Source organism: Microcaecilia unicolor, chromosome 2, assembly GCF_901765095.1.
Source record: "Microcaecilia unicolor chromosome 2, aMicUni1.1, whole genome shotgun sequence".
In the NCBI taxonomy this organism is placed as follows: domain Eukaryota; kingdom Metazoa; phylum Chordata; class Amphibia; order Gymnophiona; family Siphonopidae; genus Microcaecilia; species Microcaecilia unicolor.
The window spans coordinates 46,117,012-46,261,190 of NC_044032.1; the positions used below are offsets into that span (position 1 = coordinate 46,117,012).

The 144,179-nt window shown below is 43.0% G+C and overlaps 1 protein-coding gene across 1 annotated transcript; it reads right to left on the reverse strand.

The window, feature by feature from the left end:
- Positions 1–16,184: 16,184 nt before the first annotated feature.
- SKOR2 (SKI family transcriptional corepressor 2) lies at positions 16,185–117,581 on the reverse strand. Its single transcript, XM_030191929.1, has 8 exons — positions 115,797–117,581; positions 115,135–115,198; positions 114,569–114,643; positions 58,107–58,172; positions 57,601–57,699; positions 44,974–45,041; positions 18,705–18,770; positions 16,185–16,249 (listed from the first exon to the last, which is right to left on the reverse strand). The coding sequence occupies exons 1-7, from the start codon at positions 117,555–117,557 to the stop codon at positions 18,708–18,710; spliced, it is 2,196 nt and encodes a 731-aa protein (XP_030047789.1). The 5' UTR covers positions 117,558–117,581; the 3' UTR covers positions 16,185–16,249; positions 18,705–18,707.
- Positions 117,582–144,179: the final 26,598 nt, after the last annotated feature.

Consider the following 144,179-nt stretch of genomic DNA (forward strand, 5'->3'; position numbering starts at 1 on the left):
TCTGAATCAATTGAACTTGGTGCAGGCCTTTTGTAGTCATACCATTGTATAGTGCATTGCAGTAATCCAGTCTTGATATTATCATGGCATGCACAACTGAGATAAGGTTTACCTTCTCGATGTAAGGAGAGAGGCAGCATAGCTGTTTCAAATAGTAGAAACAGCTCTTGAAAGTTGCTTGGATTTGGGGCATCAGAGTAAGTGTTGAATCTAATTGTATTTCAAGGTTCGTGACTTGTGATTTGAGGGGGAGTTTGTATTTCCCAAAAGAGATTTTGATGTCAGGTATGTATCCACTTGTGTTAGGGACCCAGAGAAGCTCGGTTTTACTTGGGTTCAGGCAAAGTTTGTTATGCTTAGCCCATTCTTTAATTGATGTTAGGCAGGTAATCAGCTTATTCAAGGCTGTAGGTAAGTCAGGTTCAATGGGTATGAGTAGCTGCACATCATCCGCATAGATGTAGAACTGAGTGTCCATTGACCAAATCAGCTCAGCTAGTGGCTTGAGGTAGATATTGAACAGTATAGGTGACATTATCGATCCTTGTGGTACCCCGCAGGTCAGTGTCCATGGTGGTGATGAGTTGCTGTCAAACATTATGGATTGTTGCCTGTCAGATAGGATCTGAACCAGGCAAGTACTGTTCCATTGATACCTGTTTCTGTCAGTCGTGCTAGTAAGATATCACGATCCACAGTGTCAAAAGCTGCTGAGAAATCTAGCAGTACTAACATCGAGGCAAATCCCTTGTCTCAGTTTCTGTGAAGATCATCTAGCAGGGATATGAGGACTGTTTCTGTTCCATAACCGGGTCTTAATCCAGATTGACATAGATCTAGCCAGTTACTCTTTTCTAGCCATTCATTAAGTTGAACACAGACTGTTTGTTCTAAGAGTTTCCCTAGAAACGGGATGTTGGATAACTGGCCTGTAAATTTCAAGTTTGTCCTGGTCAAGGTTGTATTTCTTCAGCAGAGGGCGAACCACCTTGTTGGTAGTTGCCCATTAGAAAGAGAGGTGTTCACAATTTTTGTGGCGCCTTCTATAAGGCCCATACTTGCCTGCTGCACTATCTTTGATGGGCAGGGATTGAGGGAGTAGGTAGTTGGTCGGAGGTCTCTTAGGATTTTGTCAAGGCTCTGTCATTAGGTTAAAGTGTTCCATCTGTCTCTGTTAGGAAAGGGTGAGTTTGTGCACCCCTGGTTGACTGGTTGGGCACTGGGTGGGATTGCCTGTAACTCCTGGTGGAGACATTGAATATTGGGAAATGATGGAAAAGTATTTGGGGTGGATTAGAGTTTGAAATAGGTAGACCTTGATAGATCTTTTTGTGTTTGCTCGTCCTCTACATTCTCTGATACCTGTAGTCTCACACGTGGTGTCCTTAGGGTTCTGTGATTGGTCCTGTTCTTTTCAGTGTATTTTATCTCCACTTGCTCCACAATTGCAGACTCTAGAAGTAGAGAGGTGTGGTAGCCGTGTTAGTCCACTCTTAAAGGTTATCAATAGAAATCAAACAAAATAAAACATGTACAGTACAAAGAAAAGAAAGCCACAGACAGAATCCCCCTTGTAGTTACATACAACGCAGAGCTGGAGAAACTGAGGAAAATCATAAGAGACCTACAGCCCCTGCTCCAGGAGGATGAATTCCTGAAAGAGATATTCCCATCCCCACCAGTGCTGGCCTTCCGACAGCCACCCAACTTAAAACACAAGCTAATCAGAAGTAAACTCCCAACATAGACTGAAAAAGAAAAGGGCACGTTTCCCTGTAACAGATCCAGCTGCAAGCTATGCCAAAACATTTCACAGGACCCCACAGTCATTCACAAAGGAAAAACATTCAACATAAAGGAATCTTTCACATGCTCATCTTCCAATGTGGTATATATCTTTCAGTATAAAAAATGTAATGAAGGATGCTATATTGGAGAAACAGGCCAGATGCTTAAGACAAGATTCAATTTACATAGACACAACATGAAGAAAGCTGGTGCCAGTCAGATTCTCACCCGTGTGGGCCAACACTTTACAGGACCAGGACACTGCACCAGTGATTTCACAGTAAGAATCCTGAAAGGTAACTTTAAAACAATACAGGAACGTAAGACCTTTGAAGTCAGACACCCAACAGACACCCAACAGACAGGACTTAACAAGGATCTGGGTTTTCTAGCCCATTATAAACCATAAAGTTGTATTTCTCTGTTTATCACTCTCCTCTCAACTACCCACACCCATCCTGTTAGACTATCAATGAAATGCTTTGAAGCTTCACTTATATATACTATCAACTAACACATTTGCTTATTTCCGATCTGACAAAGAAGGGCAACCTTCGAAAGCTAATCAAGAAATGTACTAAGTTATGTCCAATAAAAAAGGTATCATCTTATTTTCTTTTCCATGTTTTATTTTGTTTGATTTCTATTGATAGACTCTAGAAGTGAACTTTTTTTTTTAATCTATGTTACTGGTCGTCTCCTGTTTCCCAGTGAAAATTGTCCTGCACAAAAATTTACTATATCTTACAAACTCTCATTGATGATTTCTAAGAATAAACTTAAATTTAATCCTCCTAAGACCACTGCTTTATTATTTTCTTTAATTGGTTCTCTAGCCTTATCCATTTGTCCTCTGATCGATGATCAAATTCCAATCAAATATTTCATTAAGATCCTCGGTGTTGTCATAGATGATCGTTTAAGCTTAACACATCTCCACTGTAGTAAAAAAAAAAATCTTTTTTTTTCATGCGGCAAATCCAACTTGCACTACTACTACTACTACTTAACATTTCTAAAGCGCTACTAGGGTTACGCAGCGCTGTACAATTTAACATAAAAGGACAGGCCCTGCTCAAAGAGCTTACAATCTAAAGGACAAGTGAGTAGTCAATTCGATAGGGGCAGTCAAATTGGGGCAGTCTGGATATCCTGAAGGTAAGAGTTAGGTGCCGAAGGCAGCATTGAAGAGGTGGGCTTTAAGCAGAGACTTGAAGATGGGCAGGGAGGGGGCTTGACGTAAGGGCTCAGGAAGGTTGTTTCAGGCATAGGGTGAGGCGAGGCAGAATGGGCAGAGCCTGGAGTTGGCAGTGGTGGAGAAGGGTACTGAAAGGAGGGATTTGTCCTGTGAACGGACGTTTCGGGTGGGAACATAAGGGGAGATGAGGGTTCATGATTTGACTACTGCAGTTCTGTTCTACACCTAGTATTAGATATGTCGTTTACAACTGGTTCAAAACACTGCGGTCAAACTCATTCATGGGGCTAAGAAATATGATAGCTTCTTGCTCTTGCTGATTAGTGAACATTTGCTGCCCCTCTCTTACTGCATTACTTACAAGTTTTTCGTTCTGGTATTTCAGGTTCTTTATATAGGAGTACCTCAGTCACATATAGCTCATAATTTGTGTTTCTTGGTGAAGGGGCTACCACTGTAAAACATGAATTACGAGCTATTTGTGACTTGACTTTTAAGACTGTACAATGAGCAGATTTTGTTGGGGAGAATACAAAGCACAAACTGGGAAGATAGGGATGAGAAATCTATTTAAGTAACGTGGTAACGCCTTTCCTGAAGCTACATGACCAAATAGCTGGATCCTGTGACATTCCCAGGCAGCCATACAGTCTCACTGTGTATTGTCATCACATCCTCCCTCCCTCCCTTTTGTGGTTTAGAAGGAGTTAATTATTTTATGTTTGTTTTCTCCTCCACTATGTGTTTAATTATATCCCTGTGTAACCTATGCCACCTCCTCATAATGACTCCCAGTTCCTTTTTTGTCTGTTGGGTCATGGATTTGATATACACCTTTCTGTGGTACAACCAAAGTGGTTTGCATATTTTATGCAGGTACTATCTCTGTCCATAGTTGACTCACAATCTAAGTTTTGCACCTGGGGCAATGGCTGGTTGTGACTTTCCATCTTCATGGAATATGGTCATAGTACGACCTAAGCAGAAGGATTTAAAGCTTCCTGATTCAGATGTTCTAATCATCGTCCTATAGCTAATCTCCCATTCCTTTCAAAAGTGGCGAAGTCCCTTGTGCTGTCCTGCTTAACAGATCACATTAAAGCAACCTTCATCCAAACTAAACAAGTTTCCATTTTTTTAATAGTTCCAAAACGGCCCTGATAACCCTCCTTAATACAGTATGAGATTCCTTATCCAGTAAGCAGGCTGTTTTTTTTTTTTACTTCTTTCAGTTGATCTTTCCACAGGATTTGACCTTGTCGATCATGCTGTCTTACTAGAAAGATTGTGATGCAAGGGTGTCACTTGTACAACATGGCTGTCGTTCCAGTCTTATTTAGGTAGCCCTTCCTATAGTGTCCTCTGGCGTGATCCTTATTCAGATGCATTTTCTGTTCATTGTAGGGTGCTGTAGGGATCCTTAATGGCACCATTGCTATTCAATATCTTTTTAGCACCACTAGCAACTCTTGTAATGGACCTCAGCGCTATTCCATTTATCTGCGCAGACGAAGTTCAGATCCTGACTCCATTTGACCCTCAGGACCCACTAGCTCTGTGTGCCTTATTATCAAAACTTGAAGTTTTATTTTCCTGGATCATCACTAAAAGGATGAAACTGAATTTCTCTAAAACTAAGGCTATGCTTTTTTCTTGCAGGCAAACACCTGCAAGTTACTTAAATCTTCTTGATTATATATGCCCTATGGGTGAAGGAAAAAACTCATTGTACCCGAATGTTCTGAAAAAGACATGAGTGAAATCCAAAGTCCCTTTTCCTTCCCTTAAGTAAAACAAGAAAAAAACTAAAAAACTAAAAACAAATGTTGACATTTAATAGCTGGAGAACAGCTGACAGAGCAGTATTAGGACTCAGATTTTAAGTGATCTTATTTGGTTGCACAGTGTCCTCTAGTGGCTAACTGTGGAATAGCATGGGGTTAAAGGTATGGAAAGTGCTCCAGTCAACCATGTGAGAACATATCGAGAAAGCTGGGGAAAAAATGGCATTCAAAATATTGAGACAGGTCTCTGAAGCTACATGGAATCCAAAAGTCAAAAAAGTCATTGCCTGTATCTCCATTATCTGGGTTTGGGTATAATTATACCTGAGCGAAATCCAAATTATTCTATTTGTTTCTAAATCCATTCTCAAGGCAAGTTATAATCAGGTAAACAAGTCATATCCCTCCCTAGGTAGGGATTTGGTTTGATTCTCCCTGCTGCTCTTTGTGATCTTGGGCAAGACACGTGATCCTTCATTGCCCCAGGTACAAAACTAGATTGTGAACCCACTAGAGACAGAGAGGCAGTGGCGTACCTAGGGTAGTTGACACCCGGGTCTTTAACACCTCCCTCCAAAATCCAGTACTAGGCATAAAGAGAATACAAAACACTCAGGACCTATAGAGCAATTCTACCACACCATAAGCAGTCATTTCTACAAGTCACACAAGGAAAAGGAAAGCGTCTTAAACACTACAGTGAGCACTAGAACATCAATTCACTTACTGTAAAACGAAACCAGACAGAATAGTACAGATCGTCGATCCTGCACAGTCAATGCCAACTGAAAGCCATGTCTTTTTCACAAACACAGATACACCCTACTCCACTATAGAATAAGTAATCATAAACTTTCTATTTAGACAAAAATTAAACTGAACCCCCAAGATGCCAGACTCTGCATACAATGCAACACAACAGAAACAGAAAATGTAAATTTGAAAATACTAACAAATACCAATCACCACTTTACAAATTAACAAATAGAAATAAAACAAATATAGAAAATAAAATAATACCATTTTATTGGACTAATACATTTAGCTTTCAGAGGCCAAAACCTCCTTCCTCAGGTCAATACAGTATAGTGCTGTTACAGTATCCTATCCTGACCTGAGGAAGGGGATTTTGTTCTCTAAAAGTTAGTCAAAATGTATTAAAATTAGTCCAATAAAAAGATTACCTTATTTCCATGTTCTATTTATAAACATTTATTAACACAGCTACAATACTACTTTATCCTAAAGCAAAAAAATAAAAAATATATATTTTATTTAAAGTTTGCTGTCTCTGGTTTCTGCTTTCCTCATCTTCTTTTCACTGTCTCCCTTCCATCCAGCATCTGCCTTTGCTCTCTCCCTGCCATCCAGTGTCTGCCCTCTGTCTCCAGTCCCCTCCATCCAATGTCTGCCCTCTCTCCCTGCCCCTTCCATCCACTGTCTGCCCTCTCTCTCTCCCTTCCATCCAATCTGCTCTCTCTCTCTCACCCTTCCGTTTGCCCTCTTTATCTGCCCCTTCCGTCCACCATCTTCCCCTGTCTGCCCTCTCTCTCTCTCTCCCTTCCATCCACTGTCTGCCCTTCCTCTCCTTTCCATCCACTGTCTGCCCTTTCTCTCTGCCCCTTCGATCCACCATTTGCCCTACCTCTTCCATCCATCCAGGGTCTGCCCTCCCTCTCGCTCCCCCTTCCATCCAGGATCTGTCCCCCCCCTCTCTCTCTCTACCCCCTCTTTTCGGCCTCCAGTTCTAGCCCCACTATCCCACCAGTTTCAGCCCCAGCCCTTTTCTTCCACCAGTCCCGAGCTTCAGCCCCAGCCAGTTTTCCCTGTCCCCTTTTCAGCCCCCAGTCCCCACACCAGTCCCCAGTTTCAGCCACCAGCTGACAACATTTTTTTTTGATGGAAGAAAGATTGGTAAAATTGGTTTCAGTGACATGTACAATTATTGATTATAGTAACTTGGTCCATACTGGTCTCCCTGGGACAAGTTTGAAAAGATTACAAACATTGCAAAATGCAGCTATGAGAATATTAGCAAATGCTTGACAGATTGTAAGCTCTTTGAGCAGGGATTGTCTTTCTATGTTAAATTGTACAGCGCTGCGTAACCCTAGCAGCGCTTTAGAAATGTCAAATAGTAGTAGTAGTAGTTTCACCCCTTTTTATATTAATTACCCCTGGCTGCCTGTGAAATATCAATTTGATTTTAAATTACTTGTTTGGCTCAGAGAGCATATTATCAGCAAGTTTTGGCATACCTTGCATTGGTGAACAGTGGTGTAGCCACAGGTGGGCCTGGGTGGGCCGGGGCCCGCCCACTTAGGGTTTAGTGGTAGCTGGTGGAGATCCCAAGCTCTATCAGCTGAAGACTTCCCTTTCATGGTAAGCCAAGGTGGAAAGAAGCATTTTCTCGCCAGCTGAGATATTTTTTTGGTGGTGGTGGTGAAGAACACTTGGTGCCCACCCACTTCTTGCCTAGGCCCACCCAGAATCTGTTGTCTGGCTACGCCCCATATGCCATATACACCAGGGAGAGCATTGCACTGTGTCTGGGCATCATTTGGCAATTCCACAGATCAAAGAAGCTCAGTGGAAGGCGACCCATGAGAGTGCCTTTTTTGGCGAATTCCCAGCTTTTGGAATCAGCTTCCCCCAACTTTGCAAAAGGAACCAACTTTGCTTAAGTTTAAGGGTTATTAAAAGCTCAATTTTGTCCTCAGGCATTTGGGTTGTGGAAGGTGTAGGGATCTCGGAGGAACTCCATCTATGTTTTTGTGGTGTGTCTATTCAGGAAATCTAGACTGCCCCAACTTAACATTTCATCCTTTAGATTGTAAGCTCCTTTGAGCAGGGACTGTCCTTCTTTGTTTAACTGTACAGCGCTGCGTAACCCTAGTAGCACTCTAGAAATGTTAAATAGTAGTAGTAGTAGTAAGGTATATAGTAGTTTCCTTCCTTTAAAATGGCGTTCTTACTATGGGGCCCTTTTACTAAGCTGTGGTAGGCCCACCACGGGCCTACTGTATGCTAAAAGAGCACTACTGAGGGATGTGCTGAGGTGTTAACTACATAATTACATAAGTATTGCCACACTGGGACAGACCAAAGGTCTATCAAGCCCAGCGTCCTGTTTCCAACAGTGACTGGTCCAGGTCACAAATACCTGGCAAGATCCCGAAAAAGTTGAATACATTTTATGCTGCTTATCCCAGATATAAGCAGTGGATGTTCCCCAAGTCAATTTAATAATGGTCTATGGACTTTTAGGAAGCCGTCCAAACCGTTAAACCCTGCTAAGCTAACCGCCTTTACCACATTCTCTGGCAACGAATTCCAGAGTTTAATTACACATTGAGTGAAGAAAAATTTTCTCCGATTCGTATTAAATTTACTACTTTGTAGCTTCATCGCATGTCCTCTAGTCCTAGTATTTTGGGAAAGAGTAAACAAATGATTCACGTCTACCTGTTCCACTCCACTCAATATTTTATAGACCTCTGTCATAACTCCCCTCAGCCGTCTTTTCTCCAAGCTGAAGAGCCCTAGATGCTTCAGCCTTTCCTCATAGGGAAGTCGTCCCATTCCCTTTATCATTTTCGTTGCCCTTCTCTGTACCTTTTCTAATTCCACTATATCTTTTTTGAGATGCGGTGACCAGAATTCGAGGTGCGGTTGCACCATGTACCGATACAAAGGCATTATAACGCCCTCATTTTTGTTTTCCATTCCTTTCCTTTTTTTTATTATTTTTTTTTATTTATTTATTTATAATTTTATTATACATTTAACAAGGTAATCCTTGCTGGAAACACAGGCAAATGATATATTACATAATTCTCGTCCAGTGTTTACCATTGAACAAAAAAAAAAAAAAAAAAAAGAACAGTTCAAAAAATAAATCTTACAATGGACACAGAAATACATTTAAAAGAAAAATAGTTTTGCCTTCCTTAGACCTCAAACATTGAGGGGGAAGTGATAGAGTCAGAGAAGTTTCAAAATAATCAACATTATTATAAGCAAAAGCTGCTTTTTTACTCCAGGTTATTTAAATTACTTCAACTGTTTCATATCTAGAAACGATTTCAGTTGTTCCAGTGAAAAGAAGGTATATTTAGTCTGACCTAACTTAACCACACATTTAGCTGGATATGCCAGAAAAAAAGTACCACCAATATCAATTGTTTTCTGTTTCAAAATAAGAAAAGCTTTCCTTTTTTGTTGTGTCTGTTTGGTCACGTCTGGAAAAATCCAGACCTTAGAACCACAAAATTGAGCCCCAGTATTACGAAAATACAATCTTAATATATTATTATAGTCTTGTTCAAAAACAAAAGAAATCAATAATGTGGCTCTATCAAGAATTGATTCTGAAGATTGTTCCAAAATGTCAGAGATATTTTGTAAATCAGGAATAATATTTTCTGTTCCTCGCAGTTCCCCTTTTGGTTTAGGAATAAAGTAGATTTTGTTCACCGGAGGTATCGCGTCCAGGGGAATTTTGAGAATCTCATTCAAATATCTTCTAAATGTTTCTATCGGAGTTACCCCCGACAGCTTAGGAAAATTCAACAGACGGAGATTAAGCCGTCTGTTATGGTTCTCTAATTGTTCAATTTTTCTTCTTATATCCATATTATCTTTAACAAACATAGTCTTAAACTCCTTGAATGATTCTATTTCTTTACCAAGATTAGCCACTTGCTTTGTTAAGTTATCTTTAACGGATTCAACAGTCACTTTTAATTCCTCAAATTTGGCATTTAAATTTAACACATCACCTGAGGTTTTTTGTAGTGTAGTATTCATTAGGCCCAACATCACTCCTATCGTTTCTAGTGTCACCTCCGGATTTTTCACTGAGGGAGGACAAACTCCCTCAGGCTTCCCAGTCGACTTTTGCATGCCCGGGTCCTCGCTGGTTACCCCTGCCGATACACTTCCGGGATCGGCGGGGTTTCCCTCCAGGGACGCCGTCGACGCTGGGCACGGAGGAATCAAGAGCGTTGATGGTGGAGAAAGGGAGGTTTCCTCTCCCAGCGGGGATCGCGCTTCTCCGGGAACTCCCGCTATGGGATCCTCCTCCCTCTGAAACCTGGAGAAACCGGCGAAATACCGCTCAAGAGACGCTTGGGTCGGGGAAGAAGTCAAGGTAGGCTGAGGATCTAGCCTTAACTTTCCCTTTCTTTTGGAATGAGGCATTTTTGAAAAATTTAAGAATAATTTTCCTCCCCAAACGCTCGAGACTCTCTGGCATTCAGCCAGTTAGGCAGCCATCTTGACACGCCCCCCCCTCCTTTCCTAATAATACCTAACATTATATTTGCATTCTTTGCCACAGCAGCACACTGAGCAGAGGGTTTCAACGTATCATCAACAACGATGCCGAGATCCCTTTCTTAGTCGGTGATTCCTAACGTAGAACCTTGCATTATGTAGCTATAGTGTTCCACGATAGAGTTCCACTTAGTGTGCGCTAATCCCATGCTGGAAAATATATATATTTTATTTTCCAGCATGGGAGGCGTGTCTGGGGGCAGAGAGTAGGCGATTAGCACAGTAGTAGTGCAGGAGCTAAATAGGTGGCAGTAAAGGCTCCCGGTGGTAATGGCCACTCACTAATGGGGAAATTGGCATGTGGACATTAAAAAAAAGGCAGCCGCAGCCATTTTTCAGCCTTTATAGAATGTGGTCAGAGCACACGGCAAACCCATGCTACTCACAGCACCGGCCACTTTCTAGCACACATTAGCAAAAGGATCCCTATATGTTTTAATATTATTTTATATATCATAAACTGAGAGAAGCACCAGGGCAGCCGGAAGTAGCACATCTTTAGCGCTGCCGGAAACTCAATGGTTTTGAAGGACAGGGAGAGAGGCAGGAGTGCCGCTGGAGGTGGGAGGGAATGGAGGAAGGGAGGGCTGCTGGACCAGTGGGAGGGAAGGGAGATAGGGTGGTAGGGAACGTGAACTGCCAGACTGTGGGCAGCGGTTTTCTGGGTACCAGTTTTAAGGGTCTTCTGCAGCTGGCCTGGCCTTTGTAAAACTGCCAGTTGTCAACCCTACAGACAACCCAGGGTTTATTCTTCAACCAAGGTTCTTAAGGTCCATTCCATCCTCACCCATCCCCACAATTAATCTCCATTCTCACCCGTACCTGCAGGAGTCAACACTATTATTTACTTGCTCGCAGCCCTCTGTTTCCTCCCAACCCCAACAACCTCCCATGATTTTTTGGTTGGGATTCACTATTCAACCAATGAGTGTTCCAAGCCTCAGTCTGGTGTTCCAGCTGCCTTTCTAGGCATTCCAAGCCTCGTTCTGGGCTTCGCCTCTCTCCATATGTTTAAAGCCTCATTATGGTGCTCCAATTGCCTCTCTCGGTGCATTCCGAGCCTCATTTTGGAGTCATCAGAGATTTTGACTACACTCCTGTGGGAATCCCACAGCAACTTCTTCCATCCCTGCAGGAATCCCATGGCTACTTCTTCTATATCCGCGGGAATGCCACAGGTTCCATGGGATTCCCACAATCCCCATTCCTGTGCAGCTCTCTAATCCAGATCCCTTCAACGTAGTCTTATTTTCCAAATATACAAATGTACAAAACAGCTGTTCCAGGATCCCAAAAGTTTAAAATGTTTTTGACCACTGATTCATTTGAAAAAAATCAAAAACAGCAAGTTTTTAGTGATCCACAACCCAGTCCTTGGGACACACCCAGCCAGTTGGGTTTTCAGGAATCCATAATGAATATGGATGAGATAGATCTGCATGCTAAGAAGGCAGTGCCACCCAGATTGGCTCTATCTGTCCTCCTTTTTCTGGAGCCATATGGTAACCCTAGGCTTGTTGAGCCCCGAGGATGGGTTGAGAAACACTGCTCTAGAGTTAAAGGTTACAACACTTTTCCAGTGTGGACTGGGGTAAGGCCCAATCTGGCTGTCATATCTAGGTTTCAGAAAAATGTTTGGCGTCCCAGGAAGCAGGTATAAATGCTGAAGTCAGTCTTTTTGGACATAGACATACATTCCCTTCTGAAATAGGGAATACATGTTAATTTTTTTTTTGGGGGGGGGCATGCTCTAGTCCCACCTTAAGCATGCCCACTCCCCTTTACCAGATGTACATTTTTTAGTTTTAGGGACCCTTTTACAAAGCTGCGGTGAAAAATGGCCTTAGCCCGCCCTTCCATGCGTCTCTCCCGTGTTCTAAGGTCACTTTTTCTGTGGCTAGAAAAAGGCTGATTTTCTATTTATGTCATTATTGGCCACACACTAACGTTACCATTATCTTATGGGCCCTTACCGCCACCCATTTTGGGTGGTAAGAGCTTATGCTAATCATGCACTAATTAGTTATCGTGCATCAGTGTGGCTGTGCTATTTGATTTGCGCAGACAGGTCTGCTCTCAACCACCAGACACAAGCCTCGACAAAAAAAGTGTTTAAAAGTTTTAGTGCATAGGTAGCACATTTGCATCAGGATTTTACTGTGGGACGCTTCAGGGATGCCCCATGCTAAGCCCTTTTAAGCTGTGGTAAGCATGCATGAGTGCTTACCGCAACTTGATAAAAGGACCCCATAGACACTTAGGGGTCCTTTTACTAAGATGCCCTGAAAAATGGGCTGCGCTAGTGTAGGTGTGTATTGTGGATGTGCACAGATCCATTTTTCACCGTACCTGTAAAAAAATGCCTTTTTATGGGGGAGGGGGGGAATGGACATATGGCAAAATGAAAATTGGCACGCGTCCATTTTGGGTCTGAGACCATATCGCCAACCATTCACTTAGTGGTAAGGTCTCACGGGTTAACTGGGTGGTAATGGTCTATGCATGTAGAATGCCTTTTACTGCCTGGTTAGCGCCACATGGCGGAAATTAAAATTGATTTTCCACTGCGCGTAGTAGATGCGCGAAAAAATGAAATGACCATCCATGCCATATAGTAACTCCAAATTGACACATGTTGGGCATGCTTAGGTGCCTGCGCAGTTTAGTAAAAGGGCCCCTTATATCCTTGCTTTGTAAAATTGGGATTTAGGTGCTTATCCAGCTTATTTTCTAACGAGCTCGCCGGCCATCTTCCAACACAAATCAGGAGATGGCTGGCGATCTCCTGAACCCGGCGAAATCGGTATAATCGAAAGCTGATTTTCGCTGGTGCCAACTGCTTTCCGTTGCAGAGCCGGCCAAACTTCAAGAGGGCGTGTCGATAGGGTAGTGAAGGCGGGATGGGGGCGGGACGGGTGACGTGGTCACGAGATGGCCGGCTTCGCCCGATAATGGAAAAAAGAAAGCTGGCCCTGATGAGCATTTTGCCGGCTTCACTTGGTCCCTTTTTTTTCGGGACCAAGCTTCAAAAAGGTGCCCCAACTGACCAAATGACCACCGGAGGGAATCGTGGATGACCTCCCCTTACTCCCCCAGTGGTCACCCAAAAAAAAAATATTTTTTTGCCAGCCTCTATGCCAGCCTCAAATGTCATACCCAGCTCCCTGACAGCAGTATCTATCTTGTTTTAATGACTAAATCAAAACATAGCAGGAGGAAAAAGAATTTTTCACCCACCCTATGGATCACGGATTGGGAGAACTATCTTTTAGTGATGAATCACTCATAGGTCAAAAAACGTCCTTCCTGCCCTTAGTCCAAACTTTATTTATTTAAATTCAGGTTTGCCGAAATAACATATATATGTTTTGTCTTTTGAAATATATCAAATAGTCTTATGAAACATAGCCACAATTCTGACTCTCAAATCTTCATGTGAAAATAAATCGGCAATATATGAAGGAATCAGCTAGCAAAGGGACACTTAAATGCTGGATCCCGACAGGAGCCTGTTTCACTAAGGCTTTGTAGGGGGATCAAATCCAGCAGTCACTATCTTGTGTCCTCATATTTGTGTGCTGTATGTGGAGGAATACATGGGGAGGCTGTATGGGGAGGCATATAAATGTTTAGACCTGTCAGGTGGGCCTGACAGGGCCAGCCAAACCACCAGGGGACATGTATCTAGCTAGGGTGGCACAATTTGGGGGCAGCATCAAGGCCACTATCAGCTTGTTTAAAGAATCTTCTCTGCAGCTGAGCATCCACACATACTCAAAGCCTGCCAGATTCTACCCCCTCTGGTGTGGGAAGGTGAAGCAGACCTTCAGCACTGTGCCATTGCAGTATTAGCTAAGTATTGGGTGGCTGTTTTGGGGTTTTATTGTACAATTAATTTATCAATGACAAAATGTAACCCAGTATAGTAGGCAAATGATTAATACACACGATATTCTGCAGATCTGGAATAGCATAGTGCTATAGGAGAGCACATAGCTGAAATGGCTGTGTGGCAAGTGCGAACTTACTGCACGTCATTTCTTTTTTTGGCCTTTTTACCCTCTGTAGTAAGAGGGGCCCTAGCATGCGGCAAAACCAGCTGCAGCTGCAGCATAGTAAAAGGGCCCCTAAATGTGTTAGTGTCTGCCTGTTTCTCTCTTTCTGTGTTGTCATTCTTTTTGGTCTCTTTGTCTGTGTTATCTTTATCTCGTTTCAATATCCATATCACTTTATCTCTGTGTATATGTCTATTTCTTTGTATGCACACTTTAAATATCATAGTCAGGTAGCTCTCTTCTCTTCATATAACTCTCTTCCCTCATTGGGTGCCAACTGGATCTTCTCAAGGATATCACTCAGGTACACCAGGTAAGTAGTCTTCTTTTCTTCATCTTTACACCTACTAGCTTAACTATATATAAATAAACAAGTCTGTCTCCCTAGTGAATGCAAACTTTTTAGTGTGTCCTTCTTCTCATACTTCTTAGCTTCCAAAATGAAAAAATAATTGTCAATACCCTGCCTAAACCAACCCCATAAATTCTCCCAGATTATGTGTGCAGTTCTGTATTCTTTTATAATGAAGTATCTGTTACTTGGGAGACTTAAATAAAATTCTGGCAAATAGTTACAACTTTAAAAAGATTTCTCAATTTTGCCCTACTCTGAGATTTAAAAAAGTTCCATTCAATCAGGCACTTCAAAATAGTTTCTCTTACTTTCAACTTATCAAACAATGGCCTGTTTGGTCACATTCCAGATAAATAGACCAAATTATTAATTCCCTCCTTCTTTCAGTACAATACAGCTGCAGTGGGCTGCACATACGTTTTTGCAATATGTCAATTAAAGTACAGACATTTCCCTGTTTCCATTTCCCTCAGGCATCTAAGAGCTTCTTTAAAAACTGCCAGAGCGCTCCCTCTTTGAGCAGGGACTGTCTTTCTTCTACGTTTGTGCAGCGCTGCATACGCCTTGTAGCGCTATAGAAATGCTAAATAGTAGTAGTAGTAGTAGTAGTAGTAGTAATACAAGTCACACCACAGTAACATAGACTCCCTTATCAAGTCTTGAGACGATGTAGACAAAGTCCAAATTTATTATGTAGCTCAATAGACATGATGAGTCAAATCAATTGTGCAACTCATCGTGTCTTTTGAGCTACATAATAAATTTGGACTTTTTCTACATCGCCTCAATACTTTATCCTTGAGTCATCTTCTCTGTGTTCTTTGTGTTAACAGTATAATAACACTTAATGGTAGCTCACATTGATAACTTCCTTCCTGAACATGCTACCTGCAGATTGATAGTGGAACATAAGCATGTAGAGAAGAGCATCTCAATGATAGGGCCTTCATAGCATTCCTTTCCCACATCCAACCCAGTCCTAGGCATCAGGTGAATGGAGTGGCAGCCCCTGCCCACCTTAACAACCCTGTGCGCCATCCAAACAGTGCCCCAGAGCTACATATACATAGAATTATGGGGAAAAGCCACAACTTTTATTTCATAGATGTTTTTTAATTATAGACTTTTATCCACAGGAATATTAAAGAAACTACAAGAACAGAGTTAAATACCTTTTTTCTTCTTTTTATAATGGTGATTATATTCTTAATTACACTCAATATTAAATTGTAAAATATCTGCAGAAGAGTACAATCTGAATTCAGACAGCAGGCAGAGTACAACAGAAGGTTCTCTGAGGCTTGTGGCCATGCCACCCAATTCCCAGTCTTCATCTGTGAAGGGTCTGTGTAGGACCGATGCTCCTTTAGCATTGCCATGATTCTTTATTTGGTATTTAGGAGTCAGCGGTGAGCTGAGGGTTGACAATTCTATCTCCAGTTTATCCATCCAATGGTAGCAAATCTGTCAAGCCTCCCCGAACACCAAGACCTTGGTATGGCCAGGAGCTCCAAAGGTGTGCCTTCAGTTTGTTGTATGATTATTTGCCTAATAATTAATGGCTGCTACATTCTATGATACATGGCTGGCCATGATGCTTTGAGGTCACTTGTCCTTGGGTTCGCATGAGCCCTTTTAGAGGTGATTTTTCCCTAGTCTTTATACAGGTTAGATTTCACTTGGTGGTGGGTCTTATTTTACAAGAAAACAGCTCCGATGGGTCCTTGGGCCTCTGTGGTACAAAGAAGAGAGAAAAAAATGAAACATGACCACATAGCTTGTGCTAAGCATTTGAGCATTCAGTCTGATTCCAAAATGCATGGTGGGCTAGAGCAAAGATGTGCCAAGTCCAAATATAGAACTGTCCAGAATATTCAAGGCTTGCCTTCCAATGTAAAAATCTAAATATAACATGTAAACACACAACTGGAAAGAGTCATAATTCCCTTTGGATAGGACAGTTCCAAGCAGCTGGAGTTTTTGAATCATTCTAATGTAATACAGTAATCACTGGCAGTTATCAGAGTAACAGTTGACAGATATAAGGGTAATTACTGGTAGTTAGTGGGGTGGTTACAGGTCACTTTTAATTATGCAGTATATGCTACTCATATATGGCATTTCAGCATTTTTGTAGGTGACATCAATGTGATTGTTCTAATGGTTTATATAGTGCATATCAGATATTCACTGTACATGTGCACGAATAAAACAGTGCATTACCCATGGAAATGAACAGGCGTTCATGAAGTTGCTATCTCTATATGAGGGTAAACTTATGTGTGCAGTGCCTAAATGAACATTAGTTTACCTACATTTTAAAGAAGTGTACCCTGGAGCCAGGGCTGGAGAGGGGTTTGAAGAAGTATCCTTAGGATCAGGGTTGGGGAGAGGTTTGAAGAGACATCTCCCTGGGTGGAGTTGGGAAGTGGCTTGAAGAAACATCCCTAGGGGACAAAGCTGGGGAGGAGTTTGAAGATGCAACCCTATGGGTACAGTTAGGGAGATGGGTTGAAAGAGGCATACCCCTTGGATGGAGTTGGGGAGGGTCTTGAAGAGGTATGCTGGGGGTGGGACTAGAGAGGTTTAAAGGAGTAGCCTAGTAGTTAGTGCAGTGGATTTTGATCATGAACTGGGATCAATTCCCACTGCAGCTCCTTGTGACTCTGGGCAAGTCACTTAACCCTCTATTTCCCTAGTTACAAAATAATTACCTCTGTATAATATATTTAAGCCAAAAAGCTTAATACTCGCCCCTAAACAATACTGCAAAATCATATAGGCAAGAGGGAAAATATTGAGTGTTAATCTTTTAAGGAGGAAAGACTTCAGAAATTCTGTATTCACTATATATCTTTGTGAATTACAGACTGCCATTAATCTCAGGCATATTTTTCTGTAGAGATCATGATACAGATTCGTCATAAGTCAAAACCTCCACCTACCTAATCAGTGCTATCTCTGTGGTATTAATTTAACATAAATGCCAATGCATAAATAATCTATTTTGAACCACCAAATAGAAAAAATGTGGGGACTATAAATCAATGTCCAAAATCATGTCCCAAACATTAATATATTCAGCAGGATATTTCAGGATAAATTCAAAATATATTCAGAATATATACAACAAGATATTTCTCATAATCTTATATAGACACTTATAGGGATTATCAGATCTACATGCATCTCGCAACCATATGAACAATCTTGTTCTATCGTTATAGACGAAATGGTGCGGTGCAAATCCTCATAGAATCCCACATTACTGTGTATATAAAATCCCACAGTAATGTGGGATTCCTGAGGATTTGCACCGCACCATTTCGTCTATAACGATAGAACAAGATTGTTCATATGGTTGCGAGATGCATGTAGATCTGATAATCCCTATAAGTGTCTATATAAGATTATGAGAAATATTTTGAATTTATCCTGAAATATCTTGCTGAATATATTAATGTTTGGGACATGATTTTGGACAATGCATAAATAATGATACCTATCTGGGCTATGTGTGGACCGTAGGGGGGGATGGGCCTGGATCCGCCTGCCTGAAGTGCACTGCACCCACTAAAAACTGCCCCAGGGACCTGCATACTGCTGTCATTGAGCTGAGTTTTTGAGGCTGGCATAGAGGCTGACCACTGGGGGAGTAAGGGGAGGTCATCCCCCATTCCCTCCGGTGGTCATCTGGTCAGTTCAGGCACCTTTTTCAGGCTTGGTCATGAACAAAAGGGACCAAGTAAAGTCGGCCAAATGCTCGTCAGGGCCAGCTTTCTTTTTTCCATTATCGGCCGAAGCCGGCCATCTCTTAACCACGCCCCCGTCCCGCCTTCGATATACTGTCAACACGCCCCCTTGAACTTTGGCCGGCCCTGTGACGGAAAGCAGTTGAAGCCGACCAAAATTGGCTTTCAATTATACCAATTTGGGCGGGTTTAGGAGATGGCTGGCCATCTCCCGATTTGTGTCGGAAGATGGCTGGCCTTCTCGTTCGAAAATAAGCAGGTTAGTACCATGGATTGTACCAAGTTGTGAAATATTTCCCTCGGGAAAAAAGGTTTCAGCTGCTAATTCGATTTCGGTCAAAACCGAGAACCCCGGTTTCGGTTGTCTTCTAGACTAGATATTACTATTGCTTTTCCTCAGAAGTTTTCAAAAGGAAGAACAGGCCAAGTTTTTACCTTTTAGCTTTTGCTGAGGTGCGTGCCAAGCTTCTCTTTCCTGATTAAGCTCGCTGCATAAGGGATCTGAAAGGGAAAAAAAAAGGAGACCAATTTATAAAAGGCTGTATGTCCTGTGCAATACTCACAAACAGAAACTGCTGTCCTAAGCTGGGGCACTTTATATAAAAGTCCTTGGATTTCCTGCCTTAGAGAACTTCCAGTCTATGCACACCAGAGGCAATGGTGATAATGCTGTGTGATAATTTTGGACATTCCTGAAGCAGCAACCCTGAAATTCCTCCTAAATCTAATGGCCTTAATTCTGAAGAATTCCTAAGCTGTGAAGAAGCATCTGGGGTTAGCTGTCACAGTGCACTAGTTCCAAGTACTATAGAAAATAGATTTGGCTGGCTCAAAGGTAATTGGAAGAGCCCTGCTGGATTTACTATCAGGCTTATTTTCGAAAGTGATTGCCGGCCATCTTCCGACATAAATCGGGAGATGGCCGGCGATCTCTCATAAGCGGCAAAATCGGTATAATCGAAAGCTGTTTTTTTGACACCATTGCCGCTTTCCCGTCGCCGAGCCGGCGAATGTTCAAGGGGGCGTTCGGTGGCGTAGCGAAGGCGGGACATGGGCGGGCATGGACGTGGCTACCAGATGGCCGGCTTTCGTGGTTAATGGAAAAAAAAGCGGCGTTAATCAGTATTTCGCAGGGTTTACTTGGTCCTTTTATTTTCACGACCAAGCCTCAAAAAGGTGCCCTAAATGACCAGATGACCACTGGAGGGAATGGGGGATGACCTCCCCATACTCCCCCAGTGGTGACCAACACCCTCCCACACTAAAAAAATAAAAATAAAAACCTTTTTTGCCAGCCTGTATGCCAGCCTCAAATGTCATACCCAGCTCCCTGACAGCAGTATGCAAGTTCCTGGAGCAGTTTTTAATGGGTGCAGGGTACTTCAGGCAGGCAGACCCAGGTCCACCCCCCCCTCCCTGTTACACTTATGGTGCTAAATGTTGAGCCCTCCAAACCCCACTGTACCCACATGTAGGTGCCCCCCTTCACCCTTAAGGGCTATGGTAATGGTGTAGAGTTGTGGGGAGTGGGTTTGGGGGGGATTTGGGGGGCTCAGCATCCAAGGTAAGGGAGCTATGCACCTTGGAGCTATTTGTGTAATTTTTAAAAAAAGTTTTAGAAGTGCCCCCTAGGGTGCCCGGTTGGTGTCCTGGCATGTCATGGGGACCAATGCACTACAAATGCTGGCTCCTCCCACGACCAAATGCCTTGGATGTAGCCGGGGTTGAGATGGCCGCTTTTACCTTCCATTGTCGCTGAAAAACAAAAGCGGCCATCTCAAACCCGGCTAAATCCAAGGCATTTGGCCGGTTTCAACCGTATTATTGAAACAAAAGATGGCCGGCCATCTTTTTTGATAATACGGTTCCGGCCAGCTGTTGCGCCGCCGCCGCCAAAATAGATCGCTGGCGATCTGTTTCGCCGGCGCCGTTCGATTCTGCCCCTCTATGTGACATAATTTCTTGCACTGTTTTGAATTCTGCAGAACAGAGGGTCATGTCAATAGCTTCACTAGCCAGAGAGGTGGTAGACATCCTCCAACTATGTGAACCCAATTGATCTACATTGACTATGTTGTGATAAAAACCTAAATGCTCCCTCAGGCCTGCATACCTAAAAATACACAAACCATTCTGAAACAGGCAAAAACACTGAAGTTTTTGGCTTCTGTGGTTGTTTATGTGTGTGTGTGTGTACAGGGCGTGTTTGCAAAAAAGTCACAAAATTACGCCTGTTCCTGTTATAAACTTTTGTGCTTAGGAGCTTTTTTTTTATTAAAGGGCATTAAAATCTAGGTTTATCGCATTCTAACGTGGACTTCCCTGCATGCTAAGCCCAGATTTATCGTGATATATTTTGTAGGGTTTTTTTTTGCAGGTCATGTGCTAATGTTCACATAGCATGCGGTACCTGCAAAAAATTAACTTGGGAGCACTTACTGCCCCCCTCCGAGTTCTAGGCTCCCCAGGCTCTCCCTCCCTCCGGATTCCAGGCCCTCCCTCTGAGTTCCAGGCCCCCTCCCTCTGAGTTCCAACCCCAGCCCGACCTCTTCTCCCACAACAATCCTCCACCGGTCCGCCCTCACCTTCCTGCATGCCGCCCAGAATTTTAAAAGTTATCTTACCTCGGGGTCCCGGTGGCAGCAGTGAAAGGCGAGCAGGCTCGGCACTTCAGCCTTCCCTTCTCTCGTCTCAGCTCTGTTCCTGCCCTCATCTCCTGTTTCCGCAAGGGTGGGACCAGAGCTGAGATGAGAGAAGGGAAGGCTGAAGTGCCGATCATGCTCGCCTTTCACTGCTGCCCCCGGGACCCCGAGGTAAGATGACTTTTTCAATTCTGGGCGGCACGCAGGAAGGCGAGGGCAGACCGGCGGAGGACTGTTGAGGGAGAAGAGGGCGGGCACTGGGCAGCTCGGGCTGGCGAAGGGAACTTCCGGTTCCGACTTCCGGGGGTGAAATATTGGGGGTGCTCTAGCACCCACAGCACCCACGGAGTCAGTGCCTATGGTCAGAGGAGCCAGAACTTCCTGTTACAGAGAGGCTTTGCCACCGGCGACACAGCAGTAAGCTTTCACTGCAGCAGCTGTGAGGAGCAGGGAGAAGGAGTTTCAGAGGAGAGGGGCCTGCTGGAGAGGTAAGAAGAGTTCGCACTGCCAGCAGAAAAAATGGTATAAAGATATGGACTATGCCAGGGGGGTGGGCGGACGGTGGCGGCAGCAGAAAGAGAAGAGCCAGAGATGGGAGTGGCAACGGGGGGGGGGGGGGCAGAAAGAGGTGAAGAGCGAGTGATGCAGGGAAGGGGTGGCAGTGGCAGCAGAAAGAGAAGAGCCAGAGATGCGGGGGAGAAGGGGGCAATGGCGGGAGAAAGAGAAGAGCGAGAGATTTGGAGAAGGAGAGGGCAATGGTGGGAGAAAGAGGAGAAAAGCCAGAGATATGAAGCGGAGGGGCGGCTGCAGCAGCAGTGGGAGAAATAGGAGTAGTGCCAGAGATGCGGGGGAGGAGGGGGCCATGGCAGGAGAAAGAAGAGAATGCTACAGAGAGAGAGAGAGAGAGAGAGAGATGAGCCAGAGAAGTAAGAAGAGGTGCCAGGAGAAAAAAAAGGAAGAGAGAGAGAGAGAGAGAAAGAAAGATGGAGACCTCGGGGGGGGGGGGGGGGGGGGTTGACAGATGCTAGAGATAGGGGATGGAAGAATCAAAGAAAGGAGATGGTGCCCATGGAAGAGAGGGGAGAAAAAAGAGAAGGAAAAAAATGATAATCGTGGATGGAGGGAAGGGAAGAGATAGTGCCAAGGGAGGAGATGGTGGAATCAAAGTTAGTAGTTGAATGTTTAGGATCAATTTTTTTAAAGAAAGTAAACTATGGAGCTCATTTTCAAAGCACTTAGACTTATAAAGTTCCATAGGTTACTATCAGGCTCATTTTCGAAAGAGATGGACGTCCAAAAAGTGACATAAATCGGCACTTGGACGTCCATCTCTCAGAGATGTCCAAATCAGTATTATCGAAACCCGATTTTGGACGTCTCCAACTGCATTCCGTCGCAAGAATGTCCAGATCTCATGGGGGGTTATTGGAGGTGTGGTAGAGGCGGGACTTGGGTGTTCCTAAGGCTTGGACGTTTTGGAGCCATAATGGAAAAAAGCAAAGACGTCCGTGACTAAAACTTGGACGTTTTCACCCGGACCTGTTTTTATTACAAATAAGGCACAAAAAAGTGCCCGAAATGGCCAGATGACCACTGGAGGGAATCGGGGATGACCTCCTGTTACTCCCCCAGTGGTCATTAACCCCCTCCCACCCTCAAAAACATAATTAAAAATATTACGTGCCAGCCTCTATGCCAGCCAAAGATGTCATACTCAGGTCCATGACAGCGCATGCAGGTCCCTGGAGTAGTTTCGTAGTAGGTGCAGTGCACTTCAGACAGGTGGATTCAGGCCCATACTCCCCCTACCTGTTACATTTGTGGAGGAAACAGCAAGCCCTCCAAAACCCACCAGAAACCCTCTGTACCCACATCTAGGTGCCCCCTTCACCTGTAAGGGCTATGGTAGTGGTGTACAGTTGGGGGTAGTGGGTTTTGGGGGGGGGGGGCTAAGCACACAAGGTAAGGGAGCTGTGTACCTGGGAGCATTTTATGAAGTCCACTGCAGTGCCCCCTAGGGTGCCCGACTGCTCTCCTGGCAAGTCAGGGGGACCAGCAGGCCCGTGCCAAGGGTCTATGCCGCCCCCCCGCAGACGAACTGTTGGCGCCCCCCTGCAGAAGAACAGTTGGCTCCCCCCCAGCAGAAGAACAGTTGGCGCGCGCGCCCCTCTCCCCCCCCCCGTGAAGATGATCGCTGTGCGCCCTGGGGGCCTTTAAATCTTTTACTTGCAATTGCAGCAGCGTCTGTGAAAGCGGAGCGCTGCTGACGTCTCCCTTCCCTTTGCGCTCTTGGTTCCCTCAGTGTCTGCCTTCTTCTGACGTCAGAAGAAGGCGGGACACTGAGGGAACCAACGAGTGCAAGGGAAGGGAGACGTCGGCAGCGCTCCATTTTCACAGACGCTGCTGCGACTGCAAGTAAAAGATTTAAAGGCCTCGGCGGCGCGGGGCGAGGGTAAGCACTGCGGCGGCGCCCTCCAGAGGTGGGCGCCCTCCTGCGGTGCTTACCCCGCTTACCGCATCGGCACGGCCCTGGGGACCAGTGTACTACAAATGCTGGCTCCTCCCACGTCTAAATGGCTTGCATTTGGACGTTTCAGACTTCGATGTCTTTGGTTTCGAAAATTGCCTAAAATCAAAGATGTCCAAATTCAGGGACATCCAAATCTAAGGATGTCCATGGTATTTTCGAAACCAAAGATGGACATCCATCTTTTTTTGAAAATGACCTTTTCCCTGCCGCCGAATTTGGACGTTTTACAAAGACGTCCAAATTCCAACTTAGACATTTCTTTCGAAAATGTCCCTCTATGTAACTTTACAAATCTAAGTACTTTGAAAATATGCCTCCATGTGTACATGCTAAATTTATTTCAACTCTTATACATTTGGATTAAAATTTTTGATCACAATTATTTGTGCAATTTAAGCTTTTGATTATAGGACAGCCCTACTATTTTTGCCTCAGCCTAGATTTTCTTTGTGTGTAATTATTCTATAGAGCTTGTTTAGTGGCAAAATTATCAACGAGGGCTACCATTAAGACGTGTTATTTTACTATTAAGCCCCGTTATTAGCATAAAATAGGACGTTTTCTAAAATAGCACGCATTAGTGGTAAAATAACACGTCTTAATGGTAGCCCACATTGATAATTTCCTCCCCTTAGTGTAAAGAATTTCAGTATCTGGTAACCAGAGCTGATATTGTGATGTCATAATGCCTCATTCCACCAGTGCTTAAGACACAACCTCATCAGTGATGTCACAATGGCTTGATTGCCCTGTACTTGACTCAGCTTTTTTTTTTCATGTAGCAATGATTTTAATTCTAGAGATATTTCTGTTTTCTTTAAGAGGGAAAGTTAAAACATAGGCTACTGTTAAGAAATGCTATTTTACTGCTAACCCCAGTTATTTATAACTAGGTCTCATTGCATAAAATATGGATCCACAGAAGCTTAGCTGAAATTGGGTGGCGGGGGGAAGAGGGGTTGGTGGTTGAGAGGCTAGGATGGGGGAGGGCAGACATACGGGGTCTGTGCCGGAGCCAGTGATGGGAGGCGGGACTGGTGGTTGGGAGGCGGGAAATACTGCTGGACAGACTTATACGGTCTGTGCCCTGAAAAAGACAGGTACAAATCAAGGTAAGGTATACACATATGAGTTTATCGTGGGCAGACTAGATGGACCGTGCAGGTCTTTTTCTGCCGTCATCTACTATGTTACTATGTTACTATGTAAGAGTTAGCGGTAAAATAGCATGTGTTAATGGTAGCTCACGTTGATAACTTTCCCCCTTAATGCTATAGAAAAATTAAATATGAAGAGGCTACTAATCCATGGATTAGTACATTGGCTTCCATATGAGGTGATGTTGTGATTCTAGTTGCTGTGATGAAGGGGGCAAGGATGGAGGAGTTCTTGAGGACATCAAGGGGAAACTGTATGGGTGCACATCTAGAATTCCAAACAGGGTACTAGAAGGGGTGGTATAGGATGGCAAGCATAACGCTTCTTGAATATTGCAAGGAAAATGAGAGAGGGAATCAATGGAAAAAGCAGCATATCTTCAGCACTCAATATTTGATAAAATTACAGTGTGAAACAGTGGTTAAACTAGGAATATGAAAATAAGTTGTACCATATTCCCGAATCCAATTTGTACTAAACTGGGAAGTCTCTGAACCTGTTGTTGGAATCCCAACAAAGTACAAACCTTGGGACTCCTGATTCGAATCTCAGGTTTCTGCTGCTCATGAAAGCTTAAGAAGCGTTTATAAATGAAATAAAATGTAGCTAAATGAGGACACTAACTGAATGAGTGATCAGATGAAACAGAATATGAAAGTTCTATAAAGGTTGCTTTGTTGTTTGAACCTTGCTGTAAGTAACAAGTAGCAACAGCAGAGGGCGCTTAAAAATCAGAGCAGAAGGCTATCTTGCCATTATCCTTAAAGTTCTACCAACAATTAATAAACACACATGGTTGAGGCTAATGCTGAGCAAAATATGCAGTGCATAATTTGAGATGTCTAATGTGGGTGTTTCAAATTATGGTCCAGACTCAGTAACTGGAGCCCAAATATGGGTGCAGAAAAATAATCAGCGCCCAGTGCTATTCTGTAAAGGGCTCCCTGGGATGAGAGTTCTTTATAGAATACAGCTGGTGGCTGAATTCCACACCCAACTTTGGGCATGGGGACATACACCATCTGAAACCAGGTGTAAATCCTGGCACGCAAGTTGGACATGCATCCACAGTATTCTACAATATTGCGCACAATTTTCTGGAATGTCCCTGACCCACCATGCCCCTCCCATGGGAACACCCTCTTTGCAGTTGCATGCACTTAGATGCTATCCTATAACTGGGCACATAAGAGTATTTCCGCGCCTTATATCTTTTGACGCCTTATAACTGTTGGAACGCGTTTCCATGCTGAAATTTAGGTATGGAATTAGTGCCTAAGTGTAGGCACAATTTATAGAATTGCCTAGTGTATATATTTCCAGTGGCATGTGAAGAACAATTCTATAAACTGGATGCTTACATTTATGCGTATGTTATGCTCGTAAATGTACAGATAGATGCACATAGATGTACACATATGAGTGTAAATGTCAATAATCTGCTTAAGAAGTATTCTGTTACTTACGTGGAGGGGCATAATCGAATGTCGCTGGTGAAATAGATCGCCGACGATCTATTTTGGCGGCGGCGCTACAGCTGGCTGGAACCGTATTATCAAAAAAGATGGCCGGCCATCTTTTTTTTCGATAATATGGTTTGGCCCGGCGAAATGCCTTGGATTTCGCCGGGTTTGACATCGCCGGGTGTGTTTTTCCGCGATAATGGAAAAAACTGCCGGCGATCTCAAACCCGGTGAAATCCAAGGCATTTGACCATGGGAGGAGCCAGCATTTGTAGTGCACTGGTCCCCCTGACATGCCAGGACACCAACCGGGCACCCTAGGGGGCACAGCAGTGGCCTTCATAAATTGCTCCCAGGTACATAGTTCCCTTACCTTGTGTGCTGAGCTCCCCAAATCCCCCCCAAAACCCACTCCCCACAACTATACACCACTACCATAGCCCTTAGGGATGAAGGGGGGCACCTACATGTGGGTACAGTGGGTTTTGGGGGGGGGTTGGAGGGCTCACATTTACCACCACAAGTGTAACAGGTAGGGGGGGGATGGGCCTGGGTCCACCTGCCTGAAGTGCACTGCACCCACCAAACACTGTTCTAGGGTCCTGCATACTGCTGTCAGGGTGCTGGGTATGACATTTGAGGCTGGCATACAGGCTGGCAAAAAAGGTGTTTCTTTTTATTTTTTTTTGTGTGTGAGAAGGGTTTGGTGACCACTGGGGGAGTACAGCGAGGTCATTCCCTATTCCCTCCGGTGGTCATCTGGTCAGTTGGGGCATCTTTTTGAGGCTTGGTCGTGAAAATGAAAGGACCAAGTAAACCCAGCGAAATGCTGATTATCGCCGGGTTTTATTTTTCCATTATCTGCAAAAGCCAGCCATCTGGTAGCCACGCCCATGCCCGCCCATGCCCCGCTTTCACTTCACCGGTGACACGCCCCCTTGAACTTTCGCCGGCGATGGGAAGGGAAAGCGGCGATGCTGTTAAAAAGCCAGCTTTCAATTATACGCTTTTCGCCGCTTTTGCGAAATCGCTGGCGATCTCCCGATTTGTGTCGGAAGATTGCCGGTGAAAAGTTTCGAAAATGAGCTGGATAGTGGGTCCTAGTATTTTTGTTCACGCTTTCCAAAAATACTAGGACTAGGGGGCATGCGATGAAACTACAGTGTAGTAAATTTAAAACAAATTGGAGAAAATGTTTCTTCACCCAACGCGTAATTAAACTCTGGAATTCGTTGCCGGAGAACATGGTGAAGGCGGTTAGCTTAGCAGAGTTTAAAAAGGGGTTAGACGTTTTCCTAAAGGACAAGTCCATAAACCACTACTAAATGGACTTGGGAAAAATCCACAGTTCCAGGAATAACATGTATAGAATGTTTGTACGTTTGGAAAGCTTGCCAGGTGCCCTTGGCCTGGATTGCCCGCTATCGTGGACAGGATGCTGGGCTCGATGGACCCTTGGTCTTTTCCCAGTGTGGCATTACTTATGTACTTATTTGCAAGGGGGGGGGGGGGATATACAAGGCAGAAGCATGGGTAGGACATAGGTGTGCCTTCCACAAACACAGTTAACCTGTAAATTACATGAATCTCTGCAGTATCTGGCTGGTGTAGGTGTGAGCGTTTACATGTTGGGTGTGCCGATACTTGATTATGCTTGTATAGTGGAACCTGGGTGCTCGTGTTCAATTATGGAATAGGCTCCTATTCCTTAGCCTAGAAAGCTAATTTCATAACAGGACATCTAGGTTAAGAGTATAACAAGGCTTACTTTTCTTTTTAACATACTGGTGTAAGTGGCTGATGCAAACATTTATACCAGCCCTAAGGCTGCTAGATACATCAGTGCCAATATTTGTCATTTATGTGCATAAATTATAGCATTTTAGAATCTATGCATATACTTGAGCACTCTGCCTATGCTTCATCCATACTCATAGAAACACAGAAAAATGTAGGCAGATAAAGACCATATGGCCTATCCAGTCTGTCCATCCATGCCAACTACTTTCCCTATCATTCCCTTAGAGACCCTATGCACTTGTCTCAAGTGCTTTTGAATTTAAATATTGTTTTTGTTTCCACCACTTCCACCGGGAGGCCATTCCATGAATTCCCCACCCTTTTCAAGATGAAGTATTTCCTCAGGTTACTTTTGAGTCTATCCTCTTTCACCTTCATCCGATGCCCCCTCATTCCAAAGCTTCCTTTCCATTGAAAGAGACTCGCCTCCTGTGCATTTATGCCATATAGGTATTTATACTGAGATCTTTAAGTCTGTCCCCCACACACTTTATGACGAAGACCGCTGATGATTTTAGTAGCCACCCTCTGGACCAACTCCATCCGGTTTATATCTTTTAGTACGTGGGGTCTCCAGAATTGCACACAATATTCTAGATGAGGTCTCAATAGAGGCACCATCACCTCCTTTCTCCTACTGGCCATACATCTTCCTATGCACCCAAGCATCCTTCCAGCTTTTGGGGTCACCTTTTCTACCTGTTTTTCCATCTTGAGATCATCACTCAAGTCCCATTCTTCTTTCGTGCACAAACCCCTAAACTGTACCGTTCCCTCAGGTTTTTGCAGCCCAAATGCACGACCCTGCATTTTTTAGCATTAAATCTTAGCTGCCAAATTCCAGACCATTCATCTAGCTTTGCTAAGCCGTTCCTCATGTTGTTCACGCCATCAGGGATGTCTACCCTATTGTAGATTTTGGTATCATATGCAAAGAGGCAAACATTACCAGAGAGCCCTTCAGCAATATTGCTTACAAAAATGTTAAAGAGAACCAACTCAAGAAACGAACCTTGTGGCACACCACTGGTAACATCTTTTTCCTCAGACTGAGCTCCATGTACCACTACCCTCTGTCAGCTTCCACTCAACCTGTCAATTTAGGGCCCATACTGAGGGCTCCTGCCCAGTTAAACCCTGCTGAGCTGGCTGGCACCGATATTTAGTGGTACCTAACCAAATAGTGCCATCGAATATCTCTGCTAGCTGGCTATTCCCTAACCCAGTCTGGCGGCGGAGCTTGGGAAGAGCAAGCACTTAGCCGGTTAGCAGGTCCTCTAGTCTAACCAGATAAGCAAGCACATAAAGTTAGGGCAGCAAAAGGCTATCTTGTCTACTCTTTGTTACACTAATCATACACTATCAAGTTCAACTTATAATGTTTTGAAATTTCTATTATATGACTTTGTATTTCAAATTACTATGTAAGCCGCATTGAGCGGGATAGCGCGGGGTACAAATGTAATAAATAAATAAATATCCTAACTTTATGTGCTGAGTTAAACAAGCATTGATTTTGGATATCGATTGGTGCGGGGTTATCTTCAGGGTTAGTGCACATACTTGAGAATTCACTGCTGGGAGCACCGAAAAAAATGCTTAAGCGCTATTGTATAAACCACACCTAAAGTTAGGTGCATTTTTATAGAATAGTGCAGGGGACATGCGTAAATTTAGGTGCGTCCATTTCCACCAACGAAAATGTGGTGCAAACGCCCATGCCTAAGTTTACGCACGGAGCTCCCGTATTCTACAGTTGTGTGCATAACTGGAATCCAGCCCAAGCTCCGCCCCAAAACATCCATGACCCTCCCATTTCTGTGCCCTCTTTTCTGGGACATGGGTAAAATTTAGGCATGGATCATGCACCTAATTTTACATGCGTACATGGTAATTGATTTCAGTTACTGCCAATAATTACTTGTTAAAAAGCCAATTATTGGTGCTAATTGGCTCATTATTCAGTGAAATTGCACAGCTTATAGGATAATGCTTAAACGGGGTTTCTTTTTTCAGTGACAAGTTTTTAGGTACCACTTATAGAATTCACCCCTTTATGTATAGTTATCCCAGTTAAAAAAAAAAACATTGCAAAACTGAATGCCTAAGTGCTTTTGATTATTTTTCTTATATATGAATGCAAATGCCTCATGAGCTGCCACCATGGTATTCTCCTGTATGCTGGTACTGTTTTGCTACTGGTTGTAAGGGGGGCACTGTGTGGTTTACAATGCTTGTATTTTGCAAAGGATGAATGTCCTGCATAGCAGTTATGTAAAGTGCAGCTAAACAGTTACTTGTGAAACAGCAGGATGGACAGACCAATAGAAAAATGACTGAAGTCGCTTGACAAGGAACAGGCAGAAGAGGGAAAGAGTGCGGGGAGTTGGCTGGAGAACAGGAAAAGCACCCTGGAGGAGGGAAAGCGGATGGGATGGGGTTTGATATACTGCCTTTCTGTGGTTACAGTAAAAGAGGTTTACTTATTATATACAGGTGTTTATTTTGTACCTGGAGCAATGGAGGGTTAAGTGACTTGCCTGGAGTCACAAGGAGCTGCAGTGGGAATCAAACCCAGTTCCCCTGGTTCTCAGGCCATTGCAATAGTAGGGGGTAGGAGGGAGGAAAGAGATTCCTGGTGTTGGACCGAGGGAGGAGAGTGGGGGTAGGGGGCAAGTGAGTTGGAGTGATCCTGGGGAGAGAGTGTGCTCAGCACACTACAACAATACATAGTAACATAGTAGATGACGGCAGAAAAAGACCTGCATGCTCCATCCAGTCTGCCCAAGACAAACTCATATGTGTATACCTTACCTTGAATTTGTACCTGTCCTTTTCAGGGCACAGACCATATAAGTCTGCCCAGCAGTATTTCCCGCCTCCCAACCACCAGTCCCGCCTCCCATCACCGGCTCTGGTACAGACTGTATAAGTCTGCCCTCCCCTATCCTCGCCTCCCAACCACCAACCCCTCTTCCCCCCACCTGCTCCGCCCTTAATTCTCCCTTAAAATTCAGTGGGCTGCAGTTAGTATGTTTGTATTCTGTTTGGTTTAGTTTCATGTACTTTGCAATGTAATATCCAATTAAACCAAACCCCGAGAAAACTAACAAGTGCAGATATCTGAAGCCTGAAGGCTTGGGATCAGATCAAATCCTGGGTAGATGAGCTTGAACAAGTCATTTGGGAGTCCTTTTACTAAGATGTGCTAAGAAATGGGCTCAGGGAGTCCTTACATAAGAACATAAGAATAGCCATACCAGGGGCGTATCTGCGTGGGGCCACAGGGGCCTGGGCCCCCGCAGATTTCGCCCTGGCCCCCCTCCCCGCCGTCAACCCTCCCCCGCTGCTTACTTTTGCTGGCGGGGTCCGACCCGCAATCTCCATATTTCGGCTTCCTCCGTGGCCATGTGCTTCCAGGAAGTAACGCTGCAGCGCTGATTCGTTGAATCCAGTTCGGCGTCTGACGTCCCAGCACGTCAGACGCCGAACTAGATTCAACGAATCAGCGCTGCAGCGTTACTTCCTGGAAGCACATGGCCACGGAGGAAGCCGAAATATGGAGATTGCGGGTCGGACCCCGCCAGCAAAAGTAAGCAGCGGGGGAGGGTTGACGGCGGGGAGGGGGTGGAGAGAGGCGGCGGCGGCGGGGGGGGGGGGGGGGGAGGCAAAAATGTGCCCCCCCCTCTCTGGCTCTGGCCCCCCCTACCGCCGGATTCCAGATACGCCCCTGAGCCATACTGGGTCAGATCAATGGCCCATCTATTCCAGTGTCCTGCTTCCAGCAGTGCCCAATCCAGGTCACAAGTACCTGGCAGAAACCCAAATAGCATCACAAAAGACAGGGAAAACAGCATACAAATAGCGTGTGATAATGTAGATATGCTAACTGGCTAGCGCAGGAACGCCCACTCTCCACTCCTGACATGCTCCCTCAAAAAAATTACAAAAAACTAAGAATAGCCATATTGGGTCAGACCAATGGTCCATCTAGCCCAGTATCCTGTTTTCCAAACAGTAACCAAGCCAGGTCACAAGTATCTGGCAGAAACCCAAATAGTAGCAACATTCTAGAATCCCAAAGATATAATGTATTGCTGTTCTTTTTTTTCTCCTAACAGGTATTACTTATAGTCTGTTTTTTGTAAATTTGTTTCATTTTATTATAATTTTTGCTTGTATTATAGTGCTCATTTGTACACGTACTGAACCCTTTTTTTCAAGGAAATTAGCAGTTTGTAAGAGCCATATTGATATTCCCTATGAGGAAAAGCTAATGCAACTAAGGCTTTTCAGCTTGGAGAAGAGACAGATGAGGGGAAATATGATAGAGGTGTATAAAATACTGAATTGAGTGGAACAGGTAGATGTGAATAGCTTGTTTACCCTTTCCAAAAATACTAGGACTAGGGGGCATGCAATGAAGCTACTAATTAGTATCCCACATGTAACCAAAACTGTTTTATTACATTCTCTTGCTATATTACTATTATGTTTATAAGGTTTTCTTGTTATTTTACTTTCTTGTTTTTCATTATCATGTAACCCAAAATCCTTCTGTAATACTAAATGTCTACTTCCTCTTATTTCCACTATTCATGATGTATTGTAAGCCACATTGAGCCTGCAAAGAGGTGGCAAATTGTGGGATACAAATGCAACAAATAAATAAATTTAAAACAAACTGGAGAAAATATTTCTTCACTCAATGTGTAATTACACTCTGGAATTCATTGCCAAAGAATGTGGTAAAAGTAGTTAGCATAGCATAGTTTAAAAAAAGTTTGGCTAATTTCCTAAAAAAAAGTGCATAAGCCATTATTAAGGTGGACTTGGGGAGATCCACTATTTATTTCTAGGATAAGCAGCCTAAAATCTATTTTACTGTTTTGGGATTTTGCCAAATACTTGTGACTTGGATTGGTCATTGTTGGAAACAGGATATTGGTTTTGATGAACCTTCGGTCTGTCCCAGTATGGCAACACTTATGCTCTTATGTTTGTTTGTACTATATTGTATGCATAATATCATAGAAACATAAAAAATGACGGCAGATAAAGGCCATATGACCCATCATATCTGCTATCTCTTCCTCACCCTAAAAGATCCGACGTGCTTGTCTCATGCTTTTTTGAATTCAGATACAATTCTTAACTCCACTACCTCCACCAGGAAGTGCTCCAGCTGCCTGACTGGATGGCTGGGTTCACATCAGGCTCTGCAACTTAGATTAAATTATACTCTTTTTGCTTATTTACATCACAAAAAGTTACTGACTTCTGCTCAGTCTGTGTTGAGGCACCAGTCCTCAATTTTACTTTGAACTTCTTTCATTTATTTTGGCTGGCGAAAAGAAACTTTTATCTTCCCTTCATATCATAACTCTCCTCAGGCCTTGTGTTTGGTGCTGGATCTATTTTTACATCTAACCCCCCTCCTGGACAACAAAGGAAAAGCCAGCAGCAACCTGCATCATTGGACCATCCAAGGATATCAGAACCAGAAACTATAAAGTTCATGCCTACAATCTGTGAGTTAAAGTTTTATTTTAACTATATAAATATTTCTAAAATTCTGAATCTGTTAGATTCCTTAAAACTAAAGTCAACCATCAACCCTCTTTGCATTAAGTTTCCAAAGAAATTCACATAGAAGTGCTAAGTACAGCCATTTGTTTCTCTATTGCTGGAAGCCTTTGATCTTTGACTCTCTTTGCTTGTGAAATAAGCTGGATTTACATCTGAAAAACCTCTAGAGATCTGCATCAATTTGAACAAAGGACACCAGGATCAGAAACTGCTAACTGAAACCACCACTACTACTTGTGTGTTAATGTTCATATCTGTAACTCATACTATCTCTAAAGCTCTGTTATCTTGCTGAATCTTCCTCAGCATTAAAACTTCCAAATAATTTCACAGGAGTGAAACACATCCATCTGATGCATGTCTTTAATGAACAGTAGTGCCTGTTAAATATTAGATACTGGACTTTAAAAAACAAATTACCAAGCATTTCCCCTGGCTACATTCCAAGGTATGGTTAAGGTCAATGATGCCTCTTTGTCTTACAAATACCTGAACTGCTTGGATCATCTCCTCCTCCCCGCTCCATTGCCTGCAGTAATTTCACGGCTGCATCTTGAATATATAGTAACAGATGGCAGATAATGACCTGTCCATCCAGTCTGCCCAACAAGATAAACTCATTATATGTGAAACTTTATATGCATATCTGACCTTGATTTGTCCTTGCCCTTTTCAAGGCACAGACCGTAGAATTCTGCCCCAACACTAGCTTTGCTTCTCAATTACTGATGTTACCAACCAATCTCCACTAAGCTTCTGTGGATCCATTCCTTCTAAACAGAATTCCTGTGTTTATCCCATGCATTTTTTAATTCTGTTACCATTTTAATCTCCACCACCTCCTGCGGGAGGGCATTCCAAGTATCTACCACCCTCTCCATGAAATAATACTTCCTGACATTTTTCCTGCGTGAATAAGAGAACTATCTGGATTTGTAACCATGAGAGCCACACTGTGGCCTGGCATTCACCATAAACTCTCCCTTCAAAGCTGCATGACTGACTATGAAAGAACGGCAGCTTTTCAGAGGAACCCAAGGAATGCTTAAGGTCAATTCTCTCCAAATACTTGACCTGCTCAGCTCTGTACTTATAACTATAATTCAAACAGCAAACAAAGGAAATCAACAACTCTATAACCTGAGAGCTACACTGTGGCCTCTCACCTGATATAAACTATCCCTACTGCTGCATGACTGACTTTGGAAGAATGGCAGTTTAAGTGAGGAAACCTACCTAATTACAGCGAGCCATATTGTCATTTTAAAGTCTGCCACACCGGTACATCCACACCTCCCCACCTTATGAGTTCCTGAGACACCACGACCTCTCCTCACCATCAGTAGCTTCTACCATCAAGGAAAACTCAGTTCTGAAATCTTTAACAGTGGGTTGCAACCTATCAGATAACGTAGTGCCAAATCCTATTCCCGAAATCTATAATCAGTCTAGAAAATCCTGCACTAAGAAACACCCTAATTGTAATGTCAGATACCTGCTAGACAATGCCAATATATACTGTCAGAATATTACTATGGTTACGGACCAGAACAAAATGGCTAACATTCAACAGCCTAAAAAACCTTGCTACCTTTTTCAATTAACCCAACAACTGTCCCCTTTGGAACACAAGTCTCAACTTAATCCTTTCCCAGCCATCTATATCAACGGTAGATCTGTGGGGATCAAGGCTCTCTTACTCATGGATCTTCTAGAATCTTCAGATCTGGGCTTTCTGTTTATCTCAGAAACATGGCTCAGAGAAGTTGATAGTCCGATACTGCCCCACATTTATCCACCCAGCTATGGTATTCTTCATTCTCCAAGACAGGTTAAAAAAAGGAGGTGGACTTGCTATTATTTTAAAGAGTTTTTTCCATGTGTCTTTAGTTGGTTCTGGGGGTTTGCCCTGAACTGGAATACATGCTATGCAAAGTCTGCGATGAAGCAAATCAAATCACCTTACCATCTTCGGGAGCTTGGTCCAAGGCAGAACCTCTACTTGTAGAGGTTACTTCCTCTGCCATATCACAATTCTCAAGGATTATCTTCCTGGGAGACTTAAACCTACACTTGGAAAATGATGCAGACACCAATGTCCACAGCTTCAAATCATTCCTTAATGACTGCGAACTATCTACATTCTCCAAGGGCGCAACTCATAAAAAAGGACATATGTTAGACTTCATGACGTCTTATCCTAATAGCTTGATTAGTTCATTCAAATGGAAGCCAGTACCATGGTCTGACCATTTCCAACTGGATTTCACCATTGATATCTGTATATCAAACTTAGCCAGACACAAGTCATCGAAACTTATCTCCATCAGAGGTAAAATCATCGAGGCCACTTTCTGGTTGGAGCTAACAGATTCCCTCATGCCCGCATCTCCTACACATGGTTCGATCAAATCCCACTGGAATACCAAAGTGAAAGTCATACTAGACAAAATTGCTCCATTTACCACTAAAAAGGTCAAGACATCCAAAAATTTGTCATGGTTTACAACTATCCATCCTAAAAATGGAATGTCGACGCTTTGAAAAGCAATTGAGAGAGAACAAAGATACTACTAAGAAATCCAAATGGAAGTCAGCCTTCCATTGCTACAAAAAGAAGATAGCTGACTCAAAACGCCAATACTATAGCAGCCTAATAGGTCAAGATGATCTTGACAACAAAAAACTTTTCTCCTTAGTTAAAACACTAGTTTCCACTAATAAGGATGAACATTCACAGAAAACATGTCCTACTGCCCAAGACCTCGCTGATCATTTTGCCAATAAGATCCTCCAAATTAGGTCCGAACTGTCTAAGGCTACTGCAACAGAGGAAAATAGCCCAACCCGTAGTTCAGCATTAATCGCTGGAGATCCTACAACCCAAGGACTTAAAACTGACCAAAACTGGGAATCTTATAGGGTTTCACTTCTGACTAAGACCGCTTTGCTATATCTGGTCCTGTCTAACAGACTGAAACAGCAACTAATGATAGCATCACCATTTTAAAAGACAGTTCGAAATCAGAAGTTTTTCAGCTCTCTATTCCCCGTTCTTGGAATCAAAATATGGAATTCCATCTTTTCCTATCAGAACAGAAAACAGCTACCTCAACTTCAGGAAGAGGCTAAAAACCTTTCTCTTCCCAAAGACTGCTACATAATAATCCTTCATGACTTCTACTTCCTTGTATCATCCATTATCCTTTCCTTCAATGTTTTTAGTCTCATGCATTACACCAATGGTCTCTAATGTTTCTCATACCTCACACTAACACTATCTGCTTTTGTCTCACCTAGAATGTAAAGTGACCTGAACCCTGGAAAGGGAATATTAGCGGTATACAAGAATTGAATTCAAGTTCCATGCATCCACCACCCTTTCCGTAAACAAGTATTTCCTTAGATTACTTTTGAGTGTATCACACTTCAACTTCATTTTATGCCCTCTCGTTCTAGAGGTTTCCTTTCAGTTGCCTTGATGTGTTTATTATATTGTTTTCTGTTTTCAAAATGTAATTTAAAAAGATTTGAACTTGCCATTATAGAATAGGCTCTGACCATGCAGCACCGAGCTCCTAAATGGAGCTGACTCGCATTTAAATGAACTTTTTGTTTATCTTGGTTAAGTTCACTATCTTTCTACCAACAGTAGCATACCAAGGGCAGGGCAGTGGGGGCGGTCCACCATGTGTGCAAGCAGAAAGGGGGTAGGTGCGTGGAGCAGGTATACAGCTGTCGGCTTTACCGGTCCCCTGCCTCCTCTAATGTTACTTCTTGTTCTAGGGCAGGGGACCAGCAGAGCCGATAGCTGCACGGCTGCTCTGCGTACCCCCTTGCTGGGAAGAAAGATCAGGTAATGTGCTTTGGGGGGGTGGCACACTTGGGGGGGGGGGGATGTTGCACCGGGATGGGGTGCGTAGCAGCGACCTGCCCTGGGTGGCAAACAAGCTAGGAGTGTCAGTGTCTACCAGTATACACTCCCCCCGATATTCAAAACTATTTAACCGGTCAGCAATGACTCATGGCTGGTTAAATAGCATTTAAGCACCTAACTATGGATATTCATTGTCAAACCAGCTATGTTGAGTGGTCAAAATAGGCCACTTAAATACAGGTCTATTTTTGACTGCTAAAATGTTAACCAGTTAGTGCTGAATTTTGGCATAGCTGGTTTACCTCTTAGCGGTCAAAATAAACCCAGATATTCGATGCCAGTTGCTGGATATGGCCCAGTATTGAATATCTGGGTTTAACGCCGGTGGTGGACAGCAAACGTGCTACTCACCGTTGACTGAATATAGGGCCCACTGTGTTTCAAAAAAACAATAAAAAGCTTGTTTTCTGTATAACTCTGTCAAACTTGGCCAATTTCAATAACATTTGGGATATATAATCCTGAATAAATTTTCAATAGGTCTACACTAAGGCTGGCCACCTCACCTGAACAACATCGCAACCATCTAGCAATTATTGTCATGATTCACACAGGCGCCATTTTGCTTTAAACAAACAGTTACCATGGTTTTCAGTCAGGAGGATCTGATCCTTATTAAAAATTTATATCTGGAGAAAGGTTATGATTCTTATAGACCTTCCAGAAAAGATATGGAAGAGGGTAAGCATAGAATATGTTTTGAAGAAATTGTGAGAAACGGGCTCAACTAACTGCCAGTCAGGAAGTGGCAGGGTCCGATCAGTTTGTACTGAAGATAGCACTGTGACAGTTGAAGAACCAGGTAGTGAGGTGACAATGTTTAAGTGAGGTGGCCAGAGTGAGTTTAGGTTTACTGCAAATTTATTCAGGATGATATTTCCCAAATTTTATTGAAATTAGTCAAGTTTTGATGGAATTCTGCAGAAAACAAGCTTTGTATAGCTTTTTTTGAAACACAGTCTATTATAATGGAATACTAAAGTTCTTTCCATGAAGACAGGACAATTCTCTGGGGATTTTGACTCAATTTTTGTCATATTGAGGGTAATTGCAACCCATCCATTGCCCCCTTTGCTTTGTTGTGGCACAATGGGCAGGATGGGAGTGCTAAGGGCAGGGTATGATTCCAGCTTGGGACACTCCTGCCCATGAACACAGCTAGAAATGGAGAAAGCATAGCACAGGATGCATGACTGGCTATTGCTTCTGAGCATGTTACACACTGTAGATTAGCAGAGAATCACTTATACAGTAATTATTCTGGATTTGTTTGCTAAGGATATGAGAGTACCTAAATGTGGCCTTTAGGATCTTCTCAGGTTGACTCCCAATGTAAAAATATATTATTTATTATCGATATAAAAATAGCAATATGGTAAAATGCAAAGCAAGTTACAAAACTCTGTACACTATTAAAATATACTGATTATTACACCAATAGATATATGAAAATATATATATATGAGTAATTATACAACTATAATATCCTGAGAAAAGATTACCAACAGCAGGAGAATTGGCCTGTTGTAACCAATCAGTTGCAGGCAAAGACCAGAGCTAACTAAACCCTGAGCCATAAGGAGAAAAGTCCTGAATCTCACCCTTGAGATCCCTTAGGTTCAGAGTCCAAGAGGGTGATGAATCAACTCCTTCTGTTCAGACTCCAGCAGATTTCCTGCATGCCCCTGTATTCTGTGCAGCTGGTTACTCAGTCTCTGGGGAAGCCACCAGCCTGCGGCTGAACTTGACCTTGTCAGCTCTCAGCACAAGGAATCACAGTTCACAGGTGTTAAGGAAAAATTAGTCTCCAGTTCCTCAGAGAGGGAACTATACACCAGGCAATCTTCTTCTCTTCCCTAAAAGCTCCTTTTCTTTCTCATCCCAGCATTGGCATTCCTCTGGGTCAGGTGGCACACATGGATCAATCACCAGCCGTGCATCTCTATCCAGCAGATTATTCACGATCACGACAATGAGGTCTTGAACTTTCAGCAAGAATATCTTATCAGTCACAAGCCTGATGGTAGCAAACTTCTCTCCATAGTTCACAGATGTACCGGAGACTCTTTCTCTGTAAGGCACACGCCTATGCACCTTCCCAGGAGATAAGGTAGATGGCTAGTGCATGTAAACACACTATAGATGGTGAAGTCCCTAGCACAGTTATGCCAAGAAGTATTTTTCCTTGATGAAAGCTAGTTTCTGATATATTCAGGCCTCAGGCTGCAGAATCCATATTAATTTCAGGAAAATATGGTTCAGGTCTAACCAGCAAAGGTAAGACAGCAGGAAAAGACACCTACAGAACTGCATTTGTTGGTGTGCATTTGGTACATTAGAATGACTTAGGCCTCTGTTTACAAAGCTGCGCTAGCGGCTGCAAGTGCATTACTGCTGACAGAGCCCATTCACATTGAATAGGCTGTGTTGGCAATGCTGCGCAGCAGCAACTAGCGTCGCTTTGTAAACAGAGGCCTTAAAGTACACACTAATTGAATTTAATGCAGGTTAATCTATGAATTAATAAGCATTAAATCAATTTGTGCTCCTTAAACATTCGAACGCACATTATTATTTTTTTTTTACTAAAACAAATGTGTGAAATGAACTGAAAGTAACATCCAATAACTGGAAAAAAGGGACAAAAGAACCAAAACGTTTGCCCTCTGTGCATTCCTCTACTGTGCAGTATCAAAGCACAATGGGAGAAATTATAAAGGCAGATTTTGCAGAGGATGATTAAGTCCTGAATCAGGAAGTTCAAAATTTCCTAGTTACTTATCAAAATTTGCTTATTTCTGATCTGACGAAGAAGGGCTACCTTCGAAAGCTAATATAAAAAAATGTATTAAGTTAGTCCAATAAAAAATGTATCATCTTATTTTCTTTTTTTTTCTTTTTCTTTTCTATGTTTTATTTTATTCTATTTCTATTGATTACCTAGGTAACAGTAGTAACAGTAGATGATGGCAGATAAAGACTTGTATGGTCCATCCAGTCTGCCCAACAAAGTAAACTCATTACATATAGTATGTGATACTTCCTATGTATAAATGATCTTGGTTTGTCCTTGCCATTTTCAGGGCATAGACTGTAGAACATTGCTCAGCACTGTCCTTGTTTTAAAATTTCTGAAGTTAACGTCGAAACCCCTGAAAAGCTATACTCTGCTATATTCCAAATCTATTCAGCCATGATCATGGCACAGACCGTAGAAGTCTGCCCAGCATAGGCCTTGCTTCCCAAGTACTGGTGTTGCCACCTAATCTCTACTAAGCTTCTGTGGATCCATTCTTTCTAAACAGGATTCCTTTGTGTCTATCCCACGCATTTTTGAATTCCATTACTGTTTTCATCTCCACCACCTCTAGCAGGAGGGCATTCCAGGTATCTACCACCCTCACTGTGAAAATATACTTCCTGATATTATTCCTGAATCTGCCCCCTGGTATTTTACAAAAGGCTCGCTGAACGTAGAGCTTTTTGTAAAATACGTTTCAGGATATGCAGGAGTGCACATATAACCCATAATTCTATAAAAGTCGTCATAAATTGAGCACACTACTTTGGGTGCTCACCCAATTTACCTGCACAATTTAATTGAATAAGAAGCTAATTAGCACAAATAACTGACTTTTTAAAAAGCAATTATTGGCACTAATTAGATTTATTTGGCATTTACGTGCATCAGTTTAGACTCGGGATCCGCACCTAAAATTTATGTGTGATCTGAAAAAGGGGGCATGGAAATGGGAGGGTCATGGGCATAAATGGGGCATTCCTAAAATTAACGTACGTTGTTATAGAATAATGGGGATATGCGCTTAATATAGGTGTGGACCAATGACTCCAGGAGACTGTGACATACACCACTACTGTCACAGTCTCCTGGAGTCATTGGTCCACTTCCCACTTCTCTGTTTACATTTTGACTTCGTGGGATTTAGTATTCATCTACTCAGGTGGACGACCTACCCCTTAATATAGGTGCGTACATTTGCACAACGTTTCAGTTGGTGCAAATGGCCATGCCTAAAGTTAGGCATGATTCTCTGCTTAAACTCTATTCTATTAACTGTGTCTAACTTTAAGTGCGGCTTATAGAATAGTGCTTTTTTGGCACTGATGTTTTTTGGTTCCATATATTGAATCTAGCCCATAGAGGGCAATTCTATAACAGGGCACCTAATAGGTGCCAATTTAATAAAACAACGTACGCACCTATGTTCCTTTATAGAATACTAACCCACCTGGGTATATACCCGTGTATGTGCTTAGGCAGGAGCACTTAGGCCAGCCAAAGAGTTGGTGCAACTGCTCCTGCCTAAATGCTGGAGATATACATGTAACTTACAGTATTCTGTATGTTTTATCCATAAATGTGAGTCATATCCCTGTTCTACCTATGTGCATACAGCTTTGCAAATATGCACTATGGGGTACTTTTACCAAGCTGTGGTAAAAAGGGCCCTGCGGTAGTGACGGGGGCTGTTTTTGCCGCGCACCAGGGTCCTTTTTACTGCAGTGGATAAAAAGTCCCTAAAAAAGACATGGCCATGAGGTAAGATTATTCTTATCACGTGGCCATGTGGTGGTGGTGGGGGGGGGGGGGCACTTACTGCCACCTCAATGGGTGGAGGTAAGAGCTCCCATGGTAAACCGGCGCATGGCGCTGACTGATTCCACTGGGTTAGCACCATGCTAGAAATTCCAGAATAATTTTCCATAGCACCAGAAATGGCGTGCACTCGAGGTGGAACTACTGCTTGCAGCTGCGTTGGGCCGGTGGTAGTTCCGGGTTGCCACACGGCAACCCTTTAGTAAAAGGGCCCCTATGTAAGTTATGTATATATTTACAGAATAGTGCTTAGACTGATATTTGGCAGTTACATGCTTATGCTCACACACATGTGTGTATATACCATTATTCTAAACTGGGGGTTTTCAACCCAATCCTCAGGATACACCCAGCCAGTCAGGTTTTTAAGATATCCACAATGAATATGCATGAGATAAATTTGCATACTGTGAGGAACCCCTGAGGGTCAGGGAAGAAGGGATCCGGGAGAGGACCAAGATCCTAGGGGCTGGGAAGCCACACCCCCATGGAGGCATAAGTTTCCCAAGAGCCGGAGAAGGGAGGAGGACTACAATTCCCAAGAACCCCTGCAAAGCCCTGGGGGCAAGCAAAGGGAGCAGCAAGTGAACTACAAGTCCCAGGATCCCAAGGGAGAGGAGGGGGGTGGGCTGAGGAGGAATAATCAGGAGGGAGAGGACCAACTGGGGACCATAAAGGGAGAGGAGCCCATGGAATGGGGGGGGGGGGGGGGGAGAAAGAGGTCGGAGAGGAGATCCAAACCCAAGATGATTGGGGAAGTGAGCCCATGGAGATTGCTGCTCTAGCTCAGGTACAAGGGAAGAAGTTGAAAGGCTTCATAACAAACCTTCTTCAAGGCTGGGGAAAGCTTGGAGGAAAAGTTAAGCAGCTGCTCCACTCAAGGGGGAGAGAGGTGCCGTGCTGTAAAGCAGTGAATGTTCAGCTGTGGCCAGAAGTCAGACCCGGCTGGAGAAATAGGTAGTGACTTGAACTGTGTCCAGGAACCTGACCATGCTGGGGAAGCAGTGAGTGATTTGAACTGTGTCCAGGAGTCATGCCATGCTGGGGAAGCAGTGAGGGACTTGCACTGTGTTCAGAACACTGCCATGCTGGTGAAACAGTGAGTGATTTAAAACTGTGTCCAGGAATCAGGCCATGCTGGGGAAGCAGTGAATGATTTAATCTGTATCCAGAAACTGTGGCCGGCGGGGGGAAGGAACAAGGGGTGGTATGTGCTGTAACCAAGGACTGTTTCTGGAAGAGGAAATGTCTTGGCCTTGCTGATGGAATAAAGCGGTTTTAAGCATATTTTTGGAGTCTGCTTCTGGGAGTGCTGTGTCCAGGGAAGGGCCCTTCCAGGGTCAGCCGAGTTCATACCTGCAGGAAGGTCTGAAGGTGGTGGCCTGCTGACAATACAGTATCTTCATTGTATGTGCCTTTATCTCATACATGTTCATTGTGGGTATCTGGAAAACCTGACTGGCTGGGTGTATCCTGAGGATTGGGTTTAGAACCCCTGTTCTAACCATTTGAGTGTGTAATGGGCATCTATATGTAAGCATTAGCTGCCAGATTCTATATAGTGCACCTAGAGTTCTGTGCTGAAATCCAAGCGTATTTTATAACTACGTGTGTAACTTGGCTTAAAAAACTAATCAGTGTTGATAACAGCACTCAAAAAGCAATAATGAGCAGTAACTGGCAATAATTAGAATTTACGCGCACAAATCCCTAAGCATATTCTATAACGCACTGTGCCTAAATTCTAATGTGCGCAAGCAAAAAGGGGAGTGGTTATGGGTGGGGAAATGGGCGTTTCATGGGCGTTCCAAAATTTGCACACGTAGTTACAGAATATGGGCCAGTGCATATAAATTTACATCCAGTGCAGGGATATGGCCCAGTGCAGGGATTTACACCACATTTTCACTGGTGTAAATGGACGTGTGTACTTTTAGGCTCTAGAATATCAATTAAGCGCATTCTATATACCGTACCTAAATTAAGGCGCGGCTTATAGAATACACTTAGTCGGAGATGTTTACCGTGCAGATTTCTTTTAGGCGCCATATATAGAATCCGACTGAAAACTTTTAATAGTGCCTTTACCTGAAATGGATGTACAGATGTACGCCATGCTTGTCTCTGTGCAAAGGGGTCTGGGAACTTAGGGGGTCTTTTCCTAAGGCGCACTAGTGTTTTTAACGCGTGCTAAAATAGATGCACTCTAAACGCTAGAGACGCCAATGTATTCCTATGGGCGTCTCTAGCGTTTGGCGTGCACCTATTTTTAAAGCACGCTGAAAACGCTAGCTCACCTTAGTAAAAGGCCCCCTAAGGGTCCAATATTCAGCCTACGGGGGGAGGGGGGGGGGTGTCAACGATTTTTAAGCTGCTGACAGAAGCAGGCTGAGTTAGGCTCAGATAGTCAATGCAGGGCCATATCTGGGCTCTGGGATTGAAAACCTATGCAGTTACTGGACTGAATATTGCCACCAACCGGTTAAGTGCTGGCTCCATCCAACTGCCCTGGCACAAACTGTGTAGTGCTGTGCCAGTCACAGCCGAAATTCAGTGGCACTGTGTGCTTAAGTGAAGCTCAATATTGGCAACCGGCCCGCTTAGTGGGGTGTTTTGGGCAGGAGCCTTTCCTCCCACTTAAGCTATGCTGAGTATCGACCCCTAAGCATTTTCCTGTAGACACAAAACGGGGAAAGCCCTTTAGTGCATCTGGTCCTATGTGTGTCTCTTTACAAAAGGAGCTTCCTGTAGCAGTACAGGGCAGACACAGCTGCTCCTCCTGTGTCTGAGTAAATCTCAGGCTAATTAGACTCTTAGCCAGCTGAGAGAAAAGCACAGCCCAGATTCTCACTGTGCAGAGCTTGTTATAGGCTCAGCTGATTGCAGAGCTTGACAATAAAAGCAGAGTTTGAGAAATACAGACAAATGAAAACAAGAAAAAAAAAAAAAAATCCAAGGGTATCTTACGATCTGTAATTGCTGTACCATTTCTTCTCGATATGCCAGTTCCCGTTTCATTTGATCTTGGAAACTATCTGTGGGGAAAAAAAAGAATCTCCATTCATAACAATCCCATAACAAAAACAGAAAATGATGCACCATATAGCCTATCCAAGAAACCCATCCATACAAACTGCTAATCTTTACAATCCTTTCCTCTGCCTTACAGGTCATCCGTGTTTGTCCCATGCTTTCTTGAATTCATATACAGTCCTTATCTCTACCACTCCCGGTAGGAGGGTGTTCCATGCATCTATCACCTTTTCCATAAAGAACTGTTTCCTTAGATTACTCCTCAGCACTGGCATTCCTAGGGGGGCTGACACCCGGGACGGATCGCCGATGTGCCCCGCTCCCCGGGTGCAGCGCCCCCCCCGGATGCAGCGTGACCCCCCCTCCGGTGAAAGGACAACCCCTCGCGAAAGAACCCCCCCAGGTGCACGCCGCTGGGGGGGGGGTGCCACGCACGCCTGCCCTTCGTTCGTTCCATGCTCCCTCTGCCCCGGAACAGGAAAGGAACTGTTCTGGGGCAGAGGGAGCATGGAACGAACGAAGGACAGGCGCGCGCGGCACCCCCCCAGCACGGACCGCACCCACCGCCTCCCCCCCCCACCCAGGAACGCCACTGCTCCTCAGTCTGTCCCCTTTCAACTTCATCTTATGTCCCCTCATGCCAGAGCTTCCCTTTAATTGAAAGTGACTCCTCTTCTGTGCATTTAAATGTCTCTATCATATCTCCAGTTTCCCGCCTTATTTCCAAAGTATACAAATTGAAATATTTAAGTCTGTTTCCATATGCTTTATGACAAAGACCATTCTGTTTATATCTTTTTGAAGGTGTGGTCTGCAGAATTGTACACAGTACTCTGAGGTCTCACCAGAGACTTGCACAAAGGCACTATCACTTCCTTTTCCCTGCTGGCCATTCCTCTTCCTATGCACCCAAGCATCCTTATGGCTTTTGCTGTCACCCGTTCTACCTGTTTGGCTGCCTTAAGATCACATAACGATCATACCCAAGTCTTGCTCTTATTTTGTCATAGAAGTAATTCACCTCCTATACTGCACCGTTCCTTTGTGGTTTTGCAGCCTACATGTATAACCCTGCATTTTTTAGCATTAAATCTCAGCTGCCAAATTCTGGACCATTCTTCAAGCTTTGTTAGATCTCCCCTCATGTTATGCTCAATATCCGGGGTGCCTACCATATTGCAGATTTTGGTATCATCCACAAAGAGACAAAACTTACTGCAATATCGCTTACAGAAATATTTGAAAGTACTGAACCAAGAACCGTTCCCCGTGGAACACCACTGGTAATACTCTTTTCTTTTGTTTGAAAGTATATTTTAAATGTTGGGTGCACTGTGATTTTTCTATTATTACAATAAATATTTTTACATTTTCTCTGCACTATTTTGAGAGACCACTTATCCGGTTAAGGCCAATATTCAGCCCTTAACCGGATAGGTGAAACTGGGCAAAGATAGGACTGTGTTTTATGTGGTCCAACTTGTCTAGTTACCTTATCTGGTTAATCGTTGAATATTGGCACTTAACCTCTCTGGGCGGCATGCAGCAGCAGGAGAGGAGTCTGCTCTGATTCTGCCTCCAGATCATTTTTGCTTAGACGGTTAGAGGGGATATTCTGTTGCATTATCTGGTTAAGTGCCGCTGAATATCGCTGGATAGCCCTCCACTGGTAATTTAACCAGGCAAGAGCCTCTCCTCGGTTAAAATCGCTTAGAATTTCAACCCCTAAATTTTTATTTTATTTATTTTATTTGTTGCATTTGTATCCCACATTTTCCCACCTATTTGCAGGCTCAATGTGGCGTTTGCAGTCTCCGGTGTTTCCAAATACAGAGTGATGTTGAGATGAGTTAAAGTTCATGAGGGACAGCCACATAAGGTCATTGAACAGTGGGAGAGTTGTGTTTTGCGCATTTTGAATTCTAGTGTTGTTGTGTTGCAGAGATCAGGCATTTGTTGGGTTGGTAGGGTATGCCTTTTTAAAAAGATAAGTTTTTAGCGTTCTCCGGAAGTGTAGGTGGTCGTACGAGGTTTTCATGGCTTTTGGTAATGCGTTCCACAATTGGGTGCTTATGTAGGAAACTATACAAAAGTTCATAGAAATATGGTTACAAAGCTGAAGCCAGGGCTGCCGAGGTGGGGGAGGGGGCAAAATTCCCCGGCGCCAGCAAGCTTCTTCCTGTCTGCTTGCTTCCGGGTCTATCCTCTCCTGCCGCCCAGGTCCTGGATGATTGCATTAATGCAATATCGCGTTAATGCAATCATCCGGGTCCCAAGTTCTGGCATGGAGAGGAGCAGGAGAGGACAGATTGTGGGAGCAGGCAGGCAGGAAGAAGCTTGCTGGTGCCGGGCCAAGGCCCCCTCTTGGAGGCAGAGACAGAAAGGTAAGGGAGTGGGCAGGTGGGAGGGAGCATGGCGATCTGGTTCTGCCCCAGGCCCAGTGATGTCTCTTGGCGGACCTGGCTGAAGCCTCGTCAAGTAGATGGTGCTCAGCTTATGTGGGACTGCTGCTGTGAATCTGAAAAAAAACAGAGTGAACCCGGGTCTGGATAGGGCCGGCCCAAGGCAAGATGCCGCCTGAAGCGGAGCATGGATGCCACCTCCCCCGGACGAGATGCCACCCCCCATCCGGGCCGAGATGCTGCCCCCTTCCTACCTGCCGCCAGCACTCGCATCTCCCTTTTGCGGTGTTACCCAGCAGCTGCATCAATTCCCATACGTTGCCATGCCACCGGCATCTGCCTTTTTACTGTGGCTGCCTGAGCCTCTGATGAAACAGGAAGTTACATCAGAGAGGCGGCCTCAGTATTGGGAAGAGGCAGGTGCCGGTGACAGGGCAGCATATGGGAAACATTTCCGCTGCCAGGTAACGCTGGGGAGATGCTGCTCCTGAAGAGTGCGACCTGAGGCCCCCATCTCAGGTGGTAGCTTTTCTCCATACAGCTCTGCTGTGTGAGAAGTTGTATTTTAGCACTGCCCTGGTAGTATGCCCGTTAAATAAAGTTTTGAACTGGACAAATGAATCTGAGAAGTGGCAAGATGGTTTAGAAGATGATGAAAGCCTACAGGTCAATGAGCTTGCTACAGTGAAATGTCCTCAGGAGATGGGCTGTATGATGCAAAAGTGGCAGGAAGATGGAGGGATTTTGATTGTAGGTTATGAGATGTACCATAATCTTACAAAAGGCAAAAATGTGAAGAGCAAAAATCTAAAAGATATATGGAGGGGCATAATCAAATGAAAACGTCTATCTCCATGGGCGTTTATCTCCGAGAACGGGTCCGTGAAGGGGCGGACCGAACCGTATTTTCGCAAAAAAATAGACGTCCATGTTTTATTCGACAATGTGTGAGCTGGGCGTTTTTGTTTTTCAGCGATAATGGAAAATGGAAGCGCCCAGCTCAAAAACGAATAAATCCAAGGCATTTGTTCGTGGGAGGGGCCAGGATTCGTAGTGCACTGGTCCCCCTCACATGCCAGGACACTAACCGGGCACCCTAGGGGGCACTTTTACAAAAACAAAAAAAAAAGTTAAAAGAGCTCCCAGGTGCATAGCACCCTTCCCTTGTGTGTTGAGCCCCCCAAATCCCCCTCAAAACCCACTGCCCACAAGTCTACACCATTACTATAGCCCTAAGGGGTGAAGGGGGGCACCTACATGTGGGTACAGTGGGTTTGGGGGGGTTGGACGACTAAGCATTAAGCAGCACAATTGTAACAGGTAGGGGGGGGGATGGGCCTGGGTCCACCTGCCTGAAGTCCACTGCACCCCCTAACAACTGCTCCAGGGACCTGCATACTGCTGCCAGGGAGGTGGGTATGACATTTGAGGGTGAAAATAAACAGTTGTGAAACGGCATATTTTTTGTGGTGGGAGGGGGTTAGTGACCACTGGGGGAGTCAGGGGAGGTCATCCCCGATTCCCTCTGGTGGTAATCTGGTCATTTAGGGCACTTTTTGGGGCCTTATTCGTGAAAAAACAGGATCCAGGAAAAGTGCCCTAAATTCTAGCTACAAACGCATACTTTTGTTCCATTATCGGCGAAAGGCGCCCATCTCTCTTCAGCCGATAACCACACCCCAGGTCCGCCTTCGCCACACCTCTGACACGCCCCCATCAACTTTGTCCGCATCCGCGACGGAGTGCAGTTGAAAACGTCCAAAATCGGCTTTCCATTATACTGATTTATTCGTTTTTGTGAGATAAACGTCTATCTCCCGATTTGGGTCGCAATATAGGCGTTTTTCTCTTTCGATTATACGCTGGATAGTTATATACAAACTTAGCTGGCGATGTGCTGAACATTCATGGATAGCTGGCTTTATCACGCAATATAGCCGGCTATCCGCTAAGCGCTGACTGGGAATATTCATCAGGCAATAACTGGCTATCTCACGCTGAATATTCACAGATAACCGGTTAAACACTGTTAACTGACTAGGAGCCATTCCTGACCAGTTAAATAGCGCTGAATATCGGGCAGATTAAGTTTTAAACTCTTTTTTACTGCTTCATTTTTTTGAAACATGCATTCAATATACATTTCCAAAAAAGCAAACATCCATGAGCAGCATGACCCCCTTTCCTTCCCCTCCCGTCCATGAGCAGCATGTCCCCTTCTCCTCTCTTCTCCATCCCCTTCTATTCATGTGCTGTATTTCCTTCTTTTCCCTCCCCCCTCCATGTACATCACCAGTCTTTTTTTCCAGCCCCCCTGAGGGGTTGGTCCCGAAGAGTTATAGCAAAGCTGGCGCTAAAAAGAGCTTGGGGGGGGGGGGGGGAATGTCCTTGAGACGACTCGCTCCTGAGCGAAACATGCATGTCGGACAGTAAAAGCCCTGGGTCCGATCTAAAAAAGATCTAAAAGATAAGTTAAATAAAATAATAAAGTATAAAAATTAAAAAAAATTGAGAAATACAATTAAGTGAACCATTGAAGAGGTGGGTGCTGTTTGCATTGCCATAAAAAAAATCTGGTTGGCAATGAGCACTGCTGAGGTCACTATAAAATGTGTTAATGAAAGTGAAAGCGAAAGTGAAAATGTTTTTCTGAAGAATGTTTATGTGAAATTTTCTTATTGAAGAATTCTACTATCTGAGTTTAGTTGGGTACCTGAGAATTATATACTTTGCATAACTGCTGTACCTTATATAAATTTGTTTGAAATAAGCCACTAATTGAGATTTATTAAATGTGACATTTATGTGCTTAAAATTATACTCTTTAGTAAACTAAGAATCCAATATTCAAAGTGATTTAGTTTAATTTAATACTGTGTTTTATAATCTACAACTTTTGGCCAAATGACCATACAGTACTAAGTGAAAACAAAACCAGTACAATCAATATATAATAATCAAAGCAGATCAATAAATAGTATATTCCCTTCTTCCTACCTCCAAGATCCTAACACATAGAATAAAATATTGTGCGAACAGCCAAGTCATCAATTGTTTCCAAAAAAACCTGCATAATCCCTAACTGACTTAAACTCTTCAGGAAGTTTATTCCAAAGCCCTTACAAGCTTTAAATGGAACTCTTTAGCAGAGGGTAAAGCCAAATCACTGGAGTCCCTGGATTTCAGATTGCACCCAGACTGATAGGGTTGCAAAAGAGCTCCTAAATATTGTATATCACCAATATTTACACACCAAACAACACAGCATAAAATAAATCCGAGACTACCTTTAGAAAGTGAGGTACCATTTTGAAGCTGCAGCAGTGAGGGGTGGAAGCAAGTGGGCTTCGCTCCTGCCACGATGACCCAGTGGACTACCAGGGATGGTCAGGTAGGCCCAGGGGGCCTACTGGGAAGTGTATGTGTGTGTGTGTGTGTGGTGGGGGGGGGGGGGGGGGATGTGTTAGGTTGGGAGGACAGTCCGTGGGGGAAGGGAGATTGGAATGAGGGGGCAGCCTTTGTATTGTTTGATGGTCCAGTTCAGGGATCAGAATGGGAGGAGTGGTGCTTGTAATGTTGGGGAGGGGTCTGGGTGCAGGATCAGAACATGATGGAGGTGAGCTGGGGGAGTTGACATTCATTGCATTGTGGGATTTTTTTTTACGTGTGTTTGAACTGAAAAATTGCATACATAGACAGAATTTCAAATTTAGAATTAAAAGGGGTAACACAAGTTTTTAGAAGTCACTAAGAGAAAGGGGAAAGAGGATGGGATTTGATATACAGCCTTTCTGTGGTTACAATCAAAATGGTTTACATATTATATACAGATACTTATTTTGTACCCAAGGCAATGTAGGGTTAAATGACTTACCCAGAGTTATAAGGAGTGCAGTGGGAATCAAGCCTGGTTCCACTGATTCTAATTAAATCAATGGAGATCATTAACTAATTATTTTGGGAGCTGATCTGGGATCCATGGGTGCCTAAATCTGGGTGACCTTTATAAAATCTGGGGGAAAGTGCTTAATGCCCTTTAGTAAATGGACCCTATAAGTGCAAATGGAGGGGGAAGTTGTCAATGTGAGCTACTGTTAAGCATGTTATTTTACTCTTAAACCTGGTTATTAGTAACTAAATCGTATGGCATAAAATGGGACCTGTGCTATAATAGCATGAATTAGTAGCAAATCAACACGCCTTAACGATAATTCAGATTGATATTTCTGACTCTATGGGGCTCATTTCCAAAGCACATCCAAATCTACAGAAGGCATCCTGCTTAGCGCATGAGACAGAGAACTGACACATTCAAGAAAACTCTCAAACAGGGTTTAAATATGAAAAATCCAACTATCCTGTATCTCAGTGGATCTTACAATACATTAGAAAAGAGCTCTCAAGAAACCACATTTCATTAAAAAAAAAAACTGTACAGATAACATTATTAGGAAAGGGATGCAAAACAAACAAGAGGATGTTATAATGCCGTTGTATCACTCCATGGTGCGACCGCACCTCGAGTATTGTGTCCAATTCTGGTCGTCGCATTTCAAAAAAGATATAAAGGAATTAGAAAAGGTGCAGAGAAGGGTGCCGAAAATGATAAAGGGAATGGAACGACTTCCCTATGAGGAAAGGCTGAGAAGATTAGGTTCCATGATGGTCTTATGTTGCTGCCACATTCTATCACGGTCTTATAATGTTTATCATACATTTCCATCATGCCAGTCGATTCTCTTGGACCTCATGACTAGAATGCTTCTTCACCCTATGTTGAACCTGCTGATTCAGTCAGAAAAATATGCAGCAATTCAACTTGCTTAACCTAGTGAACTTAAGTAACATGTCTCGTGGTCTTCTCAGAAGAGCCAATAAATGAACAAGGTAATAGTCAAGGACTGAGCACATAAGAACTTTTCTTTGCGTAATCCTCTGACTTTCGATAAACTCGGGGGATGCATAAAAGAAGAGTACAATTGACACAAAGAAGGATCCCTATGGCCTATGGAGGCCCCACTTTTTCCTTATCCTCTTCCTGGCAATATTAAGATGTTCTCTCCTTTGGACCACATCTCTAACATTCTGCTTGATTGCATGAGGGGTGATGGGAGGCGAAGGCTATGTAGAGGACAGAGGCTGTGATGAGGACTGGTTAAGGTGTGACTGGATGATCTTTTATCAACCATATTCATGTCTTCAGTAAATCCTGGAGGGTAACAGTAAAAGTTAGACATGACCTAACTTCTCTGCTTGTATACTATGATATGCAACAATATTTGTGCTTCTTTAATAATAGAGTAGTGTGTGTTCATGCATCTTCATTTGTTTCAGACATAAAATATTTATGTGCTTTCTGAAGTTCTCCCCTTGGAGAATTCTTCACAATGTCCTGCTGCTCTCTGGAGAAGAAGTATTGTAAGGAGTAGAATTTTGTGGTTCTTGTAGTGAGTGAAGTCCATGGCTTCATTTTGAATGATTGTAGTCACAAACATGGTATAGACACTTATAAAGAAAATACATAAATGAAGGCCACAGTGAACAATTGCTGCATGCTAGTACCAGTTATGACAATGTTGAACATGTGTGTATATTATGTTGTGGTTTAACGAGGAAAAAGCCTCAAATGCTAAGGAAAGCTCCTTTGTTAGTCACCCAACTTAAGGGAGCAACCTTTCATTCATCATAGGCTAAAAAACCTCTTAGATGTTACAATCTTACACTTGAACCAGATTGATATCTTTAAGGTTCTAAGGTGCACTTATCTCAACAGCTGTAGTCATAATTCACCGGTCACGGCCCGACTTCGGCCCGAGTTTCTTAGACTGCCTCAGGGTCCGTGATGCCAACCGACTAACAAAGGAGCTTTCCTTAGCATTTGAGGCTTTTTCCTCGTTAAACCACAACGTAATATACACACACAGTTATTGGATATCTTGGTATGCTTTATCGTGGATAGACTTTAAGGATAATCCAAGCCTTGATTTGATATTTAATGTTGAACATGTATCATGTGTGTTACAAGGCAGTTCTTTCCTATCCCATTATGTCTTTAAAGTAGGAGTTCTCAACCCAGCCAGTCTAGTTTTTAAGATATCCACAATGCATTTGTATGAAATAGATTTGTACACACTGGAGACAGAGCATGAAAATCTACTTCATATTCATTTGTGGATGCCCTAAAAACATAAGTGGCTGGGTATGTCCTGTTGAGAACCTCTACTATACAGTATGCCATCTTTCCTAATACTACATGCTATGTGGTGGCATATTATTAAAGCAATTTGTTAATCTATGTGCTCAGAAAATGAGCCCCAAAGTCATTTTCTAAACTATATGTTGCATTTTTCATGCAACATGGGTGTGAGTCTTATAATGACAGAGCTATATATTAGATTAATAAATTTAATTTCTTACCAGGGTGAGAGTAGAATCCTGCTTTCATCCACTTGATAGTCTTTTCTACAGCGATTCGAAGGCAAGCATTTGTTTTCAGGACATTGAGCTGTTCTGGGCGGAGTGATACTTTCACACTTGGTGCCTCTGACATGGCACCTCAGCCGGGCTACCTTATAGGTAGCCTGTAACCTTCAGTTACGCCTGATGAGAGCAATATAACCTTGATGAAGATCTGCTGCTTTGTACTATGTTTGGTTGCTTTAGAGTGCTCCCTATAAGGCTGTGGGAAATGTGAAGGTACTTTGTAGACCAAGATCCCATTTTCATGGAGTGAAAGTTGGCCTTCTGGAGATTTCTATTCTTTCTGTGCTTGGTCCATTGTTTGCTAATAGCCGATGGTGCCTCAGCTTCCCTCTGGCTTCTAATGTCAGAAGTACGAGCAACATCCTATTTATTGAAAGCTACAGGTTATTCTTGAGAGATCAAGTTTCTTTCGTACTCCGACTCCCTGAAAATAGCATTTTGTTAGAGATGATCTTTAATTCCAGGGACAGACATTTTGTAGCAGGTAAAGGTAAGGTGGGTACAGTATATCTAATTCTTTTATTTAGTTAGCATACTATTACGTCAATGAAGGAACTGGTTATTTGACAAGATCCAGGATATTCTAAATGCAACCTGGAAGGAGTATATTTTTGTGTGTGTGCTGTTCGCTACTTTGTTTTTCTTTGTATTGTATTTATTGATTAAGGCTCTAGAGATGTCTCAATAGTTTCCATGGTTCTGGGCACAATCCTATATAATAATTCTCACCTCCAACGTTCTATGCTTGGGACCGTGGCTCCCTGGCTGCAAGTGGTCTGCGAGGCAGACACGCACGGACGTCACTGACGTCAACACAGCTGATTCCAAGGCAAGGGGGGGAGTAGGGAAACACGCGCAGCGTGTTTCCCTACTCCTCCTACTGCCTCAGAATCAGCAGTCATCCCCCCGCACTATGGCCCCCTCGAAACCCACCCCCTCCCGTGAACCTGTCGATCCCCCCCCCAGGAATGCCGAAAACCGGACCCCCCCTCCCGCCGCTGTTGTGCACTACCTTCGGGTGGGTTCCTCAATCATCTTCTTAGAAAGTTTAACTCCGTGCGTCTGACGTCAGACGCACGGAGTTAAACTTTCTAAGAAGATGATTGAAGAACCTACGGGAAGGGAAGGTAGCACAACAACGGCGGCGGTGGCGGCAGTTTTCGGCGTTCCGGGGGGGGGATCGACAGGTTCGCGGGAGGGGGTGGGTTTCGAGGGGGCCATAGCGCGGGGGGGGGGGGGGGGGAATTGCCTGCCTAAGGCCCGTTTCCTTGCCTACAGAAACGGGCCTTTTTTTACTAGTGATCTAATAAAAATGTGTGCTCACAAGTGCTTTGCTTTCTCTTTAAATCTATAAAGATAATTCTAGAACTCGGCATGCGCAGTTGGTACGCACAATTTGCATTTTAATTGGCACTTACACATGCAAGTACACTAAGCGCTATTCTGTAAGGATGCATGTACAAGGGGGTATTCATTCCATCAGTTACATTTGAAGAATAGACTTAAATATTCTGAAAAGTTCATGCATAGCATCATCTTTGGATAATTATTTTGTTGACTCTGAGAATGACCCCTAATCTTAATGTGCAAACAATAGTTTCCTTCAGTCAACAGCAAAATTAGAATTAGGCCCAATAATATTTAAGTAATTAGAACATAAGAATAGCCACACTGGGTCAGGCCAGTGGTCCATCTAGCCCATTATCCTGTTTCCAGCAGTGTCCAAATCAGGTCAAAAGTAACTGGCAGAAACCCAAATAGTAGTAACATTCCATGCTACCAATGCCAGGGCAAGTGGTGAATTTTTCCATGTCTGTCTCAATAGCAGACTATGGAGTTTGCCTCCAGGAACTTGTCCAAACCTTTTTTAAACCCAAATATGTTAACCATTGTTACAACATTCTCCAGCAATGAGTTCCAGAGCTTAACTATTCGTTGAGTGAAAAATATTTACTCTTATTTGCTTTAAAAGTATTTTCATGTAACTTCATTGAGTGCCCCCTGGTCTTTGTACTTTTTGAAAGAGTAAAAAATAGATTCATTTTTAGTAATTCTACACCACTCAGGATTCTGTAGACCTCAATCATGTTTCCCTTTAGCATCTCTTTTCCAAGCTGAAGAGCCCCAACCTCTTCAGCCTTTCCTCATATGAGAGGAGTTCCATTCCCTTTATCACTTTGGTTGCTCTTTGACCATTTTCTAATTCCACTATCTCTTTTTTGAGATACAGTGACCAGAACTGAATGCAATATTCAAGGTGAGGTCTGAATGTATGTAATATTTAGCTGCTAACTAATTATTTAAGTTCTGAATCACACCTATTTTCAAGGGCCTTGTTGTTAGTTTAACCAATCAAGAAAACTGATATCTGCATAATACCTAGCTGGAAGGGAAGGTACAAATGAAGAACTTAATTGTAAATGTAGGCAGAATATCACATTATATATTACACATGTTTAACTCTAGTCATCTACATCTGATAATTAACTTATTCCAACCCCTATGAACAAGATCATCTGATGACTTATCTGCAATGAGACTAATTAAATTGCCACATTGACATAGCTCCAAACATGAACATGCTAAAGCCCCTATTGCATTACGATTTTGCAATTATTGCATGGTAATTGCCAAAATTAATGCATGGTACCTACAATAACCTCTGTATTAACTGTTGGAGAGCTCTCAGCCATTTGCCGTTTAGCTAATGCGGAAAGATTTTTAACATAACATAATAACATAGTCCATCCAGTCGTCCCAGAGAGGTGGCCAGGGTTGAACCTGCTACTCTGTGCGGGTTATCCCCATCTACACTCTCTCTTTTTTTTTGTTTGAGTCAGTTATGTTTTACATTGATTTGAAATACTTTATACTTTTATTCCCATATAGGGATCCTCTGTGTATTTCCCACTCCCCCTTTCAATTCTGTCACCGTTTTCATTTCCCCCACCTGCCGTGTAGAGCATTCCAAGCATCCAGCACTACACTGCAGTGCCCATAGCATGATGCAGTTAGCTAAACCTGTCCAAGTGACCCTAAATGTGCCACTTTGCCTGCTAGATTATCTTTAAGGCACAATAATCTTCTATTCTGTGCAGTGGCGTTCCCAGCCTGGATGGCACCTGGGGTGGATCGCCGATGCGCCCCCCCCCGGGTGCAGTGCACCCCCCCGCCTGCAAAATGACACCTTCCCCCCCGACAAAATGACACCCCCTCCCGGGTGCACGCCGCTGGGGGTGGGGTGCCGTGGCGCACGCCTGTGGGCTCCGACTTCGCTAACTTCGCTCGTCCGCTGCAGCTCCCTCTGCCCAGAACAGGAAGTAACCTGTTCCGGGGCAGAGGGAGCTGCAGCGAACGAGCGAAGTTAGCGAAGTCGGAGCCCACAGGAGCACGCCACGGCACCCCCCAGCGGTGTGCACCCGGGGCGGACTGCCCCCACCGCCCCCCCCTTGGTACGCCACTGATTCTGTGCTGCATTAGCTGTTAACATGGCAATTACCGTGTTAACTGTGAAGGTGGCATGTTAACCGTTAATGTGGCATCCATGTTTATGGTTAGAATGCATTAAATGCTGTGTCAGCAGTTGATGTAGCGTAGAATTCTAAATTGGGGTTCATTCTGTACAGTTATATTAATGTATATATAAAAAAGGATAAAGCGATGCAATATTCCTTACTGAAAACAGGGAAAGAAGTGTTGCCTTTCAGTACGTGGAATTCTTGCTCCAGTCTTCTCCGTAAATCTATTTGCTCAAACAAAACCTTCTGAAGTTCTTCTAGAGAAAGAGGAAAGAATAGTCATTTTACTAATTTATACAAATAACTCTCTAGAGAACTGTTGTTCGGGGCAATTTATTATTTGAAAGCAAAATATTTTACCAGCTTAAAGAGTGCCTCTTAGACACAGGATAGATTTTCTGCAGAAATCCATGAATATAAATCAAAGCAATATATTATTTTAAAGTATTGTATTACTGTGTCATGTATTGATTGATATGTATGCATTAATCTCAATTATATCTACCCAAAGGTCCATATATTATTCATATGTTACTTGTCAAGCTTAAAGTATGGTCCATAATCGAAATATCTTCCTACTTTGCAATTTTCAATTAAAACAAAGAACATTCATTTTACTGTATGATGAAACAGACTTCTTGGTTTTTTTTATTTTTTTTTTTACCTTTTCCCATATTTGTTACATCCTTTTTCACAGAATGAGGTGGTGATGTCTCTTGAGCAGTCTCACCTAAACAAAAGGCAATAAGCAACCAATTATTTGCATGCCTAGTGCCTGGAAATTTTCATCTTGTTTCTTTCTTTGCTTCCTCTTAACAGATCATGTGCTGCGCAAATACACCCAGGGGCCCTTTTACTAAGCCGCGAAGGCGCCTATGCGTGCCCGTGCGTCAATTCAGACTTACTGCCCGGCTACTGCTTGACTCGTGCAATAATTTCATTTTTTTACTCGTGTCCACTAAGCGTGCAGAAAATATATTTTATTTTCTGGTGCACGGCGAAAATTGGGCGGTAACTCCGACTTGACGCGCGTAGGCAATTACCACACGGTTAACACGAGAGACCTTACCGCTAAGTCAATGGCTGGTGCTAAGGTCTCAGACCCAAAATGGATATGTGCCAATTTTTATTTCGCTGCATATCCATTTTCTGCAAAATTTTAAAAACAGGTCTTGTTTACAGGTGCGCTGCAAAATGGAGATGCGAGAATCCACAACAAGCGCCTACACTATCGCAGCCCATTTTTCAGCGCACCTTAGTAAAAGGATCCCATAGCATTGACTAACAAAGATTGCAGAGGGTTTACTAACAGTGAAAGAAGTTTACATTTCCCCAGCTTGAGGATTTTGATCCATTTAATTGGTTTCTGTATTTGTGGACAGATAGGACAGCTGTTCCTCTGCGCAGCCCCAATGGAGAACTGTCATCCTTAGCTTGAGTGCAGTCTGAGATTCCCCCCCCCCCCGTTTACTAAAGCTTAGCTAGAGTTATCTGCAGCAGGGCCCATTTCATTCCTACGGACCGTGCTGCAGATAACTCGATCTAAGCTTTAGTAAACAACCCCCTTTATTTTGTTTAACCAAAGCTAATAAGAAACGTACTTTTGGAATTATTTTTACTTGCGTGCGCATGATGGTAAAACACATTTTTCCTACACTGCTCAATAAACGCATGTTAAGCTTGACTGAAAATGGGTTGATGACGTAGTTACTCAAAACTGCTTTCAAAAACACATTCAATTGAATTTTGAAACAAAGCTATAGACTACACTGTATAAAAGCCAGAATGATTAGTATTCTTATCTATTTGCAGATTCCTCGGTTTGAATATGTCTTCTTTTCCATTTATTTTCCTACATGGATCAGATACTTTTACAGAGGAGAATTTAAAGCACCATATAATCACTAAAACAACGGAATTTTCAGATATAATTAAGGAGCTCTTATTTAATTCTCTCATCATCACCTCACCAACCCACTCAATTATGAACGCCCACCTTCTATAACTACCCTAATCACTCTCTTCCTTCTTCTCTCTTCTCTTCCTTGATCGCTACACATTACTAACTGTATCTGATATCCTGATATGACAATGTGAGCCACATTGAGCCTGCAAATAGGTGGGGGAATGTGGGATACAAATGCAATAATATAAATAAATAAAATAATCTAAGAACTTCTGTTTCAGTGATGAATGGGCTTAATGCAATTTGCACACACAAAACTCAAGTTCGCCAACTTGACTGGTGATTGAAAACAAAATAGCAGTGCGGCATCATCGCTTTGATTAATTTATATATCTCAAACCTTAAACATCCTTGAAGATGATTGTGTCTGGCTAGTTTACATTACAGGGAGACTACTGTAAAAATCTTCTCTAGTAAATTCATTGAACATAGAATCATTGGAAATGATAGTAGAGAAGAGTTGCAATGTCCATTTAGTCTGCTCTTTTTCTCTTTCTGCTGCGCTGCGGTAAGCCCTCTGGTTTTATTCTAGCTCCCTCCCACTGCCAAAAAGCTCTGTGCTTTGTTTGTTTTTTCCATTGCTTATATTGGGAGACTTCTCTACAGTATACCAAGGATTAACAGATGAATCAAGTTTGATTTTTTTTTTGTTACATTTGTACCCCGCACTTTCCCACTCATGGTAGGCTCAATGCGACTTACATATTACATACAGGTACTTATTTGTACCTGGGGCAATGGAGGGTTAAGTGACTTGCCAGAGTCACAAGGAGCTGCCTGTGCCTGAAGTGGGAATCGAACTCAGTTCCCTAAGACCAAAGTCCACCACACTAACCACTAGGCCACTCCTCCACTAGCAACATTCCATGTAGAAGCCTGCCCTTGCAGCCGCGCAGGCTTCTGTTTCTGCACATGCAGGACGTCAGACTCACAGAAACAGAAGCCTGCGCCGCAAGGGCAGGCTTCTACATGGAATGTTGCTAGTGGAATAGCAACATTAACATTCCATGTAGAATCTCAAATAGTAGCAACATTCCATCTAGAATCTCCAATAGTAGCAACATTCCATGTAGAATCTGAAATAGGGACGATTTCCTTGTTTTTGTAATGTGATGCTTGAGGGTAAACATTTTCAGTTTGTAGATCCAAAACAGTTGAAAGAGTTTATTGATGCAAGAGTTGAATTGAATATAGTAAACCTTCCCTAATTTAGCAGGCTGGGGTCTGAACCAGAGGAAGCATCTATTGATTATTAATTTTTGTATTTTTTTTCTTTTTTAATTTCCTTAATCTTGGAATCAAATTTCTTTAACTTGTGGACAAATGGGCTGTAAAGATATATACTTATCATTTTTGTTTCCTAATGTTAAATAATGCCGATTGCATATTCACTTTATGTGGTGATATATTGGAAAATTTAAATAAATAAAATTAAAAAAAAAAGAATCTGAAATAGGGAAAGGGAACTGGGACTTGATATGCTGCCTTTCTGTGGGGTTTACATATTATATACAGGTACTTATTTGTACCTGGGGCAATGGAGGGTTAAGTGACTTGCCCAGAGTCACAAGGAGCTGCCTGTGCCTGAAGTGGGAATCGAACTCAGTTCCCCAGTTCCCCAGGACCAGAGTCCACCACCCTGACCAGAACATTTGGCATCAATCTTCAGTAACTGTCATTTTGCAAATTCTACGGATTGTCATGTTCACATCTAATTCAAACGTGCATGGGATAAACGCAAAGGAATCCTGTTTAGAAGGAATGGATCCACGGAATCTTAGCGGAGATTAGGTGGCAAAGCCGGTAATTGGGAAGCGAAACCAGTGCTGGGCAAACTTCTACAGTCTACGCCCTGATCGTGACTGAATAGATTTGGATGGGCTGGAGTGTAAATTTTAAGGGGTTTCGACATTAGCTTCAGAACTTAGTACGAGAACAGTGCTGGGCAGACTTCTACGGTCTGTGCCCTGAGAACGGCAGGGACAAATCAAACTCGGGTATAAAGTATCACATACCATATAAAATGAGTTTATCTGGTTGGGCAGACTGGATGGACCATACAGGTCTTTATCTGCCGTTGTTTACTATGTTACTATGTTATTGCTTTTGTCTTAAAAAATAATGGAGTCCTTTAAATTAAAAATATTTTAGCTTATAAAGACCAATAATATAATTTTGACATGGCATTAAAGGAGTTGTTTATGAACAGTGTGCTAGAGTTAATTAATTTTATTCTTATGAGTTCTGTGGCAGTTTTTATCGTATTCCTATAAGTTCTGTGAGAGAAGGAATTACGACTAACCAATATTTTCAAAGATGAACTCAAGAGGGTGGGTCCATTTCAGAGCACATAGATTTACAGAAAGGAAACAAGCAGAGGAAACAGATGCGGACCGGGGGCCCTTTTACTAAGGAGCAGTAGGCTTAATGCAGGGCCACCGCACGCTAAAAGAGCACTACTACGAGATGTGGTAGTTTTCTGCTTGGCACACGCTAATCCGCACCAGAAAATATTTTTATTTTCCAGCGAGGGAGGTGTGCCCATGTCTGCGCTAATTGGGTAGCGTGGGCACATAACCTTGTGCTATCTGATTAGTATGAGAGCCCTTTCCACCTCCTAAATAGGTGGCTGCAAGGGCTCCTGCGGTAATGGCTATGAGTTAATATAGAAATTAGTGTATCGCCATTACAAGAAAATATGGAACAGCAGCCATTTTACTGCCACGCTAAAAGTGGCCACAGCACATGGAAAACCCACATGCTGACAACAGTGCCAGCCACTTTTTAGCGTGGCTTGGTAAAAAGAACCGTTAATGAGCTAAATGATGTCACAAATTGGCATGTGTGTGTAAGAGCTAGACACAATTCTATAAAAAGAGTGTCTAAGTCACATGGAGGGGCATTTCTGAAAGGACGTCCAGATCATAACATTCAAAATGGTCGTCCATCTGACATGCGCTTTCCAACATGAAACATGTCAGCATTTCCTGTTTGAAAATATGCGAGATGAACTTCTGTGTGCTGAGGACATCCTGCATGAGCAGCCATTTTACAAAACTGCAATATCCAACATTCGAACAGCAAAAAAGCTGGTACAAGGTCATCTGTCTGGCAGCATTCTTAGATATAAGTGTCTTGTCCGCAAGGAAGGTGAGCCCTTAGGTCCCGTAAGGCCCCGAAGGACCCCAAAGGACAGCCGTGCAACCCCAAGTCTTCACCCGCGGCGACCGCCATTCACCAAGGGTTGAGCCCTCAGCTGCAGGCGGTCAACGGACTGACCTGGACTGGAACCAGGAGAGAAGCGGGCAGATGGAATAGAGAGTCCACAAACAGGCAGCAGCTCTGGGCAGGCAGCTACGTGGTCAGAGTCGGGCCAAAGGTTGAGGCAGGCAGCTATCAACGTAGTCAGAGTCAGGCAAGAGGTCAAGGCAGGCAGCTAGCAGAGAAAACCAGGAAACAGTCCAAAGTCAGCAACACCAGGAAATCAATGGAACACAGGAAGCACGGAGACTGGCCTCGGGTAACAGAACCTGAAGCAACCTCCTACCTCAGACTCATTCCTTAAATACTGTTCGGCAGTCAGCCGCCCAGCCCCTGTAGACGTAGCCGGCCAATCAGAACTTGGTTATCGACGGAACTCTTCTGATTGGCTCTGACCGACCTCCCAGGCGGGTCTATCGTGCTGGCCTTCCAGTCTAACTCCTCTGAGGCGGAGCTCGGGGTTCCCGCGCCCAAGAAAGAAGGGAACGCCGGCCATCGCGCCTCGGCGCCATTTCCCTTACTGGCGCAAACACAGCCCCCATAGCCAGCGATCGATAATCCGGCAGCCGTGATCACCGGCCTCCGGCCTCGGCCCCGGATTGGGCGGCCATCACCCCGGCGAGCCCCGGCTCCCCTACGTGGCCTCAAGAAGGCCGGCCTTCGTCGTGGAGGACGCCGGCTCCTGCTCCCCGCAGAGGAGCAGCCGGAGGGAGCAACGGATGTGACAATAAGTACATAAGTATTGCCATACTGGGAAAGACCAAAGGTCCATCAAGCTCAGCATCCTGTTTCCAACAGTGGCCAATCCAGGTCACAAATACCTGGCAAGATCTCAAAAAACTACAAAACATTTTATACTGCTTATTCCTGAAATAGTAGATTTTCCCCAAGTCCATTTAATAACGGTCTATGGACTTTTCCTTTAGGAAGCCATCCAAACCTTTTTAAAACTCCGCTAAGCGAACCGCCTTTACCACATTCTCTGGAACAAATTCCAGAGTTTAATTACATGATGAATGAAGAAAAACTTTCTCCGATTCGTTTTAAATTTACTACATCATAGCTTCATCGCATGCCCCCTAGTCCTAGTATTTTTGGAAAGCATGCACATCTACCCATTCAACTCCACTAATTATTTTATAGACCTCTATCATATCTCCCCTCAGCCGCCTTTTCTCCAAGCTGAAGAGCCCTAGTCGCTTTAGCCTTTCCTCAAAGGGAAGTCGTCCCATCCACTTTATCATTTTCGTCGCCCTTCTCTGCACCTTTTCTAATTCCACTATATCTTTTTTGAGATGCGGTGACCAGAATTGAACACAATATTTGAGGTGCGGTCGCACCATGGAGCGATACAAAGGCATTATAACATCCTCATTTTTGTCTTCCATTCCTTTCCTAATAATACCTAACATTCTATTTGCTTTCTTAGCCACAGCAGCGCACTGAGCAGAAGGTTTCAATGTATCATCAATGACGACACCTAGATCCCTTTCTTGGTCTGTGACTCCTAACGTGGAACCTTGCGGTGGTGGTGGGGGGCGGCGGCAGACTTGAAGTAGATCGAGAGAGAGATGTGCCCCACCCTTTGCCCCTTCAAATGAAACTGTCAAACTATGCCCATGATCACCGCTTGATTCTTCCTGGGCCATAGGCGGTCAGTGGCCCAACTGTTTGGGGAGGCTAAAGGGGCGGGGATAGGGGTGGGGCCAGGGGTGGAGCTTAAATCCATAATTGTCTGATAACATACAGAAAAAATAAATAAAAAAAGTCACAATTAATACCTTTTATTAAATTTAGATATTAGATACGTATCATATGTCAAAGAATAAAGTGGTTGTTCAAAGCATATTCCTAAGCACAATCGCTCAACTGCAAAACACTATGCACAACTTTGTGCAAAAACACACTCAGAACCTTACTGTACCATAAATATTACACTGGGCAGAACCTAATACACCAATATACCACCCATAAGGAAAATGCAGACCGTCAACAATATGAAACAAGGGATCATATCATTACAATTCTCATGTAGAGCCACAAAATACCCTAATTCATGTTTAATGTGGGATAAAATGCCATAAATAAGTAAATAAATATAAACTTTTAATGTTGAGCACCTGATTCTCAAAGTGGACATATTCCAAACACTATAATGAAAATAAAATGATGTTTTCTACCTTTGTTGTCTGGTGACTTTTTCTGATCATGCTGGCCCAGTATCCGATTCTGCTGCTATCTGTCCTCAGGTGTCAGTGCAAGTCTCTTTGGTATGAATTGCTCATGTGCAGGTCCGGAAGTCATCCTCAAAATATCTCCCTGGCAACCCAGGACACCTCCAGCTAACCCCCCCCCCCCCGCTCTCCCAGCAGTAAGGTAAACAAATTAAACCATACACCAATTTCTACAACTGCAGTTCCTGCTGTGAGGATGGAGGTAAATCAACAATTTAAACCCCCCAGAGCAGCGGGACTCCACAGCTGATCCATCCTGCTGCAGCAGGGGAGGCTTAGCCTTCCCAAGCCTCTTATACCGGGCGCCTATGTCCTGGGCTTAAAAAGGCCAGCCTAGAGTCTACCCGCAAATGTGCTTTTCTTTTTCACTGCAACCCTTTTATTGGAACCTCCTCCCAAAGGAATTAGGCGTGAACTATCATATGATAGTTCACCTCTAGCATTGAAACCCTGGCTTTTTACATTAGCTTTTGACTCTCCCTGGTACTTTCTTTCCAGCCCAGAAGTATCTTACCTTCTCTTCTTTCTCCATCCCCCTCCCCACCCCCTTTCCCTTAATTTCTGGCTCTGTCTTTACTTTTGTCGCTAGTCTGTATGAATGACTGTTACCTGTCCTGTCCAAATATGGTAGTTCTTTTTCCGTTCCTTTTTTGAATTTTATAATATATGTAAATCGCTTTGATCCGCAAGTGCAACTAAACTAAACAATGGGCTCAATTATCAGTTGTGTGCATTGCAAGGGTGCACTCAGGCATTTCCACTTACACCTGCCATTGACATGGTGTAAAAGTTAACATGTGCTGCATGTTTTGATGTGCATTAAGCACATTTTTAAAATGTACTTTAGTTGTAGAAACAGCGAAATAGTAGTTAACCCACATCTGATAAGGTTCTAACACTTGGGAACTTGCAATCTCCTTGTGACATATCTATAATGAGACTAATTATAGGATTGAACTAAAGAGACTGCCACACAGTCAAAGACCAATATAATAAAACACTAACAGGTTCACTTACTAACATTTTATGTAATGAACAGTGCATGTTCATGGCATTTAGCATATGCTAACTGCTAGGAAATGAGCCCTAAATTAAGTTGAGTGAGAAAGGGAATGTATTCATTCTATAAAGTCATTTTCAATTAATTTATGTATAAAGAGAGAGATTAGAAATAATTTCTTAACTAAAACAGGAAAAGAAGTGTTGCCTTTTAACAACGCGCATTTAACACGGTGCAGATCATATTAAGTAATGCAATTTGGATTAACGTAAGAACATAAGACTAGCCATACTGGATCAGACCAATGATCCATCTAACCTAGCACCATGCTTCCAACAGTGGCCAATTCAGGCCACAAGTACCTGGCAGAAACCAAGGGGTCCTTTAACTAAAGTGTGCTGAAAAATGGCTTGCGGTAGTGTAGGCGCGGGTTTTGGGCGCGCGCAATCCATTTTTTTAGTGCGCCTGTAAAAAAGCCCTTTTTAAAATTTTTGCAGAAAATGGAGGTGCGGCAAAATCAAAATTGCCGCACGTCCGTTTTGGGTCTGTAACCTTACCGCCAGCCATTGACCTAGCGGTAAAGTCTCATGCGGTAACCAGGCAGTAACGACCTACTCGAGGCAAATGCCACTTGGCGCGCATCCGATACATGCGTCCAAAAATAATGTTTTCAGCCGCGCATATGGGACACACACGAAAAATGAAATTACCACAGGAGCCACGCGGTGGCTGGGCGGTAACTCCATTTTGGCGTGCATTGGGTGCCCGTAGAGCCTTACACAGCTTAGTAAAAGGGTCCCCCAATTAGTAGGAACATTTCATGCTACCAGTCCTGAGGCAAGGAGTGGATTCCCTCATGTCTATGTCATACAAACGATGGACTTTTCCTCCAGAACTTTGTCCAAACCTTATTTAAACCCAGATACGCTAACCACTGTTACTACATCCTCTGGCAAAGAGTTCCAGAGCTTATCTATTCTTTGGGTGAAAAAAAATATTTCCTCCTATTGTTTTAGAAGCATTTCCATGGTAATTTCATTGTGTGCTCCCTGGTCTTTGTACTTTTTGAAACGGTGAAAAATTGATTCGTTTTTACCCATTCTACATCACTCGGGATTTTGTAGACCTCTATCATATGCCCCCTCAGCTGTCCTCTTTACCCTTTCCTAAGATGGGAGGAGTTCCATCCCCTTTATCATTTTGGTAGCTCTTCTGTGAATCTTTCTAATTCCATTATATCTTTTTTTAGATACGGTAACCAGAATTGAATGCAATGCTCAGAGGTGAGGTTTGCACCATGGAACAATACAAAGGCATTATAATATTCTTGGTTTTATTTTACATCCCTTTCCTAATAATTCTTAGTATCCTGTTTGCTTTTTTGGCCACTGCTGCACACTGGGCAGAAGATGTCAGCGTATTGTCTACATGATACCTAGATCTTTTTCTTGAGTGCTGACTTGAGGTTGACCCTAGCATCAGGTAACTATGATTTGATTATTCTTCTCAATGTGTATCACTTTAATTTGTCCAAATGGCAGTGTTAAAATTACCTACATCATGTGAGACATGGCTGAGATCTACTTTTAACTTTGGCGGGATAACACGCTTGCAGGTGTGGGACAGCCCAATCATCTCTGAACCCAAGACACTTGATACTTCCTCCTCTAAGCTGAAGATTCAAGATCCCTTGCTAGGCCTGTGGTCCCTATCTTGACTCTGCTATCAGTTGAAGAAAGAAGACCGCCGGGTCTGAGCAATCATTTGTTGCAAGTTTGTGGAAGAGATGCCCTGTTGGGTATGAAGTACCCTTTGAATCAAGGTCAAAGGTTTGACATATATACAATCAGCCCTTGGTCCTTTTTTGTCTTACAAGATAAGGGACCACTTGCTTTTGTCATACAGATTGCTCATAATGAGGAGGGGGCACTAGGGGGTTACAATGTTTCTGTTCCCTCATCGTGCAAAATGAAAACTGGCATGGGATTGCCTCATATTGTTCTTAGACAAAGGCCCATGTAATGTTACCCACTGGTTATTTTTGGAGGTGGGAGGACTGGAAGGAGTCATGACCCCTCCCTTTCCCATCTTCATTTGGAATACTTTAGAAGGAGCCTTGTCAGATAGGAAAGAGGGATGAGACTGGGGTAAGGCTCTTGAGACAATGGTAGGCCTCTTGATCTTGATTTCTGGGAAGCACTGTGGGCCAAGCAGAGGACGGTCCTTTTCATTCCAACCAGATGGTTGGAATTACAGGGTGGGATGTGATCTGAATCCCCACTGGTGCTCTTGCTACTAGAGACATATACATGTTATTGTATATGTAACACCACTGTTAAAGCCAAATTTACCGAATACTTAATCCCTGAGTAAATTAGACATTAATTGCCAGCAAGTGAAAATGTTGCAACTGGTGTGTTAAATTGCATTAATGGCTGATTTGATGTGACTTAGGTAAATTTGTTCAGACACTGATTTAATGCACATATTTGCCCAAATTCTATATGTGGTGCTCAAAATTGCTCACACAAATATGGGCAGGTACCCAATTTGTGTGCACAAATTGATTAATGAGCCAACTGGGTTCTAATAATCAATTATTGGTGCAAATTGGCATTAATTGAAATTTGCGCATGCATCTTTAGGCGCTGGGATCCACACGTAAATATTATATGCGGCTCCAAAAATGGGGCACAGCCATGGGAGGGGCATAGGTAGATGGGGGGCATTCTTGGAATTTACACACAGTTTTATGGAATAAGGGACATCCGTGCGTAATTTAGGCATGAGAATTTGCACCAGGTTTTACTTGGTGTAAAACTTACTCCCAAAATTTAGCATTGATCCTAATGCTAAGCACTAGTCTATTAACGGTACTCATCTCTGAGCACTGTTTATAATAACACTTAGGTCTCATTTTTATTGATGCCTAAATTTGGGCACCATTTATAGAATTGAGTTCACAGTGTCAACTACACATTTATTACTCTTTTGTACAACACATGGCCATACATGCTACTACTACTACTCTACCATAAATCATTCTATAGTGCTACTAGTCGTACGCAGCGCTTCAAAATTTAATATGAAGAAAAGACAGTCCCTGCTCAAAAGAGCTTACAATCTAAATCAGGACAGACAGACAGGACAAATAAGGGATAAGGGTAGGACAGATAGGACACATAGGGAAAAGGGGACTATTGAAGAGAGGAAGACAAGATAAAGGTTACGAGCAGGTGACAAGTAGGAATTAAAAGCAGCATCAAACAGGTAGGCCTTTAGCCCGGATTTGAAGGCGGCCAGTGATGGGGCTTGACGTAATGGCTCAGGGAGTCTATTCTAGGCATAAGGTGTGGCAAGCTAAAAGGAACGGTGTCGGGAGTTAGCGATGGAGGAGAAGGGTACAATTAGGAGAGATTTGCCTAGTGAATGGAGTTCCTGGGAAGGAGTGTAGGGAGAGATGAGAGTGGAGAGGTAATGAGGGGCAGCACAGTGAATGCACTTATAGGTTAATAAGAGGAGCTTGAACTGTATACGGAAATGGATAGGGAGCCGGTGAAGTGACTTCAGAAGAGGGCTGATATGGGCATAGCAACTTTGGTGAAATATTAATCGTGCAGCAGCATTTTGAACAGATTGAAGAGGAGAGAGATGGCTGAGTGGAAGACCGGTGAGAAGCAAGTTGCAGTAGTCCACTGCTCTTACCTACTGTCTCTTATGGTGCACTAACCCATGATGGTAAGTCAACAGATAGATGAAGTCTATTCTGACAGAAATGGATCTTGTATTCAGAAGAGTTATGTTGTAGTTAGAGCATGGGAAAAGCCCCAAATGTTTGCTTTCTTCATTATTTCACTGTCTAGTCTAGAAAGCAGCTCACAGCAAAATGTTTTTTTCTGTCTACCCAAGGTTGTTTCCAGGACATGTTAGAAAGCAAGAAACACCAATTTTGGAAATCAATGAGCATCTACATTATGAAACTAGATATAGTTACACGTAGCAGTGGATGAAGAAAAGTAATCTCCACTGTTCTCTGGTCCTTCATCTCTACTGCTACTGAGAATGGTGCAATATTTATTACTGCAAAGATTGTAGTAATTTACTTGGTTTAATTATGACGTATTGGTGGTTATTTTATAAGCATCCATATGTCTAGATGGCAGGTTTTAAATGTCTAGAGAGGCCCAGAGGTTTAAATGCCATTTCAAAACAGGAGCCATTCAGACATACAGAAGTTCACTGTGTCTAAATGGCAAAGGAGCTTGGGGAGAGTAGGGAGAGGAAGTGGTCTGGGTGGGATAACAAGATGAGTGGCCTAGTGGTTAGGGTGGTGGACTTTGGTCCTGGGGAACTGAGGAACTGAGTTCAATTCCCGGCACAGGCAGGTTCTTGTGACTCTGGGCAAGTCACTTAACCCTGCATTGAGCCTGCCATGAGTGGGAAAGCGCGGGGTACAAATGTAACAAAAAAAAAAAAAAAGAGAGGTTCATTCTCTATTTCACATACGGAATACACATCTACATGGAGAAACCTGGACATTGGGATTTAGACCTGCTCCCTTGTTGTAGGGGTAGCACTAAATCCCAGCATCATTGGACCCACAAAAAAAGGCCACCCTCCTTCTGCATCGCAGCCCTACCTGATACCTGCTTTCCCACCCTTCTAGGACACCATCCAACAGTCCCCACCCGCTATCACCTGACCCCCTTCAGATACTTCTTCTTCCCTCCCACTATCACCCAACTGAGACAGGGCAAAAACTCCATAAATGGAAGCCTGACCCCTAGCGGTAACACTGCAAAATATTACCACTAGAGACCTTGGTGGCCATATTAGAATCAAGCAGTCGTGAGGCAAGAGTGAATGAGCATTGCTCCTGCTCCACTACCCACCAGAGACCCTGGTAAGCAAGGGGACTGTGTCGGGGTGGGGATTGGGGGCTTTCCAGCCAAACATCTGCGTTCAAGGGCCTTGGGCCTAGGGGAGGCCTGACGGCTCGTGGTGGGTTTGAGTATGGGGCTATCTGTTGGGAGTCAGGTGACAGTAGTGGTGTCAAGGGAATGATCAGTGCCTGTCAGGGGCCCAGTGATTGCAAGGAGTTTGGGGTGCCTGTTAGGGATCAGATGATGGTGGGCAGAGGTAGGATGCATGTCAGAATTGGGTGATAGTGGAGGGGGAGGAATGGGTGCAGTCAGGTGATTGTTGGGAGGGGGGATGTTGAATGGTGTCAGGGAGAGAGGCCTCAGGGTAGGGCTATGATGAGAGGGAGCCTGCCAATGCTGGAATGGAAGAGCAGTGATTTTAGAAAGCTGCTCCCACGTCTTTGTGGGGAGGGGATGCACTTTTTTCCCCCCACATCTAGCTTTTTAAAATCCTTGATCCTTCTGGAAGTGGCATAGCTGGAATGTGCAGCATTACTTCTATCTTACATGAGGCTTTACGTTTGCAGCGCCTCTTGTAAAATAGTGTGAGAATTACATATGTCCTGAATTGGACATTGGAATTCCCCTCCGCATGTCTTTTATAATTGTTTATCTACTTTTCTCTTGCATTGTGTTTTTGCTATATACTCAATATTGATTCTGTTGCATTAAAGAAGACAGTTAAACATGGAAAATTAAAGAGGTTTTTTTTTTAATCTTACATATTACAATGTTCTAAAAAATGAAATTCAACTAAAAGGACATGTGGGCATTCATAGCCTGAATGCCTTTGGCTGGGTTTAAAAGAGGCGTTCCCTTCAGTGTTCTTAGGTCAGGGAAGGTAAATAGCATATGAACAAGGGATTTCCAAGAGTAAATTTGCTATTTTATGCACAATCTCTTGCTCCAACCCTCCAAAGGGAGAGGTGGTGACAAAACTTCTAGCAGTATCGGGAATGGTATGGGATAAACATGTAAGGTCTGATATTCAGAAAATAATGAACCCCTAAGTTAGCCTCTTAAATCTGTGCCCTATATTCAGCCAAACCTAGTAGCATAACCTCTCAGCTGAAAATCTATCTTAAAGTAGGAGTTTAAAAATTATGTTCAGAAATGTAGGCCTGCCATTCATTTGTCTAGATTTATAAGCCTAGTACTGAAAATCAGTGCTAAGCTCCTAGCTTCTTCTCCATGCCCTTAATCTACCCTTTTGGCCAGCCTCTTTTTATTCTCCTAAATCTAAGAGTTTAGTGAAATTTTAAGTAAACATTTATGCACTCCACCTTACTAGATTTTCAAAGAAGCCAATTTATAAGCATAACTCGTCAAGTTCCATCTCTGGCTGTCTTCAAATCTAAGCTAAAAGACCACCTTTTTGATGCTGCTTTTAACTCCTAACCCTTATTCACTTGTTCAGAACCCTTATTTTATCATCCTCATTTTAATATGTCCTTATCTCTGTTTGTCCTGTTTGTCTGTCCTAATTAGATTGTAAGCTCTGTTGAGAAGGGACTGTCTTTCATGTTCAAGTGTACAGCGCTGCATACGTCTAGTAGCGCTATAGAAATGATAAGTAGTAGTAGTAAAGTTAGGAGCATAAATCCCTTGAATATTGGGCCTGTAAGATTCTTTGGTGGCAAGAGAAGGATAACAAGACATTGGGATAACCTGTAAAGAACAGTGTTCAACCCAAAACAGCAGCAAAATGATTATATGGACTTCTAGAAAGGCACAGGGATAGGAGGGGAGTAATCCGCATAGATTGACAGTTACATTTTACTGGTCACACTAGATCAGCCATTTTAGTTCATATTTGCTTTCATGTATTATGTTACTATAATGGATGGTAATTTTAGCCAGACCAATTTAGTCGGATAAATATCTTTGGAAATTGCCCTCTATACATTTCATTCTACAACCTTACCGCTTAAATATAAGTGTCATTTGTGCACTAAGGGGCCCTTTTACTAAAGCTTATCATGCTTAAAGTTAGGTGCAGTTTACAGAATAGCGCTTAAGCCCAGGAATCACGCCTAACTTTAGGCACTGCCAATTTGCACCAACTGAAATGTGGTGCAAATGTGCATGTTTAAATTGGGGTGCATATCCCCCATATTCTATAACAATGGTGCCTACTTACCTCAATTTACACCTTCCTAACTGCAAGGAATTAATACAAAAACTCCTAGGCATCCAGTTTCTCATTTTTGGGCAGCCAGCTTTGGAACGCTCTACCAAGATCCATCCGAATAATTAACGATTATCTACCCTTCAGAAAATGTTGAAGACACCTCTCTTCAAGCAAGCTTACCCTAATGACCCAACCTAACCTTTCAAGCCCACCCATACATCTGCTGCTCTGAAGATGAATATACCTTAAACCAGTCTCCCAAACTCCTTATACTCATACCCCAATCTTCTCTTCTCCATCTCCCTACACCATACCCCTCCCAATCTCTTTTCTTTTGCCCATCATACCTTGTTTACCTTTCCATGTTCAATTCACATATTCTTAAAACCTTACTATTACTATGGTTATTACAATTTATAATATTCTCCTTACAATACTTTGTATTCTATTTACTATGTAAGCCACATTGAACCTGCTATGTGTGGGAAAGCGCGGGGTACAAATGTAATAAATATAATAATAATAATGATAAATGCTAGGAATGCCTCCGTTCCACCCATGACCCTCCCATTTTTTTTTTTTTTACTTGCAACACAGAATTAGGCACGGATCCTGTGCTGAAATTTAGGCACATAAATTCCGATAAAATCTAACCAGTGCCAAAAATTGCTTGTTATAAAGCCAATTATTGGCACTAATGAGCTCCTTATTCAATTCACTTGCATTTGCAAATTGGGTGTGTGCCCAAATTTGCATGCATAATTTTTTAGCAACTTTTAGAGAATTAAGGAGTGAGTGGTATTCTATAACTTCACCATGCAACTCACTTACCCCTGGATTCTATAAAGGTCGCCCAAATTTGGGCATGGATCCCAGATCAGCACCCAAAATAATTAGCTAATGGGCTCCAATGATTTAATTATTGGAGCTAACTAGCACTTAATTGGCACTGATTAGGATTTGGGTGCTGATATGGCTACGTTCTATTCAGGGGTGTAGTCAGACTTCATGTTAGGCCCCCCCCCCCCGGGCGCCGCCGACCCCTCCCCGCCATTGCTGACTTTGCCTCCCCTGCCGCCGACCCTCTCGACCCCCTCCGCTGCTGACCCTCGTCACCGCCAACCCGCCGTCGCCTAGCTTTGCTGATGGGGGGGACCACAACCCCTGCCAGCCGAGGTCCTCTTCCTCTCGCAAAAGGCTTCCTTCTGTTTCTGACGTCCTGCCTTTTACGAGAAGAAGAGGACCTTGGCTGGAGGGGGTTGGGGTCCCCCGCCAACAAAGGCAGGCGATGGTGGGTTGGTGGCGGGGGGGGGGGGTCAGGCGGGTCATCAGCAGGGGGGTCTAGGGCAAAATCTACGGGGGCCCAGGCCTCCCAGGCCCCACGTAGCTACGCCACTGGTTCTATTCTGTAACAATGGGCATCTAAACTGGATCATGTGCAACTCAAAAGGGGGTGTAACCATGGGAGGGGCGTGAGCAGGTCAGGGGAATTCACAAAAGATGTGCACAGTGTTACGGAATAGCAGGCATCTACATCCAATTTGCATGGCAGGATTTACACCAGGTTTCAGCTGGCATAAGTCCGCACACCCAAAGTTGAGTGCCGAATTCAACACCCAACGTTGAGTTCTCATCTCAGAGCACCCTTTATAGACTAGCATTGAGCGCTGAATTATATTGGTGCCAAATTGTCAGTCCCATTTATAGAATCTGGTCCTTAGGGCTAGATTCTATATATCACACCTCAATTTCCTCATGGAAATCAAAGTCTATTCTATAAGGTATGCTTTAATTTAGGCATATGTGATAGAATACGCTGAATGCTGCTCCAAGCAACTGAATTTAGTCATGGCCAATGACGCCAACTAAAACCTGATGTAAATCCTGTATTCTATATCAAAGTGCATAGATTTTGGAAATGCCCATAACCCGCCCATTTCACTTCCATAACCACACCCACTTTTCAACTATTCAACTCAGAATTTACGCGCACCATGTTTCAGAATACACTTAGTGAGTTGTGCACGTAAATCTTAATTAATGCTGATAATTGTTAAAATCCAATTAACAGCACTGATTAGCCAGTCAATCAATTAAGTTACTCGCAGTGTTATAGAATATGCTTTGATTTGCATGTGGAAATTAAGGCACCTACAAAATATAGCTTGATTCACTGATAAATAGGGAGTCAGATAAATTTTCAGCAGAAACAATGAACATAGACTGTACTAACCCCCCCCCCCCCAAAAAAAACCCCCCAAGGTTCATGACCCGGTGTATCACAGACAAACCAAATAAATCACTTTTATGCAGGTTTCTAAATCAGATCCTTAAAACCATGTGATACGTTATCAGCATCAAGATAATGTTATATCTTTTGAGATTTAAAATATTTATTTATTTATTTAGGGGACCTTTTACAAAGCTGTGCTAAAAGGTGGCTTGCACTATTACTAGTGTGTCGGTTTCCCGAGGGCTCAGGGTACCTTTAATGTGGGGTAAAATGGTTGATTTTTGTATATCGGCAATAATGGCCATGCGCTAATTTTCCACACGCAGCAATGGCCATGCGCTAACTCACTCTCCACCCCCAAACACGCTCCCAGCGCTAAAAACTAAAAATCATTGTTTATCTTTGGGAAGCACATGTACATGTCAAAAGTACTGTGGGTCGCCTCAGTGTTCCCGAAGGTAGGATTTTTAAAACTTGTGCTAAGGACATATTAGTGTTTACTGCAGCTTTGTAAAAAGACCCCTTAGATATTTGATACACCCCCATTGACATCACGCTTTGTTAGCATCAACAAGACGGAAGGCCCACTGAGCATACTGCGACCATTACATCAAGTTGAACAAGGGCCAGAAAAAAAAAATGGTTGCCCAGACTTCAGTATCATATTCTTTAAATATACTCAAAAGAAGTTACACATTTCCAGGCTGTTGCTTTTAATATTTAACCATCTCTCTGACCTCATGTGCACCTTTCTTTAAGGGTCCTGTTTACTAAGCAGCCTTATAGGCATGTTAACATTTTTAGCACTCGTTAACTATGTAAGTGCCTACAACATCCCTATAGGCGCCTACATAGTTAGACTGATGGCGACTCTGCACCTTATCCTAAACAAATCACTGGCAAAGGAAAGGTAGCAGTCTGCAAATAGAAATAGAGGGAGAACACTGTGCAGAATTTCTGAAGTCTTTTCCTCCGTTTCTAAAGAGAGTATAACTTGCATTCCAGAGTACAATTTGAAAAAACATACATAGGCAAGTTCCAACATAGAGATTCATTTTATATGCATATGCCATTTACATTATACTAGTACTTTCTGGATAGATGATCTGACCTGTTTTTGAATAGGGAGACTGAATGGATGTTTAATAAGTTATTCATGGATTATTATGTTACTAGGGTGCGCTAAAAGATTTAGTGCACGCTAATGATTAATGTGCACTAACAGCCCCTTTTACCAAGCTGCAGCAAAAAGGGGGCCTGTGTTGGCATTGGTGCATTTTTGATTTGCGCCAAGGCCCCTTTTTACCGTAGTTGGTAAAAGGCAGGTCTTTCTTTTTTTAAAGAAATGACTGTGTGACACAGTGATGTACTTGTCACATGGCCATTTTGGGGGGGGGGGGGGGAGCTTTTACTACCACCCATTGAGGTGGTGGTAATGACCCCTGCACTAACCCGGCGGTAACTGAGCAGCAGGTGGCACTGCCCAATTACCACCAGGTACACACCAGCGCTACAATAAGAAATATATTTTTGTAGCGCCGGACATGACAGTGCGCTGGGGGTGGGGAACTACCGCTGGGCTGCTGCGGTAGCCCGGTGGTACTTCCTTTTTAGTGAGCTGTTAGCCCACATTAGGCTCACTGCCACATTGTAAAAGGGGCCCCATTATATTCCTACGGCAGTGGCGTAGCTACGTGGGGCCAGGGGGGGCCTGGAACCCCTGCCAATGACCCTCTCGACCCCCCTCCCGCCGTCGCCTGCCTTTGCTGGCGGGGGACCCCAACCCCCGCCAGCCGAGGCCCTCTTCTTCCCACAAAAGGCTTCCTTCTATTTCTGACGTCCTGCATGTACAACGTGCAGGACGTCAGACTCACAGAACGAAGCCTTGCAGATCTGCAAAGGTAGGCAATGGCGGGTTGACGGCGGGAGGGGGGCCAAGAGGGTCGTCGGGGGGGGCAAAGTTGTTGTTGTTGGTGGCGGCGGGGTCGGCAATGGCGGGGGGGGGGGGGGGGTGCCGGCAATGGTGGGGGGGGGTCAGCGGCACCGGGGGGGGGGGGGGCTAAAATGTGCCCCTCACCTCGGGCTCTGGACCCCCTCCTGCTGAAGTCTGGCTATGCCCCTGACCTACGGGTGTCTTATAATTTAGCATACGCTAATTGTTAGCACGCGCTAAATCTGCTAGTACATCTTAGTAAAAGGACTCCATAGTGATATGCTGTTTTTTCATGTTTCTCAGACAGAAGCAGGTGAGGTTAGCCTTTGATGTTGATACAAGGCCATGGTGGAGACTTCTTTCCCTCTGGCACAGAGAGGATCAGCTGGGAGAGGGTGTCTGTGACTACAGGAAAGCCATAAATAATGTCATGACCCAGGAGCACGCATGCATGGTTCTTTTCTCTCTTCCTTGCATAGCTAAATGTGCGTGTTGATGCTACTTTGCTTTCCTGTGGTAGATTTTTCACAGACTTGCACAATCAGTTTTTGTGTATGAATCTGTGGTATTTTATGGCAAGAACTACTGTCATTTTAAAAACTTAATTGTTTCTTTGTAGTCATGACAATTTGCATCTTAGTCCTATTCCATGCCATCTGTAGGGGTCATGCAATGTCAGATTGTAAGAAGGATAATTCTGCATTTGGCTTTCACTTCAGGGTCTATTCTATTCTATTTTGGGTGCTTTTATTGTGTCCAGTTCCTTATAGATTCTGGGTGGATTACAATCAAACTAAAAAAAAAAACATCCAACCCCAAAACACAAAAATTAATGCATCTTTATCTAAACCCTAACATATTTAGAACATAATACAGCTTCAAATATTTACAAAAAAAGAACATAAGAATGTATTGTTCTAATCTGTAATGGGAGATTATTCCAAACTTTTGCATAACATAAAGAATTATGTAATGTATTTTTAAAAATAAATACGCTTGCCAGGTAATTCAAAGTTAATAGCATGGGCGTAGCTTGACTGTTTCATTTGGGGGGGGGGGGGGCAAAGGATGGGGCGGGGGCATATTAGCATATTCATTTGCATATATATATATATATATATATGCAAATGAATATGCTAATATGGAGGAAGGAAGGAAGGAAGGAAGGAAGAAAGAAAGAGCTGGCTTTTTTGGGAATAACCATAATAAATATGAGATATCTCATACATATTCATTATGGTTATTCCCCAAAAACAGCCAGCTCTTTCTGTCTTCCTTCCTTCCTTCTTTCCTCCTTATTCAGAACTCCCACTTCCTCTCCAGTAGTATTTTCCCGCCCCCTTTCCTATACCATGCCAGTGTAGACCTTAGAAATGCATAACAAGCTACAACCTTATGCATGGAAAGGAAGCACTATAATTACACCGGGCTCTAAAACACCAGTACACTTCCTAGTGACAAAAACAAAACAAAAAGGGCTGCAAATACTACACACTAGCAGAATACTGCACCTCGATCACACATGAAAAACACATGATACAACGGATATGACACAAGGAACTAGAAATAAAATGCATGTTACCAATTCTGGGGCAAGCGGAGGCTTCCCCCACGTCTATCTCAATAGCAGGCTATGGAGTTTTCCAGCAGGAACTTGTCCAAACCTTTTTAAAACTCATATATGCTAACCTCTGTAACTGCATCCTCTTGCAACGAGTTCAATAGCTTAACTATTTGTTGAGTGAAAAAAATATTTCCTCCTAGTCATTTTAAAAGAATTACCATGTAACTTCATTGAGTGTCCCCTAGTGTTTGTACTTTTTGAAAGAATGAAAAAAATCAATTCACTTTTACCTGTTCTACACCTCTCAGGGTTTTGTAGACCTCTAACATTTCCCCCCTCAGCTGTCTCTTTTTTCTTTTTTGTTACATTTGTTCCCTGTGCTTTCCCATTCATGGCAGGCTCAATGTGGCTTACATGGGGCAATGGAGGGTTAAGTGACTTGCCCAGAGTCACAAGGAGCTGCCTGTGCCTGAAGTGGGAATTGAACTCAGTTCCTCAGTTCCCCAGGACCAAAGTCCACCACTCTAACCACTAGGCCACTCCTCCACTCCACTCCACTCCACTTCCAAGTTGAAGAGCCCTAACCTCTTTAACCTTTCCTCATATGAGGGGAGTTCCATCCCCTTTATCATTTTGGTCATCCTTCTTTTAACCTTTTCTAATTCCACTACGTCTTTTTTGAGATACAGCAACCAGAATTGCATGCGATACTCAAGGTGAGGTTGCACTATGGAGCGATACAGAGGCATTATAAGATTTTTAGTGTTATTTTCCATCCCTTTCCTAATAATTCCTAGCGTCCTGTTTGCTTTTTTGGCCACCGCTGCACACTGGGCAAATTTGAGCTTATTGTTTATGATGACACCTAGATCTTTTTCTTGGGTGCTGAATCCTGAGATGGACCCTAGCATCAAGTAACGGACTTTAAATACGTGAAAGCTATCAATATGCATACAAATCTTTTCCAGAGACAGGGAAGCAGTAGAACTAGAAGACATGGATTGAGATTATAGGGTGGTAGATTTAGGAGTAACGTGAGGAGTAGGAGATACTTTTTCACAAGAGGGTGGTGGATGCCTGAAATGCCTTCCTGGTGGAGGTGGTGGAGATGAAAATGGTGACAGAATTCAAAAATGCATGGGATAAACACAGAGGATCCTCATATGGTGAAAGGAAGGAATCAAAACACGAACTTGGTGCTTAGACAGCAATTCCAGTAGTAAGGCCAGTATTAGGCAGAATTCTATGGTCTGTGCCCCAAATAAAGCAAAACAGGGCAGAAGTTTTAGGTCTGTATGTCGATTATGGATGGGCAGGAGTGGGCTTTGAAGGCAACTCCAGCGATTTGGAAGTAGAACCAGTGCCAGGCAGACTTCTATGGTCTGTGACCCGAGGATAGCATGAAGAGATCAAGAATAAGTGTGAGTTTTCTTCGTCACATTCACATAAGGGTTGATAGCGATTAAAATGTCTGTTTGCAACATTGTTAAGTTGCTGGTTTATTCAAATATTCAAAATAAACGGGACTATCCAACATTATAAAACCACTCTTCTGCGATTGTGTGACCACCATATTGGGCTTTGACCACCATATTGGGTAGACTAGATGGACCATGCGAGTCTTTATCTGCCTTCATAGACTATACGTTACTATGGGCCCTGTTTACTAAGCCGCGCTGTAGGCATGCAAACCTTTTAGCGAAGCGTTAAAAATTAGAACGTGCTAACGATAGAGACACGCATTATATTCCTATATCTCTAGCATTAGCGCATGCTGAAAAGAATGTTCGCCTACAGCACGGCTAAGTAAACAGGGCCCTATATATTTTCCAGTTTTTATGATGCTGTTACATGTAATTCTCTGATTCTTGTTCTGTTTTCAATTAATCACATTATGTATGTGGCTAATATCTATTTTGTAAGCAATATAGGTTAATATTTCCTGAAGATTTAATGTTCTTCTTTAGTAACCGAGGGGCCCTTTTACTAAGGCGCATAGGTGCCTATTCGTGTCCAACACGCGTCAATTTGGAACTACCGCTCGGCTAACACATGCTCCGGGCGGTAATTCCATTTTTTACGCACATCAGAAAATATTTTTTTTATTTTCTACAGCCGGCGCTAACTGGGCAGTAATCAGCAGTGTACGCGCATTGACACTTACCGTCCGGTTAATGTGTGAGACCTTACCACAAAGTCAATGGGTGGCATAAGGTCTCAGGCCCAAAATGGACACAGGCCAATTTTTATTTTGCAGCACATCCATTTTCGGCCACAAAAAAAAAAGGCCATTTTTACAGGCGCGCTGAAAAATGGACCAGCGTGCATCCAAAACGCACGCCTACACTAGCGTAGGCCATTTTTTGGTGTGCCTTAGTAAAAGGACCTCTGAATTTTTCTACTCCATCTACGTAACACTTTCCTTGTGCTTAGAAGGAGGAAGCTAGGAGAAAGCCAGAAATTCTGTATACATCCTGGAAATAGTTGAACAGACTGTCTGCCAGATTCTATATAGTGCGTCTAGTGTTCTGTGCCAAAACCCAAGCATATTCTATAACTATGCGCAAAAATGTATTGGCTTTAAAAGCTAATCAGCCCCCTCCAAGGGACACCACCTTGCAGTGGTGGAGGGGCTTCTGCAGTGGCGTAGGAAGGGGGGGAGGTGGGGCGGTCCGCCCCGGGTGCATGCCGCTGGGGGGATGTCAGCTCCACTGGTTTCCTGCTCCCTCTGCCCCGGAACAGGTTACTTCCTGTTCCGGGGCAGAGAGAGCAGGGAACCAGCGCAGCTGACGCAGCTCCCAGCGACGTGCACTCGGGGGCGGATCAGCCCTCTCGCCCGCCCCTCGCTTCCTAATTCAAGTAAGAATGCGCTCTGGGGGGGAGGGGGGGGAGGGTGCGCGCCGGAGAGGTGGGCGCCATGCTGCACCCAGGGGGGTGCGCAGTGGCGACCCGCCCCGGGTGTCAGCCGCCCTCGCTATGGCACTGGACTTCTGTGTTTCAATGACTCAGAGGGCTATGCTGAAGGGTTACCCATATCAGACAGGTCTCTGAGGAGAAACCAGACAAAGAGTGTCCCAAACTAGAGAGAGTGGAAGATGGCAACCTGAAGCTCGTACGCTCAACGGCCCAGCTGTCCTCTGAAGTTCTGTCTTTGTTTACTTGAAATTTCCTCTCTGCAAGTGCAGTTACCTTAACTGAGAGGAAGGGGACAATCGGGGGGTCAAGCTGCTGATGGCCAGAGTTTTGTCCCCTGTGCAGCAAGCGTGGGGCCGCTGCGCGATGAGCTGCCCACAGATGACTAGGTTGGTGAGCCCTTTGATTAGCGCCGGCGAAGGAGCGTCGATGCTCTTGGACCTGGAAACAACTTCATTGCTCCCGAATCATTTAACCACCATGTCCAAAGGAGTGGAGGAGTGAGTTAGGAGTCCATGCTGAAACGGAAGTCGTTTACAGCTGAACCCGAGTCAGCGGTGCCACTCCTAAACCCATAAGAGCTATCAGCTTGGAGTTTTTGGCTCCTGTGGAGGTTACATTGAATATCATCTGGAAGGCGCTCCGGGACCTAACGGTGGTAGTAAATAACTTTGCTTCAGATATAATCTTATTAGTGAGCTACATGGATAACCTAATCAAACCCTTTGAGAAAGAAAACTTGATACAGCAAATGAAGTTCTACAGGAGTAGGAAACGGTTAAGATTTTGAAAATGATAATAGGCCACAAATTTGAACAAAATGAATATTATTACGGATGACTAATATTGAGGTTGTTGTTTTCCCAGAGTTCCGGGTATGACTCCTAAAGATTTCCTCAGAAATATTTCCTAAAACTTTTGTTATTTTCCTTTGTAATGATTCCTCTTAGTAATATAAATTCAAAAGGAGTGAAGCCTTTGAAACTGGGATTACCTTAATCAGTGGGAATTGGAATAGAGACTCAAGTGTTCGCATTGTTAAATAATTTCTGGTTTTAAAAGAGAAAAAAAATGAAATTAGGTGTATTATTTTTACTAATATTGGACAATAAGTATGTTTCCAATGAAATACATTGAATATACAACGCTTTCGGTTGAAGAAAGCCAACCACACGATCAATGTGGAATAATGATTCAGATAAATAATAACTGGGGATAATCAGGTTAATACCACGTTTTTTCTGTTTACTGTTGTTTAATTGATCTCCTTGTCTTGTTTCACTCTCCCTATTTTGTGGTCTAAGGAAGAGTATAAAATTACCTGATTGAAATAATTCTTGTGTATTACTTTCCCTGTATTTCTGGCAAGTTATTTTATTGCTTGTAAATTTGAATTCTTAAAAAAATAAATAAATAAACGCTAATCAGTATTGATAACACCATTTAACAAGCAATAATAAGCACTTATTGGCAATAATTAGAATTTAAGCATTCAAATCCTTAAGCGTATTCTGTAATGTACTGCATATAAATTCTAATGCATGCAGTTCAACAGGGGCATAGCTATGGGTGTTTTATGGGCAATCCAAATGTACACACATAGCTATAGAACAGGGGCGTAGCCAGACTTCGGCGGGAGGGGGGTTTAGAGTCCGAGGTGAGGGGGCATATTTTAGCCCCCCTGGCGCCGCCAACCTCCCTGCCATTGCCGACCCCCCCTCCCCGCTGCCGCCACCACCATGAAGGAAGAAGAGGACCTCGGCTGGCAGGGGTTGGGGTCCCCCGCCAGCAAAGGTAGGCAACAGCGGGTTGATGACAGGTTGGCGGCAGGAGGGGGATCAAGAGGGTCATCGGCAGGGGGGTCCAGGGCCAAATCTATGGGGGCCCAGGCCCCCATGCCCCACGTAGCTATGCCCCTCCTATAGAACATGACCACATTTTCATTGGTGTAAATGGATACGTGTCGTTTTAGGCGCTGCAATATCAACTAAGCGTATTCTATATACCATGCCTAAACCTAGGCATCGTTTATAGAATATGCTGAGGTGGAAATGTTTACCGCATGGATTTTTTAGGTGCCATATATAGAATCTGGTCCCATATGCCAGAAAACTCTTATGTTGTTTTCAAACTGTTCCAGGGCTAGGAGACACTCCATGAAACTAATTGGAAGCAGATTTAAAATGAATTGCAAGAAGTACTTTTTAATCAGTGAACAACCAAACAGTGGAATGTGTTGCCAGAGCATGTGGTCCTGGTGTCTACTGTAGCTGGATTTAAATGCCTAGACCGAAAGTCCATAAACAATTATCAGCCAAGTAGACACTGTGATATTACCAAATGACTTTAAGAAATGGATCTTGGGCCCGATAATCAAAGTACTACTACTACTACTACTACTATTTAGCATTTCTATAGCGCTACAAGGCATACGCAGCGCTGCACAAACATAGAAGAAAGACAGTCCCTGCTCAAAGAGCTTACAATCTAATAGACAAAAAATAAATAAAGTAAGCAAATCAAATCAATTAATGTGAATGGGAAGGAAGAGAGGAGGGTAGGTGGAGGCGAGTGGTTACAAGTGGTTACGAGTCAAAAGCAATGTTAAAGAGGTGGGCTTTCAGTCTAGATTTAAAGATGGCCAAGGATGGGGCAAGACGTAGTGGATCAGGAAGTTTATTCCAGGCGTAGGGTGCAGCGAGACAGAAGGCGCGAAGTCTGGAGGCAGTAGTGGAGAAGGGAACAGATAAGAAGGATTTATCCATGGAGCGGAGTGCACAGGAAGGGGTGTAGGGAAGGACGAGTGTGGAGAGATACTGGGGAGCAGCAGAGTGAGTACATTTATAGGTTAGTAGAAGAAGTTTGAACAGGATGCGAAAACGGATAGGGAGCCAGTGAAGGGTCTTGAGGAGAGGGGTAGTATGAGTAAAGCGACCCTGGCGGAAGATGAGACGGGCAGCAGAGTTTTGAACCGACTGGAGAGGGGAGAGGTGACTAAGTGGGAGGCCAGCAAAGAGCAGATTGCAGTAGTCTAAATGAGAGGTGACAAGAAGAGTGTTGAAGAGTGTTGAAAAATTGAGGTAATTACAGAAACTCGGATGAACTGTCATAAATCCAATGAAGCAAGTAAATTATTGCAGTTTAGTAACAGAAGGATCATGGCTAAATGAGTTTATTTTGATTTTCTCCTTTTTATAAGTGAGATTGCAAAGATCAAGGATGGTCAGTTCTCTTTTTTTTTTTTTTTGGAAGTCAGGAAGGATCTTGAATAGAAACCTCAAACTTTCCTGCATTGGTTCAAATTAGTAATTTCATTTCTTTCATTAATAAGATTACATGAAGGGTTGGGTTGACAGATTCAATTACTTTGAAAGGCCCAGTTGTGGCAGTATCTTGGGAAAACTGAGTTTGTACCCGTGCACTATGATGCCAAGAACCCACAGTCTGAAGTTGCGGCTTGCCATTAGGGGAAAAAAAAAAGAACTGAAGTTTTTCACCCACAGGGATTGAATAAAAAAAGCTGTAGAAAGTTTAGCAGCAGTTGCTAAAGGACATATGATCCTAACTTTGGGGCCCCTTTACAAAGCTGCGATAAAAGATGGCCTGCGGTATTACTAGTGTGTTGGTTTCCCACATGCTGAGGCTACCTTTTAACACAGGGGTAAAATGGCTGATTTTTGTATATCGGCAATAATGGCCACACGCTAATTTTTCCATTAGCACAGGGCCAGTAGCGTGTGAGCCCTTAACAACACCTATTTTCTAGGTGGTAAGGGCTCAGGTGCTAATCACATGCTAATGGAGTGGAGGAGTGGCCTAGTGGTTAACGCACTGGTTTTGCAATCCAGAGGTAGCCGGTTCAAATCCTGCTGCTGCTCCTTGTGATCTTGGGCAAGTCACTTAACCCTCCATTGCCTCAGGTGCAAACTTAGATTGTGAGCCCTCCAGGGACAGAGAAATATCCAGAGTACCTGAATGTACATAAGTACATAAGTAATGCCACACTGGGAAAAGACCAAGGGTCCATCAAGCCCAGCGTCCTGTCCACGACAGCAGCCAATCCAGGCCACGACAGTGGTCAATCCAGGCCAAGGGCACCTGGCAAGCTTTCCAAACATACAAACATTCTATACATGTTATTCCTAGAATTATAGATTTTTCCCAAGTCCATTTAATAGCGGTTTATGGACTTGTCCTTTAGGAAACCGTCTAACCCCCTTTTAAACTCTGCCAAGCTAACCGCCTCCACCACGTTCTCCGGCAATGAATTCCAGAGCTTAATTACGCGTTGGGTGAAGAAACATTTTCTCCGATTTGTTTTAAATTTACTACACTGTAGTTTCATCGCATGTAACTCACCTTGAGCTACTACTGAAAAAAGGTGTGAGCAAAATCTAAATAAATAAATGGTTTAGTGTATGGCAATGCCCATGTACTAACCCCTTAGGGTTGAACACACCTACTTTCCACCCCCAAACACATCCTCAGCGCTAAAAAATAATTATTTACCGCAAAAGAAGCATGTGTACATGCCAAAACTACCATGGGATGGGACGACTCAGTACGTCCAGCGGTAGGCATTTTTAAACGTGCAGTAATCATTGTTAAGTGCTTACTGCAGCTTTGTAAAATGGCCCCTTTGAGAGTTATGCTCATAAATTGGCTCCTTCGAAAATTTAGTAGGGATGACTGCATATATTTTTACTCAAAATTTCACTGACCTCTTAAATTTGGCAGCATTAAAAAAGTGGGTGGGAACAGGAGCAGGTATAGGGCAGGGAAAAGAAGTTATGAGCATAGCAGTGAATTTCAGCACTAGGCTCATCAATCTAGGCAAACAAATGTCAGGCCTCAATTTATGAGCACAACTTTTAAGCTCCTAAATTGGGCTAAATTTTCAGCTGAAAGTTATGTTCCTAAATCTGGACGAAAATAGGGCAGAAATTTAGGAGTGTAAATTTAGGAGCTGAGCATTTTCTGAATATTGGACCCCTAGTCTTTAAGATCTGCCAGGTACGCTCAAGATTGGCCACTGTTGGAGACAGGATGCTGGGTTTGACAGACCTTTGGCCTGATGTTGCATGGCATTTCTTATGTTTTTATGTTCCTCCTGCTAGCCACACCAATAAAATAGAATTAAATATTCTTGTATCACAAAAGTGAAAGTAAGCAGGAGACTGGGAACTACAGACTGGTAAGTCTGAACTCGCTGCTAAAACAGAACATAGTGCAGTTTTTTGAATCCAGTGGATTAAAAGATGCATGGTTTAACCTGAGGTAGGTCTAGTCAGATGAATCTGAGCAATTTCATTGATTGAGGGGTCCTTTTACTAAGGTGCGCTGAAAAATGGCCTGCGGTAGTGTAGACGCATGTTTTGGGTGAACGCAGATCCATTTTCAGTGTGCATTTAAAAACGTTTTGCCGAAAATGGGTGTGTGGCAAAATAAAAATTGACGCGTGCCCATTTTGGGTCTGAGACCTTACTGCCACGCGTTGACTTAGCAGTAAGGTCTCACAGGTTAACTGGGTGGTAATGACCTACTTGCCAAATGCCACTTGGCGTGCGTAGTGGACGCGCACCAAAAAAAAGAAAAAATATTTTTCGGATGTGCATATAAGACGCACGCCCAAAATGAAACTACCGCAAGAGCCACATAGTAGCCAGGCAGTAACTCCAAATTGGCGCATGTTGGGCGTGCGTAGACGTTTACGTGGCTTAGTAAAAGGGCCCCTGAATGACCAAACAGTTGGATCAGGGAGAGTGTGAGCTGCAGTGCGCTTGAATTCTGGCCACGCTTTTGACACAGTATCAAATAGGCGTAGGAGCTGAAATAGGGTAGCACAAAATGTTGCTAATTCTGAGGATAGAGCCATAACCAATGCTGCAGGGATCAGTCCTTAGCCTGTGATTTTTCAATAAACACAATATACAGAAAAGCCATTGGGAAAGGCTTGGTGTTTTATCCTGGTCTCTCACTATCCACCCCCCCCCCCCCACCCTGTTAGACTGTCACTGAAATGCTTTGATGTTTCACTTATATATACTGTCATCTACCAACACTTGCTTATTTCCGATCTGACGAAGAAGGGCAACCTTCGAAAGCTAATCAAGAAATGTATTAAGTTATGTCCAATAAAAAAGGTATCATCTTATTTTCTTTTCCATGTTTTATTTTGTTTTATTTCTATTGATTACCTTTAAAAGTGGACTAACACGGCTACCACACCTCTCTGCTCAAGATGATACCAAAATCTGTATAAACAGCCTGAAAGGTGTGAAAAACATCTAGAAGAGCTTGAATACTAAACAGGCAAGGTGATGTATTTGAATTGCAAAACTCCAAAGAAGTGGTTCAATACAGGATGAAGTTCTGGCACAAAACCAGAGCAGAATCTGGCTACATAAGAAGATATGTTGATAGCAAAAAACAGAAATGTCATACAGTAGACTTTTTCTATATACAAAACTTTCTTTTACATAGTAACATAGTAGATGACGGCAGAGAAAGACCTGCACTGTCCATCCAGTCTGCCCATGAAGATAAATTCATATGTGCTACTTTTTTATTTGTACTGTCCTCTTCAGTGCACAGACCGTATAAGTCTGGCCAGCCCTATCCCCGCCTCCCAACCACCAGCTCTGGCACAGACCCTATAAGTCTGGCCAGCACTATCCCTGCCACCCACCACCGGCTCTGGCACAGACCGTATAAGTCTGCCCAGCACTAGTCCTGCCTCCCACCACCAGCTCTGGCACAGACCGTTTTATGCACATAAAAGGACTTTCTTAAATTTACTCCAGGGATAACACATATAAATTGCATACTTCTATGTGACACATGAATAAGGGTGTCTTGGGATGGACTTTGAGTGGAGGATGAGCGGATTAATAAAGCAGGTGCATTCTTTATAAAATACTTATGTACGCACATATTTAATATAGAAAAAGAGAAAGAGAAAATGATGGTAAATAAAGACCATATGGCCTCAGCCATCCACAGCACCTACTCTCCCTTCCTCTCCTGTAGAGATTCTATGTGCTCTCAAACAGGTGTAAAGTCTGCAGCTTCAATTTATCTATGATTTCTACTGGTTTACTCCTAATCCTTTATAAAACATGATGAAATAGGCACCTGCTTACCCTCTAAATCTAGGTGACCTCTTATAAAATTACTCTCAAAGATCTAAACATGTATATCCTAGAGCAGAAGTTCCCAACCTAGTCCTTGGAACTCACCTATCCAGTCTGGTTTTCAGGATACCCACAATAAATATGCATGAGCTTCATTTGCATGTGCTGTCTCCATTGTATGCAAATCTATCTCATGCATATGCATTGTGGATATCCTGATAACCTGACTGGCTAGATGTGTCCCAAGGACCAGTAGCGTAGCTACGGATGGGCCTGGGTGGGCACAGGCCCAACCAGCGGAGGCACCCCACATCAATATCTCTCCTAGCATCTGCCCGCCTGTCGCTGAACCCCATCCCTCCCTGGTGTACCTTACAGGCACCCCTGGCACCTGGAGTGATTCATTATTGCTGCCTGCGCCAGTCCTGCAGGCTTCCATCGGCCGAGTCCCACCCTTGCTTTCATCATTTCCTGTCTGGTGGGACCCAGCTGAATTGTTGGAAGCCTGTGGAGCTGGCACAGTCAGTAATAATTGAATCACCGCAGGTGCTGAGGATGCCTGTAAGGTACACCAGGGAGGGATAGGGTTCAGCGATGGGTGGTCAGATGCTGGGATGCCACAGAAGAGGAGAGATGTTGATATGGGGTAGGTGAAAAAAAAATCTCTATATTTTTTTTATATTTTCAGGTGTGTGTGTGTGTGTGTGGGGGGGGGGGGGGGTGCTGTGGAAGGGCCCATTAAATTTAGCTCTGCACCCATCCAAAATACTGGGTCTGCCTACGCCACTGCCGAGGACTGGGTTGAGAACCCCTGTCTTAGAGGAAAGACTGGAAAGATAAGATATGATAGAGACACAAAAATACTTTCAAGGTGTAAGTTCAAAGGAGACAGGCTTGTTACATAAGTACATAAGTATTGCCATACTGGGAAAGACCAAAGATCCATCGAGCCCAGCATCCTGTTTCCAACAGTGGCCAATCCAGGTCACAAATATCCAGCAAGATCCCAAAAATGTACAAAACATTTTATATGCTTATCCCAGAAATAGTGGATTTTCCCAAGTTCATTTAATAACGGTCTATGGACTTTTCCTTTAGGAAGCCGTCCAAACCTTTTTAAAACTCCGCTAAGCTAACCACCTTTACCACATTCTCTGGCAACGAATTCCAGCGTTTAATTACATGTTGAGTGAAGAAATATTTTCTCCGATTCGTTTTAAATTCCAAGAGAGAGAAATTCTGCAAGGCGGGGTCACGGGGTAAGGGTGAAACCAGGTCGCCCCAGGAATGATCTAAGGAAATGTTTCCTTACAGAAAGAGTGGTGGGTGCATGGAACAGTCTCTTGGAGAAAATGGTAGAGGGCAGGACAACATCTAAATTCAAGAAAGGATCGCTGAAGGAAAGGAAGGAATTGTAAAGCTGAGTCTTTTGCCAGATCATTATGCCGATTTGCAGTACTGTAGGCATAGGTGGTGGCTGTATTTGCTAAAATAATCAGGAGTTGTATTTTCCTTAAATTATCCAGTATTCTGATGTGATATGGTATTTAGACCTGTAGAAGGTTTGTAGCATGAACTGTGAGAATGGAGAGTATGACCAAGTGAGCAAATGAAAAAGAGAATTATAGGTATGACTGTGAGGGAAAATAAGTCTAGGATATCAGAGATAGTGTGCTTGTTGCAGATGAAGTTCTAATACTATGGTTTGACAAATTATAGCTAAAAATGTTTAACACGATCCCCAAAAGGATCAAGATCAAGGGCTCTGACCCTTGAAAAGTTGCTTTTGCATGACAAACTTTAGCCAAGGTTTAAAAAGAGGAGACGAGTAAAAGAAATGGACTTGTTTTACCTAGCTCTCTGATTTCTCCCAAACATAACATATTTTGCAAATATCAAAGTAGTTCAGAGCTGAATTAAATATGTATATGTATATGCATATGCGTTTGTGTGAATGTGTGGGCAGGTTTGTGGGTGGGGTGGAATGTGTTACTGAGGGGCCGATGCACAAAAGTCTCCGGAAAGAATCGCTCACGATTTCAACCTCAGTAAAAATTACCAAGGTGGAAATAGCGAGCAATTCTCAGAAGAAAACGCATGCAAATGAGCTGCACGGACTTTTACCGTGCACTTGTAGGGAAGGCTGCCGGAGCATCCACTTGCAAAGCTGCACATGCCCAGAACAGCCCTCTGCAGTGTTTCACGGCTTTCATACATGCGTACAAGCTGCATGTATGAAAACCGTATTGCCGAAACAATAATTTTAAATAATTTTGGCAGTCTGGAGCCAGGAAGGCTGCTGCAGGAGGCCTAGAATCAGCAGTAGCGGGAGGGAGCTGCTTTCTGCCAGAGCCTTCCCCAGATGATCACCAGAGCATAATTTGAAACATCTTGTTTTCGGCTGGTCAAAAAATAGAACCTTTTAGATTTTTAAAAAATACTGTGAAAAAGGCTGATTTTATGGGGAACTAATCTGGGGAGGTGCTGACCCAGACTTCAGCAAGGCTGCAGTTGATCCGAACTTCCTAAATACATATCAACACAAAAATAGGCCAGGGCCAGAGAGTTGGCTGTGTTTTGTGGAGCCGCAACAGAGAGCCCAGCTGCACAAAAGTGAAGATTCCACTGCTTACGGCTGCTCCCAGTAAATGTTGCTCACTAAAGGCAGGCAGTATTTGTTGTGCATCGCTCATAAATGGCTGTGCATCCCATGGAATGCACATCTAAATACTAATCAGCTCGTTTGCATGCATTTACATGTGATTCCTATTGGCTGTCACCGCAGATGGATAACAGCCTGCAGAACCCCTTTGTGCATCGCCTGCTGAATACTGTGGTTGGTAAAGCGACTGGAGCCGGTCAAAAATGCATGGTTGATCCTCCTATGCCTTCTAAAAATACTTTTTCAAGCTGTAACATATCTATATTTGTATATCTATATCTTTTTTCAAATACATAACTCCTGAATATCTGTTTTCAGTTATTCCATTTTTTTCCTACTTTTCCTTCTGGAACGTGAAAGCCCTAAATTCTTAATGAGGTAATGTTTTGTATCTCATCTGCAAACCCACTGGATTTCATGTTTCAAAGATTTTCTTTTTCCAAGAGAGACACATTGTGAGAAAGCCTTTTGAGAAAAGAGAGCCCAATTTCTCAGCTTCAGTGGAAGCTACTATAAGTGTTAGCCTATGTAGCTGTATGATGTTAGATACCGTTTGAAATGAGAATGGATTTGTGGTTTTCCTTAGCAGTATACATAGATTATGGCTGGTTTTATCTAGGTATTACTTCTTACATCTATTGAGCTTTCACATATCCGATGGTAGGATGTGAATCAGTCAGCTGTAGGCTGCACACGATTTATAATTTTTTTTTCTTATACAGCACTATTTAACATTCCTTTCCTCTCTTGCAAAGGTATAGTGAGCCCTCCAATTTTTGGGGTGCCCAGGGGTGGAATGGGGGGGGGGGGAACTCATTCCTCACTCCCCCTCCCCACCCTTCCCACATGTGCATGCTCACCATTCCTTTGCTGTCAGGGATGCCATGGCCCTGTCAGCCTCTGCTCTTCTCCTTTTTGGCTGCTTCTTTCCTGCTTAAAGCATGCATGAGAAGTCCCTGGTGTTGGCGGCTGAAGGCACACCGCTGACATCTGCACGAAGGAAGCAGCTGAGAAGGAGGAGAGCAAAGGCACTGTATTTATTTGGTTGGTGGGGCTTCTGCATCCCCTCCAGCCAAGGTATAAGGATGCTGCAGTTCTGGAGGGAGCCCTAGTCTAAAGTGAGTTATGCCGCTGCTCTATCGGGGCATAGAATTAAATCTAGCTCAAACAACGTATACTGAATCGCGGGGTCCTTTTACTAAGGTGTGCTGAAAAATGGCCTGCGGTAGTGTAGGCGTGTGTTTTGGCCACACGCAGGATCATTTTTCAGCGCACCTGTAAAAAATGCCCTATTTTAGGCTGAAAAAAGAACATGCAGCAAAATGAAAACTGGCACGCATCCATTTTGGGTCTGAGACTTTACCGCCAGCATTAACTGGGCAGTAACACTTAACACGCGTCAACATGCCAATTACCGTCCACGTGCCAGAAAATAAAAATATTTCCTGATGCATCAAAAATGAAATTACCACCTGGGCCACAATGTAGCTGGGTGGTAACTTGGAATTGGCATGCATTTAGCGCCCATAGGCGCTTACGCGGCTGAGTTAAAGGACCCCTAAGTTGGTCTGAATCAAATTTATAGCAAGTGCTTGCCTGAAGCACAAAAACCACAGAATATGTTACCACAATTCAGTGAGGCTGTTAATGTTTCACCAGGAGTAGAGGCCACAGTCAAAGCCAGAGAAGGAGTGCAAGTCTATACAATGGCTGCCATGTTTATTTGTGTCCGCCTATCTGTGGGTCCCTTTTTCTAAGCTGTGCTAAAATGTGGCCTGTGGAATGATTAGCCTGTGAGTTTCCTGCTTGCAGAGGCCTCTTTTAGCGTGGCTGGATAATGACCAAATTTCCCATTTTCTCCATTATTGGCCACATTCTAATTTCCCCATTAGCGTGAGATCCCTTACCGACACCCACTTTAAAGGCGGTAAGGGCTCCAGTACTAACCACACATTAATCGGTTAGCACGTGGCAATGCAGCTGACCTAACTGATTATCGCTGGGCATATCTACTCTCTGCCCTCAAACACACCCCAGCACTAACACAAAAATACCACGGGGTGCCTGAGCGCACCCCGCGGTAGTGGATTTTAACCTGTGGTAGGCACGCATTAATGCTTACTGCAACTTAGTGAAAGGACCCCTGTATTTGTTCCTCCATTTCCTGAATACCATGTTCATCATATTCAGCCAAATTTTCAATAAAACGATGTGGACGTAAAAATAAACACATGCCATAAATGCTACATAAGTATATAAGTAATGCCACACTGGGAAAAGACCAAGGGTCCATCGAACCCAGCATCCTGTCCACGACAGCGGCCAATCCAGGCCAAGGGCACCTGGCAAGCTTCCCAAATGTACAAACATTCTATACATGTTATTCCTGGAATTGTGGATTTTTCCCAAGTCCATTTAGTAGTGATTTATGGACTTGTCTTTTAGGAAACCGTCTAACCCCTTTTTAAACTCTGCTAAGCTAACCGCCTTCACCACAATCTCCGGCAACAAATTCCAGAGTTTAATTATGCATTGGGTGAAGAAATATTTTCTCCTATTTGTTTTAAATTTACTACACTGTAGTTTCATCGCATGCCCCCTAGTCCTAGTATTTTTGGAAAGCGTGAACAGACGCTTCACATCCACCTGTTCCACTCCACTCAATATTTTATATACCTCTATCATGTCTCCTCTCAGCCGTCTCTTCTCCAAGCTGAAAAGCCCTAGCCTACTTAGTCTTTCTTCATAGGGAAGTCGTCCCATCCCTGCTATCATTTTAGTCGCCCTTCGATGCACCTTTTCCAATTCCACTATATCTTTCTTGAGATGCGGCGACCAGAATTGAACACAATACTCAAGGTGCGGTCGCACCATGGAGCGATATAACGGCATTGTAACATCCTCACACCTGTTTTCCATACCTTTCCTAATAATACCCAACATTCTATTCGCTTTCCAAGCCGCAGCAGCACACTGAGCAGAAGGTTTCAGTGTATTATCGACGACGACACCGAGATCCCTTTCTTGGTCCGTAACTCCTAAAGTGGAACCTTGCATGACGTAGCTATAATTCGGGTTCTTTTTTCCCACATGCATCACCTTGCACTTGCTCACATTAAACACCATCTGCCATTTAGCCGCCCAGTCTCCCAGTCTCGTAAGGTCCTTCTGTAATTTTTCACATGCATATGTGATTAATTTTATACATGCAAGATTAGCATTTTACAGTTATGTGCCATCAACAGGCCATCAACAGGCCCAAGCAAAACTGACCTATGGATGAGGTTGTCTGAATATGCACATTTATTATTCCAGTACTTTCTATACTGCTGTTCATTTGACAGATTGCACAAAGTTATAAACTGGACATAAAGTACAGGTTGAGTTAAAAAGGTGATGCCTGTTTTCCAAGCTGTAAAAGAGTAGCTAACCATAACTAAATGGTCATTGGATCTTGATATACCGCCTCTCTGTGCATTTGTATCCTACATTTTCCCATCTATTTGCAGGCTCAATGTGGCTTACATTATGCCTTAGTGGCGATCGCCATTTCCGGAGTGAGAAATACAAAGTTCATACATGATAGAGTAAATTATAGAGTAAGTTAAACAATCAAATATAGAAAGTTCATTTCAGCATGAGAAATAGAGTGGTAGTGCGTTAACGTCCATTAGTGACAGAGTGGTTGAAGCAATCATGTGTAGCAATATATTAAGCAAAATATTCATGCAGGTACTTTCTCTGTCCCTAGTGAGCTCATGATCTAAGTGACTCTTTTACTAAGCCACACTGAAAAGTATCTGGTGCTGTTTGTAGCGCCTGGAATAAACTTCCTGAGCCCCTACGTCTTGCCCCATCCTTGGCCACCTTTAAATCTAGACTGAAAGCCCACCTCTTTAACATTGCTTTTGACTCGTAACCACTTGCAACCACTCGCCTCCACCTACCCTCCTCTCTTCCTTCCCGTTCACATTAATTGATTTGATTTGCTTACTTTATTTATTTTTTGTCTATTAGATTGTAAGCTCTTTGAGCAGGGACTGTCTTTCTTCTATGTTTGTGCAGCGCTGCGTATGCCTTGTAGCGCTATAGAAATGCTAAATAGTAGTAGTAGTAGTCTCTTGTAACCAGAGCTAATATTGTGATGTCATAATGCCTCAGGCCACCAATAAGAGCCAACCTCATCAGTGATGTCACAATGGCTTGATTGTCCTATACTTGGCTCACTTTTATTACATAGCTCTTTGAGCAGGGACTGTCTTTCTTCTATGTTTGTGCAGCGCTGCGTACGCCTTGTAGCGCTATAGAAATGCTAAATAGTAGTAGTAGTAGTAGTAGTAGCAGTAAAAATGGCCACATTTGTACCTTGTTCCATATTGGCCATGTGCTAATTTCTTAATTAGAGTGTGTAGATAATTAATGAGAGGAAGAAATCAAGGACTCCAACACCCAAGGTTACCAAACAACTGTTGAGAGGAATCCAGTAAATTATATATGAGTCCGAGGAAAAGACCTCAAAATGCCCAACCACTTACTTTTAATTTTCGGCGGCTTTAACTGGAGGCATGGTGTTCATCACTAGTGATAAAAACCTCGTTTTTGTGAATTATTTTAATTTCACCCTTTCTTAAAAATATATTCTAACTTTATCTTGTGATATTTTTACCAACTTCAATGACCCTTTCGAGAATTCGATGGTTTCTGTTATATTTAGAAACCATATTCTTTTCATTCATTTATAATCTTAACCAATTCAAATGTTGTAACCAGTTATATTTAAACAAAACAAAGTCGAGCACTTATCTGTTGCCCGACAGTGGCCCCATCCGTTTCACTTAATTAGCTTTTTCAAGGGCTGTGCGTCGACATATATGGCATTGATTGGTTTTTGAATTATACTCTCTCATTTTACCATCGGCTTGATACTGCTACAAATGAATGAAAAGAATATGGTTTCTAAATATAACAGAAACCATCAAATTCTCGAAAGGGAAAGCATTGAAGTTGGTAAAAATATCACAAAATAAAGTTAGAATATATTTTTCAGAAAAGGTGAAATAAAAATAAAAATTAAAATATTTCACAAAAACGAGGTTTTTATGACCAGTGATGAACACCACTCCTCCAGGTAAAGCCGCCGAAAATTATAAGTAAGCGGTTGGGCGTTTTGAGGTCTTTTCCTCGGACTCATATATAAATTACTGGATTCCGGAGATCCAAGATGGCGACTTGTTGAACAGCCTAAACGGACGCATTTCTGACCTGCTCGCGAGCCAATCTGGTAGTGAACCTTACCTGATTGCAGATGGGTAAGAGGAGAGGCAGAGTCCGAGAGGCTCCCCATGTATCGGGCGGAATGCCCCAACCACGCCAGATGACGCTGGAGCAGTTCTGTGTTGGGTCCGGTCCCACGTCGGCATCGACTCCTTCTGCCGGTACTGGCGCTTTGGCGCTAGACAACAGCGTAGACGGGACTTCCCTGAGCCCCGTCGAGCGTGCAGCACCCCCGCAACCCGGAAGTGAAGCTCTCGAAGCAAGTCCTGGAGCCATGGCCTCAGTAAGAGAACCGGGCGAACAGGGAGGGAGCCTGCACGAGCTGACAAGTGGAGTCCAAGTTTGTCCAAAGTTAACAGCTGCTCAGGTGTTGGAAAAAACAGTGAGTACTTTGGAGCAAGCTTCTAAGGCCCCTCTTCCAGATTTTTTGGTGGGGAAGATAAAAAAACCTGCTGTAGTGACCTTAGAGTCACTGTGAGACTTAACTTCATCTACTCAATCAGCTTTACAAAACTTAATTCTGAAAAATATGGAGACCATAAAAGTTCTTTCAGAGACAGTATTAAATCAGATACAAACTAATGCACTCCAAGCTTCTGAGGTTAAAAAGTTGACAGAAAAAACTGAAAAATTTGAACTTTTGGGCCAATCCTTAGTTAAAGACAAGAATTATACCTCACGACGCCTGGAGTATTTGGAAAATCAATCCAAAAGACTGACTTTGCGCCTTATAAATTTCCCTCGGTCTCCTTTGGTGGTACCAATTCAAATGGTTAGAAAATACTTTATGGAAATTCTGGGAATGCCGGAGACTTCGTTGCCGCCTATAACACGTGCTTATTATTTTCAAACTGGTGGGAAACCACCAGAAAATTTACAACAAGATGCAATGAATCTTACGGCATTCCTAGAATCTTCTTTAGAGGTCATCACTCAACGAACCACATTATTGGTAACTTTTGCGATGGAAATGGATAGGGACGCAGTCCTTAAGCTTTCCTTGAGGCATTTAGACTCTCTGTTTTTGGGTTCAAAAATTAGAGTTTTCCCTGATTTAGCTAGAGATACTCAACAGAGACATAAGATTTTTTTATCTTTACGTCCTAGAGTTAATGCTATAGGCGCAGATTTTCTTTTAAGATTTCCATGTGTATGTAGGATAAAATTTCAGTCTAAGCAATATCAATTTTTTGACCCAAAACAGTTGGAAGATTTTTTGTTAAGCAGAGAAGAGGTTAATGTACAAGTTTAGTCACATATGCAACACTGTATGGCAGAGCTGAGTCAGCCGCTTGGGAAATAAGCTGTTCTTTTTGATATAAAATGTTTGGTATTATATTGTATTTCCTAATGTCTTGGATCGATTACCTAAATAGTGGGTGTTAGTATGGAATATTATTTTTGCAATGTTAATTTGCAGACTCTATTTGATTTTTTTGTAATTTTCATACTTGTGTATTATCACTCATAAGTAAATATTATGAATGTTAAAATTGATAAATAAAGAATTAAAAAAAAAATTACTGGATTCCTCTCAACAGTTGTTTGCTAATTAGAGTGTGGCCATTAGCGTAGGAGCCCTTACCGCCACCTATTTACTAGGTGGTAAGGACTCCCGTGCTAATCCCACGCTAATCAGGCAGCACGCAGCAATGTACCTGCGCTACCCAATTAGTGCAGGGCATGCCTACGCTCTGACCATTGACATGCCTCACGTGCTAAAAAATAGAGCCTATTTTTTAGCGCGAGGTGATCAGCACATTACCATGGGACGCCTCAGCAGGTCCTGCGGCAGAAGTTTTTAGCATGCGGTAGGCATGCACTAATGTCTAACGTAGATTAGTAAAAGGGTCCCCTAAGATTTTTATACCTGGGGCAATCAAGAGTTAATGACTTGCTCAGAGTCGCAGTGGGAGTTAAACCCAGTTCTACAGGTTCTCCACCCACTGCACTAACCCTTAGCCTACTCCTTAACTACCCTATGCATCTCTGAAAACAAACAGCACCACACCAAAACAGTTATACCCGCTGTAATATACTTGACTATTTTAGCAACACATGCCCGCTAGCTCATGTTGCCTGGGCCTGATGAAAGAAGCATTGCTCTGGCAAATAGTTAACAAATCACCTTTCCAACAAAATAATCCAAGTGGATTAACAAGACAACCACACAAAAGATTTTTCTAGATAACTCCTTTTCTTTCCTCTTTCTATAAAAGCTAGAAAACAGAACATAAAAATTTCTGAAATACTATTTCATCTCATAAAATTTATTTCAGCACCTAGAAACCTGCCCGTTTGTGTAGCCATCTTTTTATGGACCATAGTATCAGAAGCACAGCTGCCTTTGGGGTCCTTTTAGTAAGGTGCTGTGAAAAATGGCCCGCGGTAGTGAAGACGCGGGTTTTGGGTGCACTGTGATAAAGTCACATCCAGGATAGTTGGGTTAAGGCAGCTTCAGTCTGAACTACAAGTCCCAGAAGGCATTGCAGGCAAGGAGCCAGGGGGTGAGATGGAAAACCCGGACTGGACTCCTAGCTGCAATGGGGGGGGGGGACATGGGTGTAGGCTAACAGGAGGTGTAGGTTGGCTGCCACTAGGGGGAAGAGATAGGAAACCCTGTGTGCAAGAGCTCCTCATTAGGCTCATGCTCAACTCAGCTGGTATGGGTGTGTAGAGAAGCTAATGAGTGGAGAATGATTGGTTGTGAAGGCAGAAGCCAGGGATTGATTAGGCAGGTGGGAAGGAGTCTCATTAGTTCAGTTCAGGAGAGAGAAGGAGAGAAGTATTTGCAGGCTGAAAATCCTTGGGCAGGGAGGTCCCTAAAGTACTGAAGCAGGCTGAGATTCCTTGGGTGAGAGGAAGTCCCAAAAGTATTGAATTCACTGTGAAGCTGATGCAGGGGAAAACCCTTGGGTAGAAGGAGTCCCTAAAATATTGAACTCTCCTGAAGGTAAAGAGGATAGAAAATGCTGGTTGGTGACTGAACTGTGATGATGAACTGAAAGAACTGTTTGTCTTGGGGAATTGAATTACTGTTTATTGTGCACGGGATAAAGAGCCCAGACTGAATCCTGTATTGAATCCTGGTATGTGCTATGCTGCTGTTGGAACTGTGTACTAAAAACCTGCATGGAATAAAAGTCCTTAAGATTGAAGTTACTGGTGGACATCTATTTATTCATTGTACCGGGAGCCTGTGGCTGGAGGAGATTGTTCTATCCCTGGCTGCACAAGAGAGGCGCCTGGTTACAGCACGCAGAATCATTTTTCAGCCCACCTGTAAAAAAAGTCCTTTTTAAACATTTTTGCCGAAAATGGACTTGTGGCAAAATGAAAATTGTCGCTCGTCCATTTTGGGTCTGAGACCTTACCACCAGCCATTGACCTAGCTGTAAAGTCTCACGCGGTAACCGTGCGGTAATGACCTGCACGCGTCTGATATGCACGGCAGAAAATAAAAATTATTTTTCAACCTCGCGTATTGGCCGAGTGCCAAAAATGAAATTACCGCAAGAGCTGCGTGGTAGCCGTGCGGTAACTCCATTTTGGCATGCTTTGGGTGCACGTAGATGCTTGCGCAGCTTAGTAAACGGCCCCCTTTGTTGGGAACAAAACAAAAAATTCAGATGACAGACAATAACCACTGAACCTGTAAAACATGTCAACATTAATATAGAAGTTACCGAGAAGTTACTACTCTTCCAATGCAATAATAAAAGTTACTACCTTATTATTATTTAATTCTATGCCTACACCTATGTGTTAATAAAGGATACTCAGCCAATTTATCCACATGAACCAGATCATTTGCTATTGCATATATACAGCTTGCAACATTGTTGGATCACTGGTTTAATGAAGTACTGACAACAAATATGACAATTCAAAATTATAAAACCACTCTTCTATGATTGTGTGACTGTCCTTTTGCTATGCTAGCATTTGATTATGACGGAGTGTAACCTGCATGGAATGGCAGGTGCAGGCTCTGACCGCCTTACTGGGTAGATTAGATGGATCATGTAGGTCTTTATCTGCTATCATATCCAATTCACATATTCTTAAAACCTTACTATTATTAATCTTCCGTAAACTACTGAAAACCAACTTGTTCAAGAAGGCATACCATAAGGATACATCCTAAACACTAGACATTCAGACTTACATGAACTGGACAACGCTTACACTAAACTGATACCATCACCACGAGCGAAATCACGCAATCCATGCACCTACTACTCTATTTCTCATACCGGAAATGAACTCGCTATAGTTAATTAACTTATTATTATTACTCACTCTATCATCCAGGAACTTCAATGAAACACCACTATGTATGTCACCTCCCTTACTGCAATAATACTTGTAATTTCTATCCGGAAATGGCGCTCGCCATGACGGTATAATGTAAGCCACATTGAGCCTGCAAATTGGTGGGAAAATGTGGGATACAAATGCAACAAATAACAATAATAATAATAATAATTATTATTATGTTTATTACAGTTTGTATTATTTTCTTTACAAGACTCTGTAATTCTATTTACTATGTAAGCCGCATTGAACCTGCTGTGTATGGGAAAGCGCGGGGTACAAATGTAATAAATAAATAAATATATGCAATGGGGCTCTTTTACTAAGGCGCGGGAGGGTTAATGTGTGGGTAGCATATGCCAAATCAGCACTACCGCTGGGCTAGCAGGTGTGCCAGGCAGTAATTCTGAGTTTGGTGCATGCCAAATCCCATGGTAGCACAGAGGCATTCCTGACGGTAATCAGCAGTTGGCACATGCTGCATGGATACCGCATGGGTTGCGTGTGAGCCCTCCCCGCTAGGTCAATGGGTGGCGGCAAGGGCTCAGGCCATAAACAGCGCACTCCCATTTCCCGGTCCATTAAAAAATCCCCTTTTTTCCCAGCCACGGTAAAAAAATGATTCAGCGCATCCAAAACACGTGCCCACACTACTGCAGGCCACTTTTTACTCGTGGCCTGTGTTACCATATAATGAAATCAGTATGGATAATAAAACCATGAGCACTGGCAGACCGAATAGGATTGACCCGGAGGTGTTCGTTGACAGGTCTACACTGTAATCCGAAGTGAAACCAATTAAATTTGTACCCTACTGAAAATAAAATTCATACTTTCATCCACAAGCTCAAACACTTGAAAATCAGGTGAGAGACATTCAGTCTCTTTTATCTAACCTGCAACTGCTGTTACATGGCAATTAATGTCCAATCAAAGTTAATGCCGGCATCACACGAACAGTAAGCATACAGTAATTCGCATCGTAACTGTCTAACATGGAAGATGATGTGGAATGATGAGGAATGGGCAGGGAAGGGACCTTACTGTTAACGTGTGGGTAATGAGTGTAGCTAACTGCATCGCGTTAGCTGCCATCCGGTTAATACAGATTAAAAAACATTTTCTCTGCATTTGTCTGAATGGGTAATTGCAAAATACATAGTGCAGATTGGTAAATAGGGCCCCCCAGTTCCTACAACATTTCCATCATGACACCGTAATACTCAGTTATGCATATTGATTATTCATAATAGTTATCTAGCCACCATTGCATGGAACAGCCTCTCGGCGAAGGTGGTACACACAGGAACAGTATCTGAATTCAAGAAAGCATGACACAAATATGGAGGATTTCTGAGGGAAAAGAAGGAAATGTACAGCAGAGCTGAGGCTTTTGGCAGAATGGATAGATAATATGGTCTATATCTACCATTAATTGCTTTTTTTTCATTTTTTTAAATTATTTATTAATTTCAATTTAAATATCAAGCAGCGGATCTACCATTAATTTCTACGTTTTTATTTGTTTGGTTTTCTGAAATCCATAGTGACATGTAGGGATTGTTAGTGGTTGTATGTGCTAACATGTTCAAAATTTATATTTCAATATTTATGTCCTTTATAATGATTGTCTAGTTAATCTTGTAACTTCCTGCACACACCAGTCTAATCAAACAATATTTTTTAAAGCACATTTCAAACTTTCCAAGAGCTACTAATTTTGAGACAGACGTTCATTCCATGACGCTGCGCACGTTTATTTAGCATAAACATTTTAAACATAGAAATCAAGATTGAAAAGATACTGTGAAGACCTTGAAATGTCAATAGAAATCAACTATGGTTTCCCCACATGCTTGCTCATAAAAAGCTTATATTTGCTTTCCCCTCTTTGGACTTCGCTGAAAGAGTGACTTCTGCAGAAAAATGGGAGACTTTTTATGTCATTAATAATATTTTCCTTTTGCAAAACCTTGAAACTTGTATATAAATTTTATATTTGCAGGGCCATGGTTTTATTAAGGAAAAAATATGTTTATTATTTAACCATTACAAACCAGGACTACTTTCCTAAACAATGTCTGAGGGACACTCCAGGCTAAAAAGTGGCCACTTTGACGTGGTGGTAAAATGGCCACATCTGAATATTTTTCTGTAATGGCCATGTACTAATTTCTCAGTTAGTGTGTGTCCATTACTGTGGGAGCCCCCTAACATCATCAAGGGCCCCTTTTACAAAGTGGTGGTAAGCTCAACGCGGGCTTACTGCTCGCTAAAAAGGAAGTACTGCCGGGTTACCGTAGCAGCCCGGCGGTAGTTCCCACCCCCAGCGAGTGTCATATCCAGTGCTACAAAAATATTTTATTTTTGTAGCGCCAGTGTGCACCCAGTGGTAATCAGGCAGTGCCACCCGATTACTGCTGGATTAGCATAGGAGCCCATACCGTCACCTCAATGGGTGGTAGTAAGGGCTCCCCCACAAAATGGCCACGCAGCAAGAGCTTCACTTGCTGCATGGCCATTTCCTGAAAACAAGAAAGACCTACCTTGGGGGCCTCGGCACTCATCAAAAAAACATGCCTACAGCTTGGTAAAAGGGACCCCTATTTTGTAGGTGCTAACCCCATGCTAATCAGCCAATTAGCCCAGAGAGTGGAGGTGTGGCCTAGTGGTTAAAGCACCAGTCTTGCAATCCAGAGGTGACCAGTTCAAATCCCACTGCTGCTCCTTGTGATCTTGGGCAAGTCACTTAACCCTCCATTGCCTCAGGTACAAACTTAGATTGTGAGACCTCCTGGGACAGAGAAATATCCAGAGTACCTGAATGTAACTCACCTTGAGCTACTACTGAAAAAGGTGTGAGCAAAATCTAAATAAATACTCTCCACCCATTGATATGCCTCAGGTGCTAAAAAACAGAACCTTTTTTTTTTAAAGCATGGAATTAGCGCGTGCTGATCACAACACTACCACGGGATGCTGCAGCAGTACTTTTGGCACACAGTAGACCGCGGCTTAGTAAAAGAGCCCCTGAGGAAATTATAAATGAATCTATTTGTGAAATCACAACATACGTTCTTTTATATTTATATCATCAACCAATGATATGTGCCAGGGTTTCCTTTAAAACTATGTCTTGTTCAGTACTGTGTCAACAAATTCTGTGAAAAATGTCCAATATAGTACAACGTTTTGATAAAAGCAAATTTATTCCTGATGCTGGGGCCCTTTTACTATTGCCGGCCCAACATGGCCGCCGGAGGTAGTACTACTACTACTTCTCATTTCTATAGCGCTACTAGACGTATGCACCACGAGCGAGTGCCATTTCTGGAGTTCAACGAAAATCCCTGGAAATGGCTTGTGCGGCGATAACCCAGCAGTAATCTGGCATCACCACATGTTGCACGGTTACTACCTCAATGGGTGGTGCTAAGGGCTCCCCGTGGCATGGCCTTGCAGTAAGAGTTCTCTTACCACAAGTCCATGTATGCCTGGGGTCTTTTTACTTGCTGTGGTAAAAAGGGCCCTGGCACGCAGGAATACGGCCCCCGCTGCCAGCGCAGAGCCTTATTTCACGCAGATTGGTAAAAGGACCCTGCATTAATTTATCTGGAAACATAAGGGCCTGTGCTATGACTAGTCTCTGGGTTTCCCATGTGGCAAGTCCACTTTTTGCGTGGCTGTAAAATGGCCGCATTTTCCTTTCTTGCAATAATGGTCACATGATAATTTTTTCCATTACCACATGGCCATTAATGCGTGAGCCCTTAACTACACTTCTTTTCTAGCTGATAAGGACTAACCACTTCCTAACTGGTTAGTGAGCAGCAATGTAGCTGTGCTAACCAATTAATGCTGGGCATGCCTACTCTTGCCCCCCCCCAAACACGCCCCCCAGTGCTAAAAAATAAAAAGTATTTTTTTTAGAGCATGAGAAGTGCGCATGTTCTTACAGGATTTGCAGCTAGATTGATTTTTCAGCAGAAAATGTTTGATCATACATCTCCACTCTTGATTGAACTTCACTGACTCCCCTCCCAGGCATGAATAGCTTTTAAATTAGCTTGCTTTGGGCCCTGTTTACTAAGGTGCGTTAACGTTTTTAGCACGCGCTGAAAATGAGCATGCGCTAACACTAGAGGCACCCATAAGAATATATGGATGTCTCTAGCATTAGTGCATGCTAATTTTTAGCACATGCTAAAAATGGCGTGGTTTAGCAAGCAGGGCCCAAAAATGTGTTTTTAGAATTTTAAATGGTATGGCCCCTGATTGCTTATCTTTACTGATTTTGTTTCTGCTTGACAATGGTCCTTGTAGCTCAAAAGATTAGTATTCTCTGATTTTCCCATCTTTTAGGTCAGTTCAACATAAGAGAACATTAGAATTATCTTTTTCTTATACGGTTTCCTTTACCGATGGATAGACAGTCTTCTTAGTCTGTGTTTTTCTTTTTTTGCAAACTTTTTTTGTTTCAATAGTTCTTGATTGAAAGTTAATTCTCATTTTATTTGAATTGTTTATGTATTTGATGAGCTTAATGTAAACCATTCTGGGCCCAAATAAGAGGAAAAAGTGGTCTATAAACGCTAATGTTAGATTAGATTAGATATAGTACTGGACGAACTCTGACACATGGAAGGGCATTAAAAAAAAATTGTCCAAGTCAGAATTGACCAAAAAAAAAAAAAGGGTAACAGTCTACTTGCTAAAGTAGATACAGACTAAAAAAAGCAGACTGATAAAAATATAAAATATATAAAAAATTGGAGGGTGGCCAGTGTAACGCTGATTTTTAAAAAAGGTTCCAGAGGAGATCTGGGAAATTATAGACCGGGGAGTCTGACGTCGGGCAAAACGGTAGAGACTATTATAAAGAACGAAAATACAGAGCATATTCAAAAGCATGGATTAATGAGACAAAGTCAACATGGATTTAGTGAAGGGAAATCTTGCCTCACCAATCTACTACATTTCTTTGAATGGGTGAACAAACATGTGGATAAAGGTGAACCGGTTGATATTGTGTATCTGGATTTTCAGAAGGCGTTTGACAAAGTGCCTCATGAAAGACTGCAGAGGAAATTGGAGAGTCATGAGATAGGAGGTAGTGTTCTACTGTGGATTAAAAACTGGTTAAAAGATAGAAAACAGAGAGTAGGGTTAAATGGTCAGTATTCTCAATGGAGAAGGGTAGTTAATGGAGTTCCCCAGGGGTCTGTGCTGGGATCGCTGCTTTTTGACATATTTATAAATGACCTAAAGATGGGAGTAACTAGTGAGGTAATTAAATTTGCTGACGACACAAAGTTATTCAAAGTCGTGGGAGGATTGTTAAAAATTACAAGAGGACCTTACGAGACTGGGAGACTTGGCGTCTAAATGGCAAATGATGTTTAATGTGAGCAAGTGAAAAAGTGAGGAATGTGGAAAAGAGGAACCCGAATTATAGCTACTTCATGCAAGGTTCCATGTTAGGAGTCACAGACCAAGAAAGGGATCTAGGTGTCGTCGTTGATGATACATTGAAACCTTCTGCTCAGTGTGCTGCTGCGGCTAAGAAAGCAAATAGAATGTTAGGTATTATTAGGAAAGGAATGGAAACCAAAAATGAGGATGTTATAATGCCTTTGTATCGCTCCATGGTGCGACTGCAATTCGAATATTGTATTCAATTCTAGTCGCCGCATCTCTAAAAATATATTGTGGAATTAGAAAAGGTGCAGAGAAGGGCGACGAAAATGATAAAGGGGATGGGACGACTTCCCTATGAGGAAAGGCTAAAGCGGCTAGGGCTCTTCAGCTTGGAGAAAAGATGGCTGAGGGGAGATATGATAGAGGTCTATAAAATAATGAGTGGAGTGGAACGAGTAGATGTGAATTGCTTGTTTACTCTTTCCAAAAATACTAGGACTAGGAGGCATGCAATGAAGCTACAAGGTAGTACATTTAAAACAAATCGGAGAATATTTTTCTTCACTCAACGTGTAATTCAAATTTTGGAATTCATTCCCAGAGAATGTGGTAAAGGCGGTTAGCTTAGCGGACTTTAAAAAAGGTTTGGACGGCTTCCTAAAGGAAAAGTCCATAGACCGTAATTAAATGGACTTGGGCAAAATCCACTATTTCTGGGATAAGCAGTATAAAATGTTTTGTACATTTTGGGGATCTTGCCGGGTATTTGTGACCTGGATTGGCCACTGTTGGAAACAGGATGCTGGGCTTGATGGGCCTTTGGTCTTTCCCAGTATGGCAATACTTATATACTTATGCACTTCTGTAACTTGCATGTTATTCAGACTCTATTCAGACCTTGATTGGAATGGTTCAAGAATAAGACATTTTTACTTCATGAAACCATGGTCCTTCAAATAATTTGTATACAGGGCTTAAGGTTTTGTATTGTTGGATATTTATTTTGACCCATATAATAGGATTGGTTGTTTGTATTAATATTATTTTCAACAGTTTTAACTCATTCCAACAAATGCTTGATTAAAGAAATGTAGATGAGTAAGGTATCTTCACTGCAATGGTGTTGATAAGGGGTCCTTTTACTGAGCTGCGGTAAAACGTGGCCTACAATAGTGAAAATTCGTCTTTTGGGTGTGCGCTGGGCCTTTTTTTTCACTGTGTCTTGGAAAAAAGGCCTTTTTTTTAAGGGTCCGGAAAATGGACATGTGCTAAAATTGAAACCAGTGCATGTCCATTTTTGGCCTGAGACCTTAACGCCACCCATTGACCTAGCAGTAAGGTCTCGCGTGATACCTGTGTGGTAAGCATGCAGCACACACCAACTGCTGTTTACCACCGGGTAAGCGGCCCACGGTAGAAAATTCTTTTCTACCGCGGAATTTGGTGCACCCCAGATTCAGAATTACTGCCCGGCTCATGCACTAGCCGGGCGGTAGTGCTGATTTGGGGTGTACTGTATGTGCGTAGGTCCTCCTGTGCCTATTTAAAAAGCTGCAGTAAAAGGGGTCCTGCCGTAGCATTGGTGCATGGATGTGCCACACGCTGAGGCCTCCTTTTACCACAGTGAATAAAAGGCTTAAAAAAAAACAAGAAAAAAAGAAAATGACCATGTGGTAAGTAATCTAAATAACACTCTGAAGCTTGTAGAATATCACTACGTTTACTAACCAATCAAAAAGTACAAGATATCTACCATTGATGATGTACTGGAGTTGTCTAAGGAGGAAAAGCCTCAAATAAACGTTGGTGATGAATAGAAGGATATCCAGCACCGGAAATCCCAGTTTGTGAGTGCCACGGACCCTGAAGCAGGAGACGAAACCTTGGCCAAAGTTGGGCCGTGGGCAGTGGTTAGAGTCTCAGCAGACTACTGGGTGACTGAAAAGATAAGTCTTCTTGCATATCTAATCTAACAACCTCGTTGAAGAGTTAGCAATATTAAAAGCAGGAGGTTTTTCAGCCGGTGATGAAAGTGTTGGCCTCCCTCAAGTTGATTATTATATTAACAACGGAGTGTCCCAACGTTTATTTGAGGCTTTTCCTCCTTAGACAACTCCAGTACATCGTCAATGGTAGATATTTTGTACTTTTTGATTGGTTAGTAAACATGTGGTAAGTAAACCACTTGCCCTGCAGCCATTTACCAGGGAAGACCTTACCGCCACCTACTCAGGAGGCGGTAAGGGCTCCCATGCTAACTGGGCTGTAACTGGGCAGTGCGCCAGTGGCGTTCTGTGGTTCACTGCCATCTGGGGCGGATCGCTGCTGCGCGCACCCCCCCCCCCGGCTGCAGGGCAACATGGCACCAGCCCCGACCCAGTCCCCACCTGTCTACCAGCTCCGTCCACCCGGCGCCTTGCGTGACTCTGCACTGCTGTAAAAGAAGAAAATCTCCTCGTCGGCCCTTCCCTCACTGTGTCCTGCCCTCTGATGTAACGTCCTATTTCCTTCAAAAAGGTGGTAAATAAATCCTAATAAATAAATAAATATGGGCCTGGATTCCCTTTTCTACAGTGCACTGCTTTGACCACTAGGCTGCTCCAGGAGCCTGCTTGCTGATCTAATAGGCCTGACCATAACATCTGAAGCTGTCATAGAGGCTGGGATGTACTGTTTGTTTCATATCTTTGGGAGGGGATCTGTGATCGCTGGGATAGTAAGGGGGTTCATGCCTTAATCCCTTCAGTGGTCATTAAGGGCACCTTTTTGTGACTTAGTTATGATTGATACAGATCTAGTCCAAAACATCTAACTTGTAGCCCAGACATTTTTGCTTTGTTTCATTAAGCATCCAAGTTTTGGGAATGCGCAAATCCCATCCCCAACATGCCCTGACACACCTCCTTGTGATTTGGATGCAATGCATGCAAACTGCATAGAAACTGCATAGAAAAGCATCTTAAAAATGGGTTTTGAAAATATCGAGTTGGACGTTTTGGTAAAACAAATGTAACCAGTTGTAGAAATTGGCTTAATTTGTTTACCTTACTACTGGGAGAGCAGGGGGGTTGGCTGGAGGTGTCCTGGGTTGCCAGGGAGATATTTAACTAGGATGAATTCCTGCACATGAGCAGTTCATACCAAGGAGACCTGCACTGACACCTGAAATTTAAAAAGTGCTAAATATAAGTTTTAAAAGTATTTGCATTAAATCTAATTGCAGAATTTAGGTGCTAGGAAGTGGAATTGGTATGCTATGTACTCAAATTTGCTCCAATCATACGCAAATTAGTCCGTTTTTGGGAGGTTCTCATTTGCATATTTATGGGTAAAAATTGTTGGAAATGTTTACAGCCTTAATGTTAGGGCATGGCTCTGATCAAAAATGTGAAGTTTGAGCCAAAAACGAAGGGTTTAGCTAGTGTTTTTGACTAAAAATTCCCATTAGAATGTCTGTATGTTAATCTGCATTCAAATAGAGCTCTCTGATTGGATGATCAGCTCCTGTTAGAAAATCTGCCCAGAGAACAGAGAAGAGAGGGCAACTGAAGATTTGGACAGAGGACATGCAGCAACAAAAACACATCCATCTGCCCCTTTGTGCTGCTTTTTTGGATGTTTTTCTATTTCAAGAATGAGCCCCATAATTTTTTTTTAAGTAAATGAGTTATAAGAATGTTTATGTCTTGCAAGGACATTGGTAATTGTGACTTCCTTATGCACACATTCCAGTTTCACTTCTAAAGTGTCAAGAACATTTCCAGCACATTTTCACATTTAAGGAATAGCTTATACCTGAAAAGTGCAAACTACCTTATTGATCTGTATTCTTGCAAATGCTTATATTTAAAACCAAATTGTAAATACACTTCTTCACTCAATGTGTCATTAAACTTTGGAATTTGTTGCAAGAGAATATGATAAAAACAGCTTGGCAAGATTTAAAAAAAAAAAAAAAAAAAAAGGTGTGGGCAATTTCCTAAAAGTCCATAAGCCATTATTAGATGGAATTGAAAAAAATCCACTACTTATTTCTGAGCTAAACAGCATAAAATATGTTTGACTCTTTTGAGATCTTGCCAAGTACTTGGACTGGATTGGCTACTTTTGGAAAGAGAATACTGGGCTTGATGGACCTTCAGTCTGTCCAGTATGGCAATGCTTATGTTCATATCCTACCTCTGCACACAATCTTGGAATGAACTACCGAATACTATAAAAACTATGCACGACTTGACAACCTTCCGGAAGTTACTGAACACATACCTGTTCAAAGAGACTTACAAAAAGAATCCTCCTTAATGACTTGTTTCCTAATCTATACCAGAACCGACCAATATTGATCCCTTCTGATTTGATTATTTTATCATATTATTATTGAACATTACATTTTTTCCTACTCTCACTTGTATGTTATGTATTATCATTTTATTTATCCTACCTACCTGTTATTCTTGTACATTAATTGTAACAATATGCTGAACCTCTTACTCTGTTAATGGTGATGCCATTGCTATATAATGTAAGCCACATTGAGCCTGCAAATAGGTGGGAAAATGTAGGATACAAATGCAGCAAATAAATAAATAAATATCCATTTTGACTATTATAAGAATTAGCCAAAGATGTTGTTGTGTGTAAGACCACCTAAACCCATTATTAAGACAATAACCCCCCCTGTTTAATAAGCCACGCTAGCAGCTGCCGTGCGCTAATGCAGACTTTGAATGGGCTGTGTCAGTATTGCCGTGTGGCAGCCGCTAGCGCAGCTTAGTAAACGGGGGAGGGGTAAATAAAATGTCACTGGACTCTGAGATCTGTTATGCCATACTGTGCAACATTTGTAATGCTATAATAAGTTAGAATAATGCCTTTAGGGGGTCTTTTAGAAAGGCACGCTAGCGTTTTTAGTGCATGGTAAATATTAGAGATGCCCATAGGAATATATGACAACAGGCAAAAGTAGAGGCTGACAAAGCACGAATCACCACCGGAGATGTGAATCCAACAGTCTTTATTTTGAAACAAAAAAGAAGAACCCGACACGGGCCGTGTTTCGACACACACAGGCGTCTGCATCAGGGGTCAAACTGTCAATTCCAGAGCAGTGCTCAAAACCACAGCCCTGCTGTAGTCTAAAGCTGTAGACCATGCACAAATATTGTTGCAATCAAGGCAAGCTAACAGACGCCTTAAAATGACTGCAGAAGCTGAATCGCAAAGGGATATATGAACATCTCTAATGTTTAGCACACACTTATTTTTAGCACAGGATAAAAACGCTAGCACTCCTTTGTTAAAGGGGCCTTTATAGCATGAACGACTGCAAACACTTCCCCCATTTTATTTATTTACTTATGTTACATTTGTACCCTATGACCATTAGTGCTAAATTACACAACCATATTCACAAAATATCAATCATCATAGCTACTTAGCTTGTTACATTTTGTCGGCGGTTTTACTGATCCGCCGGATATACTTACCACAGCTTGGCGTTGCAGGGTGCTCTTCTCCTGATGAAGCCCCAGTGGTGAAACGGGACCGTTGGGGAGCCCCTGGTTGGAGCAGCAACAAGCTAAGTAGCTGTGATGATTGATATTTTTTGAATATGGTTGTGTTATTTAGAACTAATGGTTATTGGAAGCACACAAATGAACATTGAGGTAGGAGGTTGGCAGAGGACCAGTGATTACATTTTTGTGGCCACATTGATATAATCTTATTGATTAAAGAAGTGTCACTGGTCTGAGGTCCTCTCCTCCTCAGTTATTTATTCACAACTGATATATAATGCCCGCTGTTTATTGGATTGGCATGATTTATGATCCAGCAGAGTGATCCCTATCTGTTTTGTTACTTTCATTTGTACCCCACATTTTCCCACCTATTTGCAGGCTCAATGTGGCTTACATAGCGCCGTGGCGCGAAAGCCTCCTCCGGTGAAGAAACAAATATAGAGTGATGTTATTTTAAATGAAATAGATATGTACAGACACATAAGGGAAACATATGAGGGAGGTTATATAAAGTTCATTAAGTTCATAACAAGTTTGGGTTTCTTTGAGTTGCTGGATTCAGATAATTAAGTTGGGTCCTTAGGATATGCCTTTTCGAACAGGTAAGTCTTTAGTGATTTCCGGAAGTTGAGGTGGTCGTACGTAGTTTTCACGGTTTTGGGGAGTGCATTCCAGAGTTGTGTACATGAGAAGCTGGATCCATGAACTGATTTGTATTTGAGTCCTTTGCAACTAGGGTGGCGGAGACTTAAATAAGAGCGTGATGATCTGATTGAGTTTCTGGTTGGTAGGTCTATGAGGTCAGACATATATCTTGGGGCATCACCGTATATAATTTTATGGACCAGGGTACAAATTTTAAAAGTAATATGTTCTCTAATTGGTAGCCAATGTAATTTTTCATGAAGGGGTTTGGCCCTATCAAAATCGCGGTCTTCCAAATACAAGCCTGGCTGCCGTATTTTGAGCAGTCTGAAGCTTCTTTATAAGATTTTCTTTGCATCCGGCATAAATGCCAGATAAATTTTGACTGAATATACAGGAGGCTCTGTGAACAGCAGCTAATTTTTCATTGGCATTTGTCCACTATGTGCAAAACATCGGAAAAAAAGGGGAAGCGTAAGTGGGAGGAATCACCAGAAAGAATCCCGGTGATCTTGGTGTACGGTAGGGGTGCTCACAGCCCCCCCCCCCCCAAAAGTTTGGCAAGCCTTCATTTTAAATGATGTTTTTTCTAAGTTGTGTGTGCGTTTTCATTTATTGGGATTTAATCAACTGCCTTTATGAAGAGATTCACCTAAGGCGGTGATGCTTTTTCTCACACGTTCGATTTTTGTGCACGTTGTGTGTGCAAATTAATTACATGTGTGTTAATTCATAAGTATAGCGATGCCTGCACACGAGATTTGTGCACAATTTAAATCTTTAGGCTCCCATACCAACCAAATGCACACCCCTAGTTTATCGACGGGACATGGTCATGAAATGCACACAACCATATCAAGCCATAGGGGTACCAATTCTACTCAATCAAAGGCACTCAAGTAAAGAAGCCTATCTCTTGGTATGCACTAGATTTTCTACCCACTGTGTTAAACGTACACTGCATTTCTCAGATCTCCTGTAAAATGACAGATTTTTGTAAGCCAGGATAGTTCTCTACAAATGAATTTTAGGTACAGGGCACTTATTAATCGATAAGCAAGACATCTCCCTGTCTATGGTAGCTTATGGCCTCTGCGTGGCATATTCATATTTCTGTTATTATTTCTTTCTCCCCTATTGGCACCCGCACATTAAAAGAGAGGAAAAAGGTAACCTTTACGAAAGGTGAGCTCAGAACGTATTGTCTTTTTCTCCGTCTGTGCTGTGTACCAGGGCATTTCATATCCTTAAGATCCTGTTTGCTCTATTTCCACCTCTCATGCGACTCTGGCTCGCTCTCTCTGTCTCATTTGACAGGCAAATTTGCAGACATTGCCTGAGGATAACAACCTCGTTTGACAGTCAATTAACCGTGAATAGTCAAAGCCAAAGCAGTTTGCATTACATAAATGGAAAATTAGATTCCTTTTTTTTTTTTCCCAAGAAACAAAAACCCTCTTCTTAAGACACTGCAATAGACAACTTAGTATCAAAACTTCTAATCACGTCTTTCCCAAACCCCTTGGAGACATTTAGCAATCAGTAAAAGGTGGTTTCATTTAATTTGTATAATGTAATTTTTGTAAATGTATTATACATTTTGTGTAGAGATCATTATCATGAAGATAATATAAATGTTGGCATAGATGTCATAAAACACCTTTAATGTCTTTCTGACAGATATTAAAAGCAATAAGCTGTGATCCTTTATAATGGAAGGTTTCTAAGAGAACATTCCAATTACAGTCACTTTATGCTTTTCTAGCTAGTTTCATTGCGTAACCTGATATTTCTGAAATTTCTTCTGATGTATGCTCAGCAATTAATAATCCTATTTCTGTTAATGTTCTTCCTTTTTTTTGTTTGGTTTCCCCCCTTGCCCATATGTACTTACAATTGTTTTATCCTAACCTTTGCACTAAATATTCAAGCCTTTGATTATATGAATGTAAGTCTTCAGCTTTCCTTCATTATTTGATTCTGCCTCGTAGCACACTGTACCTGCTATTTCTCTCCAGAATTCTCCTGCAGAAGGCTCTGAGTCTGTGACGAAGAAATGATTCTCCTTGCTTTTATCTGAAATGAAACAAAAAGCCAAATGTACAAGTGTTTTGTACAGTCAGGAAATGCACACAACCGAAAAGAGCATAGGTCCTCACTATGAACAAACTATCTAGAAAGGCCGAATGTTTTTAACAAATTGTCCTATGTTTAGTAAGCGGTGCTATGGGTGTGTTAGTGTTTTTAACATGTGTAAATGGTTTACAAGCATTAAATGCTAATGCACCCATAGAAATGTATAGGCGTGTTAGCGTTTAACGTGCCTTAAATTTACAGGCGCATTAAAAACGCTAACGCACCTTAGTGAACGTACCCCTAAACGACTGAATATGAATTAATACAATGTCTGCTAGAGTTTTCAAAATAAGCCTCTCTTTTATTACTTCGGGAAATGACATTTTCTTTTTGGAAGGGAGGGGGGTGTCATTTTTTTTTTTTTTTTAGACATAAAGGGTTAAATAACTCACCTATGATTTTTTGGGAGCGCGAGTTGCTTTAAGATTTACCTGTAAAGCTGCTGTTTTCTTTTGCAGGCTGAATGACGTGGTTGTCTTCCTTACATTTCTGATTCTGAAATAATAATAATAATAAGTGTTGAATTAATGAATTCCTTGTAGCCTAAGAGTGTTGGTCTGCTGTAAATAGTATTTAGCTACTGCTGCAGTCACCTAGTGATGCCCCAGTGGAACAAATGTTTCAAATGTTTTAAGTCTTATTTCTGCACAAATACACTTAATCCATCCGAAATTGTGTTGCCCTATTTCTGTGAGATACTCTTCGGCTTTATTTTATACTAAGCTGTAATCACAGGTCACCATTCGTACGTGTGGCAGAGGGCAAGACAGATGAAGAACTTTCGGCGAAACCCCTATGTCTGTGCCAGGTTAGGGGAGCCCTAAATCCACCCCCCCCCCCCACGACGTGGTTTATTTCTCTCCAGGACAAACCCTCTTTAAACAGCTGAGGCAGAAAATCGGGCTCTTTTGTATGGGCCACTAAGGGCAGAAAGATTTTACGCGGCCCATTTGTAAAAATCTAAAGGCATTGAATATTTCATTCCTGTAGGGCATCTCTAGTTATCAATCTTCTGAATGCATATGCAACCATTCAGCCTAAAGCTGCATTTAAATAATAATAATTAGCAGAGGAGCCTAAAGGCCATATTTACATCTTTGTAGCAGGGCTCCTTCACTGATGTGTGGAGGGTGCTGGAGTCCTTTGGGGTGGCTGCAGAGAGGTGCTCCGTGCTTTCCCTTTTCTCCCCTTGCGCCGCCTGGTTTCTCGCAGCCCCGTCTTTGGCCGCTTCCTCGGCCGTCTCGTTCAGCCCTCGGTTTTGGAGGTACCGGCTGCCCAGCAGCTCCTGCTGCTCCTCCTCGTCCGCCTGCTTGTTGCCCTCGACATCCACCTCCTGTTCCTCGTCGCTGTCTGCACTGTCGCTTTGGTAGCTGCAGCTAGTCCCTGGGGACAGGTGCCTGTCCGAGCCGAAGTCCTCCAAGTTGCCGTGCAGCTTGGCCAGACTTTCGGCGTCTTTCACCACCGGCCTGAACGCCGAATGGTAACTGGGCTTCCTGGCCGGGAAAGCAGCAGGTACATCCAAGACGTTGACTCGGCCGTCGGAAGAGGACCTGAGCTCCCCGGTGACCGGAGAGCTCGAACATTCAGTTTCAAAGAGGGAGTCCCTGGGGTTGCTAATACTGCTTCCGTCGCTTTGATCGGACAGATCTAGGAAAGCTTGCCTTAAGGTGGGGTTCTCTGTTATTGAAGTGAGAGCGTTGGGTTGAGGCTGGAGGTAGGTGGGCACGGGCAGGCCAGCGGGAGTCCTTGGCGGCCAAAACATGCAAAACGGGGGGTAAAAGGCATCCTTCCTCCCTGGCCAAAAAAGCCCCGACAGTCCACTGGCCTTTTGGCCGTTCACGGAGTCGCTGTCGTCTTTTTTCTGACACAGCCCGAAGGCGGGGAAGGTGTAGGGATTTGGGAAGAGGGTGCTCGCCGGGAACTTTTGCAACATGCCAAATCCCTTGCTAGGGACTGGTATAACCGGGTAGCTGCGCTGGGTTTTACTGGAAATGCCCGTGGGCTCTAGGTCTTCCTCTTCCTCAAACCTTGACCTTTTTTGTGTGAGGTCTGGGGTGATCATATGTGGGAGAACGCTACTGACGGCTTTGACAGAGCTGAGGGTGGGACAGTGTCCGTGAGATAAAGCCCGTTTCCGGCTGCCCCCATTAAACATGGCTTTGACATCCTCCCACGCAAACATCATTTCGTCCGGAGGGTTCTTGTCCGTTAGCTTCAGATGTCTTCTCCAGGAATTGAAGTTGGCCGCGTCGGGCTGTGTGTATTTAGCTTCTGGGGTGCGGTGGGAATGGAAAATGAACTTGTTAGGGGAAAAGTACATATTACAGTAGGTGCATTTGATACACTTAGCCCTGGAACTGTTGTACCTGGCTGGTATGAAATTTCCTCTGCAGCCCCACGCGCATTCGTGAGTCACATCAAAAGCAAAATTGTCTGGAAGCTTGGGAGGCCTGTTCTCTCCCAGGAAAGACTTGCAAAGCCTCTCGGCTTCTCTTTTGGTGATCATGCCACATCTTCTGGAGGATATGGGCATGGCCCCTGCTCTGCGCAAAATCTCCAGCTGAACTGGGGTGCATTGCACGCAAGTGATACCCAGAGCTACCCTTCTGTTGTGGATTTCATTGTAACTGAAGTTCTTGAGCAGGGTGTTGGAGATCTGGGCAAGACAGAGCCTCTCTTGCCCATCAATCACAAGAGAAACAATGGGAATCCCGTATAAAATCACTTGACTGACTTGGTTGGGCTTCAGGCTGGAATGACTGGGTCTCTGCTGGCTCATGGATTCTTGTGGGTAAGTGCCAGAGGGGGAAGGCAACAAAATATCATTGGTTCCTGGCAGGGGGCTTGTAGCCATATCGACTGCTGTCAACTTGAAGAAACTTCCTTGGTCCGTCTGTTATCTATTAAAAACAAAATAAAATCGATTTTGTTGTTGTAATTTTAATAAAGCTTTCTTAATTAAGAAAATGTAATTACATCCTGATGAAAATGATTCAGGACTGTCTGGTTATTAGAATATTTATCTCAGCAATTGTCTTAAAATCATTTAAGAAAGTCATATAATAAATAAAAAAAAACACAACATTTCTACTGTTACTTCTGTAGATACAGACAAACCTTATTTTTATGCAAGTTTAAAATAAGCCAGACTGCAATGCTTATAGTTCATAAGGAAAAAAAAAATCTAATTTTATATAAAGCAACCCCTGGAAAGCTGAGGTATTTAAACTATTTACCAAGAGCTACAATTTATTCTTACCATGGAACCCTCTATTTTCCATGCTTTGTTTACTGTTAAAAGATTAACTAACAATTCAACTCCCAACCCAGATACCTGAAATGCTAACAGAGAAAACCCATTTACTTTGCACGATTAAATTCTTCAGACGATGTTGGTGTATTCATTTTCCGAAGCAGAAAAATGTAGCCACCACCAACCTCTTTGCCTTCTTTTGAACAAAAATGATTCCATACATTTTTGACTCATCGATTCTACGTAAGCCTGGGAAATTTGCATACTTAATTTGGATGCTACAGAAAGATTACCAGATACTGAATGAAACAGAATGAAAACAGTGAACGCTGCAAATGCTGAAAACTGCAAAAGGACATTTTTTTAAAACTGATGCTGAACACTTTTATTCAACTTCAAATTGTCTTTCTTCAACTTGTGTTAATGAATGAAAAGCATGATATCATTTGAAGCGCCTCATTAGCATTAAGAAACAGTATGTTCTCATTTTGATGATGGATTTTATGATTATTTCACGTGTGAAAAGTGATTAGAACCTAGGGATAGACTTACAACATCCCACGCTACAAATTGCTTTATTAACTATGAAGTTAAGGGTTATTCCCACTGGACAAATTTAGGGTTTTTTTTTTCCCCCTGTGTAAGCGAGATATAAATTACTGGAAAGGTCTGAAGATCCAAGTTCAGCTCAGCAGATTATGTAGGGAGACTGAGAAGATGTTGTAGGTAAACTGCCATTAAGATAAAGGGCAACTTTAAAACGACACAAAAAAAACCCAACACAATCTAGTTAGGCCCCGAATTCCGCTGTATTTGTAAACATACCTAAAAACGTTCAGCTCGTTATTATATATTTAAGCTGCCTCTTACTTAACCTTCGTTTGATCTCTCCAAGAAGAACATGGCCTGGAGATATTTGATAAAACATATGCACAGATGCAAACCTTTGGCTCTCTGCCTAATATTTTGTGGCGCCTGGTAAGGCTCAGGTTTTCATCAGCTCGGTGGCCTTTAGGATTGCGGAATAAACCCAGAGATCTTGGCCGGTTTGGAGAGGGGGGAAAAAAAAGAGAAACGCAGCTTTGCATGGATCAGGGACAATATCGAGGACAGACAGGTAGTTTAGACGCTTGCCCTGAACCTCAGACTAAGACTAGCCCTAGGACTCAATCAGCACTAGTTTCCTCTGGACAGCTACTTAGTAAGCAGTCGATCAGTTCGGCGTTCACTTAAAACCAGAGCTTTTCCTAACGAGATGGATCCCTGACACTGCCAGTCGTATGAAAAGCAAGCAAGCAAGCCTGTCCATTTCCAACGGTAAGAAGCCCTGATACTGGACTACAGGTAAAAACACCACGCTGCCAGTCTGCGTCCGAGTGTTGACCAATTCATTTGTACAAAGCAGGTCCAACTATATCAGCCAGGTAAACGCTATCACCCTATCTCAGCTTCGTATTAAAAAACATATAACACATAAAAGGTCTCACATACTAAATACTACACATGATCGTACTATGAATAGTCCGAAGGAAAGTTTTGGTTTAGCCACCAACCTTAAAACCATCTTTTCCTTCCCCCCACCATGCCAGGTTACAAAATCAAATACATAACATTAAGCGTGCAGTTAATAGCCAGAAATAGACAAAGACTATTGGGAGCCGGATCGGGTCTACAGAAAGCAGTAGCAGATAATTACCTCCTAAAATAATTTTCTTTACATAAGTGCCGTTAGCATCTTCTATAGAGGAACAGAGGGAAGCATCAAACCACGTCTTTCTTCAGTTAAGTAGGTTGTGGTGGTGCAGGATTCGGTCATATCCGAGCATTCTTCTGCGTTAATGATGCTAACCATAGCAAAAGCAGGGTGGAGACTCACTGCTCCAAATTTTGAGACGGCTCAATGCCTTTTTGCCAGATACTCTGGGTGCATGTGTGTACCTCCTTGCTAAAGCCTTTCTTTCTGCCCGTCACCAAACTCCTTTTGGACCAAGGGAAAGACGCTGAGCGGGGGCGCCGACGTCATCAGCTCCCTCCACTCCTGCAGGAGCTGAGAGATTGCTACAGAGAGAGAGATGCAAAGGACGCGGGAGGAAGGCTTTCTCGGTCAAAAGCAAAAAGCCTATCAGAAGAAACCAGCCCTAATTGCCGTCTTGCTTAATTATAAGACCCAACCTGTTAATCCCAAAGAAATAACTGTTAAGCTGAGCTAGATCAGGAATAATTAATGGTGTGAATTAGCGCTGAAAATATTAGGGCATGGGAATAAAATCAGAGCAAAGAACAGGGCCCAGTATCTGGCACAATGAAGAATTAGAATGAATCGTGTTCTGGTCCCGTTGCTTATTTTAGGCAGAAATTATTGGACTCCACAAGACAATAATGTTAATAGCTTTGTCAACAAGAAATGGGTTCTGTCTAGAAATAAAAGGACAGATGCCGTTGAATTAATATTTTGTTAGGCATATTGTATCAATCAGCTCAAGTTCAAAATATACTACTTATCACTACTACTACTGCTTATCATTTCTATAGCGCTACTAGGCGTACGCAAAGCTGTGCACTTAAACATGAAGAGACAGTCCCTTGCTCAGCGAGTCAAGAAAAGCTTCCCTCAGTTCAATATATACAAATTTTCCATAGGAAAAAAAATAGAAATAGACATTTTTGCAGTGCAATTTATCTGTGGTAGGAGTGCAAACTTAGAGAACACCATGTATATGTAAGAAAGTGTGAAATGGTATCAAAGGTGTCCTGTGTGACCCATATGCAGTGCTCAGAAGAGCAGTCATACATGCAAGCTATCAAGATAATATGATAACTGTTAATATTTTCTTGGCAATTAAGCTAACTATGCAGTACTTATTCTAAAGTTGTTTTTGCTTATCAGGAATTGTAATTTTGATCAATAAATACAAGCAACAGATGAACATTGATTAAAAAATGGAATATTTAAATAATTATGGTTTTGTAAAACTAAATAATACTCTGAAATTACTATTTGCAGAGAAGAAAAATGTATTTTTAGATTAGGAAAAAAAGTATACAACTGTAACCTCTGGAGAATGTAATAGGGTGATATTAAACTTACAAGATATTTTCTAGAGTTTGAGAAGTAACAGTTAGATTCCTAACTACATTTTATTGATTTTTTTTCTCACCAGGACATTTAACATTGCTAACAACTGTGACATCAGAGACTGATACAATAGAAACATACCACCGGATCCACCCAGCCTGCACATTTATACCTGCCCACTGTGTTTTCACAGTTGGCCTTCTCCCTTACAGTCCCCACCTCCACCCCCCACTGCAAGGTCTTTTTTTTGTTTGGGCTAGACGTTCTGCTATTGTGGCTACTACCACCTCCACTGAAAGTGTGTTTCAACAGAGGTAATCTTCAAGAATTTCTCCCAAAATATTGAATAAATAAAGCAAATTATAGAACCACATGTAAGGATAAGGCCTTTAGATTTTCTATTAATAGACTCTAGCAAACCAAGCTGTGGAGAAACGAGATGGTATAGTTTTTTGAAAGCAAGTGGAAAATATCTGGGGTAGGACTTGTAGTGTTTGTTAGCTGAACATTTCACCTTCTAAGTTTCAACTAGCTCCCTTCCAAATAAGCTACCTAGGGTTCAGTAAAAGAATTCAGAGAAGGCAGAGTAATGTAAAGATGAGAAATCAGTGACATCATTATTTACCTTGTCATTAACATGTATTTTATTTTACAAACAAAATTAATTTGGAATGTAGCTATATTGTTTGGAACAGGATTTCTTTTGGAGATAGACTGTACCTTGAATTTTTATTTTATTTTATTTTTTACTTTTGTAGGCAAATCATTCATATGGCATGTTTTGGGAAAAGAATTATGAAATACTCTGAGAAGTGAAAGTGGATTCGGTTGGATTTATTTATTTATAAGAAATGGCTTGATCTTGCCTATAATAGGGGATAAGTACTTCATGGTAGACAAAACTGCCTCATTGGCAAAATGCCCTCTTGCATGACCGATGGCGCATATTCCTATGGACACTCCTGTGCTTCTATTTGGGGTAATGCTGTGACAGGTAAAGCGTTGTGTCGCCGTGCTTTTTTGATGTCAAAAGATAATGTGCAGCCTGCAGGACTCATCCCATCAGATTCCAGTAGAAACGTCCTTCTTCCCTTAGGGGAAGATCCCTGGAATGTCCCCTCTCAGCAGGGTTTCTGTTGCAGTCTTCTTCCTGGCTTCCTGGTCAACCCCAGATATATCTGTGTCTATCACAATAAATATACATCAACGGGTACTTCTGGAAATCTGAGTATGCAAGGGAAACGATGCGAAAAGTAAAACTGGGAAAAAAAAGGTAATAAGGAACATATGATTGAGGATGAAAAGAGAGAGAGAGAGAGAGAGAGAGAGAGAGATAAAAACGTAAGATAACCAAATGCAGCGTGTGTCTGCTCTAATATCTCTTAAATTATGTTGTCTATATACTGTATTGTTTGGCTATTTTGATTAATATATTGTCTGTTTGTATGAATTACGGTGTTCTCTTGCTGGTGTGTTTCCATAAATGTTATGAACATATCAGCCACATAAAATAATCTTTAAACAGGAAGGTGAGTAATTAAAAAGTCTTTAATCAAGCAGGCAGAAATTAATTTAAATAATGTCATATTAGATCCTTTGTGTTCATTGTTACTTTGGGTTTCTGTACATATTCCCCAGACCAAAAGCTAGGGAAATTTAGCACTGAGAACTATTTCAAAAATTGAGATGCGGTATTTTCTGTACATGGCTCGTTTCACTTAGAATTTTATGAAAAGGACGGTAGAGATATATCTGTGGAGAAAAGAAAAGGTAGAAGTGAAAAATAAAACCCGAGGAACCTGCGTATTTTAACAAACGTGTTACAAAGTAATTCATGAAGACATGAAGTAAGCGCAAGAAGAAAAAAAACCCGCTACACTGTTGTTACAAAGTTGCCTTTACACAAGGAAGATTTGGGATCGCACCTTTATGGGATCTTTTAATGCGTTCTCCATAATTCTTTTTCACAAGGAAACGTCAAGTTTTCCGCTCAAGAAAAGACTGGGAACTTCAGATTAGTAACATTGTAATCAATATTTGTCCAACTCTGACAAACATTTCAAAAACGCTCCTAAACAAATTAATTGATTCCAATTGTCCGATTGGTGAAAAACACCACCACTTACTGTAGTGTCTCTTAGTACACAATAGACTTGTCTTTATTCAGAACTGATAATTTGGATTCTTCACGTGGGGAGGGGGGGAGGGGAGAAAAAGAAAGAGAAGAGGTATTGTTTTCACGTCTTTAAACTAGAGACGAGGCCTAATCAAACCTTTGGGACCGTCTACATTTCTTTCGCTTGGCCAAAAGACCGAGTTGCACAACACTCTTAAGAGTCCGCCTTTTAGTTAAAAGGTGAAAAGTCACACCACGTAGAACGTGGAAGAGGTCTATCTAGGCTGTGCACATGGAAACAGTGAAGGCCCCACTTCCAAGAAAACTTGCGGTGCCCTTCATTTTGAAGAAATATTTTGGAAACTTTAGGTTTTGGCTCACTAAATGAGTTTTCACAGCGTTTGCTTATGGAGAAAGTTGCTGCCCTGTTTAGAAAAGACGTGATCCTAGAGAAAATAAGACGCTTAATGGAAGAAAACCCCTAAAATTGGGTTTGCACAAGTGCAGGCCCGCTGACGCCACTTTAAATATGTAGGCGTGTAGGATCATACCTGGCTATTTCTGCCTTGACTATAGGTTATTTTACTTCCTCCACCACGTCAAAACCCCCATGATTTATTTTCTATAGTGTCAGCATGGTAAGGCTATACGTTTTATGAAAAAGGACAAGTTAGTAAAGAATTCTACTTATGGACATACATGGAAGGAAACTGGAGGGACTGTATTTTGCACAGGCCGCCTTCCACTCGGTGCCTGTCGAAGAAATCGTTTGGAAATAGGGTCCTTGATACATCAGGACCCAAAATGGAAAGGAATTATAGCGAGGCAGTCATAAACCATTGCAAAGATACATTTTTACCCCAATGTGCTATTAAGTTCAACCGTGTTTAAATATTCAAACGCTCACTCTGTCAAGAACAGTGTAATAGCATCCAAAAACCACCAAGCTAACCAAATATATGCACATCCAGTTTAATGTGCAACTTCCTTCCCCCCCCCCCCCACCCTCTCGTTTCTGTACAGCCCTAAAGAGATAAAAGGATCCAGGCAGGAACACATACAGCGAGGAAGGGAGAGAAATTTTGCCCTTAAACATCTTTTTTCAGTTGTTTAAAGCTCTGGAGTTACTTATTTTGAGGGAAAAAGAGTCTTCATGTTTTGAAAAGGGAGGGGGGGGGGGCATGGGGAAACGTTGGCCAGCATGATGATGGTAATACTTTTAATCCTAATTCTTTAAAAATAGATTGAAAATAATATATAAAAAACGAGAGGGGGCACTTGGGATGTGGAGTTGGTCCCATCTGGGAAACCCAGGAGCTCATTTAGATCGCATCACCATAGGCTTTTGTCTCTGCTCTTGAATAACCTTTGCAGACCTAACAAAAGGGTTGCTATCTGCATGGAGTTTTCCATGAGCAAAAGACACATTTGAAAGATGCACGAGAATAATGGATAACAGGGTACAATATTCTCTATCACTGTTGCCACTCTTTCCACAGAGGGAGTGCAGGAAACTACTACAAGTAGGGGGATTATTACTTGGAGGGGTGGGGGTTTGGGGGGGGGGGGTGGCCTGTTTGCTACAAGAGGCCAACAAATGCCAGCCCATCCCTTAGCAGAAGAAATTCCTTTTGCTCAGGATTTGCTTCTGAGAGAGCACTTTCACTCCGCAATTAAATGTACCAAAAGTGATAGAGGAAAAGATGGTACTCGACAGTTATTTATTTAAAAAAAAAGTGTGGCTTTTTCAGGTTTTGAGACTGAGGTTTGATCAACTGGGTTATGTTTTAATCATTTGCATCTCAGATGATGGAAAACAGAAATTAAAAAAAAAATCTGTGGAAAACAATTAAGATTTAAGGGGCTTATACATAAATGGGCCTTTATATATATATATATATATATATATATATATATATATATATATATATATATATATATATATAGTGTGTGCTTTTGAGGGACTCAATTTACAGTGCCTGAAAGAGTGTTTTTGCTAAGTGCAATTTGCGGTGATTTCTTTGTGGCTGAATAGTCTCTGTTTTACAAATATGCTATTTCCCAAATTTCATATTGCCCATCTTGTTGGCTCTGAAAGCTCCATCTCTCGAGCTTGCCTCTTTTATGTGATGGTTTTAGTATCATATTCACCAATCTGAACAAAATGCAGCTGGGGAAAATCACACTCAGGAACCCCCCCCCCCCCCCCCCACACCCACAACGTTCTTATTTTGGACTTCCTTAATAAACATGTTTATACGTGGTTACTACTACTACTACTACTACTACTTAACATTTCTAGAGCGCTACTAGGGTTAGGCAGCGCTGTACAATTTAACAAAGAGAGACAGTCCCTGCTCAAAGAGCTTACAATCTAATAGACAAGTGAACGGTCGGTCCGATAGGGGCAGTCAAATTGGGGCAGTCTGGATTCACTGAACGGTAAGGGTTAGCGTTAGATTTCTACAAATCGAACCTTCCACAACTAGTTTCATAAAGACACTGAGAAGTTGTTAGGGGGAGGTGGAATTTGGGGAACGGGTGCAGGGGGAATGTAAGCCTACCAGTCTTTTAAAAAGGTCTGCTTACAAAATTATTCAGTAATTAAAAGTTTCCTTTTTTTTTTTTACAACCAGGCAACCCAATGTCTGTTTGTTGTTGTACTGCATTACAGGCAATATAATGAATCCCTTAATTAGTAACATGAAATTTTTAAAAAATGTAATAGGTAGATTTAAGAGGTTAGTCAAAATCTTGTAGAAGAGACTAGGATTTTTAGCAATAAAAGGAAGAAAATGTACCATCCATGCTTTTTAAACTACATGAAGTACATTCCAAGACCAGTTCCCACAAACACAGTAATAATGATACATTTATCATTACTGATGACCACCCACTGGCTTATTATTGCTTTGCTGACACTATTACAATCAAGAGATTTCTTTATTTACTGTTAACACTCACTTAAAGCTGACTGTTAACGGCTGTTTTGAGTTCACCAAAGAGAAATTTGTGGATTTTTATTGTTTAATTTTTTGAGATGTGCACTCATGTTCAGTTTAGCTATGGAGATGGAAACCAGGCAGAATTTGCTGTAGAAGGAAAGAGTTCGCGCTTGTTTATTTATTCATTCCTCGCCACTAGAAAAAAAATGAGATTAGGTAAATAGTTTGTTTACTAGAATTCTTAACGAAGAGCCGCGGATAGTTAGCATCATGCACATACTGGACTAGAGATAATTATGTAAAGTATTTTATTACAGGAGATTCATTCATTATTGATAAATGTTTGCAGTAACTTCCTGCTTTGTATAGCCCTGTAATTTTATGAGGAATAAACAAGCCCGAGGGCGGAGGAGTGAGGGGAGGGGAATTTTGCGTTGAGCTTTTACAAGAGAGAGAATATCTTTTTACTAATGTGACAGCTTCCTCTTGTACAGAGATAATGTTTATGGGACTATTAAACCACAGCCTAACTGCTTTTCAGTAAGGCTTTGATGATCTTTGCCGTTCGGTTTAAGTAGTTCACTTGCTACGTTGAAAGTGACACACATTTCATATCATCTGCAAAAGTTGTGTGTCACAAGGGCTTGGATAGGCTATTCTGGATTATTGTGCAAAACCTTCCAAGAGAATATGAATAGTAGAGGACCCGGCACAGAGCCTGAACCTGATTCCTTTTTTTTCTTTGCTACTCGTTCAACGTGTTTACAAATTGGTATGTGATCCTTTGCTGTGTGCAAAACAGGTCAGTCCAAAATACCCGAAGACACACAGAAATTAGAATTATTACGTTGCCGTGTTGTTTCTAGTAGGTTGGATACAGCCGTTTCTCAGTTAAACTAGAATCCTGCACCAAATAGAAAATACGAGATAATTTTCCCCCAAAGCACTAGATGTATGTTTACATGGGGCTGTTCCTACAGTATATGTGGAGCACCCGAGTGCAATGTATATTCTTTGACAGAAGAAGTGTGCTGGCCAGGAATCCTTGGCCTGAACGAATTCAGGCTCTTCAAACGTTGCAATTCACTTTATTGGCATCCATTCTCAACATAAAGAGAGAGAGAAAAAAAATAAATTTAATTCATTGAAATGGGAATCCTACTTATAAGCTATTTATAGCTTTGAGAAAGATTTAGAATTATTTATAGCTGTACTAATTTACTAGAACGACCCTTCTCAGCAAATAGAACCCCAACAGTGCCAACATCACATCAGCAGTCAGGCAGCATTTTTCATCTTGTTTTACGTTTAAGTTTAATGATTGATGCTGCTAATACCGAGAGGCCGAATGCACAGCATAGGATAATAATTTTCTGTGTCATAACCCGATCAGAGCAGTTGTATTTGTCGGAGTCATTAGTGGTGCTGAAAGGACAGCTCCGGCACAGCGTTCTTCTGTCGCAAGCCAAACGCGGAGAACTCGCTTTCTCGGGTCGCCTCGCATCTGTGTCTATTCTGATCCGAATATAAAAAAAAAAAATGATTGTAGCCCTTTATTCTTCTGCTTCGAGTAGCTGATAGTTCACGATAACATTCTTGCAGCGCCTATGACAGCTCATGGTACGTGTGTAGTACTGTCAACCCCCATTTGCTATGGTGCACGCTTACGTATAACATGCCATCTCTTCGCAGTTTTCTCAAGCACGAGATGAAGTCGCGATCTCCAATAAAGGAGATTTTTTCCAGAGTGTCTGGTATGTTAATACTCTAACAGGTCACCAGACAGTAGCCCTGCATCCTGTCAAGCGATGCCTCTCATGCTCGCATCAGTCATTTATGAAAATGTGAACTATTACCAAAAGGGGGTGGGGGGGAACCCTCCAGTAATTCTCTTAATGGAAGTTTAAATACAATTCCGGACCCAATCTACTTTTACCAGCAGGGAGATATAATCCGGTTCATCATAATCTCTGGGTGGTGATTTCAGATGATGAGCGTGAAAAACGAGGTGAAAAAGTGAAGATTCGGTGCTGAAATTCAGTGAAAGTTGTTGCTGCCCTAAGACAGCCCAATAGACAAGAACCCTCCTTATCAATGGTTGACGCAGCTTTGGCATCCACTTAGCAGATTTTTTTGTTGTTGTTGCCAAATGACATAAGAACACTGTAATCAAAGATTAATTGCCTTAATCAAATCGACCCACCCTCAGCGATTAATCTTTTAGTAACAAATTACACGTAATTACCTCAATCTGTGGGGGTCAGTCGGGGGGCAAGTTGCTTAAAATCCAGACTTCAATTAAAATCACACGTTTAAATAAAAAAAAAAAAAAAGATCAATCTTGCCAATTAGGAGACCGAGGGGGCAGCAAGATTTCAAATCTAGCGCCTCGGAACAGCTGGAGCAAAGTGACACTTACCTGTTAGCTGCTCCAGTTCCAGGCTGGAAGACGGGCTTTTCAGCACACCGGGGGACTTCACAAATAGCTTCCACCCTAACACCACCGATGGGGGGAAATCGCTCTTCAGCGACCCTCAGGGAGGAATCGAAGGCTCGCTACCTTGTTCCCTGGCTCCGATGTTGGCTTCTACCCCCCAGATCTGGGCTCTGACAATCAGTGATCCTGGAAGTTGTCTTTATTTATTTATTTTGATCCCGCGATCTCGTTCTCTTTTTTTTTCTCGCCCCCACCCCCTTCTCCCGTAGTATTATGATCTTGGACGCCTACTATCAGTCAGCTGGAGCAATGCAATACTTACCCTAGCACATTCAATCACCCACTTACCACACAGAGGAAACAGAGAGTCACCTGCGTAACTGTGGCAGGCAGGGCTGACAGAGACGGCATTATGTCTATTGTATTCCAGTCCATTTCGCTTGTATGTTTATTTAGGCGTCTCCCCCTGTATAGGTATGCCACACTAGGAAGGGGTTTGCGGTTCTTCTCCGGGTTGTTGAGTTAAGAAATTTACTTGTGTTTACACTCATACCTTAGATCTGAGAATATGCTGTACTCTGAACCTGTAAATGAAGAAAGGAAAGAAGGAAACTCGGAATTTAGGAAGGAAAAGTTGAAATAATCCAGGTTTTAGTAGAGGGAAAACGCTCAGATGATCTATATCCCACATACTTAACTTTACATACTGTACGCAGATCGTCTATACTTAACATGCAATGTAATGCTACAGCTTTTAAAGGTACATTTTCTCTCTTTTTTTTTTCCTTCCAGGACTATGGACCATTCTACAAAATTTGGAAGCAAAACTCTTTTCTCTACAAAGTTCCAAAGTCAAACCTAGACACGTGTCAGAGATCAACCCCCCCCCCCCCCCCACAGACAGCTTAAAAACCACTGCCTCTGTGATTTTGTTTTCTGTCGCCAACAATAAATTCACATTTATATTCCTGCAATCTGATTGTTAGCCCTAGAAACTTTTTTTTTTTTTTTACCGCATTTCACTTATTTCCACTTGCAGCACTTTTGCACGAGCAGTAAACTCAGCCGTAAATTTCTCAGCCGTAGCAACACAGTTTGCTAATCTTTAGATCTGAGAGCACAAGCTATCAAGTAATCACTTTGACGGGGGTGTTTATTTTTTCCCCAAAGTGATGTTTTTATGTCAGAAATTGATTTGCAATATTTTCCCCTTTATTAATATACAGTTCACATAGATTGTTTGATCCAGAGGAGAAGGCTACTAAAGAAAAAAAAAAAACCAACCAAAGCTGCATAGTTCTAATGACTTCAATTACAATGTGGTAAACACACTGCCTCTACGCTTTAATTAAGCCTGCTGTCCAATTTTAAGTCATTAGTAATTCATTAAGAGAACAGCCCTTAAGCTGGCTAGAATTAAAGGCATCTCTGAGGCTACAGTTGCATTTCACTTAGCCGAAGGTATTCTTGCCACGACGGTTCGTGTAGTCTGGAGGATGCTACGGTAATACTTTATAAAATTGTTCACGGGCTGATAGACCAAATTATACCTGGCGCGCGCGCTGGAAACCGGAGCGTTTACGCATCGACACGGATGCGCAGAATTGCTATGCAAGAAAAAAAAAAAAAGGCGGAGAATCATTTTGAACCATGAGGAGTTTTCATCCAACTTTTTCCTAGAAGGCGTAAGGATTCTCTTCTAGCCAAAGCAGAAGAGCTGCTTATAAGGCGGGTCGGTATTTCTCGAGTAGGTGAGGAAAGGGCTGCAGAGCAGTTTAAGTGCCTCGGCTGAATCGGAAAAGTCGTGGTCCTACCTATAAATTAGAATTCACCTGACAGCTGAATGTTCTCTTTTCCATACCAAAATCGTTTAGGAAAAAGCCGATTTCAGGAATCCACAACTTCAGCTTTAGTCAGGGTTCAATTAAACTCGTGTACTGTTTAATAATACGCATTCTCCTCCTGATGGAACGCTGAAAGTTTAGGTGGTCTAAAAGAAATTTCCCACAGATGTACTTTAGTACGCGCAACCCATGGATTTATTGTTATTTTGTAATAACTAAAAATGGGAAGGGCGAAAATATATTATGGGATATACAAGATAACGCCTTTCTGTTTTGAAATTTGAGCTACTCTTTTGGACTCAAGTCCAAATGTTTTTGAATAAACTTGCTGAAGAAAAGACATAAGTTTTGCAGAACAAACGCCAATGCATAAAATAATTTGTGTTGAGCGGAAACTGCTTTAGATTCTAACCAGAGGGCGTCAGCTTTATTTCTTTATCCTTTTTTTTGCAGAATATACTAACTGTCCAAGAATTAGAAAAGGAAAGCTTCTAAAGGGGCTTTTCTTTGGAAAAAAAAAAACTGGAGAAGTAGAATTATTTTCTTGCAATTTGATTCAGAATTTGACGTCACTTGAATCCCTTTTTTGTCTTGCAACACGTGCTCCCTCTGCACTTTTAATATTAATGCAAATGAAATGGGCGAGTAGCCACATAATCTGGAAAATGTTGTTCCCTCTAATGACAGCTTTGTTGAGGGCGGTGCCGAAACGGATTCTTTTATTCGTCTCTCTACATGCCTGCGGAGCAGAGCGCAAAGTTTTACGAGCAGGATAGCGCACCTTTCCAGCTCTCTCTCTCCCCAACCCTAAGCCACGGACGGACCCATAGCTGTAAACTAACTTACAATTTGGGAGGGGGCAGAGCTAAGCGATATGGTCCGTCTGCCGTGCATGAAACTGGAAGAGAGACTTGATTACACCTAGGGGTAAGGAAAGGTCTTTTGAAACTTATTTGAGCGGGCGCAAAAACGGAATTTACTGGTGATGTTGGCGCTTTAAGTTGCAATTCAGAAGCAGTCGGGAATAAAACCAAATTGGATGCTTCATAGGTGCGTTTTGATTTTAATGTTGAAATCCCAGTGGATCAAGCCACCAGCCTGTCTAATATTATTTGTAAAAGCATCCCCCCCCTCATATTTTTTTGTTCACCAGGTATACAGCCTCTGGAAACCAACCCCTCCTCTCCCCCCCCAACCCCACTTTTTTTTTCTTTCAAAATAGTGCTTGAAAGTCATCTGTGGCTTTTGTTTGCAAACATCACCGACGCTTTTTTTTTTTTTTTTTGCGCCTGGCGCACAACAGCGGTTACTCTGCACTATGCAGGCAGATTTGTACGGCTGTAGTTCGTTCTTCGGCTCTGACTTCGGCATCGCATCACCAAGATCATCCTGCTTTAGACCTTAAGATGTTATAATATTTCTGAACATTCCGCACATGAAACGTAAAAAAAGTGAAATGAGGAACTCAGGTGGTGCTATCTGCGCAGTTTAATATGATGTATCCACAGTTGCTTATTACTATTTAATGAGGGGGGAATGGACAATAGATGTGCAAACCTGACTGTTGGAACTGACTTTGTCTTGTCTGTACCTGTAGCTTTTTTGAAGAAAGAAAAAGTTTTTATTCAGAACTAAAAGCTTAGCGGTGGTGGGAGGCGGGGCTGGTGGTTGGGAGGTGGGGATAGTGCTGGGCAGACTTATACGGTCTGTGCCAGAGCCGGTGGTGGGAGGCGGGGATAGTGCTGGGCAGACTTCAGTGCCAGGGCTGGTGGTTGGGAGGCTGGGGATAGTGCTGGGCAGACTAATAGGTCTGTGCCAGAACGATGTTGGGAGGCGGGGATAGTGCTGGGCAGACTTATACGGTCTGTGCCCTGAAAAAGACAGGTACAAATCAAGGTAAGGTATACACAAAAAATGGCACATGTGAGTTTATCTTGTTGGGCAGACTGGGTGGACCGTGCAGGTCTTTTTCTGCCCTCATCTACTCATTTTCAAAGCACTTAGCCTTCCAAAGTTCCATAGGTTTCTATGGAACTTTGGAAGGCTAAGTGCTTTGAAAATATCAGTATGTTACTTAAACACTGGGAGGAAAGAAAACCCTATATAGAAACACAGGAATCCTTAAATTTGATTTTTCTTTCTGTTGTAAGCAATTTGGTTAAACAAACCTGGCCCCTCAAATATTATTATTCAATAACTACTTCACAAGGTCTTTAGATAGTGTGATATTAATCTTTGCTGAATGCAGGATTGAAAGTAAACAAACCTAGGGCCCGAGAATACTGAAAAAGGGCAGGGTGCCTGTTCTATGTTGGTATATCATGGTCATCCCTGATCTGCTGCCAGATTCTCCCTAATCTTCTGTTAAGTAATTGCTAGCTGAAGTTCTCTTCCAAAACCAGGCTATTTCTTCCAGGCACACAAAAACAAAATAAAAGTATTCCCTTTTATATTTCTTTTTTTTTTTTTTTTAATATTCCTGTTAGAAATAAGGCTTTGGATTCTTTATTCCTGCATCCAGTTAATGGACAGTTTTCTCTCACATAAGCCCGGAGATAGGACTACTTCACCTGTTCTATTATCTTAGCCAAAAACCCCACTCCTTCAAACCCTTTACCAGTATTAGCCATACTGATAACACTGATTTGTATTACAAATTAGGCCATAGCTCCATTTATTTATAAACTAGTAAAAAAAGGCCCGTTTCTGACACAAATGAAACGGGCGCTAGCAAGGTTTTCCTCGGAGTGTGTATGTTTGAGAGAGTGTATGTGACAGTGACTGTGTGAGAGAGAGAGAGTGAATGTGCAAGTGTGTGTGTGAGCAAGAGAGAGAGTGAGTCTGGGTGCGAGTGTGTCTGTGAGAGAGAGAGAGAGTGTGTGTGTGTGTGAGAATGAGTGTGTGCAAGTGCGTATGTGAGACACAGTGTGAGAGAGAGAGAGTATGTTTCACACAGATACAGTGAGTGCGAGAGAGTGTGTGTGAGACACAGACTCTCTTTGAGACTGAGTGTATGAGACCGAGAGTGTGTGAGTGACTGTGTGACACATAGAGAGTGAATGTGATACAGTGTGAGACATAGTGTGTGAGAGAGAGAAAGACATTGACAGAGAGAGAGAGAGAGAGAGAGAGAGAGAGTGTGTGTGTGTGTGACAGAGATACCTCCCCCCCTCTCATGTGTCAGGCCTCCCTCCATCTCTCTGGTGTCAGCCCCCCCCCCGCTCTCTGGTGTCTGAGTGTTACTATGCAGGACGCTGAGCTCTGACTGTGCTTCAAGGAACTGACCAATCCTATTTAATAGAATGCACCTCCAACATTCTGAAGCCGAGAAACCTCCTGTGGTTGGTCACTTCTGCTTTTGTGGAAACGAAAACAGTAACGGAATTCAAACATGTGTGGGATAAACATAAAGGAATCCTGCTCAGAAGGAATGGTTCCTAAGGAGCTTAGACGAGATTGGGTGGCAAAGCCGGTGGCGGGAGACGGAGATGGTGCTGGGCAGACTTATACGGTCTGTGCCAGAGCCGATGGTGGGAGGTGGGACTGATGGTTTGGAGGCGGGGATAGTGCTGGGCAGACTTATACGGTCTGTGCCAGAACCGGTGGTGGGAGGCGGGGCTGGTGGTTGGGAGGTGGGGATAGTGCTGGGCAGACTTATACGGTCTGTGCCCGGAAAAGGACAGGTACAAATCAAGGTAAGGTATACACAAAAAGTAGCACATGTGAGTTTCTTGTTGGGCAGACTGGATGGACCGCGCAGGTCTTTTTTCTGCCATCATCTACTATGTTACTATATGTTACTATGCTTGTGACGAACCCGAAAGTACGTGATGTCAATTCAGGAGATGGATACAGAGAGCAGGAATGCCTCAGCCATGCAGTCAGCTTCAGAATGTTGGAGGTGTGTTTTATTATATAGGATACTGAACATATAAATATCAACTTTCCTTCCCAATCACTGCACCTCCACTATCTCTTCATTCAGGTCTTGATGAATTCTCTGTTCCCAACTGTATTCTTTCTTCATCCTGACCTGTTTTTCATGTACAGATGCTAGTCTCTCTGGGCAAAATTCTAACTTCTATGGGAGTCATTTTTTTTTGTCCTCGGAACCTGCTGCCATCCTGGATTAAACTTTCTAACCTACATCTTGCTCCCTACTTAATGGCCAAAGTGAATTCTAGTCTAACTGCAGGCCAAGTTCTGCTTGAATGGAAAGTAGCTCCTGTTCGACCAATCTTAAAGATGTCCCTTGATCTCTCCCTTTCTCTCAACTACAGGCCCATATCTAATTTGTGTTTTATATCTAAGGTGATAAAAGTCGTTTTCTTGCAGCTTTGCCAATTCGATGAAAGGATCATTATTAGCTACCAGCTGAATTTCGCATTCAGTTCAAAACTCTGTTCTTGGCATTTAGGGCTTAAACCTTGGAGCCGGGACCCGTTCAACCCATCATGCCCCCCCTTCCTCCCCTTTTCATCCTCACCTTTCCCATCACCAATAACTCTCCTTACACCAAGGTGGGATGACCATAGGCCGCAGCTTGATTTATTAACAATCCAACTTTAACATTATAACAGGATAGCCCCCCCCCCCACCCCGAGCTACAAGTGCCCAGGCATAACTTCAATAGTCGACCCCCTCCGCCGCTCGCCATGTTAGCAAAGCAGCACTTCTGTCCGCCAACTTCCGGGCTTCGCCTTCGCAGCAAGTGCCCCAATCCGTGTAGACCTCCACACAATTCTGGGTCACCTGACCCGCCTTTCAAGCCCTGGCTCAGACCCCCTGAACCCACTCTCCATAGCTTGGGGTTTGTTTTTTTGCCACAGGGGGAGGCCTACCATGACCCTATCTCACAAATGTTCTCTAAATATTCTTGAATATCGTGTAGAAACAAGTCCAAACCCACATCTGACAAATGCACCCGGTTCCTTGCAAATAGCCCTGTACACGTAGTGTCAACCCAACTGTGCTTAATCTGGATTCCCCCCCTTGCCATGACCCAAACGCCCACCTGGCGATTTGCCTTACTTAAGCCCCGTTGCCATTTATGCGACGGGAGGCAGGCCGGCCTGCGTATAATATCCGACCAGGTCACCTTGGCATGGGGAAACCAGTCCATTACCAAATGGTGTCAATGAGCGTCTTGCCTGTCCAGCCGTCCACATCGTTGTCCCCCAAATAAATGAGCAGCATCTGGGGATGCCTGGGTCTGCTGCGCAACTGATACAGCAAAGGCAGGAGCTGACACCACCGCATGCCATGCTCTCCCCACCAAGATATCCGGATCCCTCGCTGAGCTAGTTCGAAGTGAATCCCTCCTGGCCACTGTGCTGTCCTGACGCCAGCCCAGCGGATGAAGGAATGTCCCACAATCCATATGGAGTAAGCCGCACCTCTAGCATCTAAAAGGGGAGGGCCAACCACAACATTGGGTGATCTATAACAATTGTATCCACCCGTAAAAGACAGACAACTGTAAAGCAAGGCAAGCCAGAACAGACAGCTCAAGGCAACAAGCAGTCTGCACTCCCCCCCCCCTCTGTCCACTCGCTAAGGCCTAATATACCCTCAATATGCCCCGGAAGACCACCTGCCAATGCTTTGAATGGCTTCTGCCTCCAACCCAGGCTGACTGGCACTCGTAGCCACCCCAATGCGGAATGAATGCGTGGCAAATTGACTCAGGTCTTCCCCCACAACCTTGAGACAGCAGCAAAGTATTGCCGCGAATTGATATCTCATTAAAACCAAGTCATCCGCATGCACTAGTAGCAAGGATGGGCCCCCGGGGTGAACCTCTAAATAGGTTTTGAGCAATGACATGAGTCCAAGCCTGGGACCCCCTTCAACACTATCGTACTCCCCACCCCTCTCTGGTCAGTCTTAGACCTCAACAATTTGATGCACAACACTCCGCCCTGTATGCACACATTCTTGCGCAGCAGCCCCGAAGACACTGCCACTGCCCTACGCCACTCCACCAACTCCCCTACTCGAAAAACCCCATAGAATGCCAGTGCAAAGGCCGCTCGAAAGAGGTGCGTCTCGAAAGCAGATACAGTCACCCTCCCCACTATCCGCAGCAATTGCACCAAAAAGCTTTGCGTGATCGGTCGTTGCCCATCTGCTACCTGCGGCGACGACCTACTCCAACCTTTTAAGGCACTGCAAACCAAGAAACGGCTGCAGGGCGTACCCCATCTGAAAGCCTTACAGAAAAACACAAAACCCGCTAAATTCTGCTGGACTGCACTGTGGGAGCAGCCCTGTGCCTTGGCCGTTGCGATGTATGCAGCCAAAAGCTCGTCAGACGCCCGCCCCTCTGCCCAGCCCTCACTCCTGAGAAAGCCCGCCTCTCTCTCATACCTGCATACATACGCTGACCATGTAGTCGGCGCCACTGAGGCCCTCAGCATCTTCCAGACCTCCGGTCTCCTAGTTGCCAAAGCTGCTCCGGCATCTGCTGCCCCTCGGCATCCACCTCCAGTGTCAGAGCCCGGAAAGTCTGAAATTGAAAGCGAGACAGCGCGTCAGCCACGTGATTCACCCGCCCTGGGACATACCTGGTTCAGCTGCAAACAATGCAGCACCAATTCCCTCAGAGAGTTCACCAATAGACACTGTGCCGACTGCTTGTTCACCACCTCTACTACCCCATGATTATTGCACCACACCAAAATACTCTTATTCCTGAGCCACCCCGGCCACAACTCGCACGCCACCACAAACGAAAATAGCTCTAAGAAGGTGATGTTCTTCGTTATCCCTGTTGCCACCCAACTGTCCGGCCATGGGGCCGTGCACCAAGCCCCCAAGCAGTACACCCAAAACCCTAACCCCCTGGCCGCATCCGTCCACAACTCCAAGTCCGCATTGGACACCACCTCACTCTGAATTGCTAACGTGCCATTGAATGCCACCAAGAATTCCAGCCACATCTGGAGATCCCTGCGCACCCCCGCGGACAGTCGCACATGGTGATGCGGCTGTGTCACCACCCCTAGTCGCCGGGAAAATGTCCACCCCCATCGTGACTCGCAAAATTAAGACTCCCCAACAAGGACTGGACAGCACCCAAATTGGCCTTCTTGGCCTGCATTACAGCTCTAATTTTCTCGGCCAGCAGCCTTACCTTCTCTTGTGGCAACCGCGTCACCATCTGTTCGGTGTCAATCTCAATACCCAGGAAAGTCAGAACTACCGCCGGACCCTCAGTTTTATCTGAGGCCAGCGGAATGCTGAATTCCTTGGCAACTTCCATAAAAACATCCAGCAACCGCCCGCAATCCCCCCCCCCCCAATCGCGGGCCCCCATGAACAGGAAATCATCGAGATACTGCACCAGCGTGTCTAACCCAGCCTTCTGCGCAGTCACCCAATGAACAAAGGAGCTGAAACGCTCGAAATAAGCACAGGAGACTGTACAACCCATCGGCAAACAACGATCAAAATAAAGTACCCCTCAAACTGGAAACCCAGTAATGGGAATGCTGATGGGTGTACCGGTAACAGACGGAAGGCCGCCTTGATATCTACCTTCGCCAACCGCGCACCCCTACCGCACCGCCGCACCAAACCCACCGCACAATCGAATGAGTTGTATTGCACCGAGCAACATTCGAATGAGTTGTATTGCACTGAGCAACATTCCTTTGGAATACCCGCATTCACGGAACCGCCCGCGGGCGTCCCCCTGCCCCCTTCTTTGGACATTTGACGGCGGTGTGACCCTGCCCGCAAACAGCACAGGCATGGTGGAACTTACAGTCCGGGAATCTTTTTGCAGATGATATGCTAATATTCTTGGGACAGGCATCTAGGGGGATTCCTATTTTGATAGATCTCATTCAGCAATTTGGGTCCTTCTCAGGACTGAGAATTAACTTTGATAAGTCAGAGGCAATGGCGTTGTCCACAATCTGTGCATGTCAGAGCTGCCCTGGCTTTCCTTTGGCCTGGACAGCGGGCCCTATGAAATACTTGGGGATCTATCTACACCTAGACTTTGATTGCATGTACAAGAAAAATATCTGCGACAAACTAGAGTTAGTCAAAACTTTGTCGCCAGTGGAGGGACCTCCCTATCTCATTTTTGGGTAGGGTGGTGCTTGTTAAAATTGTTCTGTTTCCTAAGATTCTTTACCCTCTTCAAATGATGCCAGTGTGGATTCACAGTAGAGATGAGAGATTGTATAGGGGAGTGATCTCGTCTTTTATTTGGGGTGACCATTGGGCTAGAATTGGGTATAGCAAACTCATCCGAATTAGAAGTGAAGGGGGAGTCAATCTACCTGAGCTTAGGCTTTGTTAATGTCGCAGCGCTTCTCAGGTGATTACATGAGTTACATACGGGATGTTATGTATTAGCACCCTCTGGTATTTGGGAGAGTGCTGTTTCCCCTTTCTTGGTTTTTAATGCTGTCTGTGCTAGGGGATCTCAGATAAAGCTCACCCCTCTTCTGCAACTGCTTCGACTAGCATGGGACTGGTGGCGCTGGAGGATGGGGTAGCTAATGGCCCATTGCCATTCTTGGAACTCCGGGACAACCCAGGATTCACTGCTGGGTGGGGTGCAACACCTTTTAGGGAGTGGGCACAAAAAGGCTGTAGATTAGTGAGACAGCTGGCAGACTAGAGGGGCTATTTGCTTCCCTCCTTTGCAGGATATCAGGAGCGGTGGAATATCCCTCCTAAATCTTTTTTTTTTCCTACTTACAACTTTGACATTATCTTCTGACATTGCGAAATGTGGACAAACGATTTCCCGTATTTACCACACTTAATGTGGTGTTTATGCAGATGCCCGTGGAATTCAACAAGCTTTCTCGCTGGTATCGGTTGGGGAAATGCAGTAATTGCTAGAGCAAATTCATACCTAATATAAGTAATTCAGGCTCTAGCTAAGGTACGTTCACAGTAGCTCAGATACTAACTAAACATTCATTACGTTTCGGAGAAAAGCCCTCAGAAACCTCAGATATTTAGTCTCAGGTTTTAAACACTGTTACAACGATTTCACAATGTATACAGTGTTCAGTTTTTATCATTGGGCATAAAAACTTCGCTAGCTTGTAGGTTAAAGATCCAAACATCATAAACTGTCAATTTGTCAATATCAGAAAAAGCACTTAGCTTTAACGCTCCAGATTTGAGGATCCACCAGTCAGTCTTAAAGTTCAGAAATGTTACTATGTGTTTTTGCCTCCAACGCAATCTTTTGTTTTCAAAGTCCCTCTTTGCCTTCCTTAGCAGTGCTTTGTATTTGACTTGCCATCATAGGCGCCCAGTATAAGAGGCTTGGACAGGCTAAGCCTCCCCTGCTGTGCTCTGAGAGGTTTAAATTGTTGATTTACCTCCATCCTCACAACAGGAGCTGCAGTGAAAGCCCTCTAGACTTGTGTAACCAATTGTAGAAATTGGTTTATGGTTTGTTTACCTTACTGCTGGGGGAGGGGGGGGGGTTGGCTGGGTTGCCAGGGAGATATTTAAGGAGGATGACTTCCTGACCTGCACTGAGAACAGATAGCAGCAGAATCGGACAACCGGACAACAAAGGTAGAAAAGATCATTTTATTTTCATTAACATTTATTTTCATCAACAAAATTCGCCCCTTCCTCTCTGAGCACACCACCCGAACTCTCATCCACGCTCTCATTACCTCTCGCCTTGACTACTGCAACCTACTCCTCACTGGCCTCCCACTTAACCACCTATCCCCCCTTCAATCCGTTCAGAACTCTGCTGCACGTCTTATATACCGCCAAAACCGATATACTCATATCACCCCTCTCCTCAGGTCACTTCACTGGCTTCCGATCAGATACTGCATTCAGTTCAAGCTTCTCCTTCTTACCTACAAATGCACTCGGTCTGCAGCCCCTCACTACCTCTACCCTCATCTCCCCTTACGTTCCCACCCGAAACCTCCGCTCTCAGGACATATCCCTCTCAGTACCCTTCTCCCTCACCGCCAATTCCAGACTCCGCCCATTCTGCCTCGCCTCACCCTATGCCTGGAATAGACTTCCTGAGCCCTTGCGCCAAGCCCCCTCCCTACCCATCTTCAAAGCCTTACTCAAAACCCACCTCTTCAATGTTGCTTTCGACACCTAACCTCTATACCTTTCAAGAAACCTAGACTGCCCCAATTTATTGACCCCTACTTAACTAACTGTACATTTGTCCTTTAGATTGTAAGCTCATTGAGCAGGGACTGTCTTTCTATGTTAAATTGTACAGCGCTGCGTAACCCTAGTAGCGCTTTAGAAATGTTAAATAGTAGTAGTAGTAGTATTTTCATTATAGTGTTTGGAATATGTCCACTTTGAGAATCAGGTGCTCAACATTAAAAGTTTATATTTATTTACTTATTTATGGCATTTTATCCCACATTAAACATGAATTAGGGTGTTTTGTGGCTCTACATGAGAATTGTGATGATATGATCCCTTGTTTCATATTGTTGACGGTCTGCATTTTCCGTATGGGTGGTATATTGGTGTATTAGGTTCTGCCCAGTGTAATATTTATGGTACAGTAAGGTTCTGAGTGTGTTTTTGCAAAAAGTTGTGCATAGTGTTTTGCAGTTGAGCGATTGTGCTTAGAATATGCTTTGAGCAACCACTTTATTCTTTGACATATGATACATATCTAATATCTAAATTTAATAAAAGGTATTATGACTTCTATTTATTTTTTTCTGTGTTATCAGACAATTATGGATTTAAGCTCCACCCCTGGCCCCACCCCTAACCCCGTCCCCTTTAGCCTCCCCAAACAGTTGGGCCACCGACCGCCTATGCTTGCCATTCCGTATGCTGTTATTATTTTCAGTTGGTTCCTTCTTCCGTTTTCTGAAAGATTTTCTTTTAGCTCTAATAGCTTTCTTTACCTCACTTTTTAACCATGCTGGCTGTCATTTGGTCTTCCTTCTTTCTTGTTTAATACACAGACTATATTTGGCCTGGGCTTCCAGGATGGTATTTTTGAACAGCATCCATGCCTGATGTAAGTTTTTGACCTTCGCAGCTGCTCCTTTAAGTTTTTTTTTCACCGATCTTCTTTTTATCATAGTCTCCTTTTTGAAAGTTAAATGCTAATGTATTGGATTTCCTGTGTGTATTTACTCCAAAGCCAATATCAAATCTGATCATACTATGATTATTGTTATCAAGCGGCCATATCACCATTACCTCCTGCACCAGATCATGTGATCCACTAAGGACTAGGTCTAGAATTTTTCTTTCTGTCGTTGGCTCCTGTACCAGCTGCTCCATAAAGCAGTCCATGATTTCATCAAGGAATTTTACCTCCCTAGCATGCCCTGATGTTATATTTACCCAGTAAATATTGGGGTAATTGAAATCACCCATTATTATTGTGCTCCCCAGTTTGTTAGCCTCCCTAATTTCCTTTAACATTTCTACATCTGTCCATTCTGGTCAGGTGGATGGTAGTACACTCCTATCACTATCCTTTCCCCCTTTACACATGGAATTTCAATCCATAGGAATTCCAAGATGTTTTGTTTCCTGAATAATTTTCAATCTATTTGATTCAAGGACCTCATTAACATACAATGCTACCCCTCCACCAATTTGATCCACCCTATCACTATGATATAATTTGTATCCTGGTATGACAGGGTTATTCTCCTTCCATCAAATGCTTTTTCTGTGTCTAGACTAACGATGATATCATCTCCAGGTGCGCCCCCCTTGGCTTGAATAGCACTCAGAGCTCTCAGAATATTTGTAGAGGCATATCGCCCCGGTACGAAGCTGTATTGGTCCTCATGCACCAGAAAGGGAAGCACTTTGCCCAAACGGGCGGCCATAATGCTAGCAAATAATTTTATATCCTGATTTAACAAGGAAGTAGGTCGATATGATCCTAAGAGCTCCTTGTCACGACCTGGTTTAGGTAGAACTATTATAGAGGTGTGCGTCATGGCTCCCGTAGGCTGTCCTTCCATACATAATGCCCCACATAGCTTGCTGAATGGCCCTGCTATCCGATCTCCCAGAGTTTTGTAATATTCAGACCCTAACCCATCAGGGCCTGGAGCTTTTGCTAACTTAAGTTTCCTTATAGCAGTTTGAATTTCAATTCCCTGAACAGGTTCGTTTAAGGTGTTTAGTTGCTACTGAGACAGAGAAGGGAGCTGAAGTCCCTGAAAGAATGCCTCCCACCGCTTCGAATTGCATTGTCCTGAGACATAAAGGGATTTATAAAAATCCACAAATGCCTCTTGAAACTCCTCATCCCTGGTTAACAACTGCCCTGTTGAAGATTTGAGGTGCGTTATCAGTTGCTTTGCAGGTCTATTGCCAACCAAGGTGGCCAACAGTCTACCTGTCTTATTCCCCCATCTGTGGAGTTAGTATTTGTAAATTTGAATGTTCTTCATTGCCCCTTAGTCAAGTTATCATTGATCTTATTTTTTAACTCTCTAAAGGTGTTCCTAGCCGTTTCATCACCCGAGCTAATAGTGCCCTGGCATCTTGGAAAAGCCGATATTGCATAAGGAGTTCCCCGTCTCTCTTCTTTCATGTTCTAGCTGTGTACTCATGATTTGTCCTTTCATCACTGCCTTCCCTGCTTCCCAAAAGGTAACTGAATCAGTGTCAGATGGGTCATTGTCACTGAGATAGTGCCCCCACTCCCTCTGGAGAAATTCCCTGAATTCCGGTTCTCGGTATATGGTGGGGTTCATACGCCAACCTGCTCTAGTCCTACTCCTCAATAGACTCAGATCCACCCTCACCAGACTATGGTCTGATGCTACTCCCACCTCAATCTCTGCAGAGCAGCTAACAGAGAAGAGGGTAGGCGGCAGCAGAATGTAATCTAATCGGGCCTGACATTTGTGGACATGGGAGTAGAAAGTGTATTCTCTATTATCCGGGTCTAGGACCCTCCAGACATCCACTAGCCCCAAATCGTTTTGGAGAAGCCCTATTCCCTTATCCCCAATCCCCTTGGGCCATGCTTTCAATGGTTTACAATCAACTAGTGGGTCTGCCATTATATTAAAATCCCCTCCCACAACCACTTGATATTCCTGTAGTGGTGTTAAAGCAGCCAACAGCTGGGAGTAAAATTTCTGAGAGTAGACATTTGGAGCATAAACAGAGCACAGAGCTACCCTCAGCCCCTGTAAGATGCCCGCCCAAATAACATATCTTCCCTCAGGATCCTGAATAATTTTATGGCAGGTGCTGTCTAGTGATTTGCGCATGAGGATAGCTACTCCTCTTTGCCTATTGTTATATGAAGCAAAGGCAATCTCTCCCACCCAGCCTTGTTTCATCTTGAGATGTTCTGATGTTGACAAATGGGTTTCCTGAACCATGAGAATATCCACTTTCAAGTGTTTGCTGTAATTTAGGATTTTCTTGCATTTGATTGGAAAGTGAATGCCATCTACATTAAGGCAGGCTAACTTTATACTACCCATTCCCCCATACCAGGGTGCAGCTAATGCAAAACCATATTGGCAAAAAAGCTCTCCAAGGAGGCATCCCAGCAATACCGCCCCACATGGAGAGTCAGTTATTCTTCATTTGTTCACATGGCAACATTATTACAGTGGTAACCTTTGGTCCCCTCAGCCTCTGCCCCCCTCCCCACCAACAAACCCCAACTCCTCCCTTCCTTCCTCCCACCCCAACACTCCAACCTTCCACCCCTTTGCCCATCTCCCCCTTGTCTGCTCCCTGCAAACCAGACAACTCCCCCGTCAACTCCTCATACAGCCCCACATGCAGTCCCACATTCAACCCCACACACACAAACTTAT

What these genes read in the sequence shown, in the direction of transcription:
- SKOR2 (XM_030191929.1), bottom strand. Translation starts at nt 117,557, where the DNA reads ATGGCTACAAGCCCCCTGCCAGGAACCAATGATATTTTGTTGCCTTCC. An exon ending in AGAAAACAGCAGCTTTACAG is followed by an intron (nt 114,644 to 115,134) that starts GTAAATCTTAAA and finishes GTTTCATTTCAG; the next exon opens with ATAAAAGCAAGGAGAATCAT. An exon ending in ATTCTGGAGAGAAATAGCAG is followed by an intron (nt 58,173 to 114,568) that starts GTACAGTGTGCT and finishes CCTTTTGTTTAG; the next exon opens with GTGAGACTGCTCAAGAGACA.